This window comes from Lytechinus variegatus, chromosome 19 (assembly GCF_018143015.1).
Source record: "Lytechinus variegatus isolate NC3 chromosome 19, Lvar_3.0, whole genome shotgun sequence".
In the NCBI taxonomy this organism is placed as follows: Eukaryota; Metazoa; Echinodermata; class Echinoidea; order Temnopleuroida; family Toxopneustidae; genus Lytechinus; species Lytechinus variegatus.
The window spans coordinates 5,660,715-5,800,852 of NC_054758.1; the positions used below are offsets into that span (position 1 = coordinate 5,660,715).

Below are 140,138 nucleotides of genomic sequence, written 5' to 3' on the forward strand. Positions count from 1 at the left end.
TCTTCTTGCTGCCTCCACGAAGGGCCTTGTGACACCGGATCTGGGCCATTGTTCCCGCGCAGCTTCCCAAAGTTAATCGCTCTCCGAGTGTTGATTGTATGTAACGGTTTAACTGGGATAGACTGCTTGATTCAAACTCCCTTTATACCAACACCATAACATGCTTGAAATAACCACCCATCATATTTGGCAAATTCTCATCCATTTTTGTCTCGTGTAACAACAAAGACATGCTCTACTTTATCTATTTAATATCCAAGTCCTTTGAAAGCGCACAGGGACGTGATATAATGTGATATGCGCTATATGTGAACTATGTTCTTATCATTATTTTATCAAAATAAGGGAGTGTTTTTTGCAGTTTGAAAATTTCTGGTGCCTGTAGCACCAAGTGTAGCGATTGATCGTAAGGTTGATTTTACAATTGATCGCATTTAATATTATGTACTATCTATCATACAAATCAACTTTACAATCGATCACCGAGTGTTGTGTTACAGTCCCCCTATGTGTATTTCAATTAGGATATGAATTGTGTTAATTATCTTTTCAACGGGATTCCAACAAGACGATGTAGATATATCACTCATGGTGTCAATTATTCAAGGATCATGTTGATATTGTGTAAATAGTGAATGTCAGTAGAGTTTTAACCTCCTTTCCAATTTGTATGTTGTTTTTTTCGGAGGGGGGTGGGGGTTCCTGATATGCACTCGTTGATATGAAATGCACAGCAACCATCGATGTTTCTTAGATTTAGCTTCTTTTAATATTTTGTATGTTTTGGTATTGATAGGTTTCAACAAATAAACATGGAGAATGTTGAAGTAATGTACAATCAATGACGACTTAATTTATCACTTAAAAGGAAAGTAAACATTCTATCCTCAGTTTTGTTATACATGTATGTTTGATTTTCTCATGCTAAGACAAAAAGAATGTTGTATAAAGTGTCCATGCGCTTGCTCCAATGTAGAGACAATTTCTTTTCATTCTCAACAATTACGATATCAAGACATATTTTTAGCATGGAGACTTGTAAAAAAATATGGTTTAATTTTAATAAAACAGTTTGTTAAGTTTGTAAACAAAGAATGTAAATCTTGTCTGTAATTTGTCTGAAATAGATTTATTGATGTAATTGTAATTCTTGAAAGGAAAGTTCACCTTGACAAAAGGGAAGTTTTGATAACAGAAAAGTGATAGATTTTTTGGCAAACTCCTTGAAAGAATAACTGGAAAAAAAATTGTGGTCATGGAAAGTCAGGAAATTTGGAAAATTTGTGAAAAGTCATGGAATTGCATTTTCTCTTGGCTATGGCAGCTTTCCAGTTTGTCATGTCTCACACCTTTCATACTCTGATCATATACTCAGCTATTATAATTGGTGCTCATGATTTCCATTTTCCCCAGTTTTGTGACATCCCAAATTCTACACAATTCCCGGGACGTCACGGGAAATCATGGAAAGCAGCAATTTAGTCATGGAATTCTGTTTTCAAATTTCTGTGGGAACCCTGCCAATCAAATGTTTGGCCATCTTTCCCTATCAGTTGGAAGGCAGACGGTTTTGTTACACCAATATGACATAATTTGAGGCAAAATGTTTACAAAGCATTTAAATGAAATCAATCTTTCTCTTAAAAGGGATGGTTCGGGCTGAAATTATTTAAATTTAAATAAATAGAGTAGAATTCACAGAGCAAAATGCTGAAAATTTCATCAAAATCGGATAACACATAACATAGTTATTAAATTTTAAAATTTAGGAATATTTTATGAAAACAGTTATATGCACATTGTCATGAATATTCATTAGGTGGACTGATGTCACATCTCCACTTTCCTTTCTCTAATGTCATTACATGAAATCATGAATGTTTCATTTATTCGTTCATGTGTAAATGATGTGTCTCCATTATGATGAAATAAGTTGTGGCAATAAGTAACTGATGCACTTAATCAGTTGTCAATTAAATTGTTTCAGTTCTTGGTAGAAAATTTTTGAATAAACCTAATTTCATATAAAATACAAAAGAACAAGTTGAGGTATGACATCATCAGCCCACCTAATGAATATTCTTTAAGACATGCCTGTTTCACCAGAATAATGCAAATCTTTCAGATTCAATAACTTTGTTATCCAAATTTGATCAAATTTTCAGCATTTTGCTTTGTGAATTTTACTCTTACTTATTGATACATAAATATCTCCAGCCTGGACCATCCATTTAACTCCTCAACCTCCTACTTCAACTTTTTCTCCTCTCACTTGATTTTTCCCCCTTTCTTTCTTTTACACATCTTCTGTTCTCCTTTTCCCCTTTTTCAATTTGCTCACTTCTTATTCTACTACTTGTCTTGTCTATAGATATTCTTATTTTTAATTCTTTTTCCTCTCTTCCATCTTTTATTTTCCTTATTTATTTTTGTTGTTCTTGAAATTGACCTATCACCCATGAATGTACCACAGTACGACAATACGCCAGACGGTGGCCTGTACTTATAGAGAAGAATGCAAAACAAAAAAGATGAAGAAAAATAAGGGAAACTTAACGAGTATTGTATCCAGAGGGAAAGCTTTTAACATAAGTAGTCATTATTCATTTGATAGTTTTATTATAATATTTCCTCACCATATGAAATATTTACAAATGAGATGATAAGTATATACTCTGAGACAAAAATAAATTCATCTCTAAGACCTCATCACAGAACAGCAACAAATACAATATATTTACCTATATATACAAATTCTCTGTATACATACACTAAAATATATAAAACATAGGTACAATATCTTGTGAAAATTCCACCATTTCACCATTTGAAGAAAATATACCTTAGAATTTTTTTACCTCGGAATGTTACTTAAATTAGAATATTTCCCTACGAATTCTCAAAATGGTGAAGATCAGCTGAATTTGAATTGGGGGATATGACCTGGTTCGCGCCCCCCCCTCCAAAAAAAAAAAAAACATGGAGTAAAATATACAGTAGACAAAGAAAAGGTATGTTTTTGTAGTCCCGATTTTTCTCTTACAATCTCGTATTCATGGACATGTATGTTATTTCAGAAATTTTTATCAATAGGTAACATGTTACACTGCACTTTGCATAAAAACACATGACTGCTTAATGAAAATAATTTAGTATCATTCCATGATTCTCAAATAAGTATTACACATGTAAGCTGCTATTTGATTGACATGAACTAGATTTTACAAAACATGCATTACCAAAATATAATTAAAAAAATCTTTTGTTCCATGTTATAAAAACACAAAGGAAAGCAAATCACTGAATTCTTAATTTGGCATAATGTAGGATGGAAATATCAAATTAACCGTTTCACCATACAGATTGAAATGTCTAACTTACAAACATATCTTCTATCGGATACTACCGATTTCAGGTATATTTTTGGACAAAAATGCAGCAATAAAATAGGAATGTTGATGATAACTTGATCTTTGCCAAAGTGAAGAATAAAATATACAGATATTGCCTACCTAGAGTTTGAATATAACATTTCCTATCCCCGACGGACTTATATTTTGCTCTGAACAATAACGCACCAGAAGTCAGTTGTTACCAGCTGTAACAACTGTCAAAAATTATTGCAAATTCAAACCCCGGGAGTCATTCTAACTTCACCACCAATTGTCTACAAGATATTAGAAATATTCATAATCATCCTTTGCATTTTCTTTGAAACTTATGTCAAACTAAACATTTCCATTTAATGACTGAAAATACTTCCGAAGACTAGGTACAGCTTAAAAGGACTTTTCAGCTAGGAATAATCTAATCTTTGCAAATTTGTTACCCTCTGCTGTAAACTGGCCTAAACTCCTCAGTCGCATTCAGGATTCCAGATTAAGTTAAGCCTTAGACTTGTATCTTTGGTGTAACCATTTGTAGCCAAATATTTAAAAAAAATTGTTCTTTGAGTTTGATCTTTCATTATGAAAACTGGATTTCGGTTCAAAGTTGTTCTTTTTTTTCATTCAGACAAGTTCTGGGCTCCATAGCAGAATAAACATGTAATTGCAATCAAAATGGCATCAGCCAAGCAAGACCATTGCTGTTTAAAAACTTACCATTGATCAGAAATTACATTACTATTACTGGGCTCATGTGATATTCTGAATATCTATATGTATTTTTTTTTTTAAATGTTTATTGCATTTGGTCATATCCATGAAGAACAACAAGAGACCAAGCGAGTTTATTTGAACTGTTTTTCTTGTATATTATTAATGTTCTTGCAAGTGAATGTGAATAACAAACTAGCTCTCGGCCTATCACATGAAAGGATTTCAGTGGCTTATAACAACAATTTGTACATAACGATCAGATGCAAGAATTTCAGTAGCTTAGAACAGTTGTCGAAGAAAATCACTGACAAAATATTTTGTGCAATTAATGCGTCATTAAGTACAGGGAAGTTTTGCATGAAAAATTTTATCAGTGATTTTTCGCTGAAAAATTTGCTCTGCGCCAATCAGAGGCAAGGATTTCAGTAGCTTATAACAATGGCCAGTGAAAAACACTGACTTTTTGGTTCATGCAAAGACACCAAGTTCAAAGATCAAGCTATGTGTGAGATTTTCTGTGACTCGGCATGAAATCACAGGCATTGTCATGGGGATAGGCTGTGATACATGCATGAGAAAAGATATGAGGGGATGAGCAAGAATCCCTCATGCCGGAGTCTCACACATGATGCCAGAGACTTGGCATTTCTGAGCATGAAATTCTGCCAAAGGACATTCATTTTGATCCATGAAAAAATCGGTTTCATGAAGGCATTAGCTGAGCCAGGAACTCATCGTAGGATATACTGCCGTCCATGTTTTCATCGACCTCGCTGACGATGTGGTAGAAATCCTCGTCAGCGATGTGGACCTTCATGTTGGCCAGGATGCGACGGAATTCGGGTATGCTGAGGTGGCCGTCACCGTTGATGTCGGCCTTCTTAAAGGCACGTCGTATGCTGCGCCAATCACCAAGGATCTAGGAACATAAGAAAGATCATAAATACAGAATTTAAGAAGATGAAAGAGGATATCATGCTCGTACGAAGCATAGGGGGCAGTTGCCCACCCCACCCCTGAAATCTTCAAAACTTACATTTTTTAAAACTTTTTTCACAAAACTCACAAGTGTGAACGAAATCCTTTAATTTCACTGTAGAAAATGCAAAAGTGCCCCCCTGACAAGCTCAGACACTACTCCCTTGCTTTGGAGGTGGTTTCATAATTGATTTTTCATCTCCCCCCCTTCCACCCCAAAAAATGTCTGCATGTGGCAATAGAGGATATATAGTGATTTGCCGAATAAACTTTCTTTTTAAGAGGCATTCTTGAATTTTGCTAGAAGTAGGGTTATACCATACATTATATTTCTACACTATCATACGCATTTGTACATTTGTATTCTGATAACTGAATATATTGTATCATAAACAGAGACAAATCAGGCACTGTTAAATACAATAATTAAGAAATTGATATTTCTTACTTTATGGGTTTATGGTTTCAAACTTACATGAGGAGATTAAAACTGTATAAAAAAAATTCAAACAATTTCTCTGACTGCTACATCAATCTAAAATAATTGATTATTCTTCTTATACCTTTTTGCCAATCCGGTCAAATGTTTCTGTGACAGTTACTTCTTCCGGTCCCTTGGCTGTTTGGTGCTATAAGGTGATAAGGCAGAGGAGATATATAATAATAATAATAATTTTGCCCGGACGATGTGGACGATGTTAACTGTTAAGTTTAGATGACAAGGCATGAATGACAAAAGTCTTGAAGTTATGGAGATTGAATCATGAAGTACTTATTCATGGATGATAGTCTGCCACAATTATCGTACCAAAACAGTTTCAAAATTTAGTTGAATTAGATATCAAATTAAGGAGAAATTAATCATTCTGAAGTGTTAAGACTATTTCTAAAGTGGTTTAAAAATATCAAATGGACATCAACGTCAAGTCTTGAAGTCAATGGCCTGTATTCTGAAGTCAGGTTTAATTTAAACTCTGGTCCAAAGTTGTGGTTTAATTCAATATGGAAAGCCAGTTGTGACATAAATCTCTAACACAAGAATCAGCTCATTTGATTCCCAAATCATTCTTACATGCCTTGGAATGATAAATAGATATGATAGTTGTCTTCACCATTAAAGAATTAGGAAAGAGCACAGTAAGTATGAAAAGCACTCGTATGAATACAATTTTGAAACATTTGGCTTCTCACAATTTCATAAGAACGAGGAACTGGGGTCCGTTGCAGAAAGAGTTGCGTTCAAACGCAAGCCAAAAAATCAATCACAAGTCCCAAATGCGCGCTGCTGATTGGTTGAAAATCAAGTTGCGCATGATTTTTAGAGTTGCGATTGATTGCAACTCTTTCTGCAACGGGCCCCTGGGGCCCGTTGCAGGAACTGGAGGAGAAGGAAAATTAGAATAACTTACCGTTATCTTGTGGAAGTTCCTATGATATGCATTCCCTCCCTGCTTTGGTTTCTTATTATCAGTAAACAATCGCAAGAAGTCTATATAATGAAAGCTGCAATATAGAAATAAAACAAACAGATGTCATCATCGTTAATGACACAATTCAAAATCTCTATGAGAAATAATCTCTCAGACCAGAGCTTTGCATACTTTCTCTAACTTTTTAGTACCGTGTCACTGGTAAACAGTTACCTGACAAAAGAATTAATGCTAATGTTATATAGTTAAGACTATGACAAAATCTTTAATAAAGGCTTCATTCCTAAAAAGTTTATTGGGGGCATCTTACAAAAACACCAGAGCCTCATCTTTCATGCATCATGTATCTTTGCATCACTAACTCTCACATTCATTAGACAAAGAAGAAAAGAATGCCGCAGAAATCCGCTTTGGGAGAGGAATAGCGCTTTCGAATTTTACAATAAAGGTGCTTCTGCCACAGAATTGATGAAGATCGTAAGGATAAGTGGTAGAAACATAGTGGGATCCCTCGGGGAACGAAACAGGCTCTGACTTTTGGTGAATGACCTAATACTCACTTCCCCGTTTGATGATGGTCAAAGCTCACTGCTAGTCTTTGAAGCTCCTTGGATGATAACCGAAACTGAAACCTTTGTGCAAGCCTCTGCAAAAAAAAACACACAATATATTCATATTTACAATGATAACATCAACCCATTGGAAACTGAATGATTTTGCTGTAACAAATATTTTACAGAGACTCCAGCCCACATAATATTAAACACACAGAGAATTCAGTATCTTATTTGCAATCAAATTTACAAAATCGTCAATAAAATTGCAAACTTCTAGGACCTCAATTTAATTGCAATTGATCAGTATGCAATGGCTTATAAGAGTACACACATACTTGGTACCTTCAGAATTCATTTTTTCTCAAAGTTTTTAAATACAGTAATACTCAAATTACATTTTCCTACTATTAATAGACTAATCGCTTCAAAAAATTTCATCTGTCATAACAACTTTCTATTAAGCTGTTTGATGAATAACCTTATTTACATTCTTGTTTAAATAAACTCATTTGATATGTGCATATCTCTTATTTTATGTTTGTTTATGTAATTAGAACAGATAACCTGGGCATATTGTTATAACTGTTTCCATTTTTTTATCATTAAAAGGCAATTAAAAAAATCCCATATTTTTACACATAATAAAATAAGAATATTTTTTTACCTGAAATTCAGGAGTGGATATGGTCGCATAACCATTTGGATCAAGAGCTTGTAGTCTTTCCTTCAGACCATTCCAGTTACTCACGACCTAATGGTAGAAAAAAATACACCATAAAACACCCTCAAAATCAACATAAAGTGAAACAAAACAAAGGCCCTATCTCCTTCTTCAAATGCTGTCATATGACAAAGGACATGTATTTATCAGTTTTACTCCTAACAACTTACTTTGTAAGAATTGCTAGACTGATTAACAGTAGAACAGAAAGGGGGAATGAAGGGGAATGTTGGAAAATTTTGATTTCTTGACTACCTTTCCTCTTCAACGAATGATGACTATCCCACCGCTGCCACGACAAATAATTAAGACTTCGATGCAACTTTGTAGCAAAGATCAACCCTATTATTACCGTAACCAAGTCAAGTATCGGACAACTGTATTATCACCTCACTAGCACAGATGGCGCTATTACACCAGATACAAATCAACTGGCACTGACATCTGACTTTTACATACACTTGTTACAGAGAATGTCGACAAAATTCTTCTCATTAATGATATCGAAGAAAGTAAGAACAATTGATTAATTCTTTTCACTTACATCTGGTCTGACCTTCTCTACCACCGTAGACACAGGGATTTTATAGAGTTCCATCATCTCTTTCATTTCACTGCTATTCCTTACAGGAGGGGGCTGGTTAGCAGCCTTGGCTCTTCTTAGAGATGCTTCCTTGTCTGAAGGGATTTAAAACTTGGACTACTAACTACTGACATGGCAGATGGAATGGTTAATCCAACTACAGTATGTTAATTATCAGATTTTTTTTCATTTCACTGCTATTTTTCACTGGAGAAAGGTTGGTTGACAGTCTTGGCTATTCTTCTTCTTAAAGAAGCTTCCTTATCTGAGGGAAATGGTAAAAAATGTCTAATGGATGTAAAACTTACACGAATGACTACTGACATCGCTGATGGAATAGATAAATCAATAGAGAGCATGTCAAGCACTGGAATTTATTTCATGTCATCACTATTTCTCATCAGAAAAAGGCTGGTTGGCAGCCTTAGCTTTTCTGAAAGATGCTTTTTTTCTTTGAGGGAAATAGCAACATATATCACATGATTGAAGGAAGTAGTGAAATATCACACAACTAAGTCCACATCACCTTAAATACTTTCATCAAATCATATCAGTAAAGTAGGATACACGAGACAAGTTCAAGTTTGATGCAACAATGGTTTTAAAATAAATTTGGAAGCAATAAATAAGATGGATTGATGAATAAATGAACATGCATACTGATGGAAAGGGGGATGACAGTTCTTGTATCAGCCTTTAGTGGATTCAAGGATGAATATTTACCTGCTATTGGTTTCCTTTTTGATCTATGGAGGAAGAAATCAAACAACTCAGCGTAATGAACTAGGCCGTCCCGAGCAATATCCATGGCTTTCCATAAATCTTGAAGTTCGGTTGGGTGAAGAACAATACCCATACTGGCAGGAAAAGAAGAACAAAAAATAATCATCACAAAAAATTCAATTTCATTCAACTCTTTTTCACAAGTCAAATATGAAGATAAAAATAATATAGATTTAAAAAACAAAGTTTGATTTTATACAGCAGCAGAAATAGGTCATTACTGAAACATGAATTAATATCATCACAATATATCGGAGCTTGGTCAGATGAACACATGAACCAATATTTTATAAATTGAAAACTTAATTCTGAATATTGATGACGGAACATGAGCTGCTCATGAAAGTTACCAGGGTCATTGTAATTGTAACTTAATTGTTCATTTCCATGCAGGCAATACTTACTCTGAAAGCCACCTATGTAGCTGTGTCTTTGATAATCTACTGGTATACTTAGGATCAAGTTTGTTGTATGAGTCTTGAACCGTGTATCCTTTCTTCTTCAACTGTACCTCGACCTCAGCAGCAATCTATTTTAAGACATGGTGGAAGGTGGAAAGGACATTATATGAGGATTCATGTATGCTTGGGCTAAAACTAGTTGGTCTAAATTCTACATGGATATCTTCATCGGCAAAACCCTTTTCAGTCAATGTTTTATTTCGTTTAGATGGTACTTGACCTAATTGATAGAAGGTCAAATGATCACTTTGGCTTATTATTACTTTGCCTGATGTAGAGCCCAATTTTGTATCATTCCCATCCCATTTTGGATAAAATTAAAATTAAAAAATGGGGATAGACAAACTAGATGATGCAAATAAAGCAACATTTGAATTAAAGTTCATGCTAATTGAGGTTATGGTGGCATAAATATACTTTGCCAATCACTGGTTCTAAATGCAAGATTGCAAAAAGTTATCACTGTCCTGCATGAACAGTCAAGTCCCAATTCACACAAGTTCCTTTTGTTTAATATTCCAAAACTCTGCTTCTTCAATTTTCCTGCATTTTCCCAGGTTCTATAATTTAATTTAATTCAAATGTATGATTTAAATTTCTCTTTACTTCTGAGACAGGCCTATATCTTCCTTCCAGTTTCTTTGTGTTCCCCCGTTCAACCACTGGCTTCGATGTCTCCATGGCTTCTTCCTCATTGGCTGCTGACTGTGCAAGCCACACCCCCATCTCGTCTCCCTGCTCTTCTTCGTCCAGCGATTCAGGAGCACGATAGATGTCAGGTGGACTGGACTCCTGTTGATGGTTCTGAACTTTAGTGTGATTTTGAAATGGTATAAACCTGTAAATAGGAAATGGAAAAAATATGCAAAACACATTATCTATTTTGGCTAGTCCATATATCCCACTCCTGCCACAAGGAAGTGTAACACTGCAGAAGAGTACAGGTTAAAAAAATGTAAAGTGGACAAGAATCCTGTTGATGGTTCTGAACTTTAGACTGGATTTGATATGGCATAAACCCCAAAAGAGGAATGGAAAAGATATTGAAAACATATTGGCCATATTGAATTGTCTATATGTCCCACAGCTGGTGCTGCCACAAGAAAATATTCAATTCAGAATTGTACAGTGACCAAAATATATATGATAGGTCAACAATACTCCTCATGATGACTCTGAACTTTAGACTGGATTTGATATGGTATAGACTGAAAACATAGTGGAAAAGATTTTCCAAAGCACAATAGCAATTTTTGAATACCAGTAGCCCTTATCCCAACGCTGCCACAAGAAAGTGTACAATTTAGAATTGTAAAGTGATCACAATATATGATAGGTCAACAAGACTCCTAATGATGATTCTGAACTTCAAATTAGATGTGGTCTCGTATGAACCAAAAAAGAAGAGATGGAAAAGATATTCAAAACACATTAAAATTTTGACGAGCCTTCATCCCACCGCTGCCACAAGAAAACATAACAGTCTGGATTTTTCAGTGATCACAATATATGTTGGGTCAACAAGACTCTTTTTATGGTACTGAACTCCTTAGACTGGATTTCATGTGGTATAAACCTAGGAAAAGGAAAATAATATATTTCAATAACTAATCAGTCAGGTGGATATATCCCATTGCTTTCAGAATCAGGCAGTGGAAATTAAAATTTTTACGTGGGCTAGACTCTTGTTCGTAATTCTGAGCTTTAGATGATATTGTTATTAACATCATTATCAAGTCTTGTTTACACAGGGTAGCCCCATTAGTGTAATAAATGTGAAGAATTAATTGGTTAAGATAACCAATAACACATTAACCACTTTGACAGGTCAAAATCCCACTGATGCCACAAGATAATCTCACAAAATTCATAAAATAATCATACTTCCTTTAAGTATGCATGATGCAGTATATGATAAAAAGACATACCTCTTCCTGTTGAAAACAGCAAGGAATTGTGGGTACATGACAAGTCCATCCTCCTGCCCATACTCATATAGGATCTCATTAAACTGGTCTTTGGTCATGCGAATGTTGAATACTTTCTCTACGGTGTCTTTGAAATCTCGCTGGGTGAGTAGTCCGAGATTGTAAACATCAAGGGATCTAGAAAAAAAAAACATAAAATACAAACTCAAAAATTGAAAGTGTTATGAGAAAGATAAAGCATAGCTTCCATAACACAATATTCATTACAATAGTCACCCATAACAGCGTTGTAGCTTCAGTATTCAAGATTGGGAGCTCATTTGGCAGGGGACACAATTTTTTTCCAGAACCTCAAGGGCCAGGAACTCATTTCGAATTCAGGCTACAAATCTTGGACTTGTATTTTTTTAAGTCTTGCCTCAATTTAAAGTCAAGAAAACAAGAATCTCTGCATAAAAAATTTATGAAAATAGTGACTTTTGAACTCACACCCTTGGACTTGTCAATAGAAGTACCGGTACATGGACTAATTTACTGATAAGTTGTTCAAAGGATCACACATTAGTCTATATACTCATATTCCATGTTAATTTCATGAGGCATAATCTTTGAGGAAATACACACTATTTTAACATTAAATATAACATCTATTCTCATAATACACAGTTAAGAGCTACTTACTTGAAAGCGCCAAGAAGACTGAGGAAGTCTTTGTGGATGAGTTCAACAAGCTTAGCCTCCGCTTCATCCACACATATATATCCCTGAGGGGTATTTAATCTAGTATTAAACCTGAAGGTATAGAATGATAGTAAATTATAAGCATTTTTGTATTGAGCAATAAGATAAGGTATGCACAATCAAACACCAATATGCTTTATGAAATGAATTATCTCAGTTTTTCAGCTTTCTCTACTTAACATGAAACTCTCAAATTATCATGGTTTGAGTAGTTCATTAAGAGAAGCATAATGGGAGGAAATATTGCCTTTTTGATAACAAGATTGTGTATGCAAGTATAATTTTACAAACATCTGCATGTTCATTGTGCTGAAAGGTCATATACACCATTCAATTAAAATTCATTTCAAGAAATTTTCAAGAAACCAAAAACGGTCATGAAGAGCAGTTCCACTACATTGAGGTTGAGAGAATTCAACATGTGAGAATGACAAAGTTCTCATTGACCTAATAAGGTCAATCCCCAATGACAAAATATATATTTTTTTAATTCACTGTACTCACTTGTGTTTTGAATCCATAATAATCCTATGAGCGATACCATTAGCCGACCTCATCATATACTTGAGAAGAAAATCCCTGTACATCACTCGGCCATCTTTTCTCCTCAGTCCGCACCTAAAGAAAAAGAGAGAGTATATTTAAAGTCAACTTCATGACAACATACTGTAAGTTTCAGATGAATGGATCCATCGTGTGGAAGTGTCATGGTGTAGTGGTTCAGTCACTTGACTCCTAAACCAAGGGTCGAGGGTTTGAATCCCACGTGGCACTAATGTCCCTTGGCAAGGCACTTATCCACATTTGTCACTCTCCACCCAGGTATTAAATGGGTGCATGTATGTGAGCGTCAATGTGATTACTTTGGCACGCATGGACCAATAAACGGTTGCCTGGCCAGGATACTCCCAAGGGAGTGGAGATGGTGCACTTTATGTGTGGAACAGTGATGGACCTTATGACCAGGCTAATACTGATTACAATGTAAAGAACTTAGAAATCAACGTATGAAGCACTATAGTAAATGTAACTATTATCATTTTATTATATATCTTAAGTGAAATAAATTGGGTCCTCTGTCCAGGTGATGATCACCTAGATGTGTCATACTTATTTCCTCCATCTCCTCCACATGATCCATCTGCTTTTTTTCTTCTCCTCTTCCTCTTCCCCTTGTCTCCTTCCTCCTTATCACTTTTCCTCTAGTTCCTCCTTCTTGTTTCTCTCCTTCACCTTCCTCTCCTCTTCCATCTCTCTTTCTTCCTCCTCCCCTTCTTCTTCTCTTTCTCCCTCATTCTTATTCTATTTATATTTTTCAGCACCTTCTGGTTTTATATAAACACAAGTATCATTTTCTTGAGGATGCTTAAATCTGTATCCCCTGCCCCCAAAACAGGCACACACACACACACACCCAAATATACAGTAATTAAATCATCTGCTGAATAGCTTAATGCCTAAGGCCTGTATCCTGAAGACGGTTTAACTTTAATAGACTACCGTCTAACTCTGTGCTAAAATTATGGGGAGCCAAACATTAAAAATTCTGTTTATATTGTATATTTCTTATGTTTACTACTTTGTTTCCTTTTGCTTTCATAATAAAGAAAAATACTTCAGTTATCATTCCCAGACAATTGTGAACAATTTGAGTGTCAAATGAGTTAATAAATTAGAATTGCTGGTAGGGATTTCAGCCCCAATTGGCTATCCATAGTTAAACCACAACTTTAAACCAGGGTTTAACTTAAACCCCGAGTTCAGAATACGGGGCCCAAGAGTCCATACTCCATATTATCACCTCCCCCATTACCGTCTCGTCACAACCCACTCCTATTACCTTTCCATCATCATCTCTGCATCCACATATTGCATCTTGATACCATAGTCACACAGAACCTTCCTGAACTGCTCAATGCCTAGGAGTCCATTCCCCGTATTATCCGCCATCTGGAAAGAGGACATTAGGTTGTTGAACGGCTGCTCCAGCTGCAAAAAAGAGACAATACAACTTATCAATCAATGGTGCATTGTGGAACTTCTGAAAGTATCTGTGGCAAAAAATGAACAAATGTGAGGGCTTTATGGTGCATCATGTATTCTATTGTTGAAATATATTTGGTCACAAAAAGGTCATAAAAAGACCAGCCAATCTCAACATTCTCAAATCTTATGATGTAATGACAAGTAAGCGATTAGATTAAAGGCTTACTTTTTTGACGCATTTGAGTATCATCAAACTAAAGAATACTAAACTATACAGTGCGTCCAAGAAAAAAAGGAAACCAGGATTCCCATGTCTTTTTTCTTCAAAAGCAAATGAATTATGAAATTTCATTTACATAATCATATTTTTTCAATTATTCTACTTTAATTCAATACCTAATATGGGATGAACAATTCATACATTAAAGGGGAAGTTCACCTTGAAAAAAACTTTGTTGTGCAAATAGCAGAAAAAATAGTAAAAAATATTGGTGGTTTGAGGAAAATCCGTTAAAGAGTAAGAAAGTTATTATAGTTCAAAGTTTTGGATTTGTGATAAACATAAACGAGCAGCTGCCTCATGTGTTATGTATTATAAAATGCATGAATTTCAAATTTTGTATGGTTCCTGATGACTTAATTTTGTTTTCTATTCATGATCGGGTGTGAAATGATTTGTCTATTGATATACAAAAGGTACAGTGAAAACCATTATCAGTTTTCTGAGAAAATGACATTTCATTGATTTTTAACCATTCACTATGTAGGAATGCTGCTCGCATATGACGTCACAAATCAAATCATTGAAATTCTAATAACTTTTTAATTATTTGATGAATTTTTCTCAAACCTTCGGCAATATTTTTTATTATTTTTTCTGCTATTTTTACGATAAACTTTTTGTCAGGGTGAACTCCCCTTTAATAAGCGAAAAGAGTTTGAAACTTTAATGTAAAAATACAGATTGTGCAGAAATATTCAACAAGACTGGTTCTTGATACGACTGCTTATTCAACGATGGCTCATTAGCATCTCGAGGATCCATGAAATGAGAATGGATTCAGATTCACAGGTGAGTTTCTGCACAAATTGTTTCTGATATGCCTTGATATTAATGTTTGTAATCTGCCATGTGTAAACAAAATTGTTGGTTTCAATTCAGGGATGAGATTCCACTCTTGCCACGAGTATAAAATTTATAGTAAAAAGATGTTTGATAATTGTGAAATCTGTCTCTGAAAACGGGTTTCCTTTTTTGTGGGATGCACTGTATATTCAAAGGTTATGTGACCAAGTAGTAAATTATGGCAATTTACTGTGAAACATAAATGAAAATATTCAAAATAGCATTAAAATCAATATGCGAGTGTTTAGAATACAGATAGTAACAAAAAATTAACCTACTTTTCTGATAATGTAACTAATGACATCACTTGACAGTGCTCGTGCTGGTCCCATTCGACTGTTCAAATGCCTGCCGTTAGAGGGCGGTGTTGGGATCCGTGGTGATTCAGGAAAGTCCAACTCTTCTTCCTCTTGGATCTTTGGCTGTATAAGAGGAAATATTAAAGTTGGAGAAAATAAAATATAATACTTCTATTGAATATCTGAATACTAAGAAAAAAAGGGAGAAATTAATTGAAATATGATGATGAAATGGGTGACACGACAATTGTTCCATTCTTAATATCTCAGAGGTTACTGGGTTAGAGTTCAGTTCCGAATAATGTAAATATATTGATAAAGGTTGAAGGTTAGGTTTTATGTATGACTTAACACGCAGATTTTCCATCAGAGCAATTGTCGCAAGATCAAACACCATAGAACCCATGAAATGAGCATTCTGAAAATCAACATTACCATATATCAGGAATTTTTAACAAGTTCAGCTTTTTTAGATCGAAGCCATTAAATTTTAATTTAATGTGCTAAGTTTTGTCAATCTACTAATAATAATTTACTTGCTTATTTAGTGCATTATTTTATCAGAAGACTTTAGGCGCTCTACAATAATGCAACATGACCACCCTGGCTTCAGCAGAGCAGCTGTTTAATGGCTTCTACATATCAAATAATAAATACATAAAAAATGAATAACAAATTTCATACACTAGAATTCTAATAGTCAAAGACTTACAGTCGAAGGCAACTGAGATGATTTGTGCCGTCTTGATGGGGGTGCTGTTCGAGCTCTTGGGTTGTAACGTCCATTGCTGTCTAATCCGAGTTGCATGAAAAACCAGGCACTATCCAATGCTCCAGTGTTTTCAACATCATACCTAAGATTAGAAAACATAAAATTACATTACAACAAAGATCACAAATAATATAATTGAAAGCTCGGATGCTTTCAATATTATATCCACGAAAAGAAACAAGTATAATTATATTTCAACAAAAGTCACAAAAATATCATTGAAGAACTAATAAAACATAAAATAAACACAATTACCATAATCAACAAAATCCTGCATATTATGCCATTACTGATTATAAGTCATTCATTAAATTCTAAATTTGCAATGCAAAAACTTAAAGAGCTACTTGCTGTTTTGCAGCCTATTTGAAGCCGTTTTCTCTCCCATTTTATAGCCTTTTTACAGCCCTTTAGAAAAATGGCTAGAAAACTTGTCCTTTAGTGTTCTCCATAGACGTTAATATAAGAAACGACTACAACACAGTGAATATTATCCACTTTGCACAACTTTTCTCACTCTGAAAGTAGCACATAACAATTGATTTTAGCTGGTAAGTGAATATTCCCAAACCATACAGGAATATCCCACCGCTGCCACCTAATGTTCATCACACTTGTTCTGTTTCATGAAAAGACTTTTTTTTATTAAACAAAACTCTGTTTTATCCAAGAGATGCTTATGCAGCAACCAAACTTTCTCAGGGATGCTACTTGGAATTGCTTAAAAGTCTGAAAATTATCTAGAATTACCATTTCCCTCCATAAAAAGGGTGTTTTCCATCACCGAAAATAGGGTTTAAAAAGTCTGAATTCAGAATTGCGTCTGAAAAGTGGCATCTCTGCTTTCTGATGGAGTTCTAAACCATCATAATTCATGCATTCTTATCTAATCCACCTGTTCAAACCTTGCAAATTACTGTAGAACATATCATTGACAGTGTCATGCATATATCAAATGAGAGCAACTAGCTGTTACTCCAGTATATTAACAGCTACCTGGTTTTAAAACAAAGGTTGTCATGCCATGTCTACTAGTCTTACAAAGATGAATTGGTCCGATCAACCTCAACTGTATGGAATTCTATAGATGTCATATTTTTTCTACAGAAAATTTGCACAATACCCTTCGTAAAAAAGGAAGCATGCAGAATTTTAAAGAAAATTATGTTTGAATATACAGCATATCTGAAAAGTATTCTAAACAAACATGCATTAAATACATTGACCTTTGCTGGCTTTCCATAATTTTGGATGATTGGATCAATCGTTTTTGTAAGATGGGGCCTTTGTCTGTTAAGGATTTTAGAATGCCTACCTTGTCCATAATTTAATCATCTCCTCCTCATCGAGATGCGCTCCTAAGAGAGCTAGACATTCCTGGACTTGGACACCAAGAACAGTTCCTCCAGGCTCAAAGCAGGCTGGGGCTAGGTAGTTCCTCAGGTTAAAATCACTAGAAAATAATAATGATATTAATTACAATATTTATAGTCCTGACAATATCAATATTACTAATAACTATAATAATGATAATAATTCTGATATACTGATAATAAAAGCAATGAAAATAATGATAGAAACAGACTGAGTAGAAATAGCAATAATATCAACTATGTCCATGATATTACTATGACTACTACAAGTCTACTCAAGTCCACTACTAGTCTACTATTACTTATTCTACTACTACTCCTACAACTCCTACTACTTCTACTACTACTACTACTACTACTACTACTACTACTACTACTACTAATCCTTCTACTTCTATGACTATTGCTACTACTTCTAATAAGACAGTATTAACGATATTAAAAATAACCTCTTGTTTATCCAGGGCAGCCACTTAAGAATCTAGCTTCTGATTTCTTGGAAACCCTTATTCTTGTACATGAATATGTAAGGATATAGTTACCTATGCTTGCACTTCTCTTTTAGCAATGCATTTCCGTATACTGCAGTACATTTCTGAAGCGGAACGGCCCGATTTTTATCACGCAAGTGCTCCTCAGGGTTTACCTTACGTCTTTCAGCCGCTACACGCTTTTTCGCAACGGGACTCATCCACTCACGCTGGACAACCTGTTAACAGAAAACAGAATGGCATAAATACTTCATAACTCATTGAGCTATAAAAATTACTAAGTTCTAATTAATATGTTTTCACTATTTAAATTGGCAACAACCATTTTAATATTCTTCACCCAATTAGACAAGTTTGAAAAAAAAATCAAATATAAACATAACACATGTTACAATGAAAAAAAGTGGCAGGATTTCATTGAAAAGTTACCAATTTTAATTTTAAATAGTGGTATCACTGCGTTTACATCATTACAATATTATATCAATTTAGAAAGCTTTTATTGACTTATTTGACTAATTATATTCATAACCATTAGCTTCAAGTTAACCATTTTTTTAATTGAATGTGGAATATGGGCTTCAATTTTGATTAGAATTTAGGATCAACCAAAGTATGCATTATAAAACTCACTTCTGTTCTACTATTACTAATTCAAATTTTAAACAGTGATTTCAATATTTTCAAGATATTATCAATTCAGACTTTAGATAACATAATTATTAGCTTCAATCAACGATTTTTAAAATTGAATCTGGTATGTTTGCTTTAATTCTAATTAGAACTTTATAGGATCAACCAAATATGAATTACCAGTATAAATCTTACTTCTTCATTTCCAATTTACATTTTAAATAGTGATTTGTTGCTTTCAAGACATTATCAATATAGAGAGCATAATAATTAGCAATCAGCATAGTAGTTTAATTAACCAGTCTTTTTAATGCATGTGGTATATTGGCCTTAATTTCAATTAGAACTAAGGATCAACCAAAGATGATTAATAAATCTTACCTCTGTATCCTTGAAGCATCCAATAAAATCATCAAAAGTGAGAGTGTCATCTTTCTCCAACCCAAGTCTGCGAGAACAAAATGAAGGATTTAATGAGAAGGGAAATTTCTCCTGACATGACAATAAATGTGAATGAATAAAGTAAATGAAAATATATTCAAATCCCACACATGGAATAATTTCCTTCAGCAAGAAATCGATCCACATTGTACTCAGTCAACCCAGGTGAGGTATATAGCTACCTGTCAGAATTCCTTGAAATGCCTGTGTGCTGAAAAGCTTGCCGGGCTGAAGCTGATGTAATAAGATCTGAAGTTCATTTATAATTGTATCATTAAAATTACATAATGGATGCAGAATTTTAGTATACATCCCACCCCAGGCAACAAAATAATTTTATATTTTGGGGGCTACTTTTTACACTTTTTAGCATTTTGGGGCTAATTAATCCCGAGCCCCCATGTATTTGTTTCCCTGCCCCACCCCTTTCTCACAAAAAGAAAAAAATACCCACTTCTTACCTATGTAAAAGCCTTGCTACATCTTCATGCGTGATGTAACCTACCAGAGGGTAGAGGATCTGACCCATTGCGCTCTTTGACACACGACCTTTGCCCTGCGGGTCGTGACCTTTGAACATCTGACGGAGTCCATGGTAACCCGAAGCAAGTTTGACCTTTAAAACCTGGATCAGCTGAGGGGAATGAAATCAAAGATTGGTGATTTTATTCATTTTGATTTAATGATAAATGAAATCTAGTAGTTGCAGTTAATACAGAGTTCAGGAGCAAATCTGTAAAACCAAGATTAATTGTCACTATATTATCCTAGATCTAGATCTGGTAGAATTACATTTATAAACTAAACTTTGCAAAATCATCAAATCTAACCTGAAAACTAATCTCACCGAAGATCATCAACACATATCAGCACATATGAACAGTGTATTATTAATGCGGGGGAAATGACCTCACAATTTTTTTCCAGAATCATGCACATGGCACATATTAGTTATTTATACATTGCATATACAGACATTTGGATGGTCATTTTATTGGATTCTGTACAAACTCCTTTTGATACCATCCCACAAACTAGCATTTATCTTTAATCTATTGTTCCGGGGGGCCACTTACATTGGCGAGTGGATACCATGCGCGACCCAAAAAACACGTAAAAAGGATGTCTTTTTCACGATAGGGCACGTTACGTACGTAACGTGATAAGGGTGTCAAAAACACGAAAATAATGAAAAAAGGGTATCTATTTCGCTAGGAAAATTACGTGTTTAGGGTCGAATTTGCGGGGATTATAAAACAAAATTAAAATGTTTAAAAAGGATGTCCTTTTTGCCCCAAAACTTCGTGTTTAGAGTCCGATTTGCGCGAGGTGTAGAAGGTGGGGTCGTATACTAAACCAAATAAGGTTAAGCCGACGACCGAAGGACCCTAACAATAAAACATTCCTGTACTTGTTTAGGGGTTCATTTCAGGGAATATTTGCCAAGAGTATCGTTTTGTTTCCAATACTTGTTAAGGGTAGGGTTTCACACGCCAATACTTGTTAAGGGGTGCATTTTCAGAAGATGGAAATTACGTGTTTAGGGTGCTTTTCGAGACCCCATGGTCGCGCATGGTATCCACTCGTGAATGGAAGTGGCCCCCCCGGGTCTATTGTCTAGTAAAGGGATATATCCTCTCAGGTGATGAACAACATGAAAAACAAGAAACGCATGAAAAACAACCCAGACATTCCCTTAGCAATGACCCCTAAGGGCGTTTGCATCACCCTTTTCAGAGTCTCAACCTGCAGTTCATGAAACAACATAAATACCATTCATTGAAGCTCAGGGAGCACATAAGGATCACAAAAGCCTGGGATGACCACCCTTTTCAAAGTGGGAAGAAAGCTTTTATTGACCGTTCTGTCTGCATGAATAGAGTAGCACGACCCTATTAATTGTTTGGCATGTATTGATTTTTTCGGTCTTTCTACTGGACATATCCCCTTGAGTCTTTATGGGTGGTGGTATACTCATGGACAGAATGGCTTTTGAGGTTTTGCAAGCCTCTTTTGTAAAATTGTATCAAGGAAACTCATTTAAACTTCTTTACCACCATGAATTTCTTGGCTTCCAAGATTTTCATGATTTTATATATTTATATATATTTCATTTAAAATGACATTTATATTTATATTCAAATTAAAATTCCCAGCAGGGGGGGGGGGGCACTCAACTATATTGATGTACACATGTGCAGCCAAAAAAAAAATATGTAAAAGGTTACCTTTTGCTGATCAGGGTAAATCATGCGTGTGATGTATTTAGGGTGTCCAGGCCGAAATCGGACAAAAAGGGTGTAATTGTAGGGTTAAACACATATACATTTCATGGGTTATATATGTACTTGTTTAGGGGAGCAAGATCGTTAAAAATACTTGAATAGAGTATAGATTTGACCAATGGATAAAACTTGTGAAAAGTGGGTTTGTGAAGCCTCGTAGTCTGTGTATAACAATATAGTTGAGGAAGATGGGGGAGAGGTGGGGGTCTTCAAATAGAAAAAACATAAACTGCACCTCAAGAAAAGTTGTCCAGAAGACAGATGGATGGGAAGAAGGGGGAGAACTGAGAAGGATCTTCAAATTCCAACTTCTCGTAAGAGAAAGGAAAAGAGGGGGATGGGGAGGGAGAAGGAAGGCAAAAAGGGGGATCTTCGAATTCCAACCCTAACTGGATGGGTAGAATGGAAAGGGGAAGGAAAACAGGGAGATGGGGAAGGGGGAAGAGAGGTGGAGGGTCTTCAAATACCAACCTCATCTGGAACTCTTGAGTATCGAGTTGCATACTCTGAACTGTTTGGTACCTTGGCTGATTTAGCTCGTCTTTCTCCAGGTCCCTGCTCATGTGCTAAAGAACAAAACAAAAACAAACAAATCTGTTTGATATATATCAACTATTTCTGATTTTTACAATAAATATACATTTTTAAACACTATACAAGCAGAACTAAAACACAAAACAATCTAGTCAAGAAATAAGGCACTGAAAGGTGAATTTATATGTAAGGCACTATTGTTATATCTTTATATGACTTTCTTTATATATACGTACAGTACTTCTAGACAGCCTCGACAGGAATAACCATCATTTCTGGGGATTTATTTAACAATTTCTGACATTTTACTCTCAGTGGAGCCAACGCAGTTCAGCAGAAGAACCAAAGACAGAGGCCCAAGCTTTTGGTCTACAGTATTTCAAACTTTTATAAAAAATTACTAGTAATATCAGAAGGTTCAGATAAACTTTTCCCAAGAAGAAACAGGAAAACATCCCATTTATTGATCCACATTAACCAGTTAAGGATGAATATTATATATTTTTTTATTAACAAAGTGCTCGATGAAACATTTTTATTTATTCCCATATCCTCAAACTTCAAAGGTCATGAAGGTGCAGAGATTACCAGAAAGAGAGTTAGAGTATAATTCGGCCTTAAAACAACATTACCTGGGGGCCATGTCATCATCCTTGAATGTTTCTGCTTCTTTGACCGTTTATTTTCCTTGCCTCCTTCCCTGAGAGGAGGAAGATTATTATCAAGTTCGTCCCATGCATGGAGGCCAACAAGGGAGGCTCGACTAGCCGGGGCTAGCGGGGGAGTTCTCGCCTCTCTCCCCATCGCGTTCTGGCCGGAGCCCAAGCTCATTACAGATTCCGGTCGATTGGATCCGATAACATTCAACGATTTTCGATCTCCCAGACGAGACATTGGGTGTTCGATGTTGGGAAGATTTGGAGGCTTGAATCCAGATGCATTTCGCTGGTTGTTTGCAATCCCCGTCGCCATTTTGGCAAATTAAATGCAATATTTTCTCGACAAAATCAAAACTCAAGCAGCGAGATTTTCTCCTTCTCGCTCCTCGCTTCGCTCAATTCATTCCTCACAAAAACAGAGATTGACTCTAAAAATCCGAAAACACTGTCCTAGGCTTCTGTATTTGACATTTCATCCAGACATTTTCCTGTTTAGTATTCCTTTTTCAGCAATATCATCACAAATTATCACAGATAAGGAGGTGTATATAATAGCCAGATAACGATATATCCAGCCGCTGTGGTAAATATTTACTATAAAACGGCCAAATCGGCTTACAAAAGGGATTGTACATACATTAGCGAGGCTTTGCGGTTCGATCACCTCCGTAAAGAAAATCAGCAAGAAGCTTGGACTCTTCCATTTTAAAAAGGGGTATACAGTAATATGTTATGGTCAAAATCATATTCAATATCTAAATTATACATCTGATTATCAGTAAAAATAATCAGAGTTATGTAAAATTATTTTTTAATGTAATTATTTAATTCATATTGCATTTGAGGAAGATTAAAACGATTAAAATTGAGATGGAATCCCCTACTTTAAAGTGAACGAATCTTGTTGTCACTTGGTTACCGAAATGGCAACACGACTACCAGCACGTGTAGACAGGTGTATTAGGGGTGGGTACGAGTGTAATTGGACTTTCATGGAGTTTATATATTCGATTAATTTTTCATGGTCAGGCCCAAACCGCTGAGAAGGGAATGGGAGGCCATTATTAATTTCACAACATTTTGATGAGAAAAATATTATTATGAAAACGGAAATTCTTCAGTTATCTTGAAATAAAATGGAATTAATACGGGACGAAATTTCTGCGTCCGTCTGCATCCATTGACGGCGAAAGCAGGGGGGGGGGGGGACGGGACCTGTCCCCCCCTAAATGTGAGGTGGGGACGTCCCCTCTTAATTTTTTGTTGAGAACCTTTTTTTTGCTTGTAAATTTTGTTTACTGCGTCCCCCCTAAATTCAGATGGACCCCCTAAAAAACTGTTCCCCCCTAAAATTTTGGTTGATAACCTTTTTTTTTTGCTTGTCAAAATTTGTTACCTGTGTCTATCCAAAAAAATTCAGGTGGACCCTCTTAGATATTTTGCCTTCCGCCGCCAATGCCTACATCCAATTTCCAAGGTTTTCCAAGCCCCTTTCAAAATAAGCGTTCAACGCAGTTTGCCTTTTTGTGAACTTATTCTTTTCAAGTGTATTTTTTGTTGTTGTATTGTTAATTAGGGTGATGTTGGGTTGGGGGAGTGGTGGGTGTTCCTTCAACTTCAAGAAATAATTGTTGATTAAGTCCATAACCGGATTTAATAAAAAATTTGAAAAAAAATAAATATATTTGAACATGATTTTTTTTTCACTTAACATTTCAGACACTTAAGTGCCCATTTGCCTCAATGCTTAGGCAATCCGTGGGAAAGAAGGGAATAAGAAAAGAAAAAAATGAAATAATTAGGGAAGAAAAGTTGAAAAACATGATGGGAGGGGTAGATGATTCTTTACAAAATATTACAAAACTTGAGGATCGCCACTTTCACGAGAGGAATCAAGAGAATTTCAAATCAATATACAAAACACATTTTTAAAAAATTGTCCGCTTTTCATGCTTTCGCTATTTTAGTGGGATATATGCGTCACGCACAGGTGTAAGGATGGGGGAGGCGCCTCGGGGTAATGGACCCTAAGAAATAAAATGAGGGGGAGGGGAGGGAAGGAAAAGGGTGAGTGACATGTGATATTATTTTCTTAATATTACGTTATAATTTTTATAAGAATAGATTTTGATAATCCAATTGTCAAAAAAACTTTGGTCACTCGCTTAGCTTGCTCGAAACTTTTTATAAACAAGCTTTTCTTCATGTGCCATTTCTGCCCCCCCCCCCATAGCTCATAACCATGGTTACGCTACTGGTCATGTTATGTTAATGATTTCAAAAGAGCGCTTAAAATCTGCTTGCTTTCAGGTCTAAATCTTGCATTAACATATTATCTCTTCGTGATTTGATTGAGGTTTGTTCTATGACATTTGATCCGGCGACAATTGCTCCGTTGTAAATTCAAAACAATAATGCGATCCAACTTCAACCCTGGATTTAACACTATATCCGATGCTGAACTTATCCCTACTATAAACCTAACATAAACCATATTGCAGCCCTATATGTTATATAAGAAATATAAAGCCCAGAGCAATTGTCGCTGGAGCAATTTTCGCCGGAGCAAATGTCGTGTCACCTATGATTGTACTAATCAAATGTTCCCTTTTCGGGACATCAAAGTATAACTAGCTCTCGCTTCGCGCTTACATTATTTGTATTTTTGTCTTGCATTTCTACAAACATTCCTACAAAACTTGTCCCTTTTCAGGCAGGACAGAATTTAAAAAAAAATCAATTTCTAGATAGGTAGGCATGACGATTGCCAAAAGCGCTTATAATGTTCATTTCTAAAAATGTAATCTGATGCTTCTCATCCGCATTCTTATTTACTGACATTCTCATTCTCTTCATGATTTACCTGCATGCGTTTCTTTGAGGGTTACTATAGTAGTCTGTAATATATATTAATAATTAAAAGTTCACAATAATGATAAAAACAAACGAAATACAAAATAATTGGGCAATTGCAAACGTGACAGTTACATAGTAATAACACTAGATAAGATATAATTCACATGAACATTCACAAATAAATTGAATGCAGTGGCCAGCTGCTGCTATCGTGGGCAAAAAAGCTTGAATGAATGGCAGATTGCGTGTCGCATCATTCATTTACTGTGGGGAAACGGATACTGTTCATGAGTGCGAAAATTGCTTAAAAATCAAGTCTGAATATAAACAAAATTTGTTAGCTCGAGATTTGTGAGTGAAATGCATGTATTAATTTTCTCGTTCCCCAGGAATTACAATGATGACGTTGTTTTGGTCATCACTAGGTTTCCTTGACAATATATACATACCTTATATAATAGAGTTAAGTAACATTTATCTCGATGCTTACGGGTACTTTGACAAAATATTCGGCTTATCATGACGTAATGCGTCATTTTTTCGGCAGCTGGCAAAACGCATGCGTATTGCTTCAATCGTAAACTTATTGTGACGTCATGTTTCTGAAATCACACGCTGCGCTGAGGATGATGTGTTGACAACGTTATTTTGACAAAACAAAATACCAATGTAGGTCTATAGGCCTATATTACAGTATTGTTATAGGCTTATAGTCGTTAATTTATCAGGAAGAAAAGTAAATTCAACTTACAAAAACCAAAGGATAGTAAATCTAGTCTTGGTTATTCTTTTTTTCAATTTGACAAAATAGATAAATAAATAAAGATGCAGCAGCAGCAGCAGCAGCAGCAGCCAGCACTTCAAGTACCAAATCCAACGCAACCACAACAAGCAACTCAACAATATATCTATGTGCAACCTCAACCACATCAAGGATGTTGTAGTGGATACTCAGAAACATACAACATCAGAGCAGGTGAGCTGATCCAGTATATGGTAACCATGGCAACGGGGTTTAATAATTCAATCATGTTATAGTTTTGTTTGAAGATAGTAGGCCTATGTAGCAGTTGGAGCTTGTAGTATATAGATAGAGTTGCAATTAAGAACATTGATGACGTCATATTTTCGACTTTCGTTTAACGATAGGCCGTTGACTAACATGACACTTTAAAAAATAGGTCACAGGTTTTTAACATAACATCTGCTCTGTCTGCCGTTTTACGTCACATTTTCTGTCGTAAGATATGTGAATATTAGAAACTTGGAGATTAAACCACTGGCATATCAGATGGGGGGCATTATAAAAAGGGTCCCCCAAGCTAGTCAACCGATTCGGTGCGCACAACTTTGATGAATTACTTCCTGCCGGTACCCATTCACCTCACCTGGGTTGAGTGCGGGCGCGGGGGGGGGCACTTCCATTCATGAGTGGATACCATGCGCGACCATGGGGTCTCGAAAAGCACCCTAAACACGTAATTTCCATATTCTGAAAATGCACCCCTTAACAAGTATTGGCGTGTGAAACCCTACCCTTAACAAGTATTGGAAACAAAACGATACTCTTGGCAAATATTCCCTGAAATGAACCCCTAAACAAGTACAGGAATGTTTCATTGTTACGGGTCCTTCGGTCGTCGGCTTTACCTTATTTGGTTTAGTACGACCCCACCTTCTACACCTCGCGCAAATCGGACTCTAAACACGAAGTGTTGGGGCAAAAAGGACATCCTTTATGTAACATTTTAATTTTGTTTTATCATTCCCACAAATTCGACCCTAAACACGTAATTTTCCTAGCGAAATAGATACCCTTTTTTCATTATTTTTGTGTTTTTGACACCCTTATCACGTTACGTACGTAACGTGCCCTATCGTGAAAAAGATGAATCCACTCGTCAATGTAAGTGCCCCCCCCCCGGGGTGCGCGGCGCAGTGTGGGTAAATTTCATGGCTTGGAATCGAACCCACGTCCTTCAGATTGAACGACGAGGGTCTTAACCACTAGACCACGACACCCCCACCATTATATAAGATGTTGTTTCCTGAATGATGAGATCAAATTCTAATACAACATTAGATATTTATTCTAAAAAGGTCAATTTTTTTCTTGCCCGCTTCGCTGTCTCGTGACTTTCTAGAAATTTGCCAAGTAGTGCCCCTCGACGCCACTGATTGTCTTCTATATGAGTAACCATAATGGCCTGAATTCTTGAAGGTTGCTAACTTAGCCCACGGGCTAAATCGCGTCATTTGACGTCACTTGGCCCACCGAGCTAAATTTTGCTTTTTTCTCGAAGCTTGGCTAACTTAGGCCGGGGTAAATTAGCAACCCTTTGAGAATTCGGGTCAATAACGATTCCTTGAACGACCGCGATCATTGTTCTCTTGCCTTTTTCTTTCTAAAGGTCGTACTACCGGCATCATCCAGCTTATTCTCGGTATCGCCATCGTCGTCGTCAACGTTCTCACCTACGTTTACGGTCACATGGGCTACCCGAACGAAGGTTTACCAATTGGCATCGGATTCTTCTCCGTCATTCCTTCGGGTATAATCGGAATCACGACGAAATCCCGACGTAACTGCGTCATCATCGCGTATCTTGTCATGTCAGTGTTGTCCTCCGTCGACGGGTTTGTAGGCGTGGTCACCGAGGGCTTGGCGGCGGGCGTGTTCTCCTACGAGTCCGTCTGCTTCTACACATTCTGCTACTTGGATACTTTCGACGTCGCCATCATCCTCCATGCCGTCGGCGCTGTCCTTCTCTTCATCGAAGGCATCGTCGCTATCGTTGCCTCTGTGTATTGCTGCAGAGGGTTGAAATGTTGCCAGGGGTGTTGCTGTCACGGCAATGACACGGGCAACTCGTCGGCAACGCCTGGAGTGACTGCGACATCCGTACAATATCCACAACAACCGCAAGGAGTGGTCGCATGTACCCAACCGGAAACTTTTGTTGTAAAAACAACAACAACTCCTGTCTAACTTATCGAGGAACAAAATTTCGCCGAAATATACTTGGTCTTTGCAAGTTCGCTTCTTTCTTTCTTAACAGACATAAAAAAAAAAATCATAACCCTTTTTCAGAAAACTTTGTAAAACATGAAATGATAATCTAATCGTAATTTTGTTTAATATTCAGCCCCCTTAAAAATGCCCCCCCCCCCGTGCGGAATTTCCATGTATTCATTGCATAAAATTCGTCCATCGAAAATGGCTCCAAATACATAAAGACGCAGAGTTTGAGAGAACTATATTTTCAGTCTATATAAGGACCTAGTGTCATTACATGATGGCGTCAAATCCGCCTGAAACCCTATTGTAGAATTATTAAATCAAATTAATTATTTATTTCAGAGAGACTTAAGGAGTGAAGCAAAATAAATATGCAATGGTAAAAGAATAATCATAAAACACAAGTACAGGAGTTTATGATTTAAATATCTGATGTTTTGGGGTAAACTGTACAATTAAGTAATTTGAACCAATGATTCTCAAGTATGCATATGAAGGGTGTGACTTTTAAGAATAGGATTACAATTCAAAATTTTCGATATGCAATCAGCTATTTCTAAGATTTAGTGAAAAAAAAAATGTGCAAAGGAATTAATTTAAGTTTAGAAAAATATATATGACCTGGAGAGGGCGCCAATTCTAAATTACAGAAGATTTTCATAAACAGTCGGTTTATTGGCAATTATCCTGAAACAGGTCAAACTCACTTCTATTTTAATAGTTTGTGAGACTTTCCCATGTATCCTGATATTGATTAATCTTTTGAAAACTGCCAAGAACACACTTATCGAAACGCCGGTCGGAATGTCGAGTTTGGGAAGTCCTTTCCCTGACAAACATAATTATGCCCAAGTGAATACCGTGACGGCTCTGATCTTCTTCGCCATGAGAACCTTCAGAAGTTTGAACTTCTATTCAGGGGCGGAAATCTCTCCCAAAGGGTAGGGGGGACAAGGGGCTGCAAAATTTGACAAGCAAAAAAAAATGGTTATCACCCCAAATTTAAGGTCATTTTAAATATGACAAGCAAAAAAAAAGTAATCTCGTCCCAAAATACATGTTTTATTTCGTTTTTGAATGGTGTATTTCTTACCATTATAAAAGACCAAAAATAGTAGGGGGACATTTGATAGTGTGTCCCCCTTACTATTTTTAGTAGGGGGGACACGTACCCCCTGTCCCCCTGGGAATTCTGCCGATGCCCCCATTTAGTTTTAGATATATTTTAAACATGACTTACGTTCTGACTGATGTTTACTGCTCACTTTCTTTCCTCTGCAGTGAAAATTTCTCTAAATGAGTACTTAGAAATTAGTTTCGCTGGAAATTGAGAAATCCACTGTGAAGCAAATTTTGTAAATCGTGGACCCCTGGGATAATAATAACTAGTCTATAACTACTTACAAAAACAATCAGACCTACCGTATATACTTTGCAGACTAAACTTTTTTAAACAATCATTATAGTTTTATTCATTATTCATCTAGAATCCATTAGGCACGTTAAGATTTTTTTCTTACAGTAGCGGTAATTTTTGTAAGTATTCTTTTGTTGATTACTCCAGTGACATTTAAAAAAAAGGAGTGAAATGCAAATGTAACAGGTCAAAATGAACTGTTTATTGAAAATTCATATATTTTCATTACTCTTAATAATTCGTCTGTAAGTAATAGATGCCTTTAGAGGAAGTGCACAAGAAGTAGTAAAAAAATAGAAATGTTAAACAATCTTCATGCTTTTTAGGAAGTATGATTCACACTCTTTCTGGGTAAGAGTGATGCTGAATGGTCTTTGGGTCAAAACATCACATTCCAGAGCTATGAGCTTGTATTATGGTCGAGGCTTATGGAGAGTGATGACTGCATAAAAGGGAGAGAGGAGTTTGCTCCAATTCACTCCTGCACTGCACCCCATTCATGGGGCAGGCAGAGAGGCTTCTTCATTTTCGGGTCAGAATTCTAGGTATTTGACATGACATTCGTGTAGCAGGTGAGGCTATCACGAGAGGAAATAATATGGTCCTCTAGGCCAGATTGCCAGGGTTTTTTTTTTATTTCTTTATCTTTTGTTCCTGTACATGTACTTGGAAATTGTGGAATTTTGTATATAACGACTCATCGATATTAAACGAACCGAAACACAAGGAATGGTGTCGTGTGTCATCTTTCTGCATCAGTTTCCGCGTGTTACACAAATATAAACTGATAAATAACTTCATAAATGATACACGAAGGTACCAGTAAAATAAGTAATTCACAAAGATGTACATTAATTCATAAGTCAATTTAGCTGATTATTTTTTTTTATTTCCAGTGAAAGAAATTAAAAAAATATAATACGGAAAAGTACAGAAATAACGAAACCCATACTCACGCATCCTACAAAAAAAATAATAAATTAATCCTTGTCCTTCAGGCCCCCTCATTTCCACGCTCACCCCGGCCCCACCTTTACAGACACCTCCTAATTAAGCTCCCTATACCCAAATGATCCAGTGCTGACCTACATACCAGATGATTACCCCTTTTTATGGGGGAGGGGTGGCTCTCTCCATGCACTACCAAAGACCATTTGTCGCCCCTTTGTTTATCAGGGGCGGATCAAGGATTTTTTTTTAGGGGGGGAGGGCACATTTTTTTCAGAGGAAGATTTGACAGCCCCCCCAAAAAACTTTTTTTTTTTTTTTTTGGGGGGGGGGAGGGTGGCACGTGTATTTTAATGGCATTTTATCTTTTACATTACATATTTTAATTGTGCCTTGATCTCAGGGGGGGGCACGTGCTGGATATGTGCCCCCCCCCCCGCTGGATCCGCCAATGGGGATTATCTTCCTCTTTGGGAATCATCACATGGGAAAGTTGTGCTAGAGGAGTTTTTTTCTCATTGCCAATATGGAGCAAAATTTTGGGGGTTAATCACCATGAACCCCCCCCCCAAAGAAAAAAAAAGGAATTGCGAAATTCAATAAGTTTATTTCTTAATTACAGCATCAGCTAATCCCGGGCAGCTATTAATATCTTCTTCTATCAGTTGTTCGGCTCCAAATTCAAACCAGGCATTATTTTACGGGAATCTTTTTTCTTTCTTTTGCGACTATAAAATCAGTGACACCATACCTGTAAAGTATTCAGAAGAAGGAGGACGCGAAACAAGTCTTGTCTTAATTGCCTTTTCCAGTTTTCAAAATTTCAGCTTTCAAGCTAGTGCAGTGACGTGACAACACTGAAAATTGGAGATTCAAATACTTTCAACGTTCAAAAGTAAGCTCTTGCATTCCACAAAGGTGTGATATTTTCCCGAATTTCTTTCTTTCATTAAATTGCACTAGGCCTAAGCTAAGACAGATTTTGTGCCCCACGTATTCATTTTCGTGTGTGTGTATAAAGTGAAGGGTTTAAAGAGGAAGTTCACCCTGATAAAAAACTTTGTTGTAAAAATAGCAGAAAAAAATAGTAAAAATTATTGGTGAAGGTTTGAGGAAAATACGTTAAAGAATAAGAAAGTTGTTAGAGTTCAAAGTTTTGGATTTGTGACGTCATAAACGAGCAGCTGCCCCATGGGCCATGTGTTATGTAATATGAAATGCATGAATTTCAAATTTTGCATGGTTCCTGATGACTTAATTATGTTTTCTATTCAAGATCGGGTGTGAAATGATTTGTCTATTGATATACAAAAGGTACAGTGAAAACCATTTTGAATTTTCTGAGAAAATGACATTTCATTGATTTTTTACCATTCGCTATGTAGGAATGCTGCTCGCATATGACGTCACAAATCAAATAATTGAAATTCTAATAACTTTTTAATTATTTGATGAATTTTTCTCAAACTTTCGTCAAATATTTTTTATTATTTTTTCTGCTATTTTTACAATAAACTTTTTGTCAGGGTGAACTTCCCCTTTAAAGTTTTGATGAAGGCGATTCGCGAAGGGGAATCCCCACATTGTGTGGCATCGTCCACGTGCAAAGATTGAATCTGAGACCTTAAAACTTTTGGTTTTAGACTGTAATACTCTTATCAAAGGAAGCGACAGGGATCCAGATTTAAAAATACTACTGCCCCTGGGTCTCAATTTTTTTTCATCCTCATTTTTGGAAAGAATGTTGGAAATAATTCTGGTGGTATTTATCGTTTAACGCCTAACCATGCTAACAGATTTCCCCAGAGAGGGGCCACTTCCATCAACGAGTGGATACCATGCGCGACCATGGGTTTGTGAATAGCACCTTAAACACGTACTTTCCATATTCAGAAAATGCACCCCTTAACAAGTATTGGCGTGTGAAACAAATGGCATGAAATGTTCCAAAATGATGAGTGCATGTGGTCAAGTAAAGTGAAATTACTAAATCTTTATCTCTCTCTTCACTATGTAGACAAAATGGCCGACTCGGACGATGAAGACGTCCTGTACGCCCATGACCTGGGTCGTAATCTTATCGGAGGCAAGCGGGTGAAGAACATGGATGATGTAATGAACGGAGGCAAAAAGGACAAAAGAAAACTGAGAAAAACGCTTGCACTATGCATGGCATTCTTGTGCTTGGTAAGTCTTGAAGCTGTATCATTTTACAAGGTCACATTCACCCCCAATAAGTTGAATTCATGTAGATAAATATCAGACAAGCATTGCAATTTTATGACTTACAACAACCCAAAATGCAGTTTGAGATTTTTATTATCTTTAAAAGCACGTCATAAAATTTGAAATGATAGCTTGACAATCAATAAGACACACTGTAATTACTGGATTAAAATTTACTGAGAACTCCAGAGATAAGGAGGGGGGGGGGAGTTTAACAATGTCAGGATTCACTCAAGCATGAGATGTGCACACTGCAATCTGAGAGAAACTTCCAAGCAGGCCAGGACAGTTGTGTAAAAAAAAATTTGCACTTCCATAATTGCTAATATTCTAATTTAATTATTTTTTTATTTAATACTTTCATAATAGCTAATTTGCTCATTTATTTATTTTTTAAATTCATAATAGCTAATTTTCTCATTTAATTTACTTTTTTGACCAAGTAAAAATTCTTTTGAGAGTAAAAGTAGAAAAACAGAGAGCAAAGTTTGAAAGAACTTAAAAGGAATAAGAAATTATATGGCTATTTCAGAACACTGAACTTGAGTTCACACTGGCCCGTTTGTGTTGTGTAATTGATATCATGCAATCACACAGCCAAAGTGATATGGAGACTGCGCATACATTCGTAATTCCGAAGGTTCGTTATTCCAAATTTTCCTAATTCGGAAGGTTTGTAGTCCGAAAACGAAATGAGGTTCTTAATTCCGAAGGTTCGTTAGTCTGAAATCGAAGTGAGGTTCTTAATTCCGAAGGTTCGTTAATCCGAAAACGAAATAAGGTTCGTAATCAGGATGTCAAATTGTGCGGGAGCGGGGAGCACCGCTCCCAGGAAGCAACAGAAGAAATTGAGGAAATTGTGCCTTCATGAGAAAAATAAAAATGGGAAAAAGGAGAAGAAAAAAAGAAGAGGAAAAGGAAGGAGAGGAAGAGGAAAAGAAAGAAAAGAGGAAGGCAAGAAAGGGGAAGAGGAGGAGGAGGAAAAAAGAAGAAAAGAGAAAACTTAGAAAAAAGTGCCATATTTTCATTCATTTAGTTACATCTAGACTAGCTTGCAAAACGTAGCAGAGTAATTCAGTAATACTGAGCACACTTATTCTGGATTTTTTTATACACATTTTACCTTGCACTTGCACAGTGCCAGTGAGACTTAGAAAAAAGTGCCATATTTTCATTCATTTAGTTACGCCTAGACTAGCTTGCAAAACGTAGCAGAGTAATTCAGTAATACTGAGCACACTTATTCTGGATTTTTTATACATATTTTACCTTGCACTTGCACAGTGCCAGTGAGGTGAGGACAGGTCTGAGTGAGGAAATCGAGTATAGGCGCAAAACAATGTTATTTATCTATCAATTGATACTTGAGATTCTGATATATATATCCGATATTATGTATCATGTAATAATAAGCATATGCTAGTTTATATGACATGTACAAATGTATCATGTAAGCTAATTTGTGTTTGAAAAGCTGAGATTTATTACATGTATCATCATGAATTTCATTTTTCATATTTTGAAAAAAAAGCAGTACACAATACATACGATTACAACTGTACAAAATTGCAAGGTCTATTTAAGCATAAAGCAGTACAGAATAAATACTGTAAGTTTGTATCAGTAAGAAGTCCTAACGTCCAGGCTGGAAATGTGTATTGTACCTCTAGGTCTAAACGACCCAACTCCATCATTAAACTTATAGTTTCTGATTGGGAATGGATCTTTCATCCATTTAGATGCTCAATTATATGCACTACCTGTAACAGTACAAAGCCAAAGTGAGTACTGAAAGTCTATACATAAGTTATCAAGTATTATTGGGGTGACTTTGTAACAGTACAACCATGTGAATATGTAACTCATGTTGTATCTTTCTCCACAATGCGCAAAAATGTAGACATTTCAGAATAATGTTGATTATGAAAAATCAACCACAAGTGGTTTTTTTTTACCAGCTGATTGAGGAAACTTTGAGCTTCAAAACTTGCTCCTGAGGAAGAAAAAATAATTTGACGCCCTGTTCGTAATTCCGAAGATTTGTCAGTCCGAAACAAAATGATTAACGAACCCCCCGCCAAATGAGTTTTTGGTATCCTTTCTTCAAATTGGCTCACTCATGCGTGAATAAGAAATAACCTAAATAATATCCGATGAAAGAGGAGATTCTAAGCTTTAAATTGGTAGGTCATTTGTCTATTCTATTTATGATTAAGTTATGATAAATAATCGCTTAATCTCGGTTTTGTTTATTCTGGGACGCACTGTATATGATAAACCAAGGTTTTTTATATCCTGTCATTTTCTGTACATTCTTAAATGCAACACAGTGCACTGTTCTGGGCAAATCCATTAACCTTTTTGTACATCCGATCAAGTTTTACTTCACTCAACAAACTGACCAAGTCATGATCATTTGAGAGCATTACAGACTGTCATAAGAACCAGAAATATAAGAGATAGAAAATTGTATGGGGGTATAGGGGTCGGATGTACATATTTCATGGAGTTGCCCAGTTTCTATCAAATTTTGAGATTGAGTCTCCATATATCGACACAAGAAAAATGTTGCATTTTTAAAATCTTGATCTGATACCCAGCCAAAATTAATTTTCATCTAAAATCACAAAATTCGATAAAGCACATTGAAATTTAATTTGCTTTAAATGTTTGATGGTAGACACACGTATTGAACTGGTGGCATGCACTTTTTGGCTGATTTACCACAGAAATTGAGGAAATAATTTTTTTTTATTCATCATCATCATTCATGTCCTTTTACGAGCTTTATACCTCTGTCACATTTGCTCTATGGCGGCCGTTAAGTGAGTCGAAAACAGCCGTTTTTGTCTCACCTGCGAAGCAAAGTGAGACTATAGGCGCCGCTTTTCCGACGGCGGCGGCGGCGGCGTCAACATCAAATCTTAACCTGAGGTTAAGTTTTTGAAATGATGTCATAACTTAGAAAGTATTTGGACCTAGTTCATAAAACTTGGCCATAAGGTTAATCAAGTATTACTGAACATCCTATTAGAGTTTCATGTCACATGACCAAGGTCAAAGGTCATTTAGGGTCAATGAACTTAGACCATGTTGGAGGAATCAACATCGAAATCTTAACCTGAGGTTAAGTTTTTGAAATGTCATCATAACTTAGAAAATATATGGACCTAGTTCATGAAACTTGGACATAAGGTTAATCAAGTATCACTGAACATCCTGCATGAGTTTCACGTCACATGACCAAGGTCAAAGGTCATTTAGGGTCAATGAACTTTGGCCGAATTGGGGATATCTGTTGAATTCCCATCATAACTTTGAAAGTTTATGGATCTGATTAATGAAACTTGGACATAATAGTAATCAAGCATCACTGAACATTTTGTGTAAGTTTCAGGTCTCATGATTAAGGTCAAAGGTCATTTAGGGTCAATGAACTTTGGCCGAATCGGGGGTATCTGTTGAATTACCATCATAACTTTGAAAGTTTATTGGTCTAGTTCATTGAACTTGGACATTAGAGTAATCAAGTATCACTGAACATCCTGTGCTCATTTCAGGTCACATGACCAAGGTCAAAGGTCAATGAACTTTGGCCGAATTGGGTGTATCTGTTGAATTACCATCATAACTTTGAATGTTTATGGATCTGATTCATGAAACTTGTACATAAGAGTAATCAAGTATCACTGAACATCCTGTGCGAGTTTCAGGTCACATGATCAAGGTCAAAGGTCATGTAAGGTCAATGAACTTTGGCCATGTTGGGGTTTTTTGTTGAATAACCATCATATCTCTGTAAGTTTATTGGTCTAGTTCATAAAAAGTGGTCTAGTTCATTAAACTTGGACATAAGAGTAACCATGTATCACTGAACATCTTGTGCGAGTTAGATTTATAGTATTCATAGTCAGCACTGCTGCTATATTGAACCGCGTGATGCAGGTGAGACGGCCAGAGGCATTCCACTTGTTATTCAAACCACCTATATGTAGCTGGTACAAAAAAATTTTGGTTGTTTTCAACTTGCCGTACCGCCGCCGTAGAGCAAATGTGACCGGGGTATTAAAGTTGTGTTTTAATTACAATTTCTGATTGATAAATCACATGAGATTGAGACTGCCATAAATATTAGAAGGGATTGACTTTCTCATTCTTTTACAGTCATGTGATCTCAATAGACTGCAATATATTTTAACTTGATGATGTATAACAGTATAAACAGTTTCACTTTTAAAATATGCAATGATGTTGTATTATTATGTAACATCAGTCTCATTTGCCACTTTCACTTTTGCCCACACAATTCATTCAGTAAGTCTACCAATTGTGCCTTTAAAAAAAAAAATCCCCATGTATTCTGTAATATAGAAATGTGTTCAATGGAAAAGTGACCTCATCTTAAAAATTATGAATTTGGAGAAAATTTATGAAGAAAATTTGAAGAGTGTTAGCCCCTGAAAATTATTCAAGGAGAAGTTCTCACAGACGTCCAGTTTGTTTCCATAAAAGCAGCACAAACAAAATCAGGGTTTGGCCGAAATTCATTTTAATAAAAAACATGAGTCAAGGATCTGGAAAAAAAATTGTGATAGTATATCACATGCAAGCAGTGCTCGGCACTCCTTAGTGCCATGTACAGTAGTATAAATTCCAAAAAGCTCAACTTTTTCAGGGCAGTTGTAAATGATTTTTCCTCAGGGTGAATTCAATGTTACACTCAAACATATTATTCAAACTGTGTATGCTTCTTTGGAGAATGTGCAGTCGTATTCATGAACCCTTAAAAACAACAATTTATTGACTTGAAAAACAACAGTTTTTCAGGGAGTTGTCTGGGAGTTGTCCGGGCTATATAGAGTGTATGTATGATTAAAAAAACTAACATCCTCAGATATTTTTTGTGGATAGGCTATATTTGTGAACCTTTTCCTTCATAAAAATGTTATCTCACATTGCTGCTTTTATTACAGACTCTATAAAGTTGATGTCAGGATGAACTTCTTTAATGTTTGTTTGTACTGGCCCTACATATAATAATGTGTTCATCTACATGCATCATTGCATCTGCCGTCCATATTTGTGGTATACGTGTAGGTCTCTGGCTCTCTGCCAATATGCCCAATAAGAGATGATTTATTAATCTAGTTTTATAGGGAATGGTTAGCAGACTTTAGTTGTTTCCTACGTTTCGTTCTCTTTAATAGGAAATGCCACGAGTATACGTAAGGTGGAAGAGGGGGCAGGGGCAGAGATTCCCCACCTACCGACTGACATGATATTTACCCGGGGGGCCACTTCCATTCACGAGTGGATACCATGCGCGACCATGGGGTCTCGAAAAGCACCCTAAACACGAAATTTCCATATTCTGAAAATGCACCCCTTAACAAGTATTGGCGTGTGAAACCTAACCCTTAACAAGTATTGGAAACAAAACGATACTCTTGGCAAATATTTCCTGAAATGAACCCCTAAACAAGTAAAGGAATGTTTTATTGTTACGGGTCCTTTGGTTGTCGGCTTTACCTTATTTGGTTTAGTACGACCCCACCTTCTACACCTCGCGCAAATAGGACTCTAAACACGTAGTGTTGGGGCAAAAAGGACATCCTTTATAAAACATTTAATTTTGTTTTATCATCCCCACAAATTCGACCCTAAACACGTAATTTTACTAGCGAAATAGATACCCTTTTTTCATTATTTTTGTGTTTTTGGCACCCTTTTCACGTTACGTACGTAACGTGCCCTATCGTGAAAAGGACATCCTTTTTACGTGTTTTTTTGGTCGCGCATGGTATCCACTCGTCAATGTAAGTGGCCCCCCCCCCCCCCCCGGATATTTATCACTTAATTTTGACAAATAAATTGCTTCCAGAATTTTGATGTTGACCTCAAACTCTTTTTTTTAATTGTCAGAAAATGTTCCCCTCTTGACTATGGTAGGCTTCCCATTTACACCAAATGAGCAATGCATAATAAGGTTTTCAGTTTCAATAGTTGAAATTGTGCATTATAGCAATGGGGAAAATTATCCTGCGAACTAATATTCTACTTTTTTTTGGGGGGGGGCAATAAAAGCAATAAAAGACCGCAAAATAAACTACATCTTTTTTATATGGTTTTCTTTATTTTGGGGGACAGTAAACTTTAGGTTCGGACCAGTAGAAATGGAAAAACTGGGTACATGTATCTACTGGTCCGACATGAACAAGTTGGACCAGTAGGTTAGTGTGGTGCCCTTATATGAAAGTGACATGTCTCCATAATGATGAAATAAGTTGCAGCAAGAAATAACTAATGCGCTTTATCAGCTTTCAATCTAATTGTTTAACTTCTTGATAGAATTTTTTTAATCAACCTAATTTCATTTAATAAAATACAGAAGGAAGTGGGGATATCATCGTATGACATCATCAGCCCACCTAATGAATATTCATGAAGACATGCCTAGAACTGTTTCACTGGAATAATGCAAATCTTTAAACTTCAATAAATTTGTTATTTGTTAGCTGATTTTCAGCATTTTACTGTGAATTTTCCTCTTTTTATTGAGATACAAATATCTTCTGCCCAGAGGATCCCTTTAATTTAATTTATTTGATTTTTTATTTTTATGATAATGTTTTATCAAGAAATTAATATTAAATTACAAAATTTAAAAACAATTCTAAGTCAGATTATGATAAAAAAAGTTTACAATGGAGGTGAAAAGGATAGAGTTACACTGAGATGCAAATTAGAATGTAGCTTCCGATTTCTAAAGAAGTACAAAAGGCTACAAAGGTGCACTTTAGCCTTCGGTGGCGACCTATGATGCCGCCAGTTTCATGAGAAAACTAAAAATAATAACATATTAAAAAGACTGATCCATGATTTAAGTATACATGTATATTGTCTTTTGAAATATGAACAAGTTATAGTTTGTAAAATTTATCCTTTTCCGACTATTTCTATTCCTTTTGAAAATGACAAAAATTAAGTCAAATTGGATAGGTATGTGTAATGTACCGTTACATACCGGTAATATAATTTTTCTTACCAAATTTGATTAGAATTTATGGTCAAAACAGGAAAGCTGTCAACTAAGTTATGTACAGTATTATGTATCTGTTACACAAAAGCTTTTTTGTGTATATAGCAATATAAATAAAGACTAAAAAATTCAGAGCAAATTGCACTGCAATACCAGGAAGTTATACCAGGCTGCATTGATACTGATTACATGGTTATGTAATTAGTGAGGAAATACTTGGAAATGGTGCCTGTTAAATCCAAGTACATGTAATTCGTAATTTTTGTCTCGCCTGCGTAGCGGAGCGAGACATAGGTATCACTATTTCCGGCGTCGTAGTCATCAACAATTGTGTTGTACACCCAATAACTTTCTATAGCTTCGAGTTGGGATCACCAAATTCATACCAGAGGTCCATCTCCTGAAGGCACAGGTCAAGTTCGAATATGAGTCGAATTTGAATGAGGTCAAAGGTCAATGAACTTTCCATGACTGGCACTGTGCTATGTTGTACACATAATAACTTTCTTTATCTTCGAGGTGGGATCACCAAATTCATACCAGAGGTCCATCTCCTGAAGGCACAGGTCAAGTTCGAATATGAGTCGAATTTGAATAAGGTCAAAGGTCAATGAACTTTCCATGACTGGCACTGTGCTGTATTGTACACACAATAACTTTCTATATCTTCGAGGTGGGATCACCTCGAGCGTTGTGGCCCAGAGGATTAGTCTTCGGACTTTGAAACAGAGGGTCGTGGGTTTGAATCCCAGCCATGGCGTAATTTCCTTCAGCAAGAAACTGATCCACAGTGTGCTGCACTCAACCCAGGTGAGGTAAATGGGTACCGGTAGGAAGTAATTCCTTAAAAAGCTGTGTGCGCTATGAACGCCTAGCTTAGCCGGGTAATATAAGAGCGCCTTGAGCACCTAACAAGATGGATATGTGCGCAATATAAATACCCTATATTATTATTATTATCATCACCAAATTCATACCAGAGGTCCATCTCCTGAAGGCACAGGTCAAGTTTGAATATGATTCAAATTTGAATAAGGTTAAAGGTCAATAAACTTTCCATGACTGGCACTGTGCTGTGTTGTACACACAATAACTTTCTATGGCTTTGAGGTGAGATCACCAAATTCATAACAAGGTCCATCTCTTGAAGGTGCAGGTCAAGTTCAAATGTGAGCAGAATTTGAATAAGGTCAAAAGTCAATGAACTTTCCATGACTGGCACTGTGCTGTGCTGTACACACAATAACTTTCTATATCTTCGAGGAAGGATTGCCAAATTCATACAAGAGGTCTATCTTTTGAAGGTGCAGGTCTAGTTCGAATGTGAGTTGAATTTGATTAAGGTCAAAGGTCAATGAACTGTCCATGACTGGCACTGTGCTGTGTTGTACCGGGGGGGGGCCACTTACATTGACGAGTGGATAGCATGCGCGACCAAAAAAACACGTAAAAAGGATGTCATATCACGATAGGGCACGTTACGTACGTAACATGATAAGGTTGTCAAAAACACAAAAATAATGAAAAGAGGGGGCCGTATTCTGAAAATTGTCTTAAGAGAAATATTCTTGTATCTTTAGAGTTACAATAAAATCCGTATTTCGAAAATTGTCTTAACTTTTCTTGTAACTTTCACTGAGCGCATATGATGTCAGAGATGATAATGCGTAAATGTATATTTGGCGCATATTAATATGTCTGTGCGCAAGATAAAATATCGAGTTACAAGCTATTCCGAAAATTCTCTTATCTTTACGTTCTCTTAACTTCCTTGGAAAATACAATAAAATTTACAAGAGGTGGGGCGCTATTGTAACTTATTGTTGCATGCGATATTTGCCAGTCTGCAATAATCATTTCTTGCTGCATCCCGCAAGAACATCATGTTTTACAAAAGGAGACATTCAAAAGACATTATAATGACGGATTGGTAGACTTTTCAGCAATTACAAATTGGTATTTGAGATGATGAATCTTTTCAGAGAAAATATATCTTTGAGAAGAGCAACGTGTATTTTTAGCACAGAAGCGCACAAGCATAAGCGTCGAAGGGCGCAAGGAAATTACGCCTCACATCAACAATGCGCTTCATTATTTTTAAGAAGAGATGCTTCTATTGGTCGGCCTAAGCATATAACAAGCTTAATAATTGGTTGATGACAGAATATTGGGCGTGTCAGAGATAAAATAGGGGACGTACTTACAGAGATAAGACAATTTTCAGAATACCAATTTAAGAGAATTTTAGCGCGCTGTTATCTTGCTGACTTACAAGAAAAGTTAAGAGAAAAGTTAAGACAATTTTCAGAATACCACCCCTGGTATCTATTTCGCTAGGAAAATTACGCGTTTAGAGTCGAATTTGTGACGATGATATAACAAAATTAAAATGTTTTATAAAGGATGTCCTTTTTGCCTAAACACTTCGTGTTTAGAGTCCGATTTGCGCGAGGTGTAGAAGGTGGGGTCGTACTAAACTAAATAGGTAAAGCCGATGACCGAAGGACCCGTAACAATAAAACATTCCTTTACTTGTTTAGGTGTTCATTTCAGGGAATATTTGCCAAGAGTATCATGTTGTTTCCAACACTTGTTAAGGGTAGGGTTTCACACGCCAATACTTGTTAAGGGGTGCATTTTCAGAATATGGAAAATACGTGTTTAGGGTGCTTTTCGAGACCCCATGGTCGCGCATGGTATCCACTAGTGAATGGAAGTGGCCCCCCCCCCCGGGTGTTGTACACAATAACTTTTTATATCTTCGAGGTAGGATTGCCAAATTCATACAAGAGGTCCATCTCTTGAACTTTCCATGACTGGCACTGTGCTGTGTTGTACACACAATAGCTTTCTATAGCTTTGAGGTGGGATCGCCAAACTTGTAACAGAGGTCCATTTTTTGAAGGTGCAGGTCAGGTTCGAATGTGAGGTGAATTTGATTAAGGTCAAAGGTCAATGAACTTTCACACTACTTTATAATTTTATACTTTTTAAAACTAACATTTTACTTCAGAACTCAGTACTCTCTATCCCTGAACCAGATTTTGTAATTTACTTGTTTATTCTTTAAAAACTGTTGTTGTTATTTATTTAATGAGCTATAGTTCTTGGCACCATTTATAATATTCACACCACAATTCACCCCCTAAACTGCTGACAGCCTCAGAAGTCATATAGCATAGTTTTGACATGCAGTCTCTTCATGACTGCAATATGCAGGCGAGACAACGCTTGGCGTTTGCCTTGTTTTATATAAATACTACAGTGCGTATCAAAAAAAGTTTACACTTAGAAAAAATCCTGTAAAATTATATATTTGTAATATCCTGACGATTTTTCCACATTTTAGCATTGGTACAGATCCATTTAAGCAAATGACGATATAAGTGTCGAAAAATATTTCCGCTTGAGTGAGCACCACTTAGTTTTGAAAAGTTGGTGAAAAATGATTTGCGCAGAACTTTGAAATAGTTATGCGAATAAAAGTAGACCTTAATCATAAAGAACACGTGGAAATTAGCAAGTAAACTTGATATGAAGATATCTTTTACCTTTTTAAACTTGTTTCCTTGCCCAAAACACTTCGAAGAGTGCATTGCACCCCATCCCACTCCCCCACACACCAAGTCCATCGTGACGATATTTGCTTTACACTGAGCTGTGATTTACATGAAATGGCTTAGGCTTGATTTTCATTTTGTTAATCATTGCCAAGCTTGGGAAAAGTGTGGAGAAACAAGTATTAAATGAAAATGAAATGTAAACCAACTTTAAATGATAAAAACTTAGTGAAAAATGCTGGAGATGTCTGATAAAAACTTTTGTTCAGATTCAGTTATGTCCACAGATCCAGCTGGCACAAAAAGGGTAAAAGTCGTGCTTACTAAGTGTTGAAATTTCAAATTAGGGCGGCAAAATTGTTACAAAATGCTTGAATGTATCCGTTTTATTTCAATTGGCTAAAAGTGCTAGGGAAATTTATGAGAAATGCTTCACAGGGCAAGTTTGATTTCGACCTTTCCCCTTGACACAGCGTGAAAACAAGCATTTCTGCGCAAACAGATTTCTGCGAGCTTTACAAAAATGGACAGTGCTCACTCAAGTGTAACATTCTGTCAAAACTTTTACCTTCATTGGATAGATGAGACCCAAACCCATAATTATATGTGAAAAAATTACCCACATGTTGTATATTTTTTAACTCCCAGGGCTTTTTCGAAGTGTAAACTTTTTTTTGATACGCACTGTATAACAGACATATGCTGAGTACATTACATTAGAAATTGATGCATTATTATTCACCAATATATATGGTCTGTTAACCAGAAATAATGCCCTTTTAATTTAGATTTTTTGGCATCGTCATTCATATTGACATTTATCAATCTTATGCTGAATATAAATTACAAAGAAATAATCACTATTATGCGCCAAATGGCCAAATATTGACTCTTCTTTCAATTTTGGCACAAGGATATTTATTGATCAGGATGTGATAAGCATATTGATTTGGAATTTGGAGATTTTTTTGTACAGCCCTTTTTCATTTCCTTTCATTATTTTCACCTTTTGTTTTATCTTAACCCATTGCCTATTGGAACAGGATCGTTCCTGTACAAAGCCTATGAGAATTACAGAATTCATTAGTCAACGGGATAATATCCTGTAAATATGTGTTTCATATTTTGGCATTTTTCTGGCTCCTCAGCAAATGCGATCAACTGTAAACCCACAAATTTTGAATTGATTTGAACAATGAGATGTGCTCTACTTGCTCTGCATTCAAAAGTCGCCTCAAAACTATTGTTTGTTTAAAGTAACGGTTTTATGATGGAGACATTCTACATAAATTAGCTTTAATCTTCTCTCTTTCTTTGACTATTTTCCTATTAAAGGGGAATGAAACCTTTGGAACAAATAGGCTTGTGTAGAAACAGAAAAATCAAAGAATAAGAATAAAGAAAGTTTGAGAAAAATCGGACAAATAGTAAGAAAGTTATGAGCATTTGAATATTGCAATCACTAAAGCTATGGAGATCCTCACATTGGCAATGCGACAATGATGTGTGATGTCACTGATGAACAACTTTCCCTTTGGTGGACTATAAAATACCCACAAAATGTCTCTTTTTGCTTTTTCTTATGATGATACACACTCTTTATCCATGATGTATTCTTAGAAAATATGTATTACTTGCCCTCATGTAGAAAGAACACATGATTTATGGATACATGTAGATGTGATAAAAGAGGCAATTCAAGTGAAATACCTACTACAGTAATGGGGAGAGTTGTTCACAAGTGACATCACACATCTTTGTCGCATTGCCAATTTGCCATCTCCATAGCATTAGTGATCGCAATATTCAAATGCTCATAACTTTCTCATTCTTTGTCCGATTTTTCTCAAACTTTCGTTGATCTGTTTCTTTGATTTTTCTGTTTTCACACAAGCTATCTTGTTCCAATGGTTCCATTCTCCTTTAAGTGCACAGAGGCACTCATGGGCAGTGATATGCGCTATACAAGTGTAACACGCGGAAACTGATGCAGAAAGATGACACACGACACCATTCCTTGTGTTTCGGTTCGTTTAATATCGATGAGTCGTTATATACAAAATTCCACAATTTCCAAGTACATGTACAGGAACAAAAGATAAAGAAATAAAAAAAAAACCTGCAAAAACCAATGAGAATAAAACAATTAACTAGAATGATGATATATGTTTGAAAAACACACAAAATAGAAATATACACATATTTGCTTGTGACTCTTAGATAAAACATTCATCAATATGACGTCAAGTAGACTCGTAATAATAAATGATAAACATGTTGTCTATATCCATTCATTAAAACTTATTCAATATTGCCTGAATTCAACTCATCTAATCACAAATTCAGTTCCTCCATCGTTGGATAACTTTTCCAACAAATAAATGAAATACATCCATTAAGTGAAATTTACCAACCAACAATAAAAATATGCCAACAAATTAGCATTGAAATACAGTGGTTTATAAATGATAACCACTCACCCTGGCAATCTGGCCTAGAGGACCATATTATTTCCTCTCGTGATAGCCTCACCCGCTACACGAATGTCATGTCAAATACCTTTAAAAGGAAAGTAACAATTATTACACATAGTAAGCAATCGTTGTGACCCTTTACTCTGAAAACACAAAACTGAAACATTGAATTTACAATTCAATAACCAAAATCTTCAACTCTAAAGATCATTTTACTAACCGTTTTACTTTATGATTAGAACCGAACACATTTTATGTTTATTACTACATACTACAATCAAGTATACAATTACAAGTAATTAATATAAAATATCACAAAAATCATCTGAAGTGACAAAGACAGATGCACAACTAATTAATTATTCAATTCACAAAACCCCTTAGAATAAGACAAATACATGTATGCTATGCTAGCATAGATAGCACTTTAATATAACCTAACCTCTTATTCCGAACAATAGAAAATACATTGTTAACCAACTTTATAAACTATTGTTCAAAACTAACAGAATTGACAAAATAATATCTTACCTAGAATTCTGACCCGAAAATGAAGAAGCCTCTCTGCCTGCCCCATGAATGGGGTGCAGTGCAGGAGTGAATTGGAGCAAACTCCTCTCTCCCTTTTATGCAGTCATCACTCTCCATAAGCCTTGACCATAATACAAGCTCATAGCTCTGGAATGTGATGTTTTGACCCAAAGACCATTCAGCATCACTCTTACCCAGAAAGAGTGTGAATCATACTTCCTAAAAAGCATGAAGATTGTTTAACATTTCTATTTTTTTACTACTTCTTGTGCACTTCCTCTAAAGGCATCTATTACTTACAGACGAATTATTAAGAGTAATGAAAATATATGAATTTTCAATAAACAGTTCATTTTGACCTGTTACATACTCCCCTACTTAATTGAGTGACGTCCCGGCACTCACTATACCAAAATTATTACAAAAATTAAAGTCCTACTTAAAATAACACTACCTGGAGATGCTTGTTCCCAGTTACAGAACAAATCAATTTACAATTAATCATGGCACTAAATATATAAAGCCAGTAATCACCCGATACAGAATATAAAAATCTCGGCAATAACACGGTATTGGCGAACCCGCACCACTAATACGAACTTCCTGGTCTCGTGACGAGAATAAACACAGAAAACATATCTAGTGCAAAAACTCAACTGTTTCAGTTTTCAAGTACACTCCATATTATGTAATACTAGTCTCATGTTGAGGTTCCTAGCATTGAACATTCCAAGTGCTTCCTAACTGATCCTAACAGCTCCAGAGTTTATACCAACCAATTGTTTAGTTATCAACATAAACCTTCACAATCCATGTATCTCAACGAATAACAGACCTTTATAAAATTATAGCCAGTAAAATCAATCACTACAATGCCATCCTTAAACCTCCAAAAATATACCTACTTATACTTTAAGCCGATTCAAACTGTTAAAGAATTACAAGACAATAAACAAATAACAATTACTAGATGTTTCCCCAAATCTTAGCAATTTCAAATGGAACAATGGTATACCAATATAACACACTGAAAAATCTCATAACTTATGACTAATTCTCTCAACTACCACTGCGTCCTTTCCGGCCTCGAAGGTTAACAGATAAACAAAGGTAAAGAGAAAAACCTTACTGCCCCAATAGTCACTCCAGTATCCCTCTAATGCAATCCCGGTCTCAGATTGAGGTTCTCGAAATTAACATTGATACTTTATCCTGACTAAACCTAGCAGTACTCCTAGCCAAATCCCAGTTACAAATCAGAAAGATCAGCATATTACAATATGATAACCATTATAACACACAGACACATGAAAGTAAAACACTTTCATCAACACGTGGGCTCCCCTACTTTTTTTCCAAAGTAGCCCCTAAAACTATCAAATACACATTCTGGATCAAGCAATTAATTAACATTAATTCACGCCATAGCTTACATGTAATTAAACCGAATATTAATCAAGATCCAAAACAAAAATTAAAAAGTTAACAAACTTCAAGTATCAGACAAAGAAACGCCTCAACTATTCATAGTTAATCATGTTTGCCAAACCCAGAGCTTCTCTGCACATACTGTACTCCCTCCTATCAACATATAAAATACTGGTGTCTCTGGCTTCCTACACCCCAATGTGTGGTTCCCATCCAACCAGCCAAAATTACATAAGAAGGGGGGCATGGACTGTTCCAAACCACAGCATTACCATGACAACACAAAACTAATCTTCAACAGTACTCAGTATTCCCTTGACCAAAGCCATTTGGTCTGAAAACTCTTACAGGGTATCTCTTAAAATACCTTCCCACTAGTATTAGTCCCTATTAACTACACTTGTAGCCCCACATTATTTTAAACCAAACTACATTTTGGCTACAGCATTCACACTATGCACACACACAAATACATCTTAAACAGTGTTAAAGCTACGTTCATATTTACAAATCAAGATGTCCACGGATGAGCTCCTCAGATTGTCAGGGTTTGAACTTGGTTGTATCCAACGACGAACATCGATCCTGCTGACAACGCCACTTGTAACACGCGGAAACTGATGCAGAAAGATGACACACGACACCATTCCTTGTGTTTCGGTTCGTTTAATATCGATGAGTCGTTATATACAAAATTCCACAATTTCCAAGTACATGTACAGGAACAAAAGATAAAGAAATAAAAAAAAAACCTGCAAAAACCAATGAGAATAAAACAATTAACTAGAATGATGATATATGTTTGAAAAACACACAAAATAGAAATATACACATATTTGCTTGTGACTCTTAGATAAAACATTCATCAATATGACGTCAAGTAGACTCGTAATAATAAATGATAAACATGTTGTCTATATCCATTCATTAAAACTTATTCAATATTGCCTGAATTCAACTCATCTAATCACAAATTCAGTTCCTCCATCGTTGGATAACTTTTCCAACAAATAAATGAAATACATCCATTAAGTGAAATTTACCAACCAACAATAAAAATATGCCAACAAATTAGCATTGAAATACAGTGGTTTATAAATGATAACCACTCACCCTGGCAATCTGGCCTAGAGGACCATATTATTTCCTCTCGTGATAGCCTCACCCGCTACACGAATGTCATGTCAAATACCTTTAAAAGGAAAGTAACAATTATTACACATAGTAAGCAATCGTTGTGACCCTTTACTCTGAAAACACAAAACTGAAACATTGAATTTACAATTCAATAACCAAAATCTTCAACTCTAAAGATCATTTTACTAAACCGTTTTACTTTATGATTAGAACCGAACACATTTTATGTTTATTACTACATACTACAATCAAGTATACAATTACAAGTAATTAATATAAAATATCACAAAAATCATCTGAAGTGACAAAGACAGATGCACAACTAATTAATTATTCAATTCACAAAACCCCTTAGAATAAGACAAATACATGTATGCTATGCTAGCATAGATAGCACTTTAATATAACCTAACCTCTTATTCCGAACAATAGAAAATACATTGTTAACCAACTTTATAAACTATTGTTCAAAACTAACAGAATTGACAAAATAATATCTTACCTAGAATTCTGACCCGAAAATGAAGAAGCCTCTCTGCCTGCCCCATGAATGGGGTGCAGTGCAGGAGTGAATTGGAGCAAACTCCTCTCTCCCTTTTATGCAGTCATCACTCTCCATAAGCCTTGACCATAATACAAGCTCATAGCTCTGGAATGTGATGTTTTGACCCAAAGACCATTCAGCATCACTCTTACCCAGAAAGAGTGTGAATCATACTTCCTAAAAAGCATGAAGATTGTTTAACATTTCTATTTTTTTACTACTTCTTGTGCACTTCCTCTAAAGGCATCTATTACTTACAGACGAATTATTAAGAGTAATGAAAATATATGAATTTTCAATAAACAGTTCATTTTGACCTGTTACATAAGCAACTTATTAGTTCATGTGATCATTGAATTAGATTCTTATACTTAACCACAGCAATTTGCTTTCAAAAGTGATGACAATAATAAGATAAATTTATATAGCAACCACTATGTAAATACAGGGTTCCCACAGTGATGGAAAATCCTGGAGGAATTTGTGGTCATGGAAAGTCGGGGAAAAGTCGGGGAATTAGAACATTTGTGAAAAGCCAGCATTGCATTTACCTCTTGGCTATGGCAGCTTTCCAGTTTGTTGTGTCTCGCAACTCTCATACTCTGTGATCATACTCTGCTATTATAATTGGTGTTCATGATTTCCATTTTCCCCTGTTTTGTGACATCCCAAATTCTACATAACTCCCGGGATGTCACGGGAAGTCATGGAAAGCAGCAATTTAGTCATGGAACAGTCATGGAATTCTGTTTTCAAATTTCTTTGCGAACCCTGAAATATCGTCTTTTGCACTATGATACTGCTATTACTTAAATTATATTATTATTAAATCAGTCTACATGAATGCTTTGAATTTGATGGACTGAAAAGGATTAATTCATTAATAAACGTTAAAGGTAAAAGATAGTAGTTGCCACAAAAATATTGGAATTAGAAAAAAAATTCATGAGAAGGTCTTTCAAATCAAGGTTAATTGTTGCCATATGTTCATATGTCTAGATCTGGACTGGTTCATTAATGTAGAAAAAAAATTGTAGAATAAAAAAAAATGTAACATTATCTTTGTGAAATCTCAAAATCTTAGCTCAAAACAGATAATTCTGATGATCACTTACACAGAAAAAGATATGTGGGATAGTGTAATAATATTGCTTGGAAAAATACATTTGATGGAATTCCAAGCTTATTTTACCCATTTTCTTCCAGAGTCATTTAGCAGATATTTTTTTTAATTCTACAAACATTTGGATATTAATTTCTTGGATTCTGCTTGAATCACAACTTGTAGGCCTATTCTTCTATAAATCAGGAACATGCTGCCTGAGCCATTCTTATTACATTTGGAAGTTGGTTCTGCAATTTATTGATGACAAATATCAAAAGAAAACTAAAAAGAGCATGTTCAAGAAGTTAAAATGAGAGTTCAAATCACAGAACAATTGTTGTCCCTTCAAAATTAATTTCGTGGTGATAAACTAAGATTTGAAAAATGAGAGCTTTTGTAAATTAGGATTGGCAGAACGTCGGCAAAAATAGTCAAATCTATATGGCATTCCTTCACATGCCCACACATTCATAATATATCTTTTTACTTGAATCATTCATAATTGTCTGGGACTGATCTAATTTTTTCCTATTAAAACATGATAAAAGAGTACAGTAAAAAACATAATATATTGTAAACAACATTTTTGAATACAAGAATGAAAATGAAATGTGGAGGTATGGTGTAGTGTTTCTGACTATAATCTCTTGATCAGAAGGTCATGGGCTCAAATCCTACTCCAAGCATTCATCCCTCCAGCAAGAAATTTATCCATATTGTGCTTCACCCAACCAAGGTGAGGTAAATCATTTGGCAGGGACTTGTTTCTTGAAATGCAGTGCATGTTAAGCTGCTCTGCTAAAGCCAGGGTAATTATGCTACATTGATATAGAGTGATAGTGAGAGAGACAATAGAGACTATTTATAAAGCAAGTGTTGAGCGCTGTGTAAGCAAGTACTATTATCATAAACGATATTGCTCGTCTTTCAAGGGACATGAGTTCAATTCCTAGTTAGGGCGTTTTCCTCCAGCAAGGTATTTACCCATGCTGTACTGCACTCCACCCAGGTGAGGTGAAAGGGTACCCAGCAGGATTACTTCCTTGAAAAAACCAAGCGCTTTTAGCTCAGTTCGAGCTAAAGCCGGGTAATATGCACCACTGAATAGACAACTAGAAAATCGGTGCCTCCTAAACGCTTGATATTATTATTAAAGCTTTGTTGTATCATATCAAAACTAGGATTTTAAAAAAAAAATCTTTATATATCCTCACAGGGTCTATGCCTGTCCATTCTCGGCCCAACGCTTCTGAGCCTGACAGATCACCTGCACACGACGGTGCCCAAGATCTCCATGGTGTTCGCAGGACGGAGTGTCGGCTACCTCTCTGGAGCCATCCTCGGAGGCATGCTCTTCGAAGCCTTCAACCCTTTGTTCCTTCTTGCCATTGTCCTCCTCCTGTGCGGTATAGGGATCACGGTTGCCCCGTTCGCAGCAACGGTCCTTGCGCTGGGAGTGTGTATAAGTAGTGTTGGTATCAGCATGGGTGTCTTGGATACAGGTGAGCATGTCCAATCAATCGCGATTATGAAAAGCCACCAACGTCAGAATTCTTTGTTCAGGAAATTTCCACTTTGTCCCTTTTGGAATGAGGAGGAGCAAACTGATTTGATAAGACTAACACGTTCAGGTTTTTGATGTAGCTGGCTTTCCATAGTCATGACTGATTGGATCAGTGAAAAAAAAACTGGTGTCCAAACCCACTTTGTGCTTCTAGAAGGCCCCGTTGACAACAGATAAACTTTTCACATAATACTCAATGGCCCGTACTCTGAAGTCAGTTTTAATTTAGGCAACAGTCTAACTCTTTGTGTTACCATGCCATTTTATCCAGTCCTCCAGGTTTTGCTCATCTTAGATTTAGATTTTGTCTGGGCAGTGTCCAATTAGTGCAAAATATTCAGATTAAATCACTGTCGTGTTCAATATTTGATACACCAGTGCTTTGTTTTATAGTATTACCTACAAAATTGGGAAACCTTAAGGACATACTGTTACTTGTGAATAATAATGACATTGGCCGTATTCTGAAGTCAGGTTTAACTTAGACCATGGTCTAACTCTGTCCTAAAATTATGGGAAGCCAAAAGTCTCAAAATTTTTATTAACTTTTATGTTTCTAAAGTTTACTGTGCTCTTTTCTGATTCAGCGATGGTGAAGACGATCACTCATTCATACTTCCGAGACAATTATGAATGATTTGATAGCCAATTGAGCTGAATTAGGATATCTCTACTGTTAGTGATTTATGTAACAATTGGCTGTCCATACTTAAATTACAACTTTAAACCTGAGTTTAAATTAAACCCGACTTCAGGATACGGGCCAATGTCTTTATATGACACTACATTAATTCTCTTTCTCATTGACTGTCCAACCCCACAACATGAAAAAAATGATTCTCACATTGTCCAGTCTCCAGATTTAAGTGCACTTGCTGTGTGACCTCTTGTGGCTGCACACATCGGCCCATATTCTGAACTCGGGTCTGAATTACACCCTGGTTTAAAGTTGTGGTTTAACTATGGAGAGCCAATTGGGGGGCACAAATCCCTAACAGTACACATCCAATTTATAACCCTTCACTTCGTGGAGCGTTGTGGCCCAGTGGATTAGTCTCCGGACTTTGAAACAGAGGGTCGTGGGTTCAAATTCCAGCCATGGCGTAATTTCCATCAGGAAGAAACTGATCCACAATGTGCGGCACTCAACCCACGTGAGGTAAATGGGTACCGGTAGGAAGTAATTCCTTAAGAAGCTGTGTGCGCTCTGAACGCCTAGCTTAGCCGGGTAATATAGGAACGCCTTGAGCACCTAACAAGGTGGATATGTGCACAAGATAAATACCTATATTATTATTATATTATAATCTCATATGTCTGGGAATGATAAATGAAGTATCTTCATTATGAAAGCAAAATAGTAAACATATAAAATATACAATAAAAACACAATTGTTGGCTCCCCATGATATAAGAAAAGAGTTAGACTGTTGTCTAAGTTAAAACTGACTTCAGAATACGGGCAATTGAGTGTTAAGTGAGAAGTGTATCTGTTGTCAACAGGCCTACTGGAAACACAAAAGTGGTTTGGACACGGGCCCGTATTCTCAAGTTTAAAGTTGTGGTTTAAATATGGATAGCCAATTGTCACAACTGGGCGTTGTGGCGTGCGCCTGTGATCCAAGCTGTGGGGGAAATTACAAATTGATGCTGAGGTTCGAGCCCTGATCATGTCTTTCGGATGGTGACGTTAAAGGTCGGTCCCAGACGTATATAATCATACCTGATTGATACACGTCTGACAAAACTCAAATACACACACACTCTCACATAAATCACCATAAGTAGAGATTCAAATTCAAATTCAATTCGGTTTTATTAAACAATACTCATCAAAAAGTTCAAAGACTAACAATGTGAGTTTACATTTTAAAAACTACATAACAAAGAAATGAATAAATACATATGCAGTGACTATTAAAGAAGGAGAAAACAATATATACATTATGTTTAAAATGCAATAATAGTATAAAAAGAAATAGAATGAGCAGATACATGTAATAAGACAGATTTAATTTATATATGTAAAAACAGGTGAAAAGCAAGAATGGCAAGAGTAAGCATGCGAAAAGGTGATAATAGAGAGGGTGATAAAGCAAAAATAACGGAGTGAAGGAGAAAAAAAAGGAAGACCCACACGTAAACAATAAATTGCAGATTACAAATATAAGAATTATGTATAACAAAAGAATTATGTATAAAAAAAAAGATATCATACTTCAGCTCATTTGGCTCTCAAATCATTCATAATTGTCCAGGAAGTATAAATAGATGATTGTCTTCACCATCGATGAATCAGGAAAGAGCACACAAAGTCAAAACCTTCCTATCGATGGCACGTGTATGATGTCCATTTTTGTGCCAAAGTGCTTTTCACTGACACATACATTGTGGTGTTCCCTACTTACTACAGTTGAAATTTGATTGCATTCTCAAAACGATAAAATCAGAAATTAATTCTCAAATCAGGATTTTTTTATTTGTAATTGTTAGCATTGGTATAAAGAATATTCACACCCAAAATTAGCTTTATATGAGCTTTTTATGGTGAATTAGAGCATAAATTAATATAAATAATTCATATTCAAAAAATCGGATGATATCTGAAATATTAACCATACAAAGTTGAAGACTACATCCCACACTATTATCTAGCCAATTTTCACGGCATTCACACGATTGGTGGTCGAGAGCTCAAGGGAGGGTTGATTCAACCCCCCCCCCCCTCTCTCTCCTAGTCTGCAGGCACAGACCCTGATTGAAACTTTGATCAACAAGTGTGTCTCCACGCTAAGACTAGCACATACAAAATTTGCTGTTTCAATTTTAGGCATGAGTAGGCTGCACACACACCCTTGCCCTTAACTCAAGTGAAGGGTTTGCACAGTAGGCTACCTCCCTCCACCCGGTATTAGCTAATACCGGGGGTCTGGTTAGGGTCGAAGGGTTTCAATATATCTTTGTGGACTTGTGTATAAATCTGAGCTGTGGGGCCTACAATGCTATCAGTGTTTGCGATAGTTTTTCATGAGGAAACCCTGAAAATATACAAATAGCGAATGGGCACGAGTGCTATGGTGCGAGATTTCACATGAGGTGAAAGAAAGATGCTCTATTCAACGAGGCGTTAGCCGAGTTGAATAGAGCGTTTCTTTCTTTCACTGAATGCGAAATCTCGCACCATTGCACGAATAAGAATATTCGCTATTTGTGTTGTACAATGCCTTGGAATCTAGCGAAAATATGAAAAAACAAGAGTTTTTCCCCTCCAGTAATCTATGAAAAGGGAGCAAAAATATTGATAGCGAAAAGCAAAATCCCCAAGCGCACATGATGTTGGACAGCATTGCACATTCAGCCAGCGTGCTGTACGCGCATTGTCACCTTATTCAATGAAATGGCATTGTGACGTCACCTCCTAAAGCCCGTGCAATGGTACATTTTGGATGGTACATCTTGTGTGCAACGGTACAAATGTGTGACATTCAGCCTTCCATTTGATCGCGTACAACAAGCTAAGTAGGCGTTGTACAATGTTATTTCATACATGTAAGCATCGCTATATTGATTAAAAGTTTTATTGTTTTCCCTCCGTTGTTAAACTATGCGTACCTTGGGATGTCATGACTATAGTCATCAGTATCTTATAAATTGAGTACCCGATTAGCTCCAAAATCTCAGGTGATTCTTGTCTGACCTAAGGTTTGCAATTATTGTTACAGCATTAGCGGCAAGAGAAAACTGTTTTTGGAACCTGAATGAATTTGAACAATCCCTTTAACCATTCCTCATCTTCTTTTTGTCACCCCCAGGTGCTAATCTCGTCTGCCTTCGAATGTGGGGAAAGAAACGTTCAGGCACCATGCTACAAGCCCTCCATTTTAGCTTTGCCCTCGGTGCCTTCTTCGCCCCCCTCCTGGCGTCTCCCTTTCTGGTAGACACCTCAACCACTGGCAATATGGTGGAAACAACTTCCACTTTGGTTCCTCCAACTCTGAATGTAGCAATGACGGATGCCATCCATACCCTGGGTAATGAAAAATTCAACAGTGGCAAGCCTAATGATTTCGATGTCAAGTCTGATGATGGTAGCACCGGTGTCAAGTCTGATGATGGTAGCACCGGTGTCAAGTCTGATAATGGTAGCACCGATGTCAAGTCTGATGATGTTAGCACCGATGTCAAGTCTGATGATGGTAGCACCGATGTCAAGTCTGATGATGGTAGCACCGATGTCAAGTCTGATGATGGTAGCACCGATGTCAAGTCTGATGATGGTAGCACCGATGTCAAGTCTGACGATGTTAGCATCGATGTCAAGTCTGATGATGGTAGCACCGGTGTCAAGTCTGATGATGATAGCACCGATGTCAAGTCTGATGATGGCACCAGCAATAACAATCCTAATGATATTAAGCCTGGTACCACCAAGAACAAGCGTGATGGTCGTTCGACTGATGACAAGTCTGACGATGGTACCTCCGATGACAAGTCTGATGATGGTGGCACCGTTGTCAAGTCTAATGGTGTTAACACTGATGTCAAGTCTGATGGTAGCAGCGATGTCAATTCTGATGATGGTAGCACAGATGAAAAGTCTGATGATGGTAGCACTGATGAAAAGTCTAATGATGGTAGCACTGATGAAAAGTCTAATGATGGTAGCACTGATGAAAAGTCTGATAATGGTAGCACTGATGAAAAGTCTGATAATGGTAGCAATGATGTCAAGTCTGATAATGGTAGCACCAGTGTCAAGTCTGATGATAATAGCACCGATGTCAAGTCTGACAATGTTAGCAACGCTATCAAGTCTGATGATGGTAGCACCGATGAAAAGTCTGACGATGGTAGCACCGATGAAAAGTCTGATAATGGTAGCACCGATGAAAAGTCTGACGATGCTAGCACCGATGAAAAAACTGATAATGGTAGCACTGATGAAAAGTCTGATGATGGTAGCACTGATGAAAAGTCTGATGATGGTAGCACTGATGAAAAGTCTGATGGTAGTACAGATGAAAAGTCTGATGATGGTATTACTGATGAAAAGTCTGATGATGGTAGCACTGATGAAAAGTCTGATGATGGTAGTACTGATGAAAAATCTGATGATGGTAGTACTGATGAAAAACCTGATGATGGTAGTACCGATGAAAAGTCTGATGATGGTAGTACTGATGAAAAACCTGATGATGGTAGTACCGATGAAAAGTCTGATGATGGTAGTACTGATGAAAAGTCTGATGATGGTAGCACTGATGAAAAGTCTGACGATGGTAGCACCGATGAAAAGTCTGATGATGGTAGTTCTGATGAAAAGTCTCATGATGTTAGTACCGATGAAAAGTCTGATGATGGTAGTACCGATGAAAAGTCTGATGATGGTAGTACCGATGAAAAGTCTGATGATGGTAGTACAGATGAAAAGTCTGATGATGGTAGCACTCATGAAAAGTCTGATGATGGTAGCACTGATGAAAAGTCTGATGATGGTAGCACCGATGAAAAGTCTGATGATGGTAGTTCTGATGAAAAGTCTCATGATGTTAGTACCGATGAAAAGTCTGATGATGGTAGTACCGATGAAAAGTCTGATGATGGTAGTACCGATGAAAAGTCTGATGATGATAGTACAGATGAAAAGTCTGATGATGGTAGCACTCATGAAAAGTCTGATGATGGTAGTACAGATGAAAAGTCTGATGATGGTATTACCGATGAAAAGTCTGATGATGGTAGCACTGATGAAAAGTCTGATGATGGTAGCACCGATGTCAAGTCTGATGACGGTAGCACCGATGTCAAGTCTGATGATGGTAGCACTGATGAAAAGTCTGATGATGGTAGCACTGATGAAAAGTCTGATGGTAGCACCGATGAAAAGTCTAATAATGGTAGCACTGATGAAAAGTCTGATAATAGTTCCACCAATGAGAATGACGGCGAGTCCAAGAATGCTAACGTTATCAGTTCCAACGAATCGACATCCTCCCCACAACATCAGGTTCCAAGATTTGCAATGCCATACATCATCATAGGGGTTTTTGTTCTCATAACCTCAGTACTCTTTTTCTATTTCCTTTTCACTAAGCCCAAGAATGAACCTAAGTACGTCGCATCAGAGGATTCTGGTGCAGTTTCAGATAAGGACAACTTCCCATTTAGAACCAGAGTTCTGCTTCTCCTGTTCTGCTTCTACTTCCTTTATGTTGGTGGAGAAGTGGCATATGGAAGCTTTGTACCTATGTTTGCCAGTAAGAGTCCTCACCAATTTGGGCAAGACCGTGCTAGCCATGTTGCAGCTCTGTTCTGGGGCACCTTCACCTTTGGGCGCGGCCTAGCCATATGTCTTGCCAGTGTCATCTCGCCTCTCAAGATGGTGATTGCCGACATGGTGGGATGCGTCACCACCTCTGTCATCTTGACTCTCTTTGCAGACACAAACGAGAATGTCTTGTGGTTAGGCAGTGCCTTGTTAGGACTGTCGATGGCATCGCTCTTCCCGACGGGAATCGCCTGGCTAGAAACGTACACTCGTGTCACCGGCAACACCGCATCATTCCTCGTAGTTGGTAGCGCCCTTGGCGAGATGTGCGTGCCTGTTGTCATCGGCTACCTCTTTGAAGACAAAATTGGCCCGATGGTACTGATGTACTGGATGTTGGCGACGTCTGCATTGTCGGCCCTCATCTTCGCCTACGTGATGTGGTTGATGATGGAGAATGGGAAGGAGAAGGAGTCGCTTCCAGCCGAGAAAAGCCCCGCCTTGGATCTTCTTCACAGCGTCGAGGAGGCCTTCCCTGGTGAGGAATTCTTCAGCAATGGGACATCAAGCAGCAAGCAAATGAGTAAACCTTTAGTCCCTCCAATACTCAAGAAGAAAGACCATAAAGAGTGATGTAGGCCATTAATTACCTAGTCAGTACTGCTTCAGAATAAATTTTAATTTACCTACCCTCATCTCACTACCAGGGATGTCTCTATCATTGGTGCCTTGCAAAAAAATATTTGCAATCAAAATCAAATTTCAGTTGCAAATTTACAACTAAACTTTAACGAAAACACATTGATTTATACTCGATAATACAAGAAGCAGAATTGCAACCAAATGCACATTTGCAATGAATTGCAAGACTTATGATGGATTTGGGGACCTAAAATTGACTGGCATCCGATTACAAGTTTCTTGCGACACTTCATGAATTGTGACGAGCATCCCATACTGTGGCATCATACTAGAGGCCAAAGATGCTTCAGTCTCTGAAAGGTTAAGAATGCTCTCCCAGGCAAGCCCATGTATATTGGGTCCAATACAAACGATATGGGATAATCAGAAGCAGCAAAAAAGGTCCTCATGCATCATTTGTTTTATAACTGAGAACATGAGCAGTTATAGTGTTTTCAGTTTAGCAGCTCCATGCTTGGGTTGCCTTGCTCCTATGACTGATTATTCCATTCATATGGTCAATCAATATATTTTCAGAGCAATTATTAGTATTCATGAGGTGCTGACTTTCTAGTTTCCCATTAAATGGCGCAAAATAATAGGCCTATTGCCCCAGGTGTAGCTTCCGCTGCTAAAGTCTTTTAAATCAAGGTATTGTCAAAATATCATACATCTTGATCTGGTACATAACCGTAAACTTTGTGTGATCATGAAATCTTGGCTCAAAATCGATAATTCTGATGATCACTAACACAGAAAAGCATATGTGGGACAGTTTAGTAATATTACTTAAAAAAATATCCAACATTTCATGGAATTCTGTGCTTGCTCATTTCTCAGCAATTAAACATTTCCTTCCAGAGCTGAAAGATTATGAAAAAATAAAAACTTAAACTTTTGAATTTTAAGTGATCTCCATTGACGTTGATATCATTTTTATTTTTCCAATTGAAAATATATATTTATATGGCGAACTTGATATTTGCCTTAAAAGATAGTACATATTAGGGGAAAAAAGGAATTGCAATAGTTTATTGAATGTTTGTCACGTGATCATGTGTTCTAAATGTGTTCCATCAAATGGTAAAAAAAACATAAAGCCTTTATTGTGAAAAGTAGCCTAACTGATTAATGGTGAAGAATTATTCTTGAGCCCTTATGGATTTGCTTTTATCTTCCAAAATTGCAATAATTTTTATGATTTCATTGCTGCATTTATTTAGTTAACGTTCCTGGTATAAATTGAGGTTTTTTTCTAATGGTAAACCAATGATTGTTTTCATTTAAATTATCACATCTGTAACATGTTTTAATTTTTTGGGAGGCAAAATAGTAACAAAATGATCAAGCAGTTTCTGTATTCTTGCATTTTAATGAGTCTGGGGATAACTTCAAGAGTTTCAGTTTGTTTCCTGCTTGCTATTGTTTAGTTTGGTAATAATTTTCTGTTAATAATATTACAATCAAACTCTTGTGAACATCTGAAATATATTAATTTTGAAATTTATTGATTATATAGATGAATGAGGATCCATTTAATTATGTCTTACCTTTGGTAATGTTTGATATGTGTTTTGCTTTTATTATAATTTTGGACTTTCAACCAAAATTAATTGTGCACCTGTTTACTTGTAAGCCTTTATAGTGTTATTCCATACCTTTACTGTTGATATGCATAGGGTTGAGTGGAGTTCATTACATTTAAATCATTTATTTATACAATAACATTTCTTCAGTTCACCTCTGATCATGTTAAAACATGATAGTTCCAATGTGCATATTTATTTTTAAATTCATTGACTCTTTTCTTTTTACAATTTTTTGAGATTATCCATATGATTGTAGATTACAAATTCCAAGGTTATACATATACCTGTATATTGACTGTGGGGGTCCATTCAGACTAGGGTTTTTCATTTGTCTCGTTCTCTGTAAACATACCTTTTTAATGATTATCACAGATGTGTGAACTGCATTCTTCTGTTCAAGTTTGGTCTCTTAGGCAAGCGTGTCCTGGGCACTGTCTTACAAAGAGTCACAATTGCTCCAATTAACCACAACTATGGAATGCCATCAGTATCATAATTCTCCAGATATGGAAAGCTGTCAATGTCATAATGCTCTAGATATGAAATATACAAAACAACACTATGGAAATGATTTATTCTTTTGTGATTTGAGGGGGCTTGACAGGCACCACGTAGCCAGGGGGGTGGTGCCCCCCCCCCAAAAAAAAAAGTCCCCAAAAAGAAAAAAAAAGGGGGAAAAAGAAAGGAGAAAAGAAAAAGCGAAAGGAGGAAATGGAAGAAAGGTAGCTTTGTGGGTTTTTCTTGTCTTGTTATTTTTTTTCTCAAAATAGAAACTCCTCCACTCTTGCTCTAAATTTATATACATGAATTTTGCTTCCGCGCTATGCGGGATTAAATGACAATTTTGCAGTTCTCCTTTCTTTCCCTTACCCTTTCTCTAAACCTGTTTTTTCACCTCAGATGTGTTTCTTGCCAGTTCAAGTTCAAATGTATACATTAGGGAATTAAAGTAAGGTAAGGCCGAAGTATATGAAGTTATCTTCTTTTTTTTCAAATTGAGCGCACAACTTCTGGTCTGCTCGGCTCCGGGCGGGTAAAATCTTTATATCAATTTCTGCCGTCACCTTCATATAGGCAACTTCTCATTACTAAACAACCATCATTTGGGGGCAAACAGGTTCCTACATTTGAAAAGAGGAAGGTATAAAATTTGTGTCGTATTAAATAAAAAAGTACAATAGTCTTTTTTATCAAATTCCTGTCCCATTTTGCACCTCAGTTTGAAATTTTGAATAGCACTTAAGTTTCTTTATCATTCAAAATGAATTGCAGCTGTCTTTGAAACAGGCCCACGTCTGTAAAGAGTTCAGACACATCATTTGTTTGTAATTGCTCAAAGCATATGAAATCAGAATTTTGCTGTATGTTATGCTGATGATAATGATGGTGATGACAATGGTGATGATGATAAAGATGATAATGATGATGATGATGGTGGTGATGATTGTTATTAGGAAACATGTTTTTGATTTCCATTTCTCTTTTGAGGAACTCATTTGTAGTTTTTGTATATTCATCAAAATTTCTGTGCCTTGGATTCCTTACTAATTTTACCACCAAAAACAGAAGTTGTATTTTTCTTTTGAAATTGGGGAAAGGACACCTACCATTATTGTTTAACGGAGTATTCAATTTGCCTCTTCTATGTACAGTACATGTATTTGAAGTAGTTCTTTAAGAACTACATTTCTGCTGCTATATGTACATGTATATGGTGACTCGACATTTGCTCCGGGTGTTGTTTCATCTAAGGTGTATATTTAGGGTTGCAATATGGGTTTATTTCATGTAAAGGGCTTTGTTTAGGGTAGGGTGTAGTGTAATTAGTTTTAACTCCAGGGTTGAATTAAGTTCAATGATTAGTGTGTAGAATTTATAGCGGAGCAATTTTTACCGGAGCAAACGTCAAGGAACCATCTGTACTGCTATTCCAGTATCCTAAGTAAATGGAAGCTTTAGTGTATCCAAGATGACATACACTTTTTTGTATGTCGTCTTGGCGTAATAATGTTATTATGTCGACTTGGCGAGATAATGTATCTTGTCATCTCTACAAGTCGATGGCTATTTAAAGCTTCCATATTAAGTGTAATCAGTGATCAACTATTAAAGTGATAAAGTACTTCAATATGATCGTGATGTATGTGATTATGATACATGATTATTATGGTGTTGGTACAAAGGTTTGACTTGAAAGGTCAACTGATAATCAGTGCCCTGGTATCACAAAACTTTTTGATTGTTCATAGGGCTGATTTTTTCATTGATTGCATTGATTATTATGTACTATCAGTCACATGAAACAGCTTTATGATCAATTGCTATGCTTTGTGGTATTTGGACCCTGAGTTGTGTATGATTTGATTCAGTTGTGAAATCCACCTTGTCAATGGAAGATTCTGATCATTCTTTTTAGTACTGTATATTTCTATGAAATAGAAAGAGGTAACGTACATGTATCGTTATGTTGGTTTTGTGGATTGTTTACTATGAAACAATGGTCATCCATAAGTGGTTGAAGTATTTTATCGAAAAGATCCTATCATAGTAGGTAGGGTCTTGTACTTTTTCTGTGTTTCCAATATTCAGACATTTTCTTCTTTTTTTTTTTATAGAAAGGTGCCAAAAATATTTTTTGTGCTTATGTTACTCATAATTAACTGTATCTCAACTCCAGTTTTTCAGCTGATGTAATTAACGTTGATATAATTTGTATATGTCCATGACTCTCTTTATCACATTTTGCACTGTGCAGGCGATGGTTCGTCGAGGTCTCTGCCTTGTTTATTCATGAAATACTTATCAGTGACAAATGTTCAGCGAATATAACAAATTTCTGTTGACCAATCAAATGATGCCATTTCAGTAGCCTATAACACTAACTTTGCTTTGTGAAATACTGCGACCTTACATGTATATCACCCCTAATTGTAGAGGCCAGGTGCCATTATTACACTGCAAAAACTCCCGGTGTTGATTTAACACCAGCCCGGCATCTATAGATGTCCACACCAGAGAAGTGTTAAACAGCACCCGTTTCGTTTTGGTCTAACACCAGAAAGGTGTTTATACAACACCAATTAGTATTAAAACAGCATTGGTTTGATTCCAAACTGGTGTTGTTTCAATACTTATCTTGTGTGGACATATATACATGTAGATTCCGGGCTGGTGTTAAATCGACACCGGATTTTTTGCAGTGTAGTTGCAGAAAGGACACCATGTGATTGGCTTAGTGCTAATTAGCAAATCGCAAGTTGAAGTTACTGTTGTAAGCTACTGAAATCACACCCTTGATGTGACCAATAGCAAGTCAGCTAATTGATGTAAGCCACTGATTGGTCAAAACTTTTGACCAGTCAGTGGCTTACATCATCTGACTGAAAAACTATGCTCATGTTGTAAAATGTAGTAAAATTGTGACTTGTAGCAAATGTGCTTTCAAAGAGTAACGTTTATTATTCATGCATGCCGCATCTGGATATTAATCAAAATCCTGAATTCTATGATGTGGAATCCAGGTTTTGGGGATATTGATAATTATGTTAGATTATCGAGATCAAATGAAATGTTGTCTTCCTGATATTTATGTAAAATTGTAATAAATTGTAAAAGACAATCCTGTAATGTGGCACTATACATAGCCTTATAGACCAGTTCTAGCAAGAATGTTGAAGCATCATCAATATTCAATAGAATGTTTGGGCTGTTTCACAAGACTTGTTACCCATGAAATAGCTGTTATAAGCTACTGAAATAATGTTTTCTAATTGGCCGAAAACTTATTTCTCAGAATTCTTGTATTTATGACTGATAAAAAGTAACAGTTATGATAGGCACCATCATAACTTTTATGCTAATTTTTACCATGCAGTTTTTCTTAGTTAAGTGATGTAATTTGACCCCCCCCCCCTTCTTGCAGCTAGAGAAGGGGAGGGGCGGTCCAAGTGTGAATGAAAATTGCCACCCCCTCCTGAAATTTAAAACCTCCATTGGAAATAAGCCATGTCATGATGTCGGCTTTCATGGGCTACCTTGTCATGGTATTCTGATACTTAATGTTACTCTTGTACCTGTTATATTGTACCTGACTTTGAGATCAATCAATACCTGACTATAAGATCAATCAATTTTTTTTTCGATGTCAAGATTTTTAAAAAATCATAGGGGTAAAATGAATTAACCTTCCTTTGATGAGCTTAGTCACTTTTGCTCCCTCATTGGCATAGTTTCTTCAGCAAACATACTCTTGCCTGCCCTCCCCCCAGAGGATTATGTACCACCACCCCCCCCCCCCTGCCATTCAACAACTCATCGTCGAGAGGTTTATCTGCATGATTTGGGCAGTTCCAGCTGTATTTTGTCATGTTTTTTTTTTGTTATTTATTTAACTCATCTAAAATTGTTCGTCCATATAATTAGAATATGACACCCCACTCCCTCCTCCACCCCCCCCCCTCCCCCCCTCCTCCCTCTCCTTCCCCGTTCTCTGTCTTCTTGGTGATGGATTTAGAATGTACATGTAATGTATTCCAAATTATGATATGTATATTTTTTGTGGAATGTTCAGGTGTAATGTTTCCAAACTATTTTTCAGGTACTAATTATAGATTTTTTTTCGTTCAAGTGGTGCTTATTAAAGTCAAGTCCACCCCAAAAAAACGATGATTTGCATAGAGAAAAATGAAACTAGCATAACACTGAAAATTTCATCAAAATCAGATGTAAAATAAGAAAGTTATGACATTTAAAGGTTTGCCTATTTTTCACAAAACAGTGTTATGCACATCTCAGTGACATGCAAAGGAGACAGTCAGTGATGTCCATCAATCACTATTTCTTTTGTTTTTTATTGTTTGAATATACATTATTTCAATTTTTTACAGATTTGACAATAAGGACCAACTTGACAGAACCATAGTAGTAAATAATAATTCCACTTGTTCAGGGAGGAATTAATCATCGTTTCACTTGACAATGGGGAGAAAATGAGAATATTTCATATAATAAAATACAAAACAAATAGTGAGTGGATGACATCATCAGTTCCTCATTTGCATACAGACCAGGATGTGCATGTAACTGTTTTGTGAAATGAAGCGAAACTTTAAAATGTCATAACTTTCTTATTTTACCTCCGATTTTGATGAAATTTTCAGTGTTATGCTTGTTGAATTTTTCTCCTTTTTTCAAATAAACTTTTTGTTGGGGTGGACTTGTACTTTAGTGACAAATTATGTTGGCTAGTGTGTCTATTTTGAAATTGAATCTTTTCTACCCTATTTTTTTAATTTTCCACTTCACTGTTAAACCTTACTTTATATTAAGCAGCTGTTTGATTTTGGCAATTGTTTTGGGAATAGATTTGCTGTTTTATTATTTTGTCTAATGATGAGATTAAGTATCTATATGTAATGATTATATATAGATTTTACAAGGATTTGATGTTTATGAAATAAATGTCAGACTTTATCATTCCAAAGCGTTAAGTGCCAATGTATGTCTATTTTTATTGTTGGGATTTTTTAGGGATGAGGAATGCCCCCCCAAAAAAAAAATATGATGATAGATGTATGTATGTATATATATATGTGCATATTAATAAGTTTTATGAATGAATGGGTTGATGAAGGATGGTTGGAAGGAAGGAAGGAAAAGAAAGAAAGAAAGAAAGGAAGGACAGAAGGAAGGAAGGAAAGAAAGAAGAAAGAAAGAAAGAAGAGGAAAGAAAGAAGGAAGGAAAGAAAGAAGGAAAGAAAGAAAGTATGGAAAGAAATGAATGGATGAAAGAATTGAAGTACGAACACAAATCATGAATTAAAAAAATAATTAATAGATTAAAAGGCATACATGCATCAATGAATAGAGGAATAGAAAATGAATGATATAATACTTATGTTTAATGTCATTACCTTAATATTAGGCTAGAAGAATATGTCTCATTTCTTGGTCACTGTCTTGTCGGGTATGTTTGTATTCTAGAATGTAGAAATATGGTCAGTTCATGACTCTGGATTGATTCCTTGAATCTTGTGAGACATCCTCTTGAAGCAGACGAGGGACCCGCTGCTGAAAGCATTGCAATCAATCGCAAGTCTAAAAATCTGCGTAGCTTGATTTTCAACAAATCAACAGCGCGCATTAGGGACTTGCGATTGATAATTTGACTTGCGTGTAAACGCAACTCTTTCTGCAACGGACCCGTGGTCTTGTTGGAAGAAGGGGTGTGACCCCCGTAATTTTGGAAGTAGTAAAAAATGAAAATAAAAAAGAAAATGCAGAAATAACTAGATAGAGGAGTATAAAAAGAGGTATATAGTCTATGTTACCTTACGGTAAATTCCCCCCCCCCCCCATGAATAAAACTACCTTACCTTAATGTTTTCTTGTTCTTCCCCTATCAAAATACATGGCGACCCCCCCCCCCCCCCCGTTTGAAATCCGAATTAAAGGAAAGTTCAGCCTGACGGGGGAAATGTAAAAATGGCAACAACAAAAAAACTATTGGTGAACGTCTGAGGAAAAGTGCATCAAAGATTTTTTTAAATCCATAAGAACTTTTTTTATTGTTTTTTACGTCATGTATGACTAGCAGTTTAACCATTAGGCTAATGTGTAGTAAAAATATCAATGAAATGACGTTTCCTATTAGAAAAAAAATTATAATGTTTTTTATTGTACCTTCAGAAAAATAGCAATAGACAACACACCAACTCCTGTGTAAAAGTGATTTTTAATCCCTGATGAACCATGCATGTATAGGCCTACATAACATAATCATAGGCCATAAATGCTCATATGACGCCACAAATCAGTAATCTTAATTTCTAAAACTAATCTTAATCTTTGAAGGATTTCCCTCAAACCTTCACCACTACTTTGGAATTATTTCTGGTATTCAACAAGCTCCCCCCCCCCCCTTTAGCACTCGTATGTGTAAATACCAGCTAAAATCTAGTACTTAAACGTGGTTATAATTAAACTATTCCAAGAAGGTATAACTCCCATGGTATGTAATAGGTTTACATTACCATTTTGAGACAAGCTTAATTGGTTACCATTCGATATAAAGCCAGGACCAACGATGGTTATTTTGATAGGAGTCAATTGTGGGCAGACGACCTATGGGTGACGTCATAATTTTACCAAATTACATCTCCGGCCTATCGTATAAATAGATGATTGTCTTCACCATCGATGAATCAGGAAAGAGCACAGTAAACATAAGAAACGTACAACTTAATAAAAAAAATATATGACACTTTTAGCTTCCCATAATTTTAGCAAAGAGTTAGACCATGGTCTTAGTTAAACCTGACTTAAGAATACGGGCCCTTACGGTCTACTTTTTTTTCAAATCCAGCTGACTTCTTTCTTTTTGTTTTTACATGGTCTCTTCTATCCTTCCTCCTTGGTTATCTCTCTCCACTCGCTTTTCATTCTGACGTATGAGTGACTATCTTGCTAATTTATTTTTGTTGTATTGCAATACGTGTTCATTCCTTCAATGTTCAATATTTATACGTCATTAGTGCTTATTCATGGATTTCATATTATAATGTATACTGCCAGTGGAGGACAAATTTCTGTTTTTAATATGGACCAATAAATGAATCTGAATATCGTTCTCCCACTTTCCTTTTGAATTCAGACAACAATTCTCGAAGACCTCATTCCATGTTGAATTGAATGTTCCCAAGCACCCACATTTGCAGATGGCTATCGTTCTTACTCGGGGTTCTTAAATGGGCTCTAAGAGCCTCCTCATAACCCTGCCACGCTCATCTGTACATCATCGTTATGAAGACAGTGAGATGTAACCATCAAGGCAACTTCAAGGAACTACTACTACTCTATTAAGCTCTAAGAGCTCTAGGAGCCACCTTATAACCCTGCCACGCTCATCTGTACATCATCGTTATGAAGACAGTGAGATGTAACCATCAAGCAACTTCAAGGTAACTACTACTACTCTATTAAGCTCTAAGAGCTCTAGGAGCCTCCTTATAACCCTGCCACGCTCATCTGTACAACATCGTTATGAAGACAGTGAGATGTAACCATCAAGGCAACTTCAGGTAACTACTACTACTCTATTAAGCTCTAAGAGCTCTAGGAGCCTCCTTATAACCCTGCCACGCTCATCTGTACAACATCGTTATGAAGACAGTGAGATGTAACCATCAAGGCAACTTCAAAGTAACTTACAACTTCAGTTATAAAGTATAAAATCCGAGTGTCCCTCTCCCCCCCCCCCCCCACCCATCCCCTTTTGTTCCTCTCAATCTGCCCCCTCTTTTCACCCTTTTCACTACTTAAAACAAAATCTTTTCCACAATATTCAATACACACTTTATAATATCCCCATCATTATAGACACCAGTATAGTATAAACCATAGAGCTATTTTGGTATAAACCATTGTTATCGGGTAAAAGACAAGGATAAAGGATGACCCAGTCCGCCACTATCCTGTGAATGGCGTCTTTGAAACCATAAAACATTTTCATCACGCCCGAATGCTTTTCGAACGAGCCGCCATAGATAGAATGCACACAACAGACTGAGGCTGGTTCAAACAGTATTTCGCTCATGGCGTTTATAGCGCAGTATTATAATATAGTTGACATCTCGAACAGTATTTCCGGGTTACGTTTGCTTGAATTTTAATAAACTGGTATATTATCGGAGAAAGAAAATGGTGAGTATATATATTCATATGTTTCAAAGGCCATTCTGTCTCGTACTGTATATTCCACACAAAGTAGAGTCAAATATATATATTGCTAGATGGCGTGAATCAACAATTTCGTGCATGAGGCCTATGTTTTGTTTTCGGGTGTATATACATGTACATATGCCCGAATGTGTAGAGCTTTCTCTACAGGGCAGTTTATTGCAATCACAGTCTTTATTTTTCATACAGGCCTATATAATGAAATGAAAAAGTATAGATGCAGATCTCTTTATTTTGAGTAAAACCTCCTTATAGGTACAAGTATGTCATTGTGTGCGCCATTCGAAAGTCAAATTGAGACGAATTGTAGGTAATAATAACCGTGACGGACACTGACATTAAAAACAAGCGTTGCCTGTAATTATGAACACCTTTTTGTTCCCTTCTCGGTTCGAAATTTGTACGTTTATTAGGGGCATAGCTTGCAACTAAACGAATGTAGTCCATGAATATAATAGCTATACCATTTTATACGGCGCGTATCATTTAGCAGTGTATATTTTCATTATTATACATGTACATATAACATATAGGCCTAAACGAAGCAGATAATATTTGAAGATAAAACTCATCTCAAGATTATTTGGGTTATTTTTACTTCATATTTTAAATCGCAACTTTTGTATACACGAGTCTATATGGACCCTATATCCTTTCATTTATGTGACCATATATTACAAATTTGAAAACTTATCCTACGATTCTACTTGAAACTTGATGTAGTAATCCCTTTGGCAGCTTATTTAGAAGCTATCTGGATGATGAATAAAGTGAGCCACTGGAAGGAGCATCATGAAGTGCAGAAATGGTGATGAATAGACATAGCAATTTGTTTATGTACATTAAAACATGCTTTGCTATGCTATAATCCAGTACATTATTTTACTATTTATATTTTTTCAATTTATTTCAGATCACAATGACGTCATTACTCCATGTGTGTATAGCCAGTGTGCTGTCTGTCCTCGGTTTCCTCGTGGATAAAGCAGTGTCACAGACGACAGACACGATGAATGAGACTGTTATCATCGCACCAGACACAGGAGCCCAGGTCCTCAGTAAGTAGTCATGGGGGGTGTTGCAGGCTGGGGGAGGGACAGCCGATCAGCTGGAATGATCACAGTTTCCACACAGTGTGATAGTAATAAATAAATAATAATATGAACATTTGTAATGCGACAGTTTCCATCATAAAGAAGATGCTCATGGTGCAATAAAGAAAAGGAAAAAGAAAAAAGAAAGGAAGGAAGAAAGAACACCTACTAAAAAGATGGGTAGAATAACAATTACCTAAAAGCTTGCGTGAATAACCAGGTTTTAAGAGAACTTTGGAAAGTGGTGAGACAAGAAATATTGCGGATCTCTATAGGAAAGGCCCAGCAAGTTGAAATGATCGATCCCCCATGAATTATGAGATTGTGGTACAGCGAGTAAGAATGAACTAGAAGACCTAGAGGGATTGTATGGAGTAATCCAGGAAGAGTTGTATTGATGTGCAGTTCTGTGTTTAAATAGTGGACCGGGTAAATATATTTTCACAGTGTTAAAATACTCGAATTTAAAGGGATGCTCCGGATAGAAAATATTCATAGGGGGCCTCTGTCAATATAAATGGAGTAAAATTCACAGAGCAAAATGCTGAATATTTCGTCAAAATCTGATAACAAATAGCAAAGTTATTAAATTTTGAAGTTAAGCAATATATTGTGAAAATAGTTATATGCACGTCGTCATTAATATTCATTCGATGGGCTGGTGACACATCCCCATTTATCTTATATGAAATCATAATTGTTTTTCATACATGTGTAAATGATATGTCTCCCTTAAAATGAAATAAGTTGTAGCGATGAATATCTTAATGCACTTAATTAGCTGTTATTCCAATATTTTTGGTCCTTGAAGGAAAAACATATTTTTTCAGTGTTTTGTTTGACTGATTTTTCATTATCTGTTCAAACCATATTATTTTTAGCTTGGAGTATACACCCCTTTTACAGTACGAATATATTTTCACGCTGTATTTCGCAAAACTATCGAGAATTATTAGGGCAAAATCTGCCGTCTTTTGATATTTCTAAAAAAAATAGAATAATGATATACACTTGATATCGCATTTGCTGGTCGGAACAATAAAGATAATAAAAGGCTGGGCTATGACGAGCGTCACAAAAATATTATAACCGTATACCCAATCACAAAACATGATTTGTAAAATATTTAATATTCGCCATCTCCCGGCCTATCCATGGAAAATGAAGTTGAATACTTCTGCTGATGGAGAAATGACTATTACCCCTATTAATATCTTAAACATTTCTCAAAATAGCTAGGGCACCAATTTTCAATCAACCAACCAATCAGTCAGTTTAATATTAGAGTTGGGGGTTATGCACTGAGTTATGACATAACTGAACACCAGAAAAACAGCCGCTTTGGCTGTAGAAGGCTATCCAGCACATATTTGGAGAATTAATCAATGAAAATATGAATATGTAAATAAATTCTGCATAATTAAAATTAGCAATGATCAATTATCCAATCATTCAGATTTCCGGTATCTGTCGACGGACGAAAGAGCGGCTCTCTGGGCCTGTTTTCTCGGTGGACTGATGGCGATCGCTGGAGCTGGAATCCTCTACTACGAATACCGTCTCAAGAAATACGAGCAGTTCTTCCCGTACAACCCAAGGAAGAAGTACAAGAAGTCCAAGGGCGTTGAAGAAACATCTCATTGAGCGCATGGTTATTTTCGATTGATGCGATCATGGACTAAAGTCTCGACAAGAATATATGCCGTCTAAGGAAAAAAAAAGTTTCTTCTTATTCAAGAGAAGAAGTACTAGACATCCGTGATAATGGAAGAGACATCACATTGACAGGAATTTCAAAGTTTTATTATCTGCTTTAGTTGATGTAAACATGGACAAACCTCGTCAGAGATCATGCAGCATCTCAAGAAATATAAGTTGTTATACTTATTATTCTTAAGGAGAAGTGCAAGAAATCCTACAGAATTAACAATCATAATAATTGGATTTATATAGCGCTTTTTCCAGAGGATACAAAGCGCTGTTAATTGCATAAGACAAGTTAAGGTTTATGGTTATATAAGTGTGTTTTGAATGTTTTTTGAAAGAGTTAAGAGAAGAGAGGTTTCGAAGAGATGGAGGGATTTTGTTCCAAAGACGGGGGCAAGAGATTGATATAATAAACAGGATGTCACAATTTATAATTGTGATCACATCGCGAAAATGTTTACAGTCCTTATTATCCATTTCGATTATTTGGCCAAATTTTCCTCAAAAATCGTGTATAGCGTCTCAGAATTCTCTTCCTATTCTCGTAAGAAAGTACTTGAAGACTATCGAAGATACGTCACAATTGCAACGTTTTTATTGATACTTTATTAATTTCGTGAATCTCTTGAAAGATCGTGTTGCGTCTCAAGAAATCTAAGTATTTACTTATTATTCTAAAGGAGAAGGACAAGACATCCAAACGAATCGAAGGCACCGCACTGAAAGCAATCTCATAATCTTTATTATCCATTCCCATGAAGACATGGACCAAAACCTCGTCAAAGGCTGACAGTCATTCGAAAACCGCCTTTAGTTCATTTTATTTTCTAACGAAGAATTATAGGCCTATACAATAAACCCAACAGTCGGAAACGTCACACTGACAGCATCGTTGAATCTTGAAATCTTAAATAGCAAATGTTTACCTTTATTCCATGGTAAATGTTGACGACGAGTGATTTTGGCTCCCAATTCACCTAACTTGCGGATCGTCACATCCGTCGGAATTTATTCCTAGGTTTCGGCGCCAATATTACGCCGAGATAATAAATGCCTAACGCAGTCGTGAAAACTGGCGAAGCTATTTACTGATTTAAGATTTACCTTGTCACTTTGGGTGATTATTGTTAAGAGTCGAGAACCATTGTGGAATAGGTCTATGGTGTGATCTATATTGACGTCAATATGCATTACGAGCTGATTATTATCACTTCATGCTTTTGAAAAGTAAATCTTTCAGATATATGAAATTTTATTGTTACGATGACAAAAGCGTAAATGTACCACAATTTATTTTTATAAAGACAATTGGCAATTAGCAGTTGGCGTGAAAATTGATAACTTTGAATAAAGAAATTTAATTCAAAAGGACTTATTAATCGGGACATTGGATTGAGATGATTAGTAATCATTACTATTATAGACTCAATATCGTTGTTTCCCCTGACTAAAAACACACACAAAAAATGAACTGATTATCAAATTGAATGCAATGTCGAAATCGATGAAGCGTGTAGTGACAATGATCATTTTATTCCAGAAAAATTAGATGCACTTCATATTTTTGGTTGTTAATCATAATTATTTGTTGTATATTATATTAATTTGGTTAAGATTTTTAAATAATTCTGTATGTATATATTGCACCGGTAAAAGGATATTTTTATACAGTCTGGGTTTATTAATAAAATCGTATTTGTTGGAGGAATATTATATTTGATTCTTATTACAAGTTAATGACAAGTCCGAATGTTGGTTCAAATACTACTAGTATACCAATTGTTTGAAAGAAAATTGCATGAGAATCAATTATTTTTAAAACCAATAGACGTTCCATATTTCAACCAACAAATTTCTTCAGTTGTATTGTTGATATTTTCTGAAGTTGTCATTAAGCGGGGGGGGGGGGGGGGGGTATATGAATAAGAAAGAGACATGGGATTCTATATTTCATCAGCTCTTCCTCTTATCAAAGCCATCTTCATCATCACCATCATCATCATCATCGTCATCATCATAATAATCATCATCATCATCACCATAATCATCACCAATCATCATCATCGTCATCATCATAAAATCATCATCATCACCATCATCATCACCATCATCATCATCAAAATCATCATCACCATTATCATCATCACCATCATCATCATCACCATCATCATCACCATCATCATCATCATCATCACCATCATCACATCATCATCACCATCATCATCACCATCATCATCACCATCATCATCACCATCATCATCATCATCATCATCACCATCATCATCATCATCATCATCACCATCATCATCATCATCATCACCATCATCATCGTCATCATCATAATAATCATCATCACCATAATCATCAACATAATTATCATCATCACCATCATCATCAACATCATTATCACCATTATCACCATCATTTCACCATCATCATCATCACCATCATCATCACCATTATCATCATCATCACCATCATCATCAACATCATTATCACCATTATCACCATCATTATCATCATCACCATCATCACCATTATCATCACCATCATCATCACCATCATCATCATCTTCTCACCATTATCACACCATTATCATCACCATCATCACCATCATCATCATCATCATCACCATCATCATCACCATCATCATCTCACCATTATCATCACCATTATCATCACCAACATCATCCCACATCATCATCATCATCATCACCATCATCATCACCATCATCACCATCATCATCACCATCATCATCTTCACCATTATCATCACCATCATCATCATCATCACCATCATCATCACCATCATCATCATCATCATCACCATCATCATCATCATCATCACCATCATCATCACCATCATCATCATCTCTCTTCCTCCCTTTGTCTTATTCCTCCGACCCTTTCTCAATCAGTCTCGATCTCTCTCATATACATTATCACTGGCTTGCATAATACGCAACCTGTTTCAACTCGAAATTACAAGAATTGGCAGCTGACAATAATAATAATATTCCCAAATTTATTACAAAAAGCACACCAAGTATAATTGCATTCTTACTGCATATTGCATGATATCAATGCGACACTTGGCCACCATACATTCAATATTTCTTTTGGTAAATAAGAAAATCTATTGATGTATGTTTTTATTCATCCAGGAAGAAAGACAAATTACGAATAGATATAAATCTGATCATCTGGACTTACTGTTTGAAACAGAGAACAGTTTCACGTCCAATCTGGGACCCTTCTACAGCTCGTCTGAAATTGAAGGAAATCGTCGTTGCCGCTTTCAAAACAGCAAGTCAAGGGTCCCGTAACACAAAGGTTAGCGATTGATCGTACGCTTGATTTTTACGACTGATTGTACACTGTTTTAAATGGAATCAGTCGTAGAAAAATGTTCTACGATCACTGCTAAGCTTTGTGTTACGGGCCCCTGATGATCAGATTTATTTCTATTCGTAATGTAAGAAAAAAAATGATTAGAATTCTGAAAACACTCAGCGTTTGGGTACTCTTAGAAACACAAATAGCGAAAAGTTTGAAAAGGGCTAAGGAATGACAGCGTTTTTCCCGTTGATTTGATAATAAGAATATAAGGTATTTATATTGCGCACATATCCACCTTGTTAGGTGCTCAAGGCGCTCCTATATTACCCCGGCTAAGCTAGGCGTTCATAGCGCGAACAGCTTTTTAAGGAATTACTTCCTGCCATTTACCTCACCTGGGTTGAGTGCAGCACATTGTGGATCAGTTTCTTGCTGAAGGAAATTGCGCCATGGCTGGGATTTGAACCCACGACCCTCGGTTCCAAAGTCCGAAGACTAATCCACTGGGCCACAACGCTCCACTCCAACCACTTTCCGTCCTTCTAATTTTGATATTCTTTGTATCGTTATGTATACTGGGCTTAAAAAATATGATTATTATGGAATTCCTAGTTCATGAATTATATCAACTAACATGACCCAGAATCTTCCATCTGAAATGTGCATGTTACATAATATTAGCAGCCTGAATTATTGGCAGCGAGCTTCGAACAATAATATTCGAATTGAATAAGAGACTACTAGTCAGAGGCAGTGACAAAACAATGATTTTTTTTTTCTTAAAGAGCAAAACAAAAATAATGATGTTTTATATCTTTATCATTTTCCCAAAACTTATCTCTCTTCCCATTCCACCTCTCCTCTCTGTGGTGTCTCTTACTCACTCACTCACTCTCTTTCCCTCTCTCTCTCTCTCTCTGTCATCTTTATTTTCTATTACACTCACTCCCTATAAAGGTAAGAAAATTTCAAATGACTTTCAAACTATCACAAATGACCTTTGGAGTAGATGGATTGGAAACCTATTACTTGCGAAATTTAAATCTATATCTTATAATATTCCTTTCAATATTTCATAAATGTATTTAGCCTATATAAATTTACATATTTTTCAAAATACATAAGTTCTTTCCAGACATGGGAGGGTGAAATCGTGTTGAAGAAAGATTGAACATCAAATCCTTTTTCTTTTGAGAAAACTGAATTCTTAACGATGTGTTCATTCACTCGAAAACGAGTGACTCTAACGTCACTCTCAAGGTAGTGAATAGGGATTGAAATCCATTCACGTTTTACTCTTTCTTGTGCAGACATCAAGGCAGTGTTCACACGATTTCTCTAGTTCCAATGGAGTAAGATTAGATCACACGAGATTTGGCGCTATGTCGGGATGATCCTTTATTTCCATTGGCTAGTAGATGGTTGTCATGGGGATGGGCGTGGTCGAGTTCCCTGATATTACTTCTTCCGGTACGTACAATACCCCTGGATATGATAAAGAAGATAAAATGAAATCAGAGGGCCAAATGTAGACTTATATATAGAATCCCTTAGCAGGCGATGGAGAAAAGGGAAATAATAACAAATGTTGATCGTCTTGCATTAGTGTATTCCTGTCATATAATCCCAATAAGGTATGGGGTCACATTTGAATTGAAAAATCCAAATAAAAATCCAAAATGAAAAATAAAAGTTAAAGAGGGTTACTTTCCACAAAAATATACTGCAAGCGTTATGACGTTCGCTGTATCCTTTAGGTTTGTGAATGGTAATATTCTCAGCTAACCAGGAATTTGAGGTTCAGAATCAGTGTTGGCCCCTTTCACTTCCACGACGCTCGACGCATTCACGAACATAGAAAATACATTGTCAAGTGCCATTCATGACAAGGAACAACCAAGAAGTCTTTGTCGAAAACTGGTTACTCAAAACAGCAGTTTCGCCCTGGACTCTAGACAAAAGACATATTTGCAATATTTCGTCAGCTCCAAAACTCAAGACGAAACTGCCGTTCCTGTTCTGAATCACCATAATTTTCGACAATTTTCTCCCAGTTGTTCTTTGTCGTTTGACGGACATTTCCAATACATTTTACTGTGTTCTTGTATTTGTCCCCGTTGCTTGCAGCAGTTTCGAAAATTGTCTATGGAGTAGAAAAGTTCGGCAAAACTTACCTGCAATGCAAGCTGTCATGAAGCACGCAGCCGTCCCCGCTATCAGCGCTCTGATCACGACCGCTGCTAGGTCAGGTTTCCTGCTCGGTGCGAGGGGTGCTAACCCTCCCAGCTGGACCCCTATCGAGGAGATGTTGGCGAAGCCGCAGAGGGCGTATGTCGCGATAACTTCGGATCGTTCCTGAAAAAAAAAATTAAAGGGACATTTTATTTATTAATTTCTAATGAATTTAAAGAAAAAAATAATAGGATATATAATGAATAATTTACCATAGGGACGTGTCCACCTGAAAAATCAACCCCAAAACACAAACTACTCATTAGATGTAAGTAAGATTATAAACGTTTTTTTTTCTGAAGTAAAAATAAGGGGAGAACGATCAACTAAGAAACAAAGAATAAAGGAAAAGCAACGACTCTTCATCACGAACTTTCACATATCTTAAGGTTACATCTAGTTATTAGAAATTCCTGAAAAGTGATCAAGTCATTCATCTTTTCAATAGTGCCACTAACAAAATCAATTTATATAATGATTACCAAACTCTACATTCATTATAAAATAAGTAAGATTAGACGTTAAGAATAGATTCTCTTCTGAAAGGATCTACGCTAGACATTATCTTGAAAATAAATCGTCCATTGGAATTCCTATGATTCTTTTTAGAGTGTTCATAACACATTTTGAATTTTAAAAAGATGTTTAAAAAATGTTTACGATAGCGTTGGTCCAGCACCCGTCTCTCTGTTTTCAATGAATGTAGCGAGTTTATCGTAAGCAACGAACTCGTTGACGAATGTCTTGATGCCGATGAGTTCAGCGACGAGACGGCAGTCGGCCCACTCGACACCCATGATAAACGCAACTGGCATGAACACGTAGGAGCATATAACCTGAAAGAGGAGAAGATTAAGAAGATATCGATTTAAATTCTTAGATTGTATATTTCTGTAAAGTTAGAGGCGAATAAGAATTTGTATTTACATTTTAAAAGGTTGTATAGAACTCAATTCTGATTGATATACTAATATCCAAAGTCCCGTAACACAAAGGTTAGCGATTGATTGTACGATTGATTTTACATTGTTCATTGCTATATACATTGTAAGCTTTGTGTTACGGGACCCAGTTCTCTCATTCCTTTTCACCATGCATGCCATGTTTTTTTTTAATAATGCCCTGCAAAACTCTATGGCGGCACCCCTGACTCCAATCTGTTGGGATTAGCGAGCAGAGGGTTGGATAATACTTACTTTGAAAGGTGAGTTCAGAGTATTCCACAAAATATATACTTATACAACATCACAGAGAAGGAGGCAGTTATTCCTGACTCCATTTTCTTTTAGATGAATCATCAAGGTAAGAGCTGGGCAAAGTGGACATAGGGTTAAACCAATACTTACTTCGAAGGTGAGTTGAGGATATCCGACCAATCCACCAAAGTAACTGAGAAGGGCGTTGACCAAGGCAAGAAGAGAAATGAAAGCTACGAGGTTTGCTGCGATGTTGAGCACTAGAGGTATGGCGGTTGACGCCCCGGACGCAGCTGCCTCTATGAAGTTTCTCTCTGTCCTGTGAAGGGTTAAAGGAAGAATCATCATTTGGTCTAATTTTCATACTTCATTGGCCCTTTGGGCAAATACAAATTGTCTTTTTATCACTGGGCGTATGGGTTGTGGTTGAAGATTGATTGCCCCCCTCCCATCCCCCGAAAAAAGAAAAATCAGTCGCTGACTTACTACATCTATGATTTTCCCCTATATATGCCTACTTTCTAAGTGTTATAAGGTCCAGAATTTGCAAGACTCTGAGGGGGCCCTCAGTTTTTCTTTTCAAACAAAATTGATAAGCAAAGACTTTTTAAAATGGGTGTATACCAATTGGGGACCAACCCCCCGATCTGTATCGGCTCATAGAACCCTTTTTTATTGCTCTACCTGGTCGACGAAGGTGAATCCTGTTTGCTTGATCTTTGAGATTTTTTAAAAAACAATCAGGGACTTACCCCTTTTCAATAGTCAAATTATCCGAATTCGCCGTCTTTGATTTTTCGGTTTCCGGATAGAAGAGTTTGGAGACAGCTAGAGCTGCCGGTGCGGACATAACCGAAGCGGACACCAGATGGGCAGCACTGATACCGCTCAGAACATAGGCTCCCAGAACGCTACCAGCGATAGTGGCAAAGCCTCCGGTCATAACCGCGTGGATTTCTGAGCGCGTCATGTCTTTAAGAAATGGACGAATGAGCAGCGGTGCTTCGGTCTGTAAACATTTGTAAAATACATGAAGATTATAATTACATTTAGAAATATGGTGATAATAATGTCGACATTGATGACGGCGATGGTGACGACGAGAATGATGGTTATGGTGGTGGGGTGATGATGATGATGATGGTGAGGGTGATGATGATGGTGAAGATGATGTTGATGATGATGGTGATGATGGTGGTGATGATGATGGTGGTGATGATGATGATGATGATGATGATGGTGGTGATGGTGATGATGGTGGTGATGATAATGAACATGATGGTGATGACGATCACTCTCCTCATTATCGTCATCACCATCATGTTCATCATGATGGTGGTAATGATGATGATGATGATGATGTTGATATGGTAATGGTGATGATAATCATAGTGTGTGATTGCAGTACTAGCAGTGGTAGTAGTGATGGTGGTGATGGTAGTGGTGTAATGATAGCAATTTAATCAATCTTCTTAGCCTGGCTTGCGAAATAGTGTCCCTCTCCATTTATTTTAGGAATATTTGGTATTTTCCAACTCAACATAATAAAAAAACTGTAACTATATGAATTTATATACCTGTCCAATGAAGATATTCCCAGCAGCATTAAGAGATTCTGAGGCTGATGTTCTCATTGTCCTTTGCATTAGCCAGGCTAGCTTCCTAATCACAAACTGCATGGCACCAATATAGTACAGGATTGAGATAGCACTGCTGAAATAGATAATGATAGGTAGTACCTAGAAGGAAAAAAATGAAGTAGAAAAGAGATAGCTACATGAATCTATGAAAGTTCATCTTATGTTGCGAGATATTATTTTCCATGTGATATCCGGTCAGGTAAATCCCCGATGGCTTTACAAGCTGCCTATTTATATTTTGATTTTCCAACTTTTTGAGGTGGCCTTATTGCTTGTTTTACAAACATTTAACGGTTGGCGATGACTGATGTCTGATGTTAATAAAACATGGAGACATTCTCGAGGTGTCATGTGTCAGCATTCGATTGCAATTGAAAGAACTTTCACTCGTATGAACAAGCAACATAATTATTCACTCTTGACAAATATTACGCACTAACGTTGTTGTTGTTGTTTATTTCAAACAAGACTGTGTACAAAAATATATAAATAATTACCCATGTCAAATCATCTGCTTACCGCGAAAGCAAAATAATGTTCGTTGTAGTCTTCCCCAAACAGAAACAGGGAACCAGCGCTAGAGAACCCTAGGAAGGCCTGGACCACGTTACCAATCCATTGAAAGAGAACATAGCCAGGATAGGTCCGTAGGATCAGGATCCCGAAGACGAACTGTAGGACCAGTCCCCAGATGACAGGCCTCCACTTCACCTAGGACATTATGTAAAGAGGATAATGAAAATTCTGAAAGATGCAGCCTACGAATTCGCATGAACACAATTTAAAAGTATGATATAATCTATGCATACAATATCAATTAATTTTCTTGTGCAAGTGCCAACTTTCATTCGATATTGATCGATTGATCATTTATTCCATTCTCATAAAAAAATATTTACTCAATTGTATTCACAATAATTGATTTTTTTCATTTACTATAGAAAAAGAAGAACCTTTGAAAAGACATATATGGCTTTGCAAAATAAAAGTTAAAACAAAAATATATAATTCACATTATAATCATGGTAACAAGGCAACAGATTAGGCCAAAAGGAAATATGTATGGACCAAGTTTAACAAGGCTTCAATGTGATCTTTACAGCTCTTTACCATTCTTGCTAAATAATTCTTACTTTTGTAAGTCAGATCGACCCATTATTAAAGAAAATTTTGGTGAAATTTATACAATACAATAATCCAATGGGGGGGGGGGTCTGCCTCCCACATTCCCCCTAACGACGCTAAAGTCTCACAACGATCGAATATAAATCCTTGCTTTCGATTGGCTGAAAGTTTTGTTACTATGGTGACAGTCGGTCAATGACAAGTAATCAATAATGAAATGAAAATAATGAAAACCAATAAAGAACATTGTCAGAAGTTTCTTGAGCGAGTGATAAGTTTTATTCCAAACAAGTAAGTTACATCTTTCCAAGAGTCATATCCACTTTCTACCGGTATACAGCTATATAATTTCGCTGGTCCCTTACCCTTTCTGGATACTTGGAGAATACATACAGGAGTGTGATGAATATGACGAGACCACCGAAAGAGATGAGTTGAATGGGGTTGTCACGTGTTAAGAAAAAGAGTATGATGCCAAACCCGATGACTGCTAAGATTGCGAGGATCCTGTCAAGATATCCAAGAAAAATAACATCGGAATTATATGATAGGCATACATATTTAGATTGTATTTTACCAGATCGACAAGATGATGATGATAATGATGATGGTGATGATTATGATGATGATCATCATCATCATCATCAGCTACTTCATCATCATCTTCATCACCAACATCATCATCATCATTATGAACATCATCTTCTTCTTTTTCTTCATCATCATCATCATCATTATCATCATCATATTCATCAACTTCATCATCAACTTTATCATCATCTTCATGATCATTATCGTCATCATTTCTTCTTCTTCTTCTTCTTCTATTGCCACATGTAATACATAACAGCATTGTCTTTAGACCATACCAATCTGAGAAAAAAAGGTCAGTAAGACAATTACCACTTCGTTTTCTCCACACCTCTGACCATCATCAACCACATGGGATGGAGGCATTTCTTGAAGATGACATCGCCCTTCGTATCCCTGACCAACGCGTACGTCGCCGACAGCAACACGAGCGAGGTGATGATCAGGACGACGAAAGCCTCTTCGAAATCGTAGATGCAGGCGTAGATAAGGTAGGCAGAGAAGAGGAGTAGGAGTACTGTCTTGATGGTATTGACGATGACCGTTCTGTTCTGTTTCAAGACCTCGGCGATTCGGTCAGTGATGCGGTATATGTGCTGTTAAAATAAAAATGTAGAGGCAAAATGATTGGCTATGAACTTTTGAAATCTTTTGGATGAAGTTCTATTTGGGTTTTTGTCGTTCGTTGTTGTTCTTGGAGTTGCTTACATCCATGTTTCATCTATCTGCTCATTGCTAAATACCGCATACATTCGTAATTTCGAAGTTTCGTTATTCCGAAGGTTCGTATTTTCGAAGGTTCGTAAGTCCGAAAACGAAATGAAGTTCGTAATTCCGAAAGGTTCGTTAGTCCGAAAACAAAGTGAGCTTCGTAATTCCGAAGGTTCGTTAGTCCGAAAACGTAATGATTAACGAACATTATTTCGTTTCCGGAACAACGAACCTTATTTCGTTTTCGGATTAACGAACCTTCGGAACAACGAACCTTATTTCGTTTTCGGATTATCGAACCTTCGGAATAATGTCACAAATGTTCGGATTAACGAACCCTTTTACGTTTTCGGATTAACGTACATCGACGTATAGGCAATTTACGTGGTCGGAATTACGAACCTTCGGAATTACGAAGTGTAACCGCTAAATACATCGCATACTTGTACTTGCTAGTTTAAACTTAATCTTGGGGGTAAGGCAAGATATATGTCACCTAGATATGTTACATATTAATAAAGAGTATTTGTATATGTTTGCTTACATATTCAGCATAGAAAATTAAAACAGTGGCGGTTCCTGGAAACCTTGGGGGGGAGGAAAATCAAGAGAGTCCGACTTTTTTTTCCTTTTTTTTTATTGCGACGATTTTTTTTTGACGAGCGAAAATGATAATCACACTCTAAGTAAACCTTTCCCTTGACGCCATGCAGCGACAAAAAAAATGTCTATGCACTTTCCTATTGTTTCCCCCCCCCCCCCCCCCCCTCTCTCTCTTTCTCATGTTTTTTTTTTAAAGAAAGTAACATTTTCCTCCATCCCCATCCTTGATCCGCCACTTAATTACACAAAACAGACCTACATAAAGCACTTTAAGAAACCAAGTACAACCAATTAGAAATATGATTAACTAATCCTGAAATCCTTTTTTTTTGTTAATTAGGATTATTTTTATTTTTGTATGATGTATGTGAAAGTAGGAATTGGATGGTTGAGAGAGGTTGGTGTGGCAGATGGATTTGTAATTGGTTGGTGTAGAATAGTTGATGGTGTTGAGATGGTTTGGTAGGCTGAAAGGTAGTGGCTGCAAGGCAGCTCAGGTCCTAACTGGTTGGAAAGTTGGTAGAATCCTGGTAGTTGGCTGTTCGCTGAAGGGTTGGTTGAGCTTGCTGGCCGGCGTCCTGGGCAGTGGCGATGTTTAAGGCTGGTTGGCGGACTCTTGTATAGGATTTGTTGGTGGTATACGGATTGGTAAGAGATTGGTAGTTGATTAAGGACAGGTTTTTACAAAACCTTCATACCTGTCCTCCAAAACACATCAAAACAGTCTGATCATACTGCGATGTTAATGGTTGACCTCTATCCCCCGAAGACCAAAGCTTGTCACAAACACAGCCACACACCAGACATCACATCTTGAGCTAGGTAACTATCGACTCAACCTACTGCCCATCGCAGACGTTACGATCTAATTGCGACACATCTGCGATTGATCATGATCGCATTGCATGTAGCGCACCTTGCGATCCATTTACGATGGAACTACACTTGGAACTTCGGTACTACTGCTATTTGATTGGATGGAGCATGAACTATTAACTGATTACGTTGTAAAGATTCGAAAGGTCAAATCCTTATGATTGTCTTGCGATTTGTCTGTTTCGTCTAATTTGTGTCTCATAAAATGGCAATCCGATGGCTCATTTCACTCAGTCGCAAACTAGTCGCAGATCGATCGTAAGGCTTGCGAATTATCCACCTTGAAAATCAGATGCTCAGCATGCTATTCCCGATAGTTCACATAAACACCCAGATATTAAAAAATCAATTTATATACAATATGGTAGCAGTAATAGTATCATAATCATCTACATGTCTGAAATATATTCATTCCATGAATATTGTTCAAAATATTGTTGGACAACTGAAAAAAAATATTGTCATAAAGAACTTGCTCGAAATTTGGTACGCAGTATAAATATAACATAATCATACACATCAATTTAATTTATCAATTGTATTTTGCTTTGAATATTATATGCAGGCTGCAAAGGAATATGAAATAATAATAACAAAAATCTTTGTATTTCTTTATTGGAGGGAAATAAAGGGAGACGGTTATGCCTCAAAATGTGTTTTCAGTTAAAAAAAAAAAGTTCTTGCTATGGAGACATGAAAATTCAAGCAACTCAGTGATCGTTTTGATAACCCTACCCTTTCGCTCCTTGCATTTCACAGTCACGTGCCGGTCACGTGAATGGTCAGCAGTGATGGATTATGGGAAACAGAAAGTTTACCTTCCACAGCGTCATCTGAAAATTTTCATTCCCATCATCCTTACATTGGTCAGGTGACTTGCCATCTTCAAGGTCAAAGTTCAGTTTGTCTTTCATTTCCTGTGATAAAAGATAATTACAATTAACTGTTAGAAAATTGCTTATTTTGAAGGACAAAATAAAAAAAAATTATATAAGATTAGTATAGCGCACGTATCCACCCTGCTAGGTGCTCAAGGCGCTCCTACCCCGGCTAAGCTAGTCTACCGATTCCAATGCGCACAGCTTTTTTGAGGAATTACTTCCTGCCGGTACCCATTTACCTCCCCTGGGTTGAGTGCAGCACAATGTGGCTAAATTTCTTGCTGAAGGAAAACACGCCATGGCTTGGAATCGAACCCACGTCCTTCAGATTGAAAGACGAGAGTCTTAACCACTAGACCACGACGCCCCCAAACAAAGTGAACTCATGAAATGTTATAACGATAATAGAATTGCGCTAAAATCATGAACGATGTCATCTGATTTTCTATTTTCTGTATCTAACCAGTGTAGGTTTACCACTGTATCTGACTTTTAAATGGTACCATCTCATGGTAAAATGCTATTGAATGGTGCCAATATTTTTTCTTTCTTCCTTTTTTTTTTAACAAATGCACACCTAGTTACCAATAATGCATATAGCATTGCCATTTATTTGAAAGCAAGATAAAAGAGCATTGTAGATTAAATGCTTTGCTCACGGGCATAGGTGCTGCGGCCGGGGATCGAACCCCGGACTTTCCATGTACCTTAAACAACAAAGTTTAAATTCAAATATTTTATTATCACTAATTTAATTAGGTATGATTGTTTAAGATTTTAAATTGTTTAAACAACTACTGTGCGATTCACATCATAAACGGCGTTGATTAAATTATTTTTAACCGTGTATATCAGCCTCTAATTACTGTAAAATGTCGAATCAACATTTAAAATTTGGGAGGAGGGTGACATCCTTTTCTAAATGTTGCATTTATACCACGTTAATGGTTCGAACAAACATTTAAAATGTTGGATACAGCGGCAGTATACAAGGTTCGACAAATGGAAAAGGTTGCCACTCTTCCAACCTTTCAAATGTTGATTTAACATTTCATTTTCATTCGAGAGAGGGAGGGGGTGAGAAATGAGAAAATTTATTTTGATCAGAGAGACCATTCCCAGCGTCATTTTTCAAAGGTTTATTGATTGAAAATTATTGTTTAAATTAACTTTAGATTGTCCATTAAAGGAAAAACTGTTTCAAGTTAACAAAAAAAAAACACATCAACAGCAAGTATAATGATACGTAATTATTACGATAATGGCAATAATGAACTCTCAAAAATGGACTTTAGATGCATCCAGATCCGACCAGCCGAAAATTTGATTTAGATTAAATCTGTATAGATTTGAAATTGAAGCTATAGATTTAAATCCTTTGACATTAACACCCCTCCCCTCCCCCATTTTTTAAAGGATACAGGTTAAATCCAGAGTTTAACTGCACTGTAAAATATATTGGGTAAAGTATTAACCATCACGGGGTAAATATGTGCCCAACAAATTTTGGGCAGTATTTTACCCAATGCGAGAAGCATATTTCAATTCTTTTTCAATTCTTTTTTATTTCATTTCCATTCAAAACATAATACAAAGTAATATAAAACAATACAAATCAAATACAATTTTACAGAAGGGCATTCTTACTTCGTAAAAAAAACAGTATAATGTAGAGCATAAATGGATATTGTCCAGTAAGGTTAAAATATAAGCAGCAATTACTTTAGAATGGGTAAAAAATCATCACACTGGATAGTTAAAAATGTCCAATGTTGGTTGGACACATAAATACATGGAGCACTTTTACCCAATATTTTTAGAGCGCAGAGAGGGGGAAAGAGAGAAGCAAGAGAGAAAAGGAGAAAGCAGTGAGAATGGTGTAGCTATAGAGTTGAAAAATGCCCTGTTTATCAAAAATCTATTACAGTTCAAGAAACAAGGTCCTCCAAATTAAACATCCCATTTCCAAGGTCTTCCTAATTAATAATCCTTATTGTAAAAGGGAAATACTAATTTCCTAGCAGTGTTTTCTTTCGCGTGGGACGGCAATAGTTGTTCGGTGTTTACACGACAAATGAAAGTCTAGCGAATGGCAATTATACAGATACCAGAGCAATAAAATGACTAATTTGTAAACTATTAGAAGTCCGCTATGTTATTCTTTCTGACCAATCTGCAAGATAAGTTGTATACAGATCAAAACAATGATAATATTGTTGACTTCTATGGCGGGTTTGAATTCGGTTACACTTCGTAATTCCGAAGGTTCTTTATTCCGAAGGTTCGTAATTCCGAAACACGTAAATTGCCTATACCTCGATGTTCGTTAATCCGAAACGAAAAAGGGTTCGTTAATCCGAACATTTGTGGCGTAATTCCGACGATTCGTTATTCCGAAGGTTCGATAATCCGAAAACGAAATAAGGTTCGTTGTTCCGAAGGTTCGTTAATCCGAAAACGAAATGAGGTTCGTTGTTCCGAAGGTTCGTTAATCCGAAAACGAAAAAAGGTTCGTTATTCCGAAGGTTCGTTGATCCGAAAACGAAATAAGGTTCGTTTTTCCGAAGGTTCGTTAATCCGAAAACGAAATAAGGTTCGTTAATCCGAAAACAACATAAGGTTCGTTAATCCGAAAACAAAATAAGGTTCGTTAATCCGAAAACAACATAAGGTTCGTTAATCCGAAAACAAAATAAGGTTCGTTAATCCGAAAAAATGAAAACCGGGAAAGCAGAGGCAGAGGCAAGGGGGGGGGCGGGGGACACTGTTGCCGTTCAATTATCATATGAGGATGGGAAGGCAAGGGCGGCCGAACGAATTTTCGTTAGGGGTAAAGCCACTGAACAAATGAAACTCATACGTCAAAATGGGCACTTTGGTCATATTTTCACCTTAAGACTATCATCTGCTTGAAGTCATTGTGTGTTTGATAGTGATTAAGTAGAGAAAAACTTTTTCGAAGTGACTTCTTATTATGGCAAAATGTATATTTAGGCTTTATTTTTCGGGAGAGATTATAATGAGCGAGCGGCTTGGTAAAACAAATTCAAAGGTGAAGTTGTATAACGTTTTTTTTGTGGTCAATTATTCTTTAAATGGCATTATTGCGAGGTGTTGCTAGCGTGAATCACAAGCTAAAACTTTAGGTTATTTCAATAAAAAATGAAAATTAGTTTTTTAAAATCCGAGCAGATTTCTGCTGTCATTAAAAAGATGTGCATCTAACTAAAGAATTAACACGAGCGCAAAACGCGAGCTTAAACATACTGACCAGAAAAGGAACCTGTTAAAGAAAGCATTTAGTGACCTCTTTAGGATGCATATTTCACCAATCGAATGAGAGTGCGAAGCGCAAGCTGAAATTTTTCAAAATTCCAGCCTGAAAACTTAACTTAACTTGTATACTTTAAAAAGAGTATTTTATTTCGAAAAAAACATGAAAACGGCATATTTATTTTTGAAAAAGGTACTTTCCCATTTTGGAAAATATTAATTCCCCAGTTTTTTTTTTATTTCATTTTGATGCCCCCTGCCTCCCTCCCGGCGGATCCAACTTTCGTCAAATAGAGGGGGGGGGGGCAATTTTTTTAGCCATGTTTTCCTTGATCGGCAGTTTAAAGTTGATTTTTTTGTTTCTTTGAAAGGGTAGTCCTACACTCTAAAAAATGAAGTGCTATTTAGCTCTTAAAGAGCGTGTATAGTGACCGCACTCCGAAGTGCAGTCACTATACATTTGTGATCTTCAAAGCGAGATGCCTATGTAACTAAATTTAGATAATAACTGCTAGCAAGAAGCGCGAACAGAATTTTTAAATATATAAGCTCTGACCTGATCTAAAGGGGACATTTTAAGAACTTTTTGCAGTTAGCCATGAAGACGATGCGTGTTTTAACCAATGGCGGCGGAACGTATTATTTTTTGGGGGGGCAAAGCAAAAAAAAGGGGGCCAATAGGGGCAATTTGGTGCAAACGGATATTTTCACCATTAGATTATCATCTGTGTAAAGAGGTTGTGTGTTTTGTAGTAACTAAATTGAGCACAATTTTTTAAGTGATCACTAAAGTTATATATTTACGTTTCATTTCTGCGAGCGTAGAGAGCAAGCGGTTTGGGGGAAAAGTCAAATCTGAAGATGTAAAATTCGCCTTTTTGGTCAATTACTGTTAAAAGGGCATCCTTGTGAGATGTTGCGAGCGAATCACGTGCTCAAACTTTTGGAAATTTCATGTGGGCCTAGAATGATAATATTGATATAGATATCATTTGCCCAGGGAAGCCACTTCAGTTCTGAAAACTATTCTCCCAGCTATTATTATTTTTTTACAAGAATTCTTAGAACACGTAGAATGTCCAGTTTTCAGGTTTGAAAATCGGAAAATTTGGCTCACGTTTCTCGCTCGCATCAAGTATTGTTTATTGAGGAACTCATTCTATTCCTGGTTACAAAAAAAAAGAAGTATGAAATGTCCAGTTTTCAGGTTGGAATATCACAAATTTTAAGCTTGCGGTTCGCGCTCTCATTATTTAGTTCGTGAGATATCTATATTCTATTCATGAGTCACTAAATGCAGTCCTTAAAAGATTACTTTCTGAAGCCTGTTGCATAAAACTTTTTACCTGAGAAAACTCTGGTAAAAACTAAAAACTATAAGGTTAGTCTGATTTCCGCCATTGACTTTAGCACAGGGCAAAAACTTCTGTAAAAACAACCTGAGTTTTCTCAGGGAAAAGTTTCATGCAACGGCCCCAGGTCAGTATTTCAACAAATTACAGCTCGCCCTCGCATTAATTCTTTAGAAAGATACACATCTTTCTCACGATTACAAAAAAAATGCTCCGAATGCTCACTTCACGTCTTGTTACATGAAATGTCTACTAGTTTCAGCTTGCGATTCGCGCTTTCAACATCTCACAAGGATCATTATTAGTATTATTTTTATTACCAGCAGAAGCTGTTATTAAAAATGACATCCCCTCCAATACAAATCCTATTATCTAGAGGTTGCTCGCGCGCTTCCAACACACTTGATCCCCTGCATCTTTAATTAAACCATTTGCTTATAGGCAGCAATTGCTCAGATAAAATCGAAATTAGCCTATGCTTGATCAGGGCGCCATTCTTAATGAAATACATGCTTTGGCCCCAACACACGCATGTATCATCGATCATTATTACTATCATTGCATAATATCGTGTAATCTTGTAATGACAACATCGTTTGTGTTACCAAAATGAATTATTTTCATTTTCGGAAATACGAACCTTATTTAATTTTCGGATTAACGAACCTTATTTCGTTTTCGGATTAACGAACCTTATTCCGTTTTCGGATTAACGAACCTTCGGAATTACGAACCTTATTTCGTTTTCGGATTAACGAACCTTCGGAATTACGAACCTTATTTCGTTTTCGGATTAACGAACCTTCGGAATTACGAACCTTATTTTGTTTTCGGATTAACGAACCTTCGGATTACGAACCTTATTTCGTTTTCGGATTAACGAACCTTCGGAATTACGAACCTTATTTCGTTTTCGGATTGACGAACCTTCGGAATTACGAACCTTCGGAATTACGAACCTTCGGAAATACGAACCTTCGGAATAACCGAACCTTCGGAATTACGAAGCTTCGGAATTACGAATGTATGCGTTGAATTCTGGGGTCCGTTTCATAAAGAGTTACAACTGTTGTAACTTTGCCATGATGGCAACTACCATGGTAACAGAGCTCAACAGCCAATCAGAATGAAGGTAACCATGGTAGTTGCCATAATGGCAAGTTACAACAGTTGTAACTCTCTACAAAACGGTCCCATGGAATACATTTCAGACAAAACGATAAATAACAATATAAAACAAATAATACACATGTACGAAAAGTAGATATTTGGCAAAGCAGAAAGGCTGAGCCTTGATATAAAATTCGATCTCCAAGAAATCAAGTACATAATTTCATAACCTGTTTATTAAAAATACTAAATTAAAGGCATGAACACAAACATTTAACGTCCATACACACATAGATATCTGTTTTTTAACCCTAAGGCCGGGGGGGCCTCGGAGGCCCCCCCCCTCAACGAATCGCGCAATATTTTCGCCGCGCGAAATTTTTTGACCGCGCCGCTCGCTGACTTTTTACTTTCAAGTCTTGCGCAACTTTTGAGACCAACTTTGCGTCACCCGGTACGTGGTTCCGAAATTACGCAACATTATGTAAGTGCATGTCAGACCAAAAATTGCTCAAAAACGTGATTTCGTGTACAAAGTCAATGCAAATTGTGTTTTCAACCAAAATTCATAAATGTATGATTATTTTAGTTTTGCTGGTCTAAATGTATTTATTTTATGCTTTTTATGATCACAGAAGAGTCCCCAACAAATTTCATTGAAAAAAACAATGAAAAACAAAAGGTCAAAAACAAAGAAATACATAAGAAATTACAAAAACCAATAAAATATAAGAAAATTATTTGATATCGCATTTTTTTCATTTACACTTGTTAAGAACACCGCAAAGAGTTTCTATACCAAAAATAAGTACATTTGGAGCTTTATTTAGGGAGTTAGAGGAAAAAGTATGATTTCGCATACTAATTACGCATAAATTAGCATAATCACTTAATAGCGATTCGCATGAAATAAATTACTATACAATCCTGTAGATTATGTCCCAGGCAACCCGCGTGCCAATTTTCGGCACAATCGCGCGGTCGACAGCCGAGATCTTAGGGGGGGGGCCTGGGAGCCCCCCCCCCCCCCGCCGTCCATATAAACTCCAAAAATACCCCGGCCAAGATAGGGTTAAATTCAAACTGATTTTTTAATTTGCAATCATAAAAAAGCGCCGTTAAAAACTAATCAACAACAACTGTTCATTGTTTGACTATACACTCTTAAATATATTGGGCAACATACTGTTCACACAACAATTGGTTAAAACTTTATCTAATTCTGGGTAGTCTTAAACCAATAATGTGTGCTTTGAGTGAAAATTACACAGCATTGATTGAAAAAGAGTTGGATTAATTTTTAAACCTAATGTTGTGTGGACAGTATGTTTCCCAACATTTTAAGAGTGTATAACTTATTGTTTTGGTATTGTTATCCCCCCAAAAGAAATCAGACTTCAAGGATTTTAAAAACCGCTTTTCCATTTTGAATTTAATCTACTGACCAAAAAGCTGATTAATTTCTTACCGGTTCGATCGGTTCGACGCCGTTTGATTCCGGTTTCCTGGTCGTAAGACCATCGCAAGCACTCCCGTTATCGTTCATGGTACCGAGAGCGATATCGTCAAAGGCCTCGTTGTCGAAAGATTGAGTATTGGACGAGCTGTCGTCTGCCTTTACCTATGTCGTGTATGTGTAAATAATTTGTTAAATATGTGGTGAAATAATAAAACAAATAATGCACACACTGAAAAAACTCTGGTGTTGATTAACCGCCAGCCCGGAATCTATTATGTCCATACCAGAGAAATGTTAAACAACACCAGTTTGGTCTAACATCAGATAGGTGTTCATACAACACCAATTAGTATTAAACAGCATCGGTTTGATTCCAAACTGGTGTTATCTCAATTCTTCTCTGGTGTGAACATACCGGGCTGGTGTTAAATCAAAACCGTTGTTGTTGCAGTGCATGTTTGCCAGATTGATGAAAAGGTTTACCCAATATTGGGTAAAATGGGAACATGCATGTTGGTTAGGTAAAATGATATCCAATACTTTATAAATTTTACGCAATGTTGCGTTGAAATAGCCCAATATGGGGTTTTGGGTTAAACTTTACTCAGTGTATTTAGAGTGTATGTTATAAACTTACACTCTAGTTACACTCTTAAAGTGATGGGCAACATACTGTCCATACAACAATTGGTTAAAAAAAATTATCAAACTCTGGATAGTTTTCAACCAATATTATTTAGTTTTCACTAAAAGCACACATTATTGGTTTAAAACTACCCAGAATTGGATAAAAATTCTAACCAATTGTTGTGTGGACAGTATGTGTTTCCAACATTTTTAAGAGTGAAAATGGATTTAAAATAAATCCAGGTATACATCGAGTTGGAGTGTAGGAACCCGTTATTTAGTTTTAATCCTAAAGATTCATAATCAAATCTCCAAGGCTTTAAATTAAAATCCTTTGAGATTAAAAAATATCTTTAGGATTATAAGTATACAATTGTAGAAATCCCGAATTCGATTGGTAGCTGAATACATGCAGTCCACTTGGATTTGTTTTTAAATCCTGCAGTAGTACAGGTAGAAGACCATGGATATAAAAGCCTATCAAATTTCCATTTATCGGTCTTGTCATGTTTGGCATAATTCAAATACTACCTTTGAAATTTAGACGTACGTAGAACAAACTGGCAAATGAAAAAAAGAGAGAAAAAACATCAAAATGTTCACCCGAAGATTACAAACACATTGCAGAATACTTCAGAGTCTACACGTGTCAAAAAAGTCAAAAAATTAAATGGCAATTTCAGTTCAATTCAGAGATCCAATTTAGTACAGCGATGAAGAAATGCACGGATAATAAAATGACGTTTTACTAGTACCTCGAGATGTATCAAACTCAGTGTCTGAAAGTGTTTTAAGTCGAATAAAAATGTAAGAAGAATAAAATATGTTTCAGTTTGACGCAAAGACCGAAATTAGAAATAGTTGAACTTGAAGTGATCTTGGGCAGAGAGCAATACAGCACATATATACCGTCTGGAATAATGTCTTTACTCAAATGAAATGAAGGAATAAAAAAATATGTAATTTCATCTTGCTCGAGCCAAAGATCCAATTTTAAGAATTACATGACTTGTAAATGACCTTGTCTAGGCCCCAGATATTACAAAAGTTAATTTAGGCTATCTGAAATTTAACGATTTAATTCAATGTAACTTGTGTGATTTCAGGGCTCCGTTTCCATGGTTTCCAGCTATTAATCGTCTGGCCCAGTGACCATATACACACCGGAAACAGATATCAAGATATCATCATCGTCCAGACTCCGATTGAGAGTTTTAATTCGAATTTGATTGTGGGAAAAATGAAACGGAAATAGTTAGACTCGGGTGATGGAGGTTACTACAAGGTTATTTATTCTGATCAGAGTGACCATTTCGGGTGTCATTTTTCAAAGATTTGTCAATTGGATCATAAAAATATTCAATTTATAAAATGAAATATTCATGTTGCAACAAAATAATAACAACCGCATGATAATAATGATGCTAAAGATAATAAAATATTGAAGCAAAGAATAATAACAAAAAATCCCCAAAGCTACACAGATAATTTGATTTTTGTGACTATTGATAACAATGGGATGTCACTTATGTCCAAAAAAATCATCTATGCATTCGATGATTTACTCATCGTTAGACATTTTAATATTTTGTCTATAAGAATACTTGTATAAATGCAAAGGAAATTTAGCTTGTTCATTTTCGTCTACGTCTACTTGCTTTTAAGACAGTTAATCTTCCTATATTGTCAAATCCTTAACTTCCCAAAGTGTCCTTTCCGGAAAGTTAAGCAATTGACAGAGCAAGGCATGGCCCTGGGAAGGGGGGGTGCTTGTAGTGACCCCCCCCCCCCGCTCCAAGTGGCCCAGTGGATAAGTCTTCTGACTTTGAAACAGAGGGTCGTGGGTTCGAATCCCAGCCATGGCGTAATTTCCTTCAGCAAGAAATTTATCCACGTTGTGCTGCACTCGACCCAGGTGAGGTGAATGGGTACCCGGCAGGTTTAATTCCTTGAATGCATGAGCGCTGAAAGGCAGCTCGAGCTAAAGCCGGGGTAATAATAATTATAACAACGCGCCTCGGAATAGAATATTTCTAGATAGATGGCGCTATATAAATGCCTATTATTATTATTATTTTTTTTTTTTTGCTTGTCAAATTTCTCTGGACCAAAATGACCTTAATTTTGTAGTGAAACCTTTTTTTCCTTCTCAAATTTACATTAGCACCCCCTGTAAAAAAAACAAAAATAGGTTTCAGGGGCCTGGAACAAGTGAGCGATTGTATAACAACCCGGATCTATTGCATTTGAAGCAATCATGCGCGGATCCAGGGGGGGGGGGGGGCAAAGGGGACACGTGCCCCCCCCCCCTTCGAGAAGGAAAATTAAAATTTGTAATGTAAACCTGCCATTAAAATAGACTTGTGTCCCCTCTTCAAATTGAAGACTTTTTTTTTTGCTTGTCAATTTTTTTTCGGGTACAATATATCCTTAATTTTTTGGTTGAAAACCTTTTTTTTTTTGCTTGTCAATTTTTTTCGGGTACGAAATATCCTTTATCTGTGGTTAAAAACCTTTTTTTTTGCTTCTCAAAATTTTCCTCCGAAAAATTTGCCCCCTCTTTTGGAAAATCCTGGATCCGCCCCTGGAAGCAATGAATACAAGTGTGTAGTCATTCTTCTTCCATTTGATCCTATGTTCAATTAATTGGTGATGGCTATCATTTCAGAGTAAAACTATAACTATTACTGATTACATGTTTGAAGGGAGAAATAGGAATATAATACGATCACAAAACCGATAATCAAGCCCGTAGTAGGCCTATTTTGTGAAGTGGCAAAGTTCAATAGCAATAGACTTTGCCAGGGTAACGTTGGTTTGTTGGGGGTCACATTAAGTTGATAAAGTTTTTTCTGAATCAATGAAGACAGATAAGAGAGATGTTACAGCCGAGTAGTCCGACTACAGCAATTGGAAGTCCGGGGTTCGAATCCCGGCACAGCCGTTGAGCAAGGTAGTCATATCTACATTGCTCTTTTCTTTCCCAACGCTGTTTGTTCTAATATTTCTTTTATCTTAAAAGATTTTCAACATCCAATGTGGTGTCGCCGCTTGAGGTTGCAAATAATGTGTCAATGTTTTCTGTTTCATCAACACCATTTCATACTATCAATTAAATAACTATAAACTGTAGCTGATGTGATTTTCCTTTTTCTTGTTTTCTTATTTGGTGAAAATAACTCGATCGTTTCCTGTTTTAGATGCATTATTCTTCTTGTACAAACGTTTTTGCGATTATTTTCCATCCCGCTGAATAATAAACCAAGGAGAATTAATAGAACTGTTCGGGCGATGACCAATTACTTAAAGGGAAAGTTCACCCTGAAGAAAACTTTGTTGTAAAAATAGCAGAAAAATAAGGAAAAAATATTGGTGAAGGTTTGAGGAAAATCCGTTAAAGAGTAAGAAAGTTATTAGAGTTTAAAATTTTGGATTTGTGACGTCATAAACGAGCAGCTGCCCCATGTGTTATGTAATATAAAATGTATTAATTTCAAATTTTGTATGGTTCCTGATGACTTAATTTTGTTTTCTTTTCATGATCGGGTGTGAAATGATTTGTCTATTGATATACAAAAGTTACAGTGAAAACCATTTTCTGAGAAAATGACATTTCATTGATTTTTTACCATTCGCTATGTAGGAATGCTGCTCGCATATGACGTCACAAATCAAATAATTGAAATTCTAATAACTTTTTAATTATTTGATGAATTTTTCTCAAACCTTCGGCAATATTTTTTTATTATTTTTTCTGCTATTTTTACAATAATATTTTTGTCAGGATGAACTTCCCCTTTAATATATTTACACAAAGCCATTTACAAGGAAGTATACACACGAGACCCACGTAACAGATATATATGGTCATAAATACAAATAAAATGTGTGATAACAAGTTTGTTTTAAAAGACTGGTTCAGCCCCCATTGTTTTTATTTTTTCGCGAGTTTGAGTCTTTCCTTCGCAGTGAGTTATAAGACGGTGCCGAGTGAAAAAAAATGGTAGCGATAAAAATGGCAGAGATAGGAAATGGTACAAATTATAGGAGTCATGATTATTTTTAGGTGTTAAAGTTCTAGACTTTTTTTAAATCAAATATGATTAGCAAGCAATTATGATTAATACTGGTGTACCTCAATCATAATTATCATCGAACATTAGCTACGTGTATGTATAGATCAAACGATTTGTCAACAAAACAGTGGTTATGATAATGGAGTATTGGCATGAAAGCAGAACACTTGTAAGTATAAAATATTAAAAAACAAATAAAGATATATTCAGGAGGGTGCATGGCGGGGGGGGGGGCTCCATCATATTTATAGGATGGTGGTAGACCTAGTCGTATAATAGGATAAATTATAATAATAATTATAATGGTTTTGTTATTTGCTTCACATCTCGTTTCAAATACAAAAACAAAACAATATAATTTTTTTGTAAACGTGATTAATTTTAATGGGAAATACAGATATGACTATAATTAATGCCCTCATTGTCGCGTGGCGGATGTATCGGACAGGCAGGAGTCCATTGACCTATCGAGGTCTACCAGACCATTTACCGCACAACTCATGAAGACCTTGATATACAGTATAACCATGAAGATGGTCAAACACAACAAAACCGATTAAAAAAAAACATGACCATATGCAGCGAAGGGGGCGGGACAGAGGGTAGCCCTGAAAAAATGTTTAAAACTTATGACATTTTTGTTGAAAGTTTTCGCAAATTTCACCAGCAGTGTGCGCGAAATTTTTCACTTTACCTTTATAAAAGACAAAAGCGCCTCCACGACAAGCTCGGTCACTTTGCTCCCTCGCAATTTTTTTTCTTCAATTTTTAAACGCATCTCCCCCCCCCCCGGAAAAGTCTATGGACATGGAGAAAAAAAGACACAAAATAAAACCCATAAAGAACCGAAAGAACAAACTCAAATAGAAGACATGGCGGTGGCAGGCAAGGGCAGGGAAGATATGGGTACAGAGCAGGGGTTTCGAAACAATGGGGCGGGTAGGTGACCACCCCCATACAATTTTTCAAGAAAAAAGGAGAAATGGTAAGAGTGTAAAAAGAAGAGAATCCTATAGACAGTCATGCATTGATCATGTAAATTTTTATATGGTATGTTACTCTGGTCATTCAATTGAGAATGAAAACAGACCCCTCCCCCTCCTCCCCCATGCATATCAAAATAACCCTGGTACTCATATTAATATCAAGTCCATGGATTCCTTATTTAATTGAGATGGATACAATTGGAAAAGCTCCAAAAAGTTTGCTTGTATTGAACTAACACAATCATATCATAATTACCCAGGTTATCATTGACTTTGAGCTTTGGTCAGCTCTCTGGATTTGAATGATACAACAAACACTGATTGCAACACTCTCATAAAAATCAAATTAAGTTTTTAAAAGGCCTCAATAAAACTGAAAAAAGACAAGAAATATTTTGATAATATTTTGATTTGATGCAAATACTTTGTCTTTTTCTTTCATTTGTGATTTTCTGCTCCTAATTACGTAATTATGTTATTCTGTCATTCCCTTTCCTTTTTTATTCTTTTTATTGTTCGTTCTTTTTTTTCATTTAAAATGGAAATAAACATTTCCTTTAAAATTTTTATCATTGATTTTCGCTAATAAAACTTGAATTATCCCTGAGGGTATTATATATATATATATATATTATATATATATATATATATATATATATATATATATATATATATATATATATATATATATATATTATATATATACATGTATATATATATATATCAAATCAGTAAATATCGGACACAATAATGATTAATCCGAACGAATTCAAATTCGAAAATTATGAATAGTCACGACAAAGTAGAAAGCACTGCGAAAATAAAAAAAAATAAAGGGAAAACTTCCAACAAGCATCTTATTTTCTTTCAAATTTGTCTTGATAGTATTTGGAGAATTAAAAGAAGAATTCGATTTAGATTTTATTGATTTCCGTTTCACGTTTCTGCAGAATATAATATGCATTACATAATTATGAAAACTGAATGTAAAGTGACAGGCAAGAAATTATACACTTTGGTAGGTAGAAATATCAAAGGACAAAGGGGATAACAATAGATATCTCAAATTTCCATTTCTTTGTTCGCATTTCTTTTCTATTGCAGCCAACGGACAAAATTAAACAACGTGAAAAAATACATACGAAAATATATAAATATATCTGAAAAGCATAAACTTACCATGATCAATATTAAAGCAGGCTGCAGTCTCCTACAAAGATATATGAACTGGACGAAGTAATAGCACCTTCAATAACGTTGAAAAAAGGTCTGTGACTGCTTCAATATTATTTTTCACATTTCCTTTCCAAATCCAGAGTTGTCAGAGCAATCAGTCAACTACCAAAGTCCAGAATGAATTTGAGGTAATAAACACGTTTCCTGATGTATAGGCCTTTGCAATAGGTTTATCACCACGATCAGGTAACAGTTGTTCAGTCACATCACTTAACCGTCTTCAGACCGATCAAAGCTATTACGCTATTACCAACGACATACCATCGGTCGGTTTGGAGTTGGTTATGTTGGTGTGACTGTATCCATCAATACGTGCGCGCTTTTCTTTTCTATTTTTCTTGCAAACTAGGTCAATAATTACAACTCCCATCTATTTGTTTAAAAGCTATTAAATTAACCTTCTGTGTGTGCACAAGCACTTTGTAAATTCGATAAGTTTCCAGTTTCCACAAAGATGTAAGCGAATGAGAAAGAATTGTTTAAACCAATGACGTGTTTTGGGTGTTTGTTGTGGTTGTTTTATAGAAGGCAATGTGAAGATTTTTTAATCTAAGTTTATTTTGGTCCTGAATTCAAATAAGATTAAACGCGCTACGTTAAAAACCAACATTATCCATTTCTATTTTCTGCCACTGGGTCAACGTATTGGTTAAAAATGACATATAGGGCCTATACATTTCAAGTGTGGGCCTCCTTTTTTTTCATAGATTGACCCCCTCCCCTCCACCCCACCCCACCCCCACGTCCTCAGAAGTTACAATAAAAAAATAGTAAATATTTTCTGTGGGAAAGGCCTATAGTTCTTAGTTGTCTTCCTGTTGATTTAATGTTCACAGTCACTTGACGATAAATGGAAAGTGAGGCGAGGTCTCAATCCGATCCACTTATTTTTCGCGTGTGGGTGCGTGTACGTGGTGTCTGTGTGTGTGTGTGTCCCCCAGGGTGGCATCGGGATATTTGGATTAATAGGGCAAGATGATCTGAAGATGACGTCATTTTTTTTCTTTTTCATTAATAGGGTCACATCTTGATCTTTCACACATCAACTGGGAAGCGTTTCATAAAAAGGTTTATTAGTGATTTTCACCGACGTATGTTATAAGCTACTGAAGATCCTTGGATCTGATTGGCTGAGAGAAAAACAGTCGGTGATAATCACTGAAAAACTTTTCATGTACCCCCCCCCCCTCTTTCTATGATATCCAAGGCTGTACGAAAGAGAGCTTCGTGAATTGCGCTGCGGTGCCAACGTTCCTTCCCGATGGAAATAAAAGAAGAAAGTACCTCAAATAAAAATGCCGGCCGTTTTGGACCCCTATTCCATATAAAAACAAACCCTCAGGAAATTTACTGGTTTTCCGACCTACATTCTTTCATTTTATCTGTAAATCAATTAAATCACTGGAAATGAATAATATTCAGATTAACGGGCCGTTTGATACAGAAAAGTAAAATACCAATTAAAATGTTTTTAATTTTGTATATTGCCAATTTGACGCAAGGGTAAACTAATAGGAAAAGGATAAACCTCTGTATTTATACTATACATGTGTAATAACAGTTCATGTTGTCATTTGGCTGTGGCATTGTATTTCCGTTGCTTTATTTTTTCCGACTCCAATCAAATAATAAAAAGGGTCAAGGATATTTACGAAATAGCTCCACAAAATTAGGGGTTCATTTAAAAGCTTTTAATGATGCCATCAATATATTTGACATTAGTTGCATTGCAATAATTTTTGTTTCCATTGAATACAATAATTACAACATACTGCATCGAAAATACATAAAGTAAATTAGACAATGTGAATGGGAATAAATGGACAATGGATGTAAGATGTCGAATTTAATCCCATTTAAAAACGTGAAACAATAAAATCAAAACTATGTGGTGGAAATGTGACCATCTTGTAGGTTTTTTTTTTAATTGTTATTTATTTTGGGGTTATTGACCACAAATCTGTCCTAATTATTTCAGTTTCGAGATCCGGGTACCGTTTATAAAAAATGTTATAAAACAATAATGCACAATTTCTATATCGAATCAAAGCATCAGATTGGATGAATTCAGTGGCTTATATGTTATTGCAAATCGAAACTAGCTCAGGGGCCGCGAAACGGTTTTAAAAGTGGGGCTGAGTCAAAAGTGTGTGAGTGGGGGTGGCTGCATGATCACGCAAAAAAATCACAATCAGAATGTCATTTTTTACGTTTTCGTACATGGTCTGGAAAGATAGGGGGGCTGAAGCCCACCCAGCCACCACCCCCCCCCCCCTCTCCGTTCCGAGGCCCATCTCACTATCATATAGATGAGATTCTCAGAAACGTAGAACACGTATTTTGAGTGACATCATAATCGGTGGTATTTGACTAAGCTCTCGAAATGTAGGTCCCTAGTTCAAGTCATAAGCAATGAATGCGCTGTAATGCTCGTTCAAAAAAAAAAGAGCTACGGTTCATATTCTTCCGCGCGTTTTAATGACATTTCACGTAACAGCATTGTATTCATAAAGGCAAAGACAAAAGCTGCAGCAGCAGTGTCCGTCTAGATTATAGGTTACCCCTCCCCCCCCCACAAAAAAGTGCGTCATCGCTTTCATTTCGAATGGAAGGTTGTGGGTTCGAACCACACCGGGGCACTTTCAGCTGTAGGAGCTCAACATCCCACATACACTGTATTAGAATGCAGAAATGTCATGAAGAATATCCCAACACAAGGACCGCTTGAAGAACAGTTATCAAACAAGTTAAAATCTAAAAAGGCTCTGCATTCTAAATCAACCCATATCCGATTTATTCTAATCGCAATACATCTGAATGACAAAATTTGTGAAAATTTGAAGTCATTGGTATCAAAAGTCGTTGAGAGTGTCACTTTGAGTATATGGGAATGGGTTCATTGAAAAAAGTAGAGTAGCGATTACAGGAAGTCTGATCAATCTGGATCGAAGATAGGAGTTAAAAAGCGATCTTTATTATCAAAGAGAGTTCTGGTGAGGAAATTGTTTGTAGGAATTGCTTGCCACTGGATGAATATTTTGATAGCTGTGATAATTAAAGGGTATAACTGTCTTTCGTTTTAAAACATTAACTCGGTCTGTTGTTGCTATTATCACGATTAGGGCAAAGTTTATAATAATAATGATAATAGGCATTTATATAGCGCCATCTATCTAGAAATATTCTATTCCGAGGCGCGTTAACATTGTTATTATTATTATTACCCCGGCTTTAGCTCGAGCTGCCTTTTAGCGCTCATGCATTCAAGGAATTAATCCTGCCGGGTACCCATTCACCTCACCTGGGTTGAGTGCAGCACAATGTGGATAAATTTCTTGCTGAAGGAAATTATACGCCATGGCTGGGATTCGAACCCACGACCCTCTGTTTCAAAGTCAGAAGACTAATCCACTGGGCCACAACGCTCCACATATAATAGTCAGGGCCTTAGCAAAATTTTGGGGACAGGATTTACAAAAGCGCCATTTTTTGCATGTGGGTTCCTGGTATCAAAAGCATTAATTCTAGATAGGGTGCCCCCAAATCGGTGAAGGGCACCCTATTTTTAAATGCTAATTTATGCAAATTTTATGCAAAAAACCCATAATTCGCCATTTCTCACTAAAATTAATTTTTGAATGCCCAATTTTTGTGTATTTGGGTCTTCTTTTGCTAAATATTCAACTGCAGGTCGATTTTTAAAACATTGGTGAATATCAATCAATTCTTAAGGTTAATTTATGCAAATTTTATGCAAATGATATGTAAAAACACATATTTTATCATATGTCGACATATAGAATTGTCAAAATCACATTTTTTTTCCATATGTGTCACCGGTATCAAAAGCATTAATTCTTGATAGGATGCCTCGATATCAATGACTGGAATCATATTTCATAGTGCTAATTTATGCAAAATTATGCAAAATCACACTATTCACCGTAAATTACTGTATGTGTATAGTACAGACTTAAACATTTCTATAGAAGCCTATTTCCTTTTTGGGGGGTATTTTGGATTTATTTTGATGGGGCATCAAATCTAGATTGATTCTATACAGTTCCAGAATAAGAATCAATTTTCAATGTTAATTAATGCAAATTTATGCAAATATGTGTAAAATTCATCAACTATCATATTTTGAGGTTTTGAACCGAGGGACGAGCACAACACCATGCATATGAGACACTGTAACACAATTCATTCATTATGGTGACTTTCCATGCAACCAGAGGAGGGTATCATGTTTAAAATGCAAATTTATGCAAATTATAAATCTTGTGCATACCCCTTTCACAATAAAACCCCCCCCCCCCCCGAAATCATATGGAAAAGATAAACAGTATTTCATCTTTCTTTACAAAGCAAATCAAGAGGTCAGATTTCTTTACCAAGTAGAGTTTTCCCCTGTAAGAAAGAGGAGGGTATATGGATGATTCTCATGTCAGAAAAAGCTGTCCAAGTCTGCCCTCTGACAACAATGTACATTTTTTTTAGAACAGGGACACATCAGATTTGAGCAAAGAGACCTGATCCTTTTTCTTTTTCTGTCGTCCCTTGATGGTGACCTGAATAATTTCAGTGATTTTTCTTTATTGGCTAATGAATTGATCTCTATCTCTAAAACTAAGTAACACCAAAACCAAATTCTCCCAATCAATTTTAGACCGAATCAGAGTCAATTCGGTCTGGAATAGTTCCCGAATCAGAGCTACTGACTTCCTAAAATAATTGTCCAAATGCCTCCCCTAATTTAATTCAACCGAATACATCCCGAATGTGGCTCGAATAAAATGTGTCATGGCTACATTCGGGAGTATTTTGGAGGATATTCGGCTGGTTTTAAACATTTCAAGACAAGCTGAATCCCTCCACGAATGTTCCCGATGTTGAGGGAGAACAGAATAGTCCCGGATCCTTCCGAATCGATTCCGGGAGCTCCCCGAATCCGAGATGAATAAGTATTGAATCCAGGCCATTTTGAGCAGAATTGATCCGAATTTGGTTTTGGTGTAACCCTTTGCTTAAAGCTAGGGTTAGAACGGAACCGAATCAGCTGCGAATCCATCCATATACACGTATTTTGGTGGTTTCAGAAATATTCTGTTTTGCCTTCGTAAATGCGAGAAAATTCGGGAACGTTCGTTGAGAAATTCAGCTCATTTTGAAATGTTCAAAACCAGCCGAATACCCTCCAGAATATTCCCGAATGTGACCAAACAAATTTCATTCGGGCCACATTTGAGATGTATTCGGGTGACATTCGGTTGGATTCGGGGAGGCATTTGGAGTCTGGACAGATTCGGACGATTTGTTTTATTTCTGGACATAACTGTCTCGAACCACTGTCTTCCACTATTCGTGTTGGCATTCTGCTTTTTGGGGATGGCCAAAATTGATTTGGTCAATTCCTGGCGATTCTACGTTGAGTCGCGACATATTCAGGACCCATTCTTCTCTATTTGGGGGAACTTCTCTAATCCATGTGAATCAGGCAGAATCAGTCCGAATTTATTCGGGAGAATTAGATTTTGGTGTAAACCTAGCTTAAACCAGGAATGACGTAATGTATTCTTGCGACTGTACTTTGGTTATCATCTGAATGTTTGCAGAGACTGTTTACCACAGTTGCATCCTATTCTGGTTTGTCATCTAGAAATGGATTGCCTACTTAAAACATGGGTTAAACCGGAACCAAATCAGCAAATCCATCCGAATACACATAAGGATGGACTTTGGAGCACTCTGTTCTCCCCGAATGCAGGAAAGTTCAGGAGGGATTAGGAGATATTCTTGGAGGAATTCGGCTCGTTATGAAAATGGTCAAAACCAGCCGAATACCTCCAAAAATACTCCCGAATGTGGCTACGACAAATTCCATTCGGGCCACATCGGGATGTATTCCGATGGAATTCGGTTGGATTTTGGGAGGCATTTGGGGGTACTCTGGGAAGATTAAGACCTATTCGTATCAGTCGTAGAGTAAAGGTCCGACTCTTGCCTCCCCATATCGTACGAATCATTACTCGAATACAAAGAAGAAAATAGACGAGACGAATTGACCAGAAATTAGAAAAAATGGCATCCGAATAGCTGCCGAATCGGTAAGCCCATTTCGAAAGAATCTGGCGCATTTTCGGGAAATTCGGTGGCGTACTTGGCGAATTCGGGCAGAGTCGTTCGATTAGGGTCGTTATTCACATCGTCATTTGGCAATAATCAGAGGATTCGGGCTACTGATTCGACTCGATTCTGGCTGCTCTGACTCGATTCTTGCCTGCTCTGGCTCGATTTTTGCTACTGTTTGGGTTGGCATTCGGCTATATGCTTTATGTAATATTTGTTTAATCATTAGAATACAGCTTCATACATATATTATTTTTAATTTACATAATATAACACACTTTTGCATGGAAATAGGATTTTCAATAGCATGTTTTGCTGGTAAAATTGAAACTTTTGAGCTAATAAAGGTACTTCAAAAGTTTGGCCCCTTTTCCACTGTTTATACCCATTGGAATGGGACTAATTTATACATATAAAATAATTGCTAATTTGCTAATTTACATAAATTAGCATATTTTGTATGAAGACGGGATTTTCAATAGCACGTTTGATAAGAAAAAATAAAGCTATCGATCTGATAGAGATTTCTTTAAGTTTGGTTTCCTTTTATTCCTTTTTACTAATTTTTACTATTCATGCATAAATCGACTTCCAATTTACATAAATTAACATATTTTTGCATGAAGACACAATTTTCAATATCATGTTTGATAAGGAAATTTAAAGCTATTGACCTAAAAGAGACTTTCTTAAATTTTGGTATCTCTTTATTTACTTTTATTAATCAAATCCTATTGGCATTATGGCTTCATGCATAAATTACTGCTAATTAACATAAATTAGCATATTTTTGCATGAAGATGCAATTTTCAACACCATGTTCTGTGGGAAAAATTAAAGCTATTGACCTGATAGACATTTTCCTAAAGTTTGGTTTCTTTTTATTAACTTTTATTAATTAATTCCTATTGGCATATGGCTTTCATGCATAAATTACTGCTAATTTACATATATTTGCATGAAGATGCAATTTTCAGCACCATGTTCTGTGGGAAAAATTAAAGCTATTGACCTGATAGACATTTTCCTAAAGTTTGGTTTCTTTTTATTAACTTTTATTAATTAATTCCTATTGGCATATGGCTTTCATGCATAAATTACTGCTAATTTACATAAATTAGCATATATTTGCATGAAGATGCAATTTTCAGCACCATGTTCTGTGGGAAAAATTAAAGCTATTGACCTGATAGACATTTTCCTAAAGTTTGGTTTCTTTTTATTAACTTTTATTAATTAATTCCTATTGGCATATGGCTTTCATGCATAAATTACTGCTAATTTACATAAATTAGCATATTTTTGCATGAAGATGCAATTTTCAGCACCATGTTCTGTGGAAAAAATAAAGCTATTGACCTAATAGTAACATAGGGAAAGTTTGGTGCTTTTGTAAACTCTGTCCCCAAAACTTCAAATTTCGGCCCCTGACTATAACGAACTACATGTACTGGGGTCGTTTCATAAAGCTGTTTATAAGTTAAGAGTGCCTGGTATTTCCTGTGGTGGGTAATATTCAACATTAACTGTTTTCACGAACAGCTTCATTAAACACCCACCTGGGCCCCGTCTTACAAAGAGTTACGATTGATCCAATCAATCGTAACTCTATGGAAATCCATCAATGTCATAATTTTTTCTGCAGGAAATGTGCAAAATGTCCTTTGTCGAGAAAGGAGAACACCCCGAACTGTCAAGAAATCAATGAGTTTATGGATATACATTCATATCTAGAAAAACAATTTGAGCAAACATGCATTCTACATGTTGACTTAGCTGGCTTTCCATAGTTACGATTGATCAGATCAATCGCAAATCTTTGTAAGACGAAGCCCTGGACTATACTTCTTAATTATAGAGCCTGTTTCTAAAAATATATTTTGAAAAAGAGAAAAGAAATATTAACCAACCGCTTCCACTGCTTTTCTCCCCCCCCCCCTAAAAACCCTCTGCACAGCAGAATCGCCACCGATGGCTCAAAATAAATGCTGTATTTCATATTGCTTATTACTGTCATAGTGATTATTATCATTTAATGTTATCATCATGATCAGATTATAATAATTATGATCATATCATTGTTACCATTATTATGATTATCACGAACCCACAATTACATGCCCCCATGATAATAGCAGGTCCTACTGGGAGAACAGTTTTCAGAACGGAAGTGGCTTCCCTGGGTAAAGATACCTATGTTATTATTGCACTGTTTGTCTGATTTTCCTTCCCCTTTCTTCTTGAGGCCTTCATCAATTTCAAGCTCTAAGCTTAAGATGAAGGTCTCCCACATTTCAAATGTATTATGTTGGTATATGTATGTAATATATATATATATATATATATATATATATATAATTATATATATTATATATTATATATATATATATATATATATATATATAATATATAATATATTTATATATATAATTTTTCTGCTATTTTATTTTTTTACAATTATAAAAAAAGAGAAAATTATCAAGTAAAGATATATTCAAATTAGATTGTAATATGTATATGTTATTAATTAGGTAAGCAAGTAAGGAGTGATATATTGCAATATCTAATAGTGCTCGACTGTGTAGGAGCTGAGTATAAATAATTTATTGGTTGGATTGCTTAACTAAGCTGGTCGTACAGACTGTTTCACCCGAAGGCTCATCAGCTTGTTATGTTATGCTTAGAAAAAATTATTACTCTTGTATATGCTTATTGGAATATGGAAATAAATAAATCAAATTATTATAATTACCCATCATAAACGCACGGATATCAATCTATATTTTCTTGTATGATTTCCCACCCTCTCTCTCTCTCCCTCTCATTTTTAGTGCCGATTTCTCAATCAATCTTGCTATCCTCCCATCTCATCTTAATGTCCTCTTCCCTTCAAGCCTGAAGGGAAGAGTAGATATCAGGCAATCAGTTTCATTAAATGTTTTTAAGTCAAAATCAAGGCAAATTATTTTAAATAGTTATTCATAAAGTTTGTTTATATAAATTTAATTTAGGCATATTAGGCAACCCCCCCCCTTTTTATGTTGTAGTTTAGTGATTTTTTTTTCTTTGTTATTAAAGTCTTTGATTATTATGTTATAGGGTCAGCTAATCACAAGGCTCGTTCCTTTCTTGCTGTCCCTCTCATATTCGATCCAATGTTTATTTCTATTTGTTGTTGTTGTTTTTCTATTTTGTTAATACGATGCTTTGTATATGTTGTGTTTTTGTATGGATTTTTATGAGAAAATAAATTGAAATTGAATTGAAATTGAATAATAGTCACCAATCGATATATTTTATTTCATCAACAGATAGATCTGTTCTCATTTATTTACATCAAATACCACAACAAATAAGACAATAATAAATTTCTAAGAAATTCATTTTACAAGCCATTTCATCCCTAAAATGGATATGTAAGGATTACATAGCAAAGTAAACATGGACACAATTATTTTACATATTTTACAAAATAATATCTTCTGAGAAGCCCATAAAATTTAATTATTATCCAGAAGTGGACCAGTTTACAGATGGTCTCTCTTATTATTCCCTGTCGCGTCATTACTCAGCATAAAATCAAATTTATTTTCCTTTTTTTCTAGATTCAAAGGACAAAACTTTTTATCAATACCAAGAATAGCAAGAAATCAAAGCATGAAATATTCCCATACACCCATGTCAATATTTACTCTAATGATTCATTTAACATTGATAATAGGAGTAATTTTCACTCAATTCATCAAGTCTTTTTATTTCTTGAATGGCAAAGTGGTGCTGAATATGTGGAAACTGGAAATAAATGCAAGAGAATCTGTAAAATTGATAACTTTTTTTCATATCCTATTAGCACCTTGGATACTTGTTATAAGAAAAAGTTTACACTTCCTTCGGGGTGTGCGTGTTAAGAGGGGGTGTCAAATACAAACACTTCACGTTTCATGAGGAACAGAAAGAAAAAAAATCATTATTTCTTTGCATGAAGACTATTTACAAGTAGCTCTGAAAAGAGCTTTTGGGGTCACCCCCTGACTGAGAGGTCAAAGGTCAATGAACTTTCCCTTTGACCCCCCTGCTGAGGGTAGTTCTGAAAAGAACTGTTGGGTTTTCAGACAAAACTAGGCAGTTACTGCCAATAAATTGCTCTGTATGCTGCAAAGAAATATGATTTTTTTTTTCTTTTTACATGTCCGCCATGCTATCAATGCTACACCCCTCTCCCTTCCCACTTGTTGACCCCTAATGGATATAATCTACTCTCATAAATAAATACATACACATCTTATTGCATGTTCACGCAGTGCTACCATACACCGACATTAGCGATTAATTACTTAATTAAAAACAGTAAAAACATGAAGGACATTTGCAGATTTAACAATATGTTGCCCTTTTCTTGCATGTAATTGTGTGGCCTTAACCCCCCCCATCAATCCTAACATCGAGACTTGATGCATGAATTATGCATGACTTGACATGAAATTAAAATCCGTTTAAAAACAAATAATTCTGCTAAACCAGCATGTTTGCATCAACCAGATTGTCACAAATGCAAAATATAATGTCCCAACCAACACTGTAGTTTCTTTTCACAATTTAAGAACAACTTTCCAAAAAGGATAATGATGCAATACCGGTAACCCAAACATCAGCGTATTTGCTTTTAAAACTTAAATACACATTATGAGTTCATTTCTTTAAGTTCAAGGCACAACAGATCAAAAGAAACTTCATATATCTTATCTGTCACATGATGGTGATATAGAAATGATTTATCTTGAAAAAAAAAAGTTTAACGTAGGGAAATGTAAACAATAGCCAGAGAGATGTCAAATCTTGTAAGCTGATTAAACCATAAAGTATCAGTTGCCTATGGAACAAGAACATTCTAAAAATTTGCTATAAATCTCTATACATCATTCTGTCTAAGAAATATACTTCTCACTCTATTAAAAACCCTAATAAGTGGGTACAAAGATGGCATCGATAAAATAAGAGCTAGAAAATCAAGAAAACTACCCCCCCAAAAAAAATAAAAAAGTTCTATAACATAAGAAACTCTCCAATTATGAAGGCTTTATTTTGTGCTTTTAACATCATCAAGTCGTAACATCCACCATGGAATTTATCACACACGAAGAAAGAGTGATGAAAACATCAAATTTATGAATATTTTCTGGCACATTCCATTCCAAAAAGTACTGCTTGCATTGGTTATTCACATAGAATAGTAATGTATGGCATCCAGTATAGAAGCTGATGTATATAAAAACATTGCAATATTACAGCTACACAAAACTACCTTGTGTGTTCCAAGCAAAATATCAAGAAACAGTGGGCAATTCCAGAAAATATGTACGTCGGACCCCATCTTTGTGGGACCTTCATGAATTTTTCGTCTCTGATTTCTTGTTCTTATGACAGTCTGTAATGTTCTCAAAGGACCATGACTTGCTCAGTTTATGAAGTGAAGTAAAACTTGAGAAAAATGGGGATTGGATGTACAATAAGGTTAATTAGTTTACGGAATTGCACCAGTGTTTGGAGTAGAAAAGCAGAAATGAGGATGTTTATCAAATGACAAGAAATTTTTAGAAAATATCAAGCTCTTTTCCTATTAAGGAATAAATAAGACAGTAATGGAAATACACTTCTTAAGAGAGCATTTCTGCTGTTCATAAAATGGAGTCAATTTCATTTCATTGAGTCAAGTTAAAATATCTTAAGGGGATTTTTACTGGAAAATAAATACAGAGGAAAATAGCTATATACATTCAGGGAGCCTCAATTCTTTAAATACGAGGATATGTATAAAAAGTTTAATAAATATAAACACTTCATAAAATTCATTTACTTTACAATTAAATGATTGGAATTGTATGATGAAAATTTGATGGGATTTTTAATTTATATGAATGTAAAATAAACGAATGGTTTTACCTGAGATGTAAAAATAATAAAGTTGTTTGTTGAATGATGATCTATTGAACTATCACATTTAACAATTGGCAGGATTTCACAAGTGTATCATTCCGTCTGAAGCATGACTAAATTGGCAACACATATATTTTGTTGTGTTAGAAAAATCGGCAATATGTTAATTTCAAATATGATATTACTCAGATTTCATGTATTTCTAATTTTAAAAAATACCCATCTTTATAGAAGTGTCTGTGTTGCCAATTTAGAGGAGAAAAGATTTAAGGATTAAACCCTGCCAATAATATATGTTTTTCTTTGTTCATTGATGGGTAAATGAATAAATTCCTGTTGTAGTATCTCAATGAAACAAAATTAAGTATCACCAACAAAGCGGGGAATTATAATTAGCAAATAGAAGCAACCATTAAAACAATATTTCATATTTGAGGGATCAAGATAAAAAATAGGACAGATATGGCAAATCTGAATTTCAGCGATATCTTTAGTAGTCCTTCTCAATGAATAAATTGCAAAATGATGCTTTTCCAATCACTCCTACTATTGCTTTAAAAGGCGGTAATTACTCAAACGCAAGCTTTGGAAAAAAAATAAACGATATCTCGTCCCGTTTTTCAGGAAAAAGACAGGACCACTCCCACGCACGCCCTCACACACTCAACTCAATATAAAAATCATTACGCTCTTCGGGGGAAAGGTAAATTTACAGGGTCACCGACGAAAGAAGTTTATTCCTTATCATAACGTCGTCAAGGCTTCCGTCGTTACTTCTATCGTTGTTGCAATGGTGCTGTTCATCGTGGCGTTGGTTGCGGCCGTCACCATCATATCTGATCCCGTAGGAACGAATAAGATTCCTACAGAGGAGAAAACAGAAGAACAGAAGAATGAAAGAATGATGATCGAATAAAGTTAGAAAATAATAAAAGACCTTGGAAAAACACCTCTTATGCATGTAGTTCAAGAAGTAGGCATGTGTGTGTCGTAACATTAACAAAGGAATGCAAGGGAACTGAGAGAGACAGCTCGAGCTAAAGCCGGAGTTATAATAGTGTGCTTTAGAATGGGTAATAAATGCAAATATGACGCTATATAAATACCAATATTACAATCAAGATTGTCATCATTATCCCTATCAGTCATTTTTCAGAGTGTTGCACACACGGTGATATACCACAAAATTCTTAATCATTACATCATCAACATCATCATCATCACCGTCATTACAACCACCACCACTATCATCATCATCACCATCATCATCATCACTATCTCTTAGACTTACCTGCTATACAAGCAGTCATAAAACAGGCTATAGTTCCCGCGATAAGGGCACGGACGGCCACGGCAGCTAGATCCTTGGCCTTGGAGGGTGCCATGGGAGTCAGTCCACCGAGCTGGATGCCGATGGATCCAATGTTGGCGAAACCACAGAGGGCGTACGTCGCAATGACTTCAGATCGCTCCTGTAATGGGATACGTGTAATTGGGTAAAGTTTAGTCAGAGGGCTTATCCAACGTCCTTCATATTAATTCTCCTCTTACTTTACTTCATGTCCATAAAAACTTCAAATTTCAGAGGCACACTTTAAACCTCTTCTTTTTAATTATCAAAGGGATTTTTTTCAGTTATGGAAGTGAAAGATTTACCTTTAAGAAGTTTTTTTTTAAGATTTGGGTTGGGGGTTCTTTTAAAAACAGCAATTGAGTCGAGTATGACATAGATGATCGGGGCCAGCCATCATGACAATGGAAAGCCAGCAACTCCAGAATCTAGAATGCACTAATAGCGAGTTCAAAGTGTTTTCTAAATGACACATATAAACATATACATGAATTATCCCCTTCAAAAATCAGTGCACTCCTCTTTGTTTGCAAAGGAACGGTGTGTAAATTTTGTTAAGAAAATTATGACATTGATGGCTTTCCATAGATAACAACTGGATCAACCACACAACATCACTTTGTAAGATGAAGCCCAGATATGGAAAGCAACAACAGGGCAAGAAAGCACTAAGTTACCGTAAATATCACTGCTCCCTCATTCCTCATCTTCAGGATTTTGGCAAGTTCATCGTAGGCAACAAACTCGTTGATGAAGGTCTTTAGACCGATCAGCTCGGCGACCCTCTGAGATTCTTCCCAAGGGACGCCCATGATGAAGGCGATGGGTCTGAAGACGTAACCACAGATGAGCTGCAGGAAAGAAGACACAAAAAGATAGAAATCATTTAACTTGCTGTAATGACCCGTCTATAGCGGCCTAGATATGTTGCTCTAAGATATATGTACCTGCAGATGAGCCAAGGGAGAAAAGACAGAAAGCCAAACCATGTCATGAAGACAAGCCAAACCTTGTCATGAAAACAAATGTCTACCTATAGTGGTCATGATCTCGTCTCTCTTGAGAAAGAAATAAATATATGTCCTCGAACCAGTAACACAGATCACCAGTCTCTGTATCTTTTTTCAATGAATAGAGAGTGAGTGACAACTGGGACTGTCCAAATCAAAATCGCTGCAGGTAGCAGAAATGCTACAATGTTCATGCACTTTGTAGCTTGAACAATACATTTTGAGAAGTTTTTGACAAAAATGGTCACAGTAAGGCTCTGAAACAGGTTGAGTCAAGCCAAATAATATGAATCATCAATTTCAAGAATTGTTTGACGGATGAAGAAGCATAGCACTCACCTGGAAAGAGAGTTCAGCAAAGCCAACTCTTCCTCCTAGGTAACCCAGTACTCCATCAAGGAAGGCCAGGAGAGCCAAGAAGGTCACCAGGTTGGCAGCGATGTTCAGGACTAGAGGAACTGCCTGGGAGGCACCCTTCGAGGCAGCCTCGATGATATTCCTCTCCTCTCTGAAGGCAGGAATAGATGGAAAAGAAAAGAAAGATTTGTGGTTAGTTGGTTGAGTGGAAACTATTTAAGTGACTGTTTAGAAAGGTTGCTGACAGATATGAATCTATATTACCACTAGCTTTAATAAGGTACTCTCCAAGAGACCCTGAGTGTTCCATCAACATTTGCTGTCTAACTTTCCTTGATTTTGATTGACTGAGAAGCACCCTTTTCTGACAGTTTCCGTCAGAACTGTCAGATATATCATCTGATAATGCCTTCCATGAAAACTCTCCCAAAGTAATGTTTAATTCATACATTTTTCTTTAAAATTTGTGTTCATGTAGGAGGATCCTTGCTCTACCAAGAACTGAATCGCAAGACAACCTACCCTTTAGGCAGTTTCACATCTTCTTCTGTAACTGTTTTTGACACTTCCGTCTCTGGATACATGAGCTTTGAAACGGCGAGGGCAGCTGGGGCTGACATGACGGAAGCGGAGATCAAATGTGTTGCGCTGATGCCGTTGGCGACAAAAGCACCGAGGACGCTTCCGGCGATGGTTGCGAATCCTCCAGTCATGACGGCATGGATCTCAGAGCGTGTCATTTGTGGGAGGTATGGACGGATTAGTAGAGGAGCCTCAGTCTGGTAAAATAGCAAATATAAATGCAATCAATGATTTGCCTCACGGAGTGTTCTAGCTACAGAGGTCAGCAGTGGTCAGGTCCAACCAGCACAGATTTCTGACCACCATTCATCTAACACTGCTCACGACACCCACTAAAATTTCAAACGAAAAGTGCCCCAAACATAACTACTTCTATTATATTTGCAAACACGCATTCTTACATTTTTATAAATATTTAGTTATTTTCAATAAGTTGTCAATATCTAATAGTTATTACATAATGTTCATTACTTCATTAGCTTCTTGCTTTAAGACAACTCAGCCTGAAAAATATTTGGATTGTTGTGAAATTGCGACCACAATTAAGAATTCTCCAACTAAAACAGACTTCATGCATGCATATATTTTTTATTATACTAACATAGACAATGATCTAAGTTGACCATGATGCATTGTATGAATCAAATCAAATATAAACATGTAGCTTTCACAGAAATTAAAGACAGAATGAACATTTCTATCTGACTCTCACCTGGCCGATGAAGATGTTGCCGGCGGCGTTGAGGGACTCAGAAGCCGACGTCTTCATGGTACGCTGCATGATCCAGGCGATCTTCTTGATAACGACTTGCATGACACCAAGGTAATACAGGATGGAGATGGCACTACTGAAGTAGATCACGATTGGTAGGACCTGTTGGGAAGAAGGTGCATGTGATGATTAGAGCTGTGCTACAGATACTTTTCAGAGACACTTTTGCAGTACTATGCTGAATGCTAGCATTTATACATGGATTACAGTAAGAAAATGTCCATGATAATGTTGATACAATTGTTGGTGGTACCGTTCCTGAATGGAAGCTGTACACAAAATAACTATCAAAAATGCAAATTGGCAACTTTTCATTAAACTTTTGTGATCCATCATAAATTCTTTTAATGTATAAAATGAACAGAAAATTATTGACTGTTGCCAATTTTACAATAGACTTTGTTTTCCCACTATTGCAAGTAAAACACCAAAATCACTATTCAAAAAAACAAATTGACAACTTTCATCAAATTTCATACATTTGACTGATGAGATATCCATATTTCAAGTATTAAAATGAAAAGAAAAAGCGGATGACTGTTGCCAATTTGCTGAGCGAAAGCGAATTAATATTGACTTACCGCAAAGGCAAAGTAATGCTGATAATACAGGTCCCCGAAGAGGAAGACGGAGCCTGCGGTGGAGTACCCGAGGAACGTCTGGACAACGTTGCCCATCCAGTTGAAGATGGTGAAACCGATCTGGGTCCGGAGGATGAAGAGTCCGAGCAGGAATTGGAGGGCCAGACCCCAGATCACCGGACGCCACTTGACCTATAGGGGGGCAGAGGGGAGAGATCATATAAAATTTGTTATTCACAAGATAGTTCATTGGAATTTGATCAAGCAGACCTGAAGAATAAAATCGCAGATACGGGACTGGATAAAACTTTAGAGCCAAAAGAGAAAATTAAGATGGGCGAGTTCATCGTTTGGATGGTTCTTTGGAAACCTACGGACCAAAGAGACATTAGTCTATTTTGGGGCAGCCATGGAGAAGGAAGGGAGCAGGGGACCCTTTTGCCCACGTGTGCAATTCATGCAAGTTTAGAAAATAACAATATGACCTCAGGTTAATGTTTGGACCAATTGTTGCTCCAACTAGGAGATCCAAACCTTAAAAATAGGAGTAGAGTCATTGATCTCTTTCAGACTTTCTTTTAAAGGAATAAGGTATCAAGAGTGTTTAGACCCACTTTCCCCCTAATAAAAGGGAGACCTAAACCCTAAGGATATGAGCAGAGGTGTAAATCTGACGGAATTCTGATGGCATTTCAAGGAACTCACATGTCGAGGATGCTTGGAGCAGATGAACGAGAAGAAGATGAAACAGACGAGGCCGGAGAAGGAGATGAGCTGGTTGGGGTTGTCCCGGGTCAGGAAGTATAGGATCACGGCAAGGCCAGCAATGAGAATCAGGAAGAAAGGCCTGAGATGGAATAAGAAAAATAAATCACAACAAATATTTTTTTAAATAATTAAATTGATCAAAAATTTAAACAGACCGCTCTACTTTGTAGACGTGGCCCAGGTTTTTTAATTTCACACTTTTTTTTTTGTGGGGGGGGGGTTTCTCTAAATCCAATGGCCCAAATTCACAAAGGTGATTTTTATTACCATCGGTACCCTCATACCCATATAATCTAGTCCGTTGACATCAATGCATCGCCGTTAACAGGCCAACTGAGAATTTATAAATAAAGTCTTTGTTCATTTCTTCTTCTATGGGGTTTATTATATCACCATGGACATCTTCTGCTGAAAAAAAAGCATTCCTTTTGAGAAAAAAATTGATGTTTAAAATTTAATCAATGTCAGTTTTTATTGTTATTTGTTCACATGTCCATGAATATGATACTCTGAATTTTAGACTTTACAGACCACCTTGAAAGGTGACACTTTGCTTCATATTTATAAAAGACCTTTTATTAAGTTTGAATAATCAATTGGTTTTTTGATCATTCAAAGTCATTTTACTACAACATTTTCACAAGTCCCCAAAACAAAACGAAGAAAACTTGAGCCTTTGTTTCCTGTACTTACCATTTAAAGTAGCGCCAGTACTTGTTGGAGACAGTTTCAACGGGTTTGACGGCAGCGGCGTATAACTGCTCGCCGAACAAATCGCTGAGCACGTTGTAGAGGAAGAGGACGAACCCGATCCCAGTGATGACGAGAAGCGTGGTGGCGCCATCTACGTCGTAGATGCAGGCGAAGACGAGATAGATGAGCCATAGGATGAGAGCCACGACACCAAACGCGTAGTGGATGTATTTCTTGTGGTTGACGTAGAACTCCTTGACAACATCCAAGATGCCATCCAGGTGCTGTGGTAGACAAAAAATAAATATATATATATAATAATAATAACAACCATAATAATAATGATAGGCATTTATATAGCACCATCTACATGTATCTAGAAATATTCTATTCCAAGGCACGTTATTATTACCCCGCCTTTAGCTGCCTTTCAGCGCTCATGCATTCAAGGAATTAATCCTGCTGGGCACCCATTCACCTCACCTGGGTGGAGAGTGCAGCACAATGTGGATAAATTCCTTTCTGAAGGAAATTATGCCATGGCTGGGATTTGAACCCACGACCCTCTGTTTCAAAGTCAGAAGACTTATCCACTGGTCCACAACGCTCCACATTCTGCTACATTGGATAAGCTTTAACATTGAAGTGAATAGAGATTTTCCAGGGTTTTTTAATTTTTTATTTCCAGGGCTCATTTGACCATTTTGGGGGGAAATTCATCCCGGCCCCTTTGTTATTTTTTTTCCCATTTGCTGGGGTAAAGAGAGGAGGCAGGAAGCAGACTTAGCACCAAGCCGCAAAATCCACGTCTTAAATATTTGAAATGGTTGAGATAGAGTTTTTAAGAAAGATGAGATGAATATGTGACTGCCTATATCTACAAACTACATGTATCATCGGGGATAACAATTTATTAAAATGAAAGAGAACAGAAAGGTCATCTGGGTTACTTGGAGCTTTTTGAAAATGTTTTTACAGTGATCTACAATGTGTTATCTCATATCAAAAATTAGATCTGAGAGTAGGAATTCCTTCCTTTGTGTGAAATGTTGCATCCTTTTAACTAACCACTAATGTGAATCACCAAACCATGACCACCCCCCCCCCCTCAATGTTTGCATGGTTGTGTTGTAAAGCAAGTTTATGATCCATGCAAATAGGGGGTCTTATTGTGTTGATGTGTAAAAAACTGTCTTCATTCTTTCCTTTGGGGGGGGGGGGTATAGTACAATTATACTTTGCTATGAACAGGACAACAAAACCATTTTTACCCATTGTCTACTGGATCCTGTTATTCCCAGGTCTCTGGTATTTATTGTAAAGTGGCAACAAGGTTCCCTTTTTTAGGCAACAAATTAGGCTAAAGAGTTCAAGAAAAATCTTTGAAATATCTCATTGAGATCTTCATATTCCAGTCATCTAAAAAAAAGATTTTTTTTAAATGAAAAATGTAAAAATCAATAACTTTATGAAACAACTTTCTGAGCCCCCCCCCATCCTCTTCTAAGATTACCAGGTGGGTGTTTCATAAAGTTACGCACAACTTTACGCTCGACTGTAACATGATCTTAGGGGGTGAGCTACAAAGGAATAGATTGGCACAAGAAAGGTCACAAGCCGTGCGTAACTTTAAGAACGGCTTAATGAAATGCCCACCAGGGTCAGCATTTATCAAGGCCAGAGTCATATTTCCTAGTTTCTCCCATATTTTCAACAACAAAGCTCAAAATCATATGGCCTGGACAATATGTACCCCCCCACAAAATAAAGGGGGGGGGTTTGAAACCCTGCATGTTACAATAGAACTGTCAATTAATGAATTACCGTCCAGCATTGTCCGGCACTGTCGGCCTTCCCTTCCTCTGGGATGTCGATGGACTGACCGGTGTTGTTGAGGGTGTCGTCGACGTTGAAGCCCGGCTTTCTTGGCGTGCTCGCCGGTAGGTGTTCCTTCAGCTCGATGTCGTTGTATTCATCACTCTGTGGAGACAAGAAGGTGACGAAATAAGAGTTGATCGGTTTGAATAAAAGGCATCTTTATATCTTAAGTTAAGTCCCCAAACAGGCTCAAATAAGAGTGAGCAGATCACACTTACTACAGTACAATGTAGGCCTATATTTTTATTCATTCAGTGATTGATATCACCGACTGGAATTTGAAAAATTACAAAACAGAATCTAAAAATATCATTTTCAATCAGCTCAAAATGACAATGGGATGTGATGCAGATTTGCTTTCAGAGCATGAAATCTTGCTTTGAAAAATGATAACAAAAAACCCCAGGGCCCTTTTTCACAAACAGTTGCCATGAAACCATCTCTTGCTGTAATATCATCTTTCAATGGAAGAGCCAATAAAAAATCAGAATTTGCACTTTTGTGTCATGGTACAGTTGTTGACATTCAAGCTAGACTTGCTATCATAACTTTTTTTATGAAATGGGGCCCAGTTGTTTATCATTACCTTTATGCTGTGGTTAACTTTTGAACTGACATGGTTTTATGCCTGGATGAAATTGTTTAATGTAGCATGGCCAACATGTATGCTCAAAGTATTATGTCAATTGACTACATATCTCACAAAAGGATTCAACAAATACATTCATTAGAAAAAATGGCAAAAGGAGCCAAGAGACAAGTCAACTTCCAAAAGAGCAGACTCCATTACATTCAGATTTTTAAAAATATCAATAACTCAAAATGTATTCACACGTCATTTGATTCCTTTTTGTCACTGTCAACTAGAGCGGAGGATATGAACCTCATCATCCTGCCAAACCTCGAAATTAAGTTTATTGTGAAAAAAATCATTATTCTTTCTTTTTATTTATATCTGCTATCATTGTGGTGAAATACCAGGTTAACCAGACAATAACATAACTGCAATTTGAAAAGAGATAATATCATGTGGAATTCATTTTGGAGAGTGGGGTTTGGCTCGTCATGTTGGGAAATAAGGTATGTCAAGGATCCAGGGGCTTGCAAGAGTGGCAACAAACTTTGGTGTTTTTGAAAATAAAAGTATGAACAGACCACAACTAAAATATGTGTAAAATTTTGTTTAAATTCACAGTGCAAAATGAAATTAGCAATCTGAACAAGAAAAATGTTCAGAAAACAGCTAGAAATTAATGTTCAAACAGTAACACACACAAAAGTGGATTCAGGACAGCATCACAGTCACACTCTTTCTCAAAAAATTAAATTGTCAGATAAACATGGCAGATAATCACATACATGTATCTGACAAGTCCTTTCATGAAACCCTATCAATGATCTAACTAATAGAAAAAAAGGTTCATTATTGAATTTTGTTTGCACATCAATTTATTTTTAAAAAATGGGAATAACACTGCAATAGCAATAAACACAAAAGTCATATAATTTTTCATTATATCATAAACTTTTAAGGAAGAATAAACACTGACCAAGTTTAGGTCTACAATTTCAAGGTTTTGGAATTAATTTCATTTCATTTTCTTTCAATGGTAAACATCTGTGGAGTATTTTATCTGACACTAACCATAGTAACGGTGCCCCTCAGCCAATCAAAATCTAGGAAAGATTGTTGGACAACTAACTTGTCAGACAAAAATATTGATGATACTCTCCCCAAGATTTATATTGCTTTTTATGGATGGTGACCATGTTGGATGAAGTAAATTGAGCATTAACTAAAATCAACTGTATGAACTTGCTTGCTAAAAAACAAAAAAAATTATATAGACCTATTTAGTATAAATAAATTTATTGCTAATTTCATCTCTCTGTATTTTCCTTTATGTTCTCTTCCCTTTACATCTCTATCCTCCCTCATTCTTCACTCTTTCTTTTCTTTAACTCTCACTACCTTTTGTATACAATGTATCTCCATATTTTTATCTCCCTCTCTCCCCTCTTTCTCTTCACCTCTCTCTGTATCTTACATCAACCCCTTTATCTTTCCTTTCCCCTCTCACCTTCCAAGTTTGTTCTATTAAACTCATCTTTTTAAAGCAGCATCCCATATATTTTTATTGGATTCATCAAAACAAACCAAGACACAACCACCACACACCACTTAACAATAATCTTGTCAATCAGAATTATTTTTACATCAACTTAAAGTTAAGTCCACCAAAGTAACACCTGAAGAAAATAAAACAAGTCTTTCCAATCATCTAAACTTCAAAAAAGTCAACAGAGCTGGGGGAATTACAAAAGAATACTTATCAATCGCAACATTAAGTTGCAAAATTACAACTTTCAGTTGCAAAATTACAACTGATAGATCAATCTTTGGAGGAGTTGCAAGAAAATGATAATCAATTACAAATTTCAGTTGCAAAATTAAAACTGACAGATCAATCTGAAGATCAATTTGTACTTCTTGATACAAGATTCAGACTAGCCATCAATTGCAAATTTCAAAATAATTGCAAGACTTATGATCGATTTTGGGATCTTACATTGACTTGCTATCGATTGCAAGTTTCTTGATGAGAATATTGTTTCAACAACTAATCATCATAGATTAGAAGGCCTACCTTTGGTTTCCCATTTGCATTGCCACTGGAGCCAGCTTCTTCATCGGGAGTAAAGGCAACATTATCCGTACTCATCTTGAGTTCAGTTAGTTTAAAAAACTTTCTAAAAAAAAGAAAGGGAGCAAGTATCCAGTCAAGAGTAACGGATAACACGGATTACTTGAAAAATCACAACCGGAAGCAAAGGAACAGAAGTCAGCTGTGAGAAGAACACGCTCAAACGATTTGAACAAACTTTGGGGTTTCTTCTTTTTCTTGAAAAAGGCAGTGATTTCACATCAACTATAGACAGTTGACCCACAAATTTGTACGGTAAGTCGACTGAACTGCTAAAATGGCTGCCTTTTCCACCAAAAGGTGTGGTCGAGATAGACTTTCCGGATATAACTACACTTCACAAACAAGTCAACAGGTGTATCATCAACAGGGCTGTTGTACAGTAGTGTATGAAGAAAAACCCCAGAAGGAACACGATGACACCCCCTCGATCAGGGATGGGCTGCCAGCATTGTACTTTGCTAACTTCTATTGTTCATACCGAGCTGTGATTGGCTAAAGGTCTGTGTGTGTTAGAGAGTTTAAAGGGTTACTCATAAAGAAGGTATAGTTTATGACATTGTGTAGCCTATACCATAGAATTACGCACGCTAACCTGATTCTGCAATACAATGTGCTTTGAAGCCGCAAACAAGAGACAACAATAGGGGCTTCTGAGATGGCTTGGAGTTGATCAGAGAACCAATTCTTTGGAAAGGGATTCTTTTGGACTTCGTGGAGTAGCCCACCAATAGTAATTGTGCTTGATCATCTGACCATGATAATAATACTAATAGAGGTTTATTTTGTGCGTGGGGTCAGAAAGGGGCACACAGGAAAATGTGGTTGCAAGTTTATCAGTAAACAGGTATTACATGTAGGTTTGTACAGTTAACAGGGCTGTAATCTGTAAACTTACATTGGTAAAACTTTTTCTGATAATCAAGTGAAGAAACAATTTTAGGGAAAAAATGATATTTCATTTAAAAAAAAAGACGAATAAGCCTGCTCATTTTATCAATTTCTTTCATTTGAATGGATTTACATACATATTCTTGATTTTTTATTGGCAAAAAAATAGCTTATTTTCACCATGGATCCTACTAGAACATGTTTTCACTTAAAGAAATTTCCCCTGTCCACTTTTAATCAAGTTTAAATCTACAATCTCCCCCCCAAAAAAAGAAGAGACGGAGAAAGAAATGATCAAGATTGTTACTCTTTAGTCTACATATGTACTTTATCAAGTCTGAACGGCCTAAAAAGCATTGAATTTTGTAAGCATCCTTTTTACAACCACTTTCAATAAGAACCAGAATTAATTTATCTGTACAAATAATTTTATACTTCAATGACCCAGTCATTTGCTGACAAGGTCAAACAAAAAGAAAGGAAAACAAATGCAAGGGCATATCATATTTGGAGATGACAAACATTGTCTTTCTTCAATGTCTGGGTGAAGTTTATATTTTTTTTTATTGATTTTGCACTTTGAACACGTTTCTTAAAAGCAGTGTTAAAGTACTGTCTGTGAACGTTGAAGAGTGGATCGTTAAAATATTACTACACACCCTTTTTATGATTTAGCATGATACTGTGCAATAAAAAAAAGTCTGTAAACAAAGATTAGTACCCGGCTATGCAGGCACGTCTCCCCATTCTTATAGAAATATTTTCAGCAAAAAAAGGACAGCAATAATAAGAATACGGGAATAATAGGGAAAACAAATTCTCACAAGAATAAGCCAGTAGAACCAGAATATGAAAGATATTGGAATCAGATTTCTATTTGCATTGATTCTGTCGATAAACAAGTAGAAAAATACCACAAAAAGAAAAAGGGAAAAAGTGAGAAAAACAAAGAATGCTGGAGAGACAACATCTAAAGACCCCCGAAATCGGCATTCCTTAGCACAATGAATGATGAACGTGACTGATATACAGTAGGTCCTATGCATTATAAAAAACCTTTAGAGGCCTCTTTTGGAAAAGTGACCTTTTCCTTAATAAATGTTGTATACAATCGCAATCAAGCATATCCATAGTGTATCCTGTAGGTGTACAAGCTTACATACATGTACTATTTACAGGTGTATTGCATACAGGCAAAAAATAACTATTGTTTATTTTTTTGGGGGGGGAGGGGTTGCTTTTTACAACCAATAAATTGCCAGAATCTGCAACATTGGATGAGGTTCAAATTGCAGTGAATGGGGAAAATTGGGGGCTTTTTTAAATCTTTTATTTTCATTCCAGGGCTCTTTTTTAACATTTTGGTGACTAAATCTCCCTAAGCCCCCCCCCCCCTTTGCAGTTTTTCTTTTTCCATGATTCCTAGTAAAACAATAGAGGTCTAATGGGTGATTTCAAGTTCAGTGTTGACCTTTTGGTGTTTGGTGTTGGGTCAATTTTTACACGATTATAACACCAAAGATAAAATGAGGATGGTCCCAAAAAGTCACTCACTAGTTGTTGAGATGTCAATAATGTGATCTGGATCAGTTTTACAAGCTCTGAATAAGTTTTGGAGTTAGGGGAAGCAACCAAAATTTCAACACTAACACCAACACCAAGGCCAACACCGAACTTGAAATCACCCAATGTATATACTTATAGGGTAAGCTGCAGAAAGGTGCCAATTTGATGCACACTGAAGTTTTAGTCGAGTAGCCACAGTTCTAAAAAAAAAAACTTTTTTAAAATAAGGAAATAACTTTCAAAACTCAATGGATTTAAATTCTTTCCATGAAAATACTTCAAAGCACAACATTTTTCATACGGTACGTGAACGTGACTACATGTACATTAAATGTGAATCTCAGCAGACTATCCCATAATACCTTGACAAATTTGTAGAAAATTTATCGTCAACATTATTTTGTCCCCCCAAAAAAATCATAAGGCCACATCAACATGCATAGACTGCCAAACTACAGATGGCGCTAGACCACAGTAAGAAAGGTCTACATTGTACATGCATTACATACGTCTGCCAAGTAAGATTGCAAATTTGCATCAGAGTTGTAGGAGTAGAGTGTGTATCACTGTATGTCAATCTTTAAAATATCTTGGTCATTGCCCCTCTAAATTCTTATTTGAATTTAAATGGCATTGGTACAGTGTAAGATGAAATTTCCATTTATTTTTGCCATCCATGTCTTCCCTGTTTTTACATGTACTTTGTGGGGAAAAAAATGTGAACATGTCTTGGAGCGAATATAAAGCTTTGTATCTGAATATCTAAAAGGTAATATTATTTTTCATATTTTCACTTGAATTTTTGCACTATCAAAGTCTTTTTACTTTGAAATTTAATAGATCTATATATATTTTTCAAGTTCATCTTTCTGGATATAAATACAAATTTCGTCAGATTGTACTTTTTTTTAGATTACAGATATGAAATATTTTGATTGTGTTGCCAATTAAAAAAAGAACAATGAGATAAGTGAATTAATTTAGGTTAAATTCTTGCCAAAAATAAATCAAAAAGACTGTAATCAGAACAGCACAAACTAGCCTTCACAATCACAACTAAAATGAACCAAACAACACTTAACAATTTTTTTTCCTGTTCTTCGGCAATTGCTAGAAATTCTACCTCATAAGACAAAGACTGTCATGCATACACACGCCTATCAAAGTGCTTGTTGTTAGAATAACTTACAAGTTCTAAAGACTGCCAGCGGAAACATTAAACAAAAGGTTCGTGTAAAAAAGACACACAAGTATGATAAAACAGAATAGAAACACAAGCATGAAATCACTTCCTTGGACTATAATGTTTTAAACTCTAGAGGGAACTAGACTGGTTTGTGAAAAGTCTAGATTGTACACAATGGACACGTGTGTACATGTAGTTTGCTGTGTGGTACGTACATGTACACTGTACATGTTCAACACATGTCTCTTGGTGTACATATTGTACACACTATGGGTACATCGTACATGTACACATGTACATGGTGTTGTTTTTTCTTATAACAAACGTGAAGTCGTCACTTTCAATATCTTTTTCTCCAGATGTTAGAAATTGTTCAATAGCCATGACCCTTAAATACTGCCTATTGAGTTTGTTTTTGTTGCTTTTGCTCCCTGTTTTTCTTTAATCTAATGATAATATTAATAATCTAACATCAATAATTAAAAAAGGATTACAATTCAAACTTTTTTTTCCACATAACTTTTTAAACATATATTAAACCAGTGCAAAATGCATGAAAATCAAACAACTTGTTACAGCCCCTCCCCTAAACCATACGTGTATTGTTAAATCGAAAATAATGTATAAGTCAGGACAGGGTTCCCAGCTTTTCCCAGGAAAACAAAAATTCCCTGATTTTTCCCTGATGAAATTTAAAAATTCCATGAAAACAATCAAAACCCATTCCCACTTTTGCTTGTTTTCTAAGTTGTTGCAGTGAATTTCATGTATTTTCAGTATAAAAACTGTACTGAAGAGGCTATAGTAAAGTCAAAACCACCATAACCAGTCATTCAATGGTGGATGTTGTTTTGATATAACAAATTATAAGTCTGACTGACGACTGTGTTTTCGACTTTTGGGCCGATGAACATTCCCTGATTTGAGGGATTTTTTCCTGATGTGAGGTATTTTTTAAAAATTAAATTCCCTGACTGGAAAAAAGTAAAATAATTTTCCCTGATTTCCATGAAGGGCTGGAAACCCTGATGCGCTTGATAATACCGTATAGAAATACATGTATGCATTCACACAATTCGAATTTAGCAAGATCACAACTTTTGCTTCTCTGATGGAATTTAACCAAACATACATGTGCAGTGAATGCTTACGTTTTTTTCCTTTTCCTCCTTAAATATAAAAAATTAACACCAATCTACTGTTGCCTTTCCCATACATAATTTCCAATGATTGGATTCAAAGTGTTTCTAACTTAAATGAAAAAAAAAAATGGTATAAAAACTGTACTGCAGTCAAAGTAAGAGGCTACACTAAAAACCACCATAACCAGTCATTCAATTGTGGTTGTTGTTCTGATATGACAAAATATAACAGTCTGACTACTTTTCTTTTTCTCTATCAAAATTTGTACATGTACACTTCATTTTCTGAGCAGAAAAACAACAAAATATGACTTTTCCCAGAATTTCCAGGCCACACTAACAACATATTTTTTAATGCAATAAAATAAATATAAGTACCATTTTGGTTGAAAATACTTTAAAAATTTGAGATAATTTCTTGAACCTTTTTATTCAAGGACTTTTCAGGCCTAAAAAAAATCCAGGATTTTCAAGGACCCATGAGAATCAAATCTAGTACATATACGTGTGTAAAGAAAACTTGCAGTCTTTGGTCTGTAAAATAGCATTAAAAACATTCAATTACATTATTAAACCAGGAAAAGGTTACACCATAGTAACTTGGGTCGGTTATGCCCCGAGGCCTACAATCATTAAGGATCAGCTCATCTGTCAATTGTGAAAGACAACCAATTTACCCCCCCCCCCCCAAAAAAAAAAAAATAGAAAAATAAATAAATTAATTAATGAATAAATAAATCATTAGTTGAAAAAAAAACTATCCTCATCCTTATCATCTAATCTCTTACAAATTCCAGTTGCTAAGAAATCATGTGGGGAGCGGGCCTTTGCTCATGTAGGACCTAGCCTGTGGAATACATGTGTATGTACATATTGGTGAGTGAGCCAACGCAGTTCAGCGGAACAACCAAAATACAGAGACTGAAGCTTTTGGTCTACCTGAAATCATACTGTATAAAATTAAGTGTTTTTTGATAGAAATTGTTTTATTGTTCAGACATGTATTATAAATGTAAATAGTTTTTGTTGGTCTGCTCTGAAGCGCCTTGAGCATCTAATCAAGATGGAAAGTGACTATATAAATCTCATGTATTATCATTATTATAAAAAAAAAATAAAAAATATATAAAATGATCAAACATCCTGTGAAAAAATATATTGTGTTTCCGTAAAATTTCCATGGGTTCTAGCAGAGAACTGGGGTCAATAACTTTGGGATTTTGATTTGAACTTTAAGACCATTTCTAGCCATCTCAGCTTGCTTATGTTGTACCATTGATAATTTACATTGAAGGGGAAAGAGATTAAAATTTACTAGCATGTATCCGGTGTATTGTTGATGTTTTTCCAGCAATGGGCCTGCTGTATTTCATGACCATGCTTGCTAACTGCGGTTTTTAAACCAATTGTCAGATTTATTAGATTTATTGTAATTTTCCTCTGGATCACGTTGTGAATAAAAAAGAAATAATGTATTTTAATCATTACATACACTATATGTGAGGATATTCATTGTCGTGCATGTAGGTACTGGTCACATTTCCATTACCTTTTTTTTCAAAATAAAAATCAAGGAAACTAAAAAAGAGGGGGCTACCAAAGAGAAGGTGGGGCACGGGTAATTGCAGCGCAGGAGAAAGTGACACTTCTGCAGTGATTCTAATTTTAGGATTTTTCCTTTTTGCTAAATTGTATTTTGCTGCTCATGAAATTATAATAAAAAAGGGGTAACTTTGTAATTATGCAAAATCATAACAATTAAAAAAATTTTTACAAGGAATCATCTCATCTGGGGGGCGTTTTATGAAAGGACTTGTCGGACGTTTTATCCGGCAAGATACCATAGGAACAATGCCTCTCAGCAAATAAAAATCATGGAAAGATGTCAGATCTGACAACTTGTCGGATGAAAATATTGATGAAACGCTCCCAAGATGGGCCTAAATGATTCAGAATTTATAGTGATTATGACTGAAAACAAAAGTACCCGAAATAAATCAGTCTGGACTCCGAAGTCCATGTCTTTTTTTGTAATTTGTATTTTTTTTTAATTGGGCAGATCATGAGATTTAGATTGGGGTTGCTACATGTAGATAGGGACAAAAAACATACAGACATACTTGGTAGTGAACCCCACCAGAATATGAACATTTTTTTAAATGTTCATGTTCTACCATGTTTTAGATCAAGTCAGGTGATAAAGTAGTACATTTATTAAACGAGTGCGTGAAGGGGGTTACTAACTTTTGAGTAGATCAATAACTGTACTATAGGCTATAGCTAATAGTACATCAAAGACAAAAAGTCATTTTTTTTTCTTATTGCAAAAATATTGGAAGTCATCTGGAAAAGGTGGATATTAATAAGTTGCCTAAGATTTGCAACTAAAAAAGGCTCCAACCGGTGTGTTGGCTCAGTTGGTAGAGCGTCGGGGGAGGTTGGGGGTTCAAACCCCTGCCGCGTCAGACCAAAGTCCAATAGATGTTAAAAGAAGGAGTTGCTTCCCTAGTTGTTTGGCGTTTAACGGTTAAAGGGATAGAGCCTCATTGATCTGGCGCTGCACAGCGGCTGCTGGGCCCAGGATCAATTGGGCAAAGCATATTTTCGGAGTATTTCATTTCATGTATATTTCGAACAATATTGTTGGATTTTTTTTAGATAAGAAATTTCATCTAGATATACCTGGTGAAGATTTTGGATATAGGCCTGCCTCCTCCTAATGGCAGTGAGTAAATTTGGATAATTTGCTTCGGTAGTCGGTACTATATAAATAATGAAGAGAGAAAACGCTGAAAGTTCTCCAGATTACATATTTTTTATTTTATTAAAATTCCAAGTTGTTTCCTTTTAGATTGATTTGTTTCTTAACTTTCTTAATTTAGTGTCATGACAAAAGTCAAAACTGATTGATGCTGTAGAATGTAGATAAGGCCTAGATGATAGATCTACCTGTTAAAATATTGAAAGATAAATTTAAAAACAAATCTAGTATTTGTCAGATCTACATGTAAATCTAACTTTTAGAATAACTTTGTCATGTTTGTTAGAGGGTTAGCCAAAATAAAGACAAGTTAGCATTTTCTAGATATGAAAATTACATCTATCTAAAATTAAATCAATGAATGAAAAAAAATAATTCAACAAACATAATATATGCTCGAAAGACGCTAGATTTGAACATGGAGCTGGTAATATAATCTACATTGACCAACTACAGCCCGCCAGCTGAACGGGTAAACACTCCCCCTGGATATGGCTGGCTTTGTTTTGGGTCGCAGCCTATTTTGGCGCTGGATCGCAATTCACCGTTCAAATGTTGGCGCGCTGATCGCTCCAATCAAGCTGCGTTGCCAATCGATCGCCCACCGCACAGATCAAAATTCAGTGGTAAATAAGGGCTGATTTGTACACTTCCTTAAAAATTTGAGTAGTCTCAAAATAAAATACTTACAAAATGATATATCGAATAGGTCAAAATTTATTTAAGACTCTCTAGAAATTATTTATTTTCTGTTTAAAACCATATCAGTAAATTGGCAACGATTTACGTAAAACCAAAAAAGGAAATCGCATCCACCATGCGTGTGATGCGGAATGAATGGATGAGTAAAAGTGAAAATGAATGTAAAATACTTTTCAAATCGATTAGGTTACTATGATTATTAATACTTACCATGATCCACATATTGTGAACCTAAACACATAATTAGTAACAGGACATGTAATTCACTGAGATACAACAAAATATGAAAAATAAGGCGACTCCGTTTCGCGCCACATGGCCGTTGTCGAAAAAAAAGGACACAGACACGAGACGATGCTTACCAAAGTCCTTATTACTGGCTTTCTTTCACGTTCTTTTCCTAAAATATATCCTGATGAATCCAAATGTGAATTTGAAAAGTCTAAACACACGGAAAATTTCCCTGAATCGGGGCTATCTGCAAGTTTATGATCCATATTGCACTCAAATCTTTCCTCGATCATTGTCGCGGGTGTGTTCGCTCTCGCTGCTATGCATGTACTACCGGTATCTTTGGCGCGATGCCGAAAACCGGCGAATTTTGTGTGTACACAAAAAATACACAGCGAGCCAACGCATTGGATACGAGGCGATACGTGGGCACGCGACCGTATACTACGTCGTGTACATTTTTGTGAATGAAGTCACTGGGAACTCATGAATATGCAGTTTATCTCGCCTGACTCCTATATTTTTTAGGGATCGCTATATTGAAGCATTATTAAATAATGAATGTAGATTATATAAATAACCTTTTTTTAGATTCACCAGGTATTTTCTATATAATTCTTCACATTTTTTGTCGTTTGACTCTTGCTAATCATTTTAAAACTTGTAATCCAGCTTGAATATCGCTATATGAGTACGCTCACTAAATAGTACACCCCAAATGAAGTAGACGCGTCCAATATTGAGACTCCACAGTACAGACGTCATTGCTTAGTCCTTACATACAAACCTCTTTTATATTATACAAATATTATGTATTACTTATAAAAAGAATCTTGATGTACCCATATAACTTTGAAGTAAAATATAGTTAAAAGTTATAAAAATTATATAAAATAAGAAAGAATAATACGATTCAATGTATTGTTTGAAATATAAATGTCGAGAGCAAAATTACGTTCTTTACCAAGACTAGCAGACATCGATGACCTTTTGAGAAAAGTGCGTCTGATCTGCAATGTTCAAACGATGTATTTTTAGGCGGGATGGGATGTAAACACAACGTAGTAAACGAACCCATTCTTTGTTTTTGAACGCGCCTAAATTAGACGTTTGTTTACATTTTGAACGGAGGTTGGAAGGTAATCTCAAAACTGGGAATTTTTAATACATGTATGAATTTCGAAAAAGACATGGTGGTAAAACTATGAGGCTGCCTTCAGTAAATAGTATTTTGATATCATTGTTATCAATGCTCTATGTACCAAACATGTAACTAATAACCATTTTTTATAATTCAAGTTGGAATAGAATAATATGAGATCATATGGTTAGCACTAAGCAATTAGACACCATTCTCATTATTTCCATGGAGATTTCTCAAACAAAATGTCTGATAAAATAGGCGAATACCATACAATCTCTTACAAGTTACAGAAATTTAGAAAAGCTACAAAATTTAGTTCTACTGAAGTTGAATAGGGGCCTATATGCAAAATGTCCTTTCTACTGCTGATGCTTTTATACTACTAGTAGTACTATTACTACTACTCCCGCTACTACTACTACTACTACTACTACTACTACTACTACTAATACTAATACTCCTACTGCTACTGCTACTACTACTACTACTACTACTACTACTACTATACTACTATACTCCTACTGCTGCTACTACTACTACTACTACTAGTACTACTACTACTACTACTACTACTACTACTACTACTACTACTACTACTACTAATACTAATACTACTACTACTACTACTATAGAAATAACGATATCAAAATTAAAGAGTGGGTATTGACATGTCTTTCAATGAAACTGGGTACTTTAGAACATACATAATCACAAGTTTTGAACATGTTCGTGGCAGAAACGGCAAATTCGATTCTCCCGCGCCGAAAAAGCGAAAGTCAAATTTGGCGCCCAGACTTGGAGTTGTCCAAGCGACAAGGCCTATTGATTTCCTTTGTCTGACCTTGTCGAGAAGACAGATTAGAAAGTGAGGATAGCCTATTGAAAGACTTTCTGATATTGGCATGAGGTATGGAGTGATCGATGGCATGGATCTCGAACAAAAGGAGAGTACAGGGGCTCGAACAACAGAGACAGAGGGGTCTTCAAAGGAAAAGACCTCGCAAAGACTCTTGATCAATTCGGTCTGATTTAAAGAGCGTGGAGATAATAGACTGAAGATGTACTCGGAAACAAGCGAACGGGCAAATGAATTGAACGAATTCTCAACAGTTAAAGCTTTGCGATCTCAACAAAGGTGGTTGATTGGAAAGCTCGAAGATTAACGACAAAAAAGATGTGTCATTTTGTCCAAGCGTTGAAATTAAAAAAAGGCAAATTGAACATTGTTTGAACTAGTACAAATGAGTTTAAGAACTTATTAATTATGTTGTCAACTGTTCAAAATTTATGATCGAAAAAAATGTAGTGATTTGTATAATAAATCGAGGCGTTGTCCGGGGGGTGACTCACATTAATGTCAGTATGTGCCGCCCTCATAAGCCCCCTTCTCCCATTTTCCCGGCATTGTCAGCAGTTGTCAACTTCTCAATAGCATAATCAGATTTTCACACCCCCGTGACTTTCATTTCAGGCGTCAGTTCTCCACTTCATGTAAAATTCCAGTTCCCAAGTTCTCCGACGTTTGCAGGGGGGATCTATATTTTTTAAGCCCCGGATGGGCAACTTTATTTCTTAAGGATATACCAGGGGCGGTGGAACCGCTTCAATAGTAAAGGGCTGACCATGTAAAAAAAAATAATCAGATATTGAAAAAAAAGTTGGGGGCTGAAGCCCCCCTTCCCTTTTCCGCGCCCCCTGCGTACATGGTTTCAGAATTTTGGGGCGCACACCCATACCCTTACAAATCCGAGTGCCCCCCCCCCCGGTGTACTTTATGAATGAAAAAAAAATCGTCCATTATTATAATGTCATAGCGATGCATCCTTTGAATCCAAACAATGTCCATTACCAAGCATCCAACATTTCTCGGTCCATGTGCGTTTGTGGTTTTGAATAACAGTATCACTTCCTTGTTTTATTCTTTCGGTATATCCCGGATGTCTCCCCGTCTCAGAATTTCAAATGAAAACATTCATTGTGAAAGCGATATATAGAGGAAGTCCCTCCCTCATATTAAAATGATATTTGTGAAAATCAGATAATTCAGGGAGACGATTCAAAAGACACATGCAGGGCCGTACAAACACCCCACACAGACAAAATTGAACCTTGAGGTACTTACCCCCCCCAAAAAAAAAAAAAAAAAAAAATAAAAAAAAAATAAATAAATAAATAAAATAAAATAAAAATAAAAAAATAAAGCTTTGAGACCAATGAAAAAGAGAGAAAAAATAAGAGAGAAAAAGAACGAGAAGTAAAATATAAACGGTACAATATGATTTTTTGTTCTTAAATGTAAAAGTTAGATTTTCATTTTCACAAAGTCGAAATGTTCGTCCCGTTATCGACATTTTAGAAATTTTGCCCCATGCAGGGGCCATATAGGTCATGTTCTGTCTAACTCATCATTATTTTTTTGACACATCACGCCACTGCACACACACAAAACAGGAAAATATAGCTTTTTTAAAAGATTTTAAAAGGAAATGATCTCTCCAGTGTTGTATATTCTTTTTATAAATCAGATTTTGTGAAGAAAATTTATTACCATTATTTTGAGCAGATCGTTGTTATTTTCTTTATTTGCTTGTCTTTTTCTTATTTTCTTTTTACAAAATGGAAATTCTTAACGATTCTTTATAAAAAAAATTAAAATTAAAAAAAATGTATAGGGCTGCATGAAATTGTTAGGGGCGTCTCTTGAGATCTTACGCTTCTTTTCTGAAATAAATATTGTTGGCTCTTGACAACTTAAGAGCTTTCCACAGGCTCAGCCGACATACATCAAGAGCGATGTGGTATATGAAGTTTTTACATCCGCTCCCCGTCATTGGATTGTGTGGAATGTTATTGTATCTTAAGTGTCACTTATGGTTTTGGTTTTCGATTATAGTATTTTTTTGCGAGGTCTTTGTACTATGAATGTTGACATGGTTTGCGGCATACATGCACGGATATTATTAAATATGAGGGGCTTTTTTTATTGGTTTGCGTTATGGAATCATAAAATCAAATCGATATGAAATTGCAATATTTTGCGGCATCAGGTTACAGTGAAAAAATACTAAATAAATTAAATGAGTACATAAAGACACAAACAGCATGCATCGGATCATGGATTTATCGGGGGGGGGGGGGGCTTTGCTCCGACGAATGTGCAAGCAAACACAAAACCATCTGATTGACATGAAAAGAAAATAGATAAAACATTTCATCATAAATGAATGGATCAACAAATACATGTATCAATCAACCAAGAAGCCTAAAAATTAATGAAAGTGTAACTGATCAGAGAGTATCATACCCCTCAAAAAATAAACAAACAAATCGAAATATTTAGTTCTTAAAATGTATGGATAGGCCTATTGACCTGAATGCACCCACGTGAAGTTACACTTGGGTGTGTCGCGTCCTATATCGCACGATTAATGTGACTTTCAAATTTCATTTTATTCTCTGACATTCCTTTACCGGGATATCTTTTATGTTCATTTTCAGAGAAATGTGCGGTGATGTAACAGTACAAAGAGAGGGAGACTTCCCATTGTTACGTAACAATGCAAGACTGACGCACGATGGCTTTATAACCAGACCCTGTCTTGGGTTAAGGTTTCACTGAAACCTCGAATCAATGTACATAAGACAACTGCTCGCCCAAAACAGGCTCTGTTTCAAGACTAATATTTAAACCGATTACGGGTATAAATACAGAAGGTAAATGTTGTAATGCAGTGAAAACGTAAGGATCCCCATTATGGCATCATAAAATGAATGAAATGAATCCAAATACTAAAAATAAAACCCGGAAAAATTATAGCTGTATACTACAGAGCTATATCATTTTCATGAAGCCATGCAGTCTTCATCGAGATTTCTTCTAATTGCAGGACATGCAATTAAGTTTCCAGATCCAGAGTTGGCACCAGGAAGGGAGGGGGAGGGGGGGGGGTAGCCGGCCCCTATTTCTTTTTTTTTTCAATATAGTGAAAAGGAAAGAGAACGGTGTCATAGTACATTATTATCCCTATTCGTGCAATTAAAAAAAAACGAGTTCACATTTTAGACCGTCGCCCATCCCCTCATCAAATAATCCTCCCCCCTGCAATATCATATTTTTTATTGGTTGAAAATGCGACTCTGATCGTGTTGGCCGAAGTGCAAAAAAAATAATTTGTGCATATTTTTATTGGACAACTTTGTTTTGATCCATATTTAGATTCGTTTAATATCATTGAAAAATAATTTCATTCATTGATTTATTCAGATTCATTACAGTACATCAAACATATAAAATATATAAAAGTAAAGGGGACAATGATAAAAGAAAAATATGAAAAGGCTAAGATTATACAAAATATATTTACAGTACATGAAAAATAATGATCATAAAATGGGAAAGAGCACATAATTATTCGAATTATATCGAGCAATATTCATAATGTGATAATCATGGTCATGCACGAAATTAATATGAAACAATAACATAAATATTAAATAAATTTTTCAAACAATTCTAGAAATAACGAAATGGAAGACAAAGAAAATTACCGACTGGAGGGACACAAAAAAATACGCCCCCTAAAAACCTCAAACCACAGAAAACATCCCGAGGTGTGGCAACGGTCTTGGATTGTGCTTCAGCCGGCGCGCGGGTTCATAGAAAAGGCGCGAAACGGATGATACCACAACAAAGACAATTTTCGGATGAGCAGTGAAGTCAAGTTTAGATACCGTTACATTCATGAGATAGTCCACAACTTGTTTGTTGTATGGAGAAGGAACTTTATTCAAAGCCCGGCTTCAGGGGCCGATTGCACGAAAGGGTCTTTGCAAGGACCGTCTTTCGTGCCTTTTATGATGCGCCATGTGAAACGCATTTTAAATAAATCATCTCCAAACATATTTCATTCGTCCTTTAAAATTAACAGAATATTTGTTTATAAAATGATACGATATATCATGAAATTGTATAAAATTTGATTTAAAAGCAAGCTAACAAATCTTATTCTTTATCATAAATTTCAGAAACACCCCGCTTATAGCGTATCATAAAAGATGGGCGACACGAAAGACGGTCCTTGGAAAGACCCTTTCGTGCAATCGGCCCCGGACCTCCATGCAGCAGCCCCTCCTCGTCCAAACTTGAGCCTGTTCAAAAATTTCACATTATTATTGAATAACGTTATTTTGCATTGTAAGCTATGTCTTGTACCTAACCTATCATAACGTCTACATCAGTGGCGGACCGTGACCCGGAGGAGACAAAGCATTGGAGGGGCACAGCATTGTTCACAAACAATACAGTGCCCCTCCAATGCTTTGTCTTCTCCAGGTCACGGTCCGCCACCGGTCGACATGTATTGTTTGAAATATTATTGAAACAAAAAAAAATGGCAGAAGAAAAGGCCCCAGTAAATACAAAAAAAAAATTAAAATACATATATATATATAAATAATATATTAAAGAATAAAAATGAAAAAAAGTAATAATGGTAATAGTTTCTGTTGGATCTGGCCATTCTTTGAAAAAAATCAACATTTTTTTTCTAGATTTTCAAGATATTGTTGTTGGACCCGACATATTTCTATAGGACTTATGTACGAGTATAATTCATTCACAAATGAACGGCAATCGTGTTAATAGCTCCATGGATTAACTCTCAAGCAATGCTGTAGTTTTTTTAAGTTATTCATTTAAAAATATAGTCGTCTATTTTTGGAACATGTAAACACAGAATCCATGATGTACGGACCAGGGGCGGGATTTTCCAGGATAATAAAAAAGAGGCCAGGGGGGCAAATTTTAAAAGGAGGGAACAAAGAGGAAAATTTGACAAGCCGCCCCCCCCCAAAAAAAAAGAAGGTTTTCAACAACAAATTAAGGATATTTCGTGCAGAAAAAAATTTGACAAGCAAAAAAAAAAAGGTCTTCAATTTCAAGGGGGGGGGGGGCACATCTAGGTTCCGATGGTATTTTTACATTACAAATATTATATTATGTTCTCAAGGGGGCACGTGTCCCCTGTGCCCCCCTCTGGATCCGCACCTGGTATGAACCTAAACACCGCCCACTCATTCCAAGTATTCTGAACGTTTCCTCGTCATAGGTCTACATGTTACTTCTTACTCTTCGCAGTGCGATTACAATAGAACTTGGTTGTTGGTTTTTAATTAATGTCTGACTTGAGAGCAATTTTCAGAAGAAAGGGGCAGACCGCTTTATTTTCGGTTTTGATTGTGGTTGGTTGATGTGATCAGCCATCGATTGAATGGATTTGGTTCAATTATTGACTGATGAACAACATTTTAAATCGCTGTAAGAATTTCGTTACACACAATAACATCGATTATTATTGAACTGGTTACCTAATAATAATTCATACATATCCATCCAGTCTTTATTGATGCTGACTCACATCCAGGGGTGAAACCATGCACTGGGGGCAAGTGAAGACCGTCCCTATTAGTGCTTCCATAAAAATAGGGGAAATAGAAGAGTAAAAGATGGAAAAGGGAAGAAACAAAAACATAAAAGAGAGGTCTAGACCGAATATCTCTCACATTATCTCACATTGCTCTTCCCCCTCAGCCCCCCCCCCCCCCCCTCTCCTCCCCATTATCAAAATATCACGGCGCCGTCCCTGATCAAAATCGATCGCAAGTCAAAAATGCGCGCTGTTGATTGGTTGAAAATCCAGTTGCGCATGATTTTTAGAGTTGCGTTTGATTGCAACTCTTTCTGCAACGGGCCCAGGGCTCCGTAACACAAAGGTTAACGATTAATCGCTTAATGAAATGGCCTATCAAGATCATCGTTGCATGCGCATTTTGCTCCCTAGACTGGTAGGAACCAATCAGAATTGTTCTTTCAAATTAGCAATTAATCGTTAATCTTTGTGTTACGGAGCCCAGGCGTAGAAAAGGGAAACGGTATCCTCATCTTGCTTGAAATTCCCGTTTCATCGAGGCTGATGTATTGGACGAAATGAATAGACCGAATGGCGTTCAACGTCATGACTCTTAGACCAAATGGCAAAAAGTGGTATCTCACCTACTTTCACATTCACGCTCCATCGATGTTTCTGTATTGGACGAATTGGTAGTAGACCAAATGATATACATATTAGACCAAATGGCACTGGACCAATAATCTTAATATTTCACGTGTGCTTTCTCATTTTCGCTGCATTAAGGTTTAGGTATTGGACGAATTAGTAACACGTCCTTTCACATCCCCGCTCCATCGAAGTTTAGATATTCGACGAACTATTAAATGGAATAGACCAAATTATATACATATCATACATAGGACCTTTGGACCCACAGGCGGCGGAAGCGGGGGGGGGGGGCGGGGGGACGTGTCCCCCCCTAAATTTTAGGTGGGGGGGGACGGTCCCCCCTAAATTTTTTGTTGATAACCTTTTTTTTTTTTTTTTTTGCTTGTCAAAAAATTTTGGGGCGCTTGTCCCATTTTTTACATGTGTCCATCCCAAAATTTCAGGTGGACACCCCCTAAATTTATTGGCTTCCGCCGCCAATGATTGGACCAAATGGCATTTGACCAATCATCAAAAAAGGTGATTTCTCGTGGGTATATCCATTTCACTTATCTCACGGATGGAAGGGTTTAATTTGTCG

At 36.3% G+C, this 140,138-nt stretch overlaps 6 protein-coding genes and 1 long non-coding RNA gene across 10 annotated transcripts; 3 read left to right on the top strand and 4 right to left on the bottom strand.

The window, feature by feature from the left end:
* Nucleotides 1–2,427: 2,427 nt before the first annotated feature.
* Nucleotides 2,428–23,511, bottom strand: LOC121405812 (EF-hand calcium-binding domain-containing protein 6-like). The gene is made up of 21 exons (XM_041596769.1): nucleotides 22,855–23,511; nucleotides 22,160–22,254; nucleotides 19,865–20,037; nucleotides 19,344–19,410; nucleotides 18,381–18,547; nucleotides 17,781–17,918; nucleotides 16,406–16,547; nucleotides 15,673–15,816; nucleotides 14,123–14,271; nucleotides 12,787–12,900; nucleotides 12,223–12,333; nucleotides 11,542–11,718; nucleotides 10,220–10,451; nucleotides 9,557–9,681; nucleotides 9,093–9,226; nucleotides 8,331–8,464; nucleotides 7,730–7,816; nucleotides 7,069–7,154; nucleotides 6,488–6,581; nucleotides 5,642–5,707; nucleotides 2,428–5,019 (listed from the first exon to the last, which is right to left on the bottom strand). The coding sequence occupies exons 1-21, from the start codon at nucleotides 23,192–23,194 to the stop codon at nucleotides 4,804–4,806; spliced, it is 2,991 nt and encodes a 996-aa protein (XP_041452703.1). The 5' UTR covers nucleotides 23,195–23,511; the 3' UTR covers nucleotides 2,428–4,803.
* A 293-nt stretch (nucleotides 23,512–23,804) lies between these two features.
* Nucleotides 23,805–28,726, top strand: LOC121406239. Its single transcript, XM_041597258.1, has 3 exons — nucleotides 23,805–23,828; nucleotides 26,569–26,713; nucleotides 28,149–28,726. The coding sequence occupies exons 1-3, from the start codon at nucleotides 23,805–23,807 to the stop codon at nucleotides 28,724–28,726; spliced, it is 747 nt and encodes a 248-aa protein (XP_041453192.1).
* Nucleotides 28,727–30,354: 1,628 nt separating this feature from the next.
* Nucleotides 30,355–60,065, top strand: LOC121405670 (dentin sialophosphoprotein-like). 3 transcript variants are annotated; one of them, XM_041596567.1, is made up of 4 exons: nucleotides 30,355–30,745; nucleotides 33,139–33,308; nucleotides 52,382–52,667; nucleotides 56,542–60,065. In XM_041596567.1, the coding sequence occupies exons 2-4, from the start codon at nucleotides 33,144–33,146 to the stop codon at nucleotides 59,628–59,630; spliced, it is 3,540 nt and encodes a 1,179-aa protein (XP_041452501.1). In that variant the 5' UTR covers nucleotides 30,355–30,745; nucleotides 33,139–33,143; the 3' UTR covers nucleotides 59,631–60,065. The 3 variants fall into 3 exon arrangements, with proteins under 3 accessions (XP_041452501.1, XP_041452500.1, XP_041452499.1); XM_041596566.1 differs by lacking the exon at nucleotides 30,355–30,745 and adding an exon at nucleotides 31,875–32,039; XM_041596565.1 differs by lacking the exon at nucleotides 30,355–30,745 and adding an exon at nucleotides 31,875–32,016.
* Nucleotides 46,426–50,388, bottom strand: LOC121405672. The gene is made up of 2 exons (XR_005968678.1): nucleotides 49,493–50,388; nucleotides 46,426–49,131 (listed from the first exon to the last, which is right to left on the bottom strand). It is a non-coding gene; the product is annotated as an uncharacterized LOC121405672 (long non-coding RNA).
* A 9,813-nt stretch (nucleotides 60,066–69,878) lies between the features above and the next one.
* LOC121405867 lies at nucleotides 69,879–73,019 on the top strand. Its single transcript, XM_041596839.1, has 3 exons — nucleotides 69,879–69,967; nucleotides 70,917–71,061; nucleotides 72,554–73,019. Exons 1-3 carry the CDS (start codon nucleotides 69,965–69,967, stop codon nucleotides 72,739–72,741), a joined length of 336 nt encoding a protein of 111 aa, XP_041452773.1. The 5' UTR covers nucleotides 69,879–69,964; the 3' UTR covers nucleotides 72,742–73,019.
* A 4,072-nt stretch (nucleotides 73,020–77,091) lies between these two features.
* On the bottom strand, nucleotides 77,092–93,350 carry LOC121406295 (solute carrier family 28 member 3-like). The gene is made up of 11 exons (XM_041597309.1): nucleotides 93,202–93,350; nucleotides 85,936–86,034; nucleotides 83,240–83,523; nucleotides 82,702–82,843; nucleotides 81,731–81,922; nucleotides 81,149–81,310; nucleotides 80,324–80,580; nucleotides 79,722–79,890; nucleotides 79,035–79,211; nucleotides 78,318–78,498; nucleotides 77,092–77,628 (listed from the first exon to the last, which is right to left on the bottom strand). Exons 1-11 carry the CDS (start codon nucleotides 93,277–93,279, stop codon nucleotides 77,555–77,557), a joined length of 1,815 nt encoding a protein of 604 aa, XP_041453243.1. The 5' UTR covers nucleotides 93,280–93,350; the 3' UTR covers nucleotides 77,092–77,554.
* Nucleotides 93,351–111,333: 17,983 nt separating this feature from the next.
* On the bottom strand, nucleotides 111,334–131,793 carry LOC121406120 (solute carrier family 28 member 3-like). 2 transcript variants are annotated; one of them, XM_041597140.1, is made up of 11 exons: nucleotides 131,488–131,793; nucleotides 120,119–120,274; nucleotides 118,295–118,578; nucleotides 117,539–117,680; nucleotides 116,834–117,025; nucleotides 116,193–116,354; nucleotides 115,421–115,677; nucleotides 114,881–115,049; nucleotides 114,209–114,382; nucleotides 113,472–113,652; nucleotides 111,334–113,043 (listed from the first exon to the last, which is right to left on the bottom strand). In XM_041597140.1, the coding sequence occupies exons 1-11, from the start codon at nucleotides 131,647–131,649 to the stop codon at nucleotides 112,925–112,927; spliced, it is 1,998 nt and encodes a 665-aa protein (XP_041453074.1). In that variant the 5' UTR covers nucleotides 131,650–131,793; the 3' UTR covers nucleotides 111,334–112,924. The 2 variants fall into 2 exon arrangements, with proteins under 2 accessions (XP_041453074.1, XP_041453075.1); XM_041597141.1 differs by lacking the exon at nucleotides 131,488–131,793 and adding an exon at nucleotides 122,821–123,259.
* Between the last annotated feature and the right edge of the window lie 8,345 nt (nucleotides 131,794–140,138).

What these genes read in the sequence shown, in the direction of transcription:
- LOC121405812 (XM_041596769.1), bottom strand. Translation starts at nt 23,194, where the DNA reads ATGGCGACGGGGATTGCAAACAACCAGCGAAATGCATCTGGATTCAAG. An exon ending in GATGCTTCAAGGATACAGAG is followed by an intron (nt 18,548 to 19,343) that starts GTAAGATTTATT and finishes TTCTGTTAACAG; the next exon opens with GTTGTCCAGCGTGAGTGGAT. An exon ending in TTAGTTACATTATCAGAAAA is followed by an intron (nt 14,272 to 15,672) that starts GTAGGTTAATTT and finishes TCTTTTTTGCAG; the next exon opens with CTGGAGCAGCCGTTCAACAA.
- LOC121406239 (XM_041597258.1), top strand. Translation starts at nt 23,805, where the DNA reads ATGGCAACACGACTACCAGCACGT. An exon ending in CAACACGACTACCAGCACGT is followed by an intron (nt 23,829 to 26,568) that starts GTAGACAGGTGT and finishes ATAAAGATGCAG; the next exon opens with CAGCAGCAGCAGCAGCAGCA. An exon ending in AACATACAACATCAGAGCAG is followed by an intron (nt 26,714 to 28,148) that starts GTGAGCTGATCC and finishes TTCTTTCTAAAG; the next exon opens with GTCGTACTACCGGCATCATC.
- LOC121405670 (XM_041596567.1), top strand. Translation starts at nt 33,144, where the DNA reads ATGGCCGACTCGGACGATGAAGACGTCCTGTACGCCCATGACCTGGGT. An exon ending in GCATGGCATTCTTGTGCTTG is followed by an intron (nt 33,309 to 52,381) that starts GTAAGTCTTGAA and finishes ATATCCTCACAG; the next exon opens with GGTCTATGCCTGTCCATTCT. An exon ending in CATGGGTGTCTTGGATACAG is followed by an intron (nt 52,668 to 56,541) that starts GTGAGCATGTCC and finishes TGTCACCCCCAG; the next exon opens with GTGCTAATCTCGTCTGCCTT.
- LOC121405867 (XM_041596839.1), top strand. An exon ending in CACAGGAGCCCAGGTCCTCA is followed by an intron (nt 71,062 to 72,553) that starts GTAAGTAGTCAT and finishes CCAATCATTCAG; the next exon opens with ATTTCCGGTATCTGTCGACG.
- LOC121406295 (XM_041597309.1), bottom strand. Translation starts at nt 93,279, where the DNA reads ATGAACGATAACGGGAGTGCTTGCGATGGTCTTACGACCAGGAAACCG. An exon ending in GGTGTGGAGAAAACGAAGTG is followed by an intron (nt 82,844 to 83,239) that starts GTAATTGTCTTA and finishes ATATCTTGACAG; the next exon opens with GATCCTCGCAATCTTAGCAG. An exon ending in TCTCCAAGTATCCAGAAAGG is followed by an intron (nt 81,923 to 82,701) that starts GTAAGGGACCAG and finishes ATAATGTCCTAG; the next exon opens with GTGAAGTGGAGGCCTGTCAT.
- LOC121406120 (XM_041597140.1), bottom strand. Translation starts at nt 131,649, where the DNA reads ATGATCGAGGAAAGATTTGAGTGCAATATGGATCATAAACTTGCAGAT. An exon ending in AGCATTACTTTGCCTTTGCG is followed by an intron (nt 116,355 to 116,833) that starts GTAAGTCAATAT and finishes TCTTCCCAACAG; the next exon opens with GTCCTACCAATCGTGATCTA. An exon ending in TATGACTGCTTGTATAGCAG is followed by an intron (nt 113,044 to 113,471) that starts GTAAGTCTAAGA and finishes TCTCCTCTGTAG; the next exon opens with GAATCTTATTCGTTCCTACG.